General features: G+C 42.9%; 1 protein-coding gene and 1 long non-coding RNA gene across 8 annotated transcripts; one reads left to right on the forward strand and one right to left on the reverse strand.

Annotated features, from left to right (window-relative positions):
• Positions 1-863: 863 nt before the first annotated feature.
• On the reverse strand, positions 864-113,357 carry PRICKLE1 (prickle planar cell polarity protein 1). Of its 7 annotated transcripts, none has more exons than XM_041736228.1 (8): positions 113,182-113,357; positions 11,732-11,915; positions 9,936-10,049; positions 8,915-9,052; positions 8,097-8,300; positions 6,313-6,499; positions 4,537-5,400; positions 864-2,705 (listed from the first exon to the last, which is right to left on the reverse strand). In XM_041736228.1, exons 2-8 carry the CDS (start codon positions 11,861-11,863, stop codon positions 1,846-1,848), a joined length of 2,499 nt encoding a protein of 832 aa, XP_041592162.1. In that variant the 5' UTR covers positions 11,864-11,915; positions 113,182-113,357; the 3' UTR covers positions 864-1,845. The 7 variants fall into 7 exon arrangements, with proteins under 7 accessions (XP_041592162.1, XP_041592160.1, XP_041592164.1 ...); XM_041736226.1 differs by having other exon boundaries at positions 11,732-11,918; XM_041736230.1 differs by lacking the exon at positions 113,182-113,357 and adding an exon at positions 75,226-75,370 and having other exon boundaries at positions 11,732-11,918.
• Positions 113,358-120,929: 7,572 nt separating this feature from the next.
• Positions 120,930-136,894, forward strand: LOC121480237. The gene is made up of 4 exons (XR_005984917.1): positions 120,930-121,008; positions 132,607-132,762; positions 134,703-134,782; positions 135,483-136,894. It is a non-coding gene; the product is annotated as an uncharacterized LOC121480237 (long non-coding RNA).
• Positions 136,895-144,179: the final 7,285 nt, after the last annotated feature.

A 144,179-nucleotide genomic window follows, 5' to 3' on the forward strand; every position in this document is an offset into this window, starting at 1 on the left:
TGTGTGTGTGTTTTGACCAGGGGCATGCATTTCCTTTTCACTGCTGATATATTTTTCAAAATGAACCAGACCAGGGAAATAGTGATATAGTTGTTGAGTAAGGGGCGCTCTCACCAAGTGTACGCTTCGGAAGGTGCTCTATCTAGCCCAGGTACAAAGACCTATCCCGGGGTGGGTGGAGGGGATGCTGGACCAGGGCTTTAACCACTGGATTCACGTCCCTGTTCCCCAAGGCATAACAGCTTTTCCCCATTCCAGTAAATGAGGCACAGAGGCAAACTTGTCCCTAAGTCCAATTTCCCACCCATTAGTAAGGGCATGGGGATATATGCAGGAGACAAACCATGGCCTGGCAATGGCAGAAGAATGGCAAAATCAATCATGCCTGAACAGAGGAGCGAAATATAGGTCTGCAGAGATCTGTGTTCGGAAAGGTGGTTGGTCATTTAGTGAGCATTTATTAAATACCTTCCCCTAAAGGTCCAAGATACCACTAGGACCTTAGGACCGAAATGTACGTGCAAGAATGGCACATAACAAAATCTCAGCCCATTCGTTCAAATCCAAGATAATTCTCCCTTGAAGAGAACCTCATAAGCTTGTAGTCAGTGGCAGAGCATCCTCGGAGGATTTTAAAAGAAAAACATAATCGCTGTTAAAGGGCAACAAATTAGCTGAAAGAGATGGGGTAAAAAGGAACAGCCTCTCTTCAGATAATAAATCTACAAAGTCTTCTGCCCTATAAAGCAGATCCTTGTAGTTCTGGTCTCTTCCCAGGAAATAATCACCACTCTGTTGAAAATGGGAAAGGCACCCCCTTCTATCCCCAAAGGGGAAAAAAAAACATTCACCCAAACAACTTCTACTTGTTTTTACCATATATTCCAGGGATATGTATGGGTTTGTTTTTACATTTATACAGTTTACATTGCTTGACCCATAAATAGCACTCGTAAGATTAATAGGGCCATAGTTTTTAAAGAGTATTTACATAGCCCCACCATGCATACAGAGCCTTTTTAATATTGAAAAATCAAAAAATTTGAACTTTCCATCACTAGGCAATATAAATTTGACCATCTAAGCTTATAAACCCTGACTAAAATACAAGCAATCATTTCATCCATAAATGCTGTTTCTGGTTCCCCAACAAATCTAGCACTGCAGTGTAACAAACATCTTGCAATTCAGGGATATAAAAATATCAGCTTTAAAATCTGAACTGTACATATGTACATTAATATTTGCACCGTTAAATTAGGAATACACTTAAGTCTATGAAATACTACATTATAAATAGCAATGTCTTTTTCAATCTGTAGCTGGAGCTAATACAATGCAATGTTTACCTGGCTAATTGAAAGGGGACGAGGTGGTCTCGCACGATGGAACGCACAGTATTGGCTGGGTCAGTTGTGACTACGTGCATGCCGCACAAGACAGAGTGATCAGGACCTGGGCCAACCCGGTGTAGACAAACGACAAACACTATCGCTTTACAAAGGTGGTGGAAGTTCTCCGTTGTCGAAAATCAACACCCCCGTCCAATCACCTCATGACAGTTTCTCGAGGCTTCTCTTGACTGGAGACCAAAGCCGCTACATGGAACTGTAATGCGCACCTGACGGGCACAAGAGGTCACATCAACCTGGCACCATCCAAGGAGGGCAAACTGGAGAAATCACACCTTCCAAATGTTAATCTGACACTGTAAACAGCAGCAGGGGTCTCATTTACATGGGCAAAGCACTTTAACTAATTTTAGCAACTTTCCTATGGAAGAAAAAAGATATGATTCAAGATGGTTAATGGCAAAGTTTAAACAGGATGTCCACAGCTACTAGGTTAAGAAATAATACAGTTTTTGCCCTTGTGTCCCTTTTTCTTCTTGGATTTAGTTGTCCTCTGACCAAACTGAGGAGTGGGGAGTGCAGAAGTTGGACTCGAAAGGTCGTCTGTATAGTAGGCGTATCTCTGGGGCCGGGGTTGAGGAATTGGTTGTCCAAGAAAATATCCTTCTTCTTCTGAGTCGGAGGAAGAGGAGGTAGAGGAACACCAGGAATCATCATCCTCACCGTAGAGTCCCAGAAACCTGGGCATGCCCGGGTTCTGCAGTGCGTAATCAGAGGTGGCATGGGCATACTGTCCATACAGATCAGCATTCTGGATGTATGCTTGGATTTCCCGGGCACTTTTATTCTGTATAAATTTCTCGTAGTTATCAGGGGTGTAAAGCCGCAGTCTGTCCTTGGGAGAGTACTTTCTTTCCGTAACAAGATTCAGAGCATTGTCAGAGCGGGACTTCCTACTTCTCCTGCGGCGATGGTGATGAGACCTGGATCCCCTCTCTTCGAAATGGTAGACCCGTCTTCGAGTCCTCTCACTCATGGGAGGCTGCCGAATTTCGAGGTTGTCATAGTTTCCGTTGTCAATGACATCATCCGAAAACTTGACCTGCTGTGGTCTGGATTGAGACTTCGATCTTCTAAGCACTGGCAGGTGGACTGGTTTTTCCTCAGGCATGATTTTTTCTGGACACAACTCTGAACTTAGACTCTTTAAGGACTCTGCACTCCTGTGCAGCATGGAAGAGTTCAAAGTCCCCATGTTGCTCATTTTCTCACAGTCTTCTGCCTCCATCTCCTCAAAGTTTTGCAGGGAATATAATGAGGGTCTCGGCTTGCTTTCGCCATCCACTGAAGCCCCTAGAAGAAAAGCCAAGACGAGATGTGATCGTCTCACAATTACTGCAAACAAGCTACCGAAAGGAAGAACTTCAAAGAAAATTCTCCCAAATTTCAATATCTGATTAACACGCACTAGGTAAGAGCAACATGCATACACATTTAACTGAGAAGGTTTGACTTTTGTTAATGATACAAGAGGGCACAGCCTCTTACAAGGCCAGCTCCTTGGGAGCCGAACATTAGTTATAGCACAGGTCATGAGCAGCAGAACTTTGAGCTCTTCATAAAAAACCTCATTAGTTTGTGTAGCACATGACACGTAGAAGCTTCTGCCTCTCAACACCTTAAAGCCAGACTACTTCACTTGAACATCTCTCAAATCAATCCCTTCCTTTGCCTCCACATGGCCACCCCACCATTATGGTCCTTTAAACCCAGATTAGTGGCCAGCAAACCACAGCAAGGGCCACATCCAGCCGACACTTATTTGTGGGTCAGGTCTCACTGGAACACAGCCACCCCATTCACATATACATCACCTATCGCTGCTTCCTGGTAGCTGCAGCAGAGACTGTGGTCCAAAAGGTACCATCTAGCCCTTTAGAGAAGTTTGCCAACCCCAAACCTACATCATCCAGTCTTCTTCCCCCTTCAGCTACATGAACTATACCATTTTCAGATTAATCTTACTTTAATAAAGCTTTTCTCAAAATAGACACTGCCACTGCTTTTTTTTTTTTTTTTTTAAACAGGGCTCAGACAAGTTAAAATAAATGAATGAATTGAACATAGCCCAGCCAACAGTAGGTGACTAGGGCATGGTACAGACAATTGTCAGCTGGAGACTACATAACTTCTACTTCCTACAGGGAGTCTGTTTCTCAGCCTGTTATTGTCAAGGAATGTTTAGGCCTGACACCTTATGTGTCTAGTCTTGATACTAAATGTTGAAGCACCTACCACAGGGCCAACAAACAAGATATGCTCAATTTAGTCCCACTCACATTCCTCAACCCCCCATTTTATGTAGGCCTCATCTTTAACAAGTGCAACAGAAACCAGGAGGGTAGCTGTCTTCTCCCTCCTGGCACAGGGCAGCCACTAAAGCCTTTCCTGTATCACAGAAACATCACTTCTTTGAGAGGACTAAATATCATTAGTTTGACTATAAAACTAGCCATAGCCTTTGCTAGCCGTGGGCCAGTAACACTTCTGTATCCAAAGACAACACAAATGTGAGATTCACGAGGGGTGGGTCCTCGGCTCAGCCTTGCCTTTCAAAAATGTATGTCAAGTTAAGCATTTAGCCTCTTGGTAAACCAAGTTTCTTCACTTGTAAAACACAATAAGTAATATCCCACTGCATACCGCTCAGGATCATTTTAAGGATAAAATGTAGATAACTGATAGGGATAGGCTTTGAAAACAGTGAAATTATAATCTGCGTAAAAAAAATTTCAGCTATTTTTGAGCTATTACCACAGGGCAATTCAGGAAAATATAAAAAGATGCTAGGAGCTTCTAAAGTATGCAGGCTGATTTTACTATTTTGAAATTCAGACAGCATAATCCAAAGAGTACAGGATCTTTCAGACCAGATGCAAAATCCATTATCCAAATAAATCAATCTCCCCGCTTAAAATTCGCATAATACCTACTCGAAAAGCTTATATTAAAATGTATATAGATGCACACATTTGTTAATGTTCGGCATTTAACATAAACTCCTTCTTCCTTCCCTTGGTCTGCAGTTTTAAATAACCTAGCCCCTACTGTTGAACCATAGTTTTCGAATAAATTTTTTAGTGGCTCTTTTATCCAAATACTCCATAATCCCCAGATTACCTACCCGTGATATTAGATAAAGCCAAGGAATCCATAGAATCTCGAACACTTTGCTCTGGTTTCAAGTCTGACAAACACTCCAGGGAATCTTCATACCACTGTGTTTGATCATGATTATATCCTGAAGCCCCATGGTCCAGATCTAATTCCTGGAGCCGCCTACTGCTTGCAGGGCCTGGGTGGCTGCCATAAGCAGAATCACCCAGTCCATCTTGTGACTGTGCCCAATACATATCAGATTGGTATTTTTTACTTGCAAGGCTCTGGTTATTTTGCTTTAACTCAGTCTTATTTTTAACCATGTTATCAGATATCCAATGCTCACTGGCTCGAATATCTATCTCATTGGGCTGCTGCTGAAAGAGGCTTTTATCACCAAACTTGAGGAGGAGCTGTGTCATATAATCTTCATGCTCGGCCCATTCTTCAGGGTCTTCTGGGGTTTCGTGCTCCACTCTGCCTTTCCAAAATTCTTCATTGACAAAACTTGCCCCCTGCCTGGAGAGACTCAGATCATCCAACTTCCGAGAAAGGGTATCATCGGCATTGCCTGACAGGCCAGGAAACTTGTAGTTCAGAGCGGGGGACAAGAGAAGAGACTGTCTACACTGATCAGCTGACCGACTGCTTTTGCCCATCCGGACACTTCTTCTGGAGTCTCTGGATCGAGCTGACTGAAACGCAGAGTCAGAAGAATCAGAGGCATGGACGTCTTCACCAAGGCTGCATGTTTTTGAGCAATAAATCTGGCCTTGTTTGGGAAGGAAGGGACACCCCAACAAAGAAGCTTTACATTGGGCACAAGAAAAGCAGGCTTCTGTGGCATGCCAGTGCTGCCCGTCGTAGGTCATCTGGGCATGGTCAACACCTATTTTGAAAAGGACAGAGGAGGGAATTATAATTCAATCCTGAAATAAAGGAAGAAGAAACAAGACTGTTTGTATATGGGAACTCTATGGGGTGATGGAAACGTTCTGTGTCTTGAAAGGGCTGTGGGTCACACAGGTACAGTTAATTCTCATTATTTGCAAATTCCATATTTTGAAATGTGCCTACTTGCTAAAATTTATTTGTAACCCCAAATCCTCACTTGCAGAGCTTCTAAGGAATTTGCAGGCATGTGCAAAAGGATGAAAAATTTGAGTCAGCTGATGTGCATGTTCTCAGTTGAGGTCAAAGTGATGCCTTGTCTTTTCTCTCAGCTCTTTAAACAACTGACATAGCCTTGGTCTGTTTTCGCTTTCTTCTGCTATTATGTTTTCGTCATATTATTGTGTTTTTTTTGTTAACTGTGTTTAAAATGGCCATCAAGCGTAGTGTTGAGGGGCTATATGGTTTTCCTAAGCCCAAGAAGGCTAGGATGTGCCTTGCAGAAAAACTGTGTGTTAGATAAGCTTCATTCAGGCATGACTACAGTGCTGTTGGCTAGGAGTTCAATATGAATGAATCAGTGTATATTAAGTAACCCATCTATAATCTAAAACATACATGAAACGAGATCATGTATTAATCAGCTGATGATAATGTGACCAGAGGCTTGCAGGAACCCAACCCTATACTTCTCCTAGTGTTCAGTACTCAATAATTCAGCCAACTTTATAGAACAGGACTATTGCAAATAATGAGAACTGACCGTATATCCATCTGTCAAAACACAGCAAACAAAACATGTAAGATATGTACATTTCACTGTATATAAGTTACAGGAAAAAAAAAAAAAGACATTTGCAGACAGACTGTTGGGCATGTGACAGAGCGGACAGGCTGGCTGTGGACTCACCGATATGCTCCCCACAGGCTTCACAGTACTCTGCGTACAGAGACTCAAAACAGCCACAGCAGAATGGGCGGCCATCCTTCATAATGTACCTCTGTCCTCCTAGGACGGTTTCACACTCAAGGCAGCAGAAGTGTTTCATGTGCCAATGGCGACCCTCAGCCTCTGTGCACTCATCAGCAAAAATTATCTTTAAAGACAAACAGGATGAAGGAAAGTCTTAGTGAGCTATTCTAAAAGCCAAATAAGTAACTGCATATTTTCTGGACAACTGACAGCCACTGGCTCTTCAGAAAGCCACTTAGCTAACCTTGTTTCTTACAGCCTCAAGCTTACATCTAACTCGATTTACATATAAAATAAGAGCCACAATTGAAAATGTTGAAAAAGGGACGCCTGGGTGGCTCAGCGGTTAAGTTTCTGCCTTTGACTCAGGCCGTGATCCTGGGATCTGGGATCGAGTCCCACATTGGGTTCCTTGCAGGGAGCCTGCTTCTCCCTCTGCCTGCGTCTCTGCCTCTCTCTCTGTGTCTCTCTCATGAATGAATAAATAAAATCTTCAAAAAAAAAATGTCGAAAAGGAGAAACTTAGTGTGTGCTTAAGCTAAAAAAAAAACCACCACCACAGATTTCTACATTCTACAATTCATTGGTCGTATTTTTGCTCCCCAATCACATTTTGTTGGCATAATCTGGCAAAGAATACATTTGCATTGAAACAATTTAATGGTCTGTGTGTGTTTTAATAGAAAACTCATAAAAATGTCTGCAGAATCAACAGAGTTATCCAAATGCTGCACTGTGTGAACAGCACTTCATTTGACCTGGTGGTCATCACCAGATTAAAGACTATTTTTTATAATCTTGGCTTCAAAAAAACCTTTTTTTAAAGATCTAAGAGAGAGCACAAGACAGCAAGCATATGGGGGAGGGAAGTAGAGGGAGAGGAAGAGCGTCTTAAGCAGACTCTCCAAGGAGCCCGACACAGGGCTCAATCTCATGACCCTGACCATTATGACCTGGGCTGAAACCCTAAAAAAAATATTCAAATGCACATTACTGAAAAAAACCGTAAAAAAATGTATACAGTCACTGACTAAAGGAAACTGAGGAGATATATAGAATAAATGCAATGAGGTACCCTTGATTAGATCTTGGAACAGAAAAGAGACATTAGCAGAAAAAGTAGAAATCTAAATAAAGTCTGTAGTTGCACTAATCGTATTAGACCAGTGATGCACACACCAAGGTGATGTAAGATATTAACAGTAGGGAAAGCCGAGGGAAGGGTGTAAAGAACTCTTATCTCTCCAACCCTTTCATAAATCTAAAATTACTTTAAAATAAAAAGCTGAAAACAAAAATAAAAATAAAAAGCTGAACGAAATAAATTCCTTTCATACCACCATCCCTTCCCACAAGCCCTGGTAGTAACCAGGGTCAACTCAGTGTAGGTCTTTCCCTACGATTTCTGAGTGTAAATAGATACGCATGGAGTCTTGACTTATTCTCCCTTTATTTAACAAAAAGATGATCTACTACATACTTTTCTTGCAATCTGTTTTTTTCCCTCTCACGATCCGTTAAGGACGCCCTACTTACCAATGCAACAAAGACACCTGCTGTCTTCTCTTTATTAAGCTACGTATTATTCCATTATGTGAATGTATGGAGTTATCTTTAAAATAAACAGCAAAAGCAGGAGATATTTTCCTTAGACGTGAACAGTGGAATATTGGCTTACCAGAAGCTTATTTTTTCCAGTGTTAAGGGATAAACTTTTTTACCTCATCACATGCTGAACACCGCGGTTTGAGCAGTTCAGCATGGTGCCTGCCACAGTGAATTTTTCCATCCTGATAAAAATAGATGAGGTCGACCAGCAGCTCGTTACACGTGAAGCAGACAAAACAGGAAGGGTGCCAGCACACTCCAGGGCCCGCGCGAGAGGCAAACACTGCAATTTCACCTCCATTTATCTTCAACCCACACTAAAAACAAAAGGATTTGAAATTCGGATGATCCTTCTTTGATGACTGGATTCCCAGCCTTTCCCACTTTACACTAAATCCCATTTTGTCAAGCAAGCTTCTATTTTTGCCTCCCCCCTCCCGTTAGCGATTAAATAGCTCTTTAAGGCTGGATTATGGGTGATGCTCAACTGGAATGAACATGCCTCAGACACACTGCCACACTAGATGGTCTCTAAGAATGGTTCCTTCCAACTCGCATCAAGAATCGTCTTCCTGAGCCAGCCTCCTATTGGATACGTTTCCTACTCTGAGCCAGCAAGCAGCTGAATGTCTTCATTATGTCTCTGCAGTTTTGAACACTAGATGTACCCTGCGCCCCTCTCCCCCGCCAAGATCCTGGGAAAGGCAGGATTTCACCCGATGTTTGCATAAGGGCAGACTGACTGCCCCCCCCCCCCGCCCCATCACACCCCACCCCCCCCCCCACACACACACAGCAGTGTAACCAGTTATAAACATGAATGTCCATTTAGTAAAAAGCTAGGCTGCCTTTCAGTGTTTGGAGGCGACTAGGCCTGTGCTCACTCCATCCCCATCCCTGCCCCGAGCTGCTCCTCCGGGGAAAGGGCTACCTGTTCGCACACAGCATGCATTACTGCTCTGGACAAGAGTTTGATCGTTCCTCTTCCAAGGGCTTCTTTCTTCCGTTGAGCACTGAACACTTGCAGTTCTTTTTTCTCCTCTTCGCTCAAAGACTGGCAATAGCGCACCTTCAGAGACAGGGAAACAAGCACCACACTGGAGCACGCGGTCTCCCTCACCAATTCTTCACTTCCAAGGTTAGAGTTTCAGGAAAGAGCAAGTTTGACCGGCCTGCCCCCCTGAATCCCTGCTTTAAAAATGGCACCCTAGGGGATCCCTGGGTGGCTCAGTGGTTTGGTGCCTGCCTTTGGCCCAGGGCATGATCCTGGAGACCCGGGATCGAGTCCTACATCGGGCTCCCTGCATGGAGCCTGCTTCTCTCTCTCTGCCTGTGTCTTTGCCTCTCTCTCTCTCTCTCTGTGTGTGTGTGTGTGTCTCTCACGAATAAATGAAAAAAATCTTTTTTAAAAAATAAATTAAAAAATAAAAATGGCACCCTACCTTTAAAATGACACCGAATCTTGCAGCCCCTCTGGCACAAGGGAAATGCAATTTGAAGGATTTTCTTTTTTTTTAATTCGGGAATGTTTAAACTTTTATCAGGGACACCTAAAAAACTGTAAGACATGAACCTTTCTACAAAAGGTTTAAACTTGTTCATTGCCACATTCGCTCTACATTTTACCGGCACTCGACTGCAGGCCTGAACTACCAGAAAGCATGAACTCTGGACGAAGGGGCAGGGAAATCTCAAGAATTTGGAGGCTCCTGGCAAGTGGTGGGTGGCTGCAAACACTATAAAAACCAACTCGTTGTTAAGTTTATTGCACGGACACCCTTTTCTCTCTTAAAGAATGGAAAGCTGTCTCCTCAAGCCAAATTTTAACTGAAAAAGGCAAAAGAGCCCTAACCAATGAGGAGGTAGGGTTTATGAGAGGCATCTCAATGTTTAGAGTGTGGGTGGGGTTTTTTTTTTTTTTTTTTAAATTAGCCTTCTTCCTGTGATCTTACCTCATTATCATGTGGTGGCAACTGGTACAAAAGCTGTTTAATTCGATGTTTCTCTCCGGGGCTGTTAACATAAGGAACCTTTTCCTCTGGTAAGCAAGCAAAATAGAGCTGGATCTGAGTAAGAGATGGAAAGAAGGGCATCAGCGAACAGGAAGTGAACATCTTACCTTCTAGTCCATCTTACAAAGTTACCTTTCCCTTTAGGTACAGGGTTTGGCCTCTTGTAGCTAATGAGGACACCAGCTGAGCCAACTCAGCAGAACGGCAAACCTTCAGACAGCTAGCATCCAGCTGCTAAATTGCTCTTCAGGAATGTAATTTGTAGTGACAATTAGGAGCATCATAAATTACGCACCATAAAATGTGCACATTTAATGCTACTATTCCTCAGCCAGTCTCCCTAGGGTCAGCCAAGAAAGAGCGCGGGGGGGCAATGCTACAAATGACCACACAGGCTGCGTGACACTGGCCACAATCCAGCCACTACACAAGCACACTGAATTTGCTTTCTGAATTTTACACCTTACAAAGACAAAGGCTGTTTTGTTAAACTCTGTAAACTCTCCCTTATCAGGTTCTCTCAAGCATCAGCTTTCTCTGTTTCCATGGGTGTTATTTTCTAAATACCTGGAGTCCATCTCCCCGCCCCCAACCCAAGGAACCCGGAAGGGAGCTGTGCTTACTCCGAAAGGAGAACTCAATTTTTGTTTGGGGTTTCCTGCTGTTGTATTTAAAGGAACACCCCTTAAAGAGGGCTGCAGAGTCCCGAGAAAGAATGAAAAACTGATTCGAGGTTTGAAAAGGAGATCAGGGAACTGGGGGCCTGTCTGCTTCTTGTCTTAGTATCACACAAAACCTACCCAACCCAAAGCTGAGAGAAGGGGTTTTCTCTTAGGGCTTTGTCAAAATTCTGCTTTCCTAACCCTTGGACCCGCACCCCGCCCCCTCCCCCCAATGTATCAGCCACAGAAGCCTTTCCAGCTAGAAGTGCTTGCTGAGCACCAGCTACACGTGTGGCGGGTAGGCCCCGGGTGAACCAGGAGCCCCTACTCTCAGCGGGTTCCCCACCACAACTCAGGAGCAACTGCACACCCAAATGGCACCTTTTATTTCAAACTATGGCTTTACCCTTATACTAGTATCTGTCACTAGCAATTTTTGCTAAGTTCATCATTACAAGGATATTGGGAAAATAAAAATACGCAGATACAATGTTCTCATCTTACTTAAAATAACAACACAATGCACAAAATTAGCTCCTCCGCCCAAGCCACACTGTGGTGACAGGTTCTTTTATGTGTAAGGTTATCAAAGGTCAAATGTCTAAGCAGTAACACTTCAGATGGTCTCTTATAGCTCTGTATTTCCTCTTTTCCAAGGCAAAAGCGTTGCTGAGAACCAGCATGGAAACAGTCCTCTTTTATTACCTTTTTTGTTGTTACTGTTTTTTCAAAGGGTAAATTCCTCTCACCCTCCAAAGAGACCTGTCAGATGGATATCCACAGAACAAACGCATAAACAGCACCCTGGATGTCATTCATGAGAGCACACATAGCATCACTGTAGGACTTCTGGATCCATGAGAACAAAAGGACTGAAAACGTTCATCAAGAAATGAGGTATGACCCCAAAAAGCAAAAATGCTGACGATCCAAGGAGCGAGGACCGAGGGCAGCATGTCAGTGTGGCAGGAATGTCTATGTGGTTTTTTTCTTTCTTTTTTTTTTTTTTAGCAAGTCTTAAAAAATCTTCAATCTCCTTGAAAAACAGAACACATAGGATGATTAGGTTCTCACCTGCTCTGGTCTAAGGCCTGGGGGCACCCAGGCATACTCCTCCAACGCACAGCCAGAATCATCATCGGACGTGGAACTCCTCTGGCACCCAAAGGCGAGTTTGCTCATTTTGGGCTCCATCTCCAAAGGCATAATAATAAAGTGAAAAGGCCGGGTTTCTCAGTCACAGGACATCAAACAGTGGCTGCTGTGGACAATATAGGAAAAACAAAAACAAAAAAGAAATTAATACACGAAGGCACTATTCTTACCCTCCAGGAACTTTTATTGAATGTTGCTTACACACAGCTGGGGCCCAGAGAAAGTAACCGAATTACTGGTGTCACCGCCCCCCAACCCCCAGGCCCACCTGAGACTTAAAATCTAGAGCTACACCATTGGGAAACCGCCCCCCTCATGACTCAGCATTTCAGAAAATGCTACCCCAACTAGCTTAGCCCCAGTAGCCTTTAAAAAGTGCCTCCTAACGTACTATTCATTAGGAAAGTTCTCAAGAAGACTGCTGTTGACTTTCTAACCTTCCCCCAAATGCCATCCTGTGACGGCCCAAGAGCTGAAGCAAGAAGTGTGAGGGGCTGCACCTCCTCCTGCCTTGCCCACCACAGCTCTGTGCCATGAATAATGGCTCCAGAGCCCCCCCACCCCACCCCAGCTCGCCATGTTGCTCATGAGTTTTCCCAACAGGCAGAGTAGGTCCACTGGGCCAAACCACTTAGGCTTCCGGTTTCTAATCCAGCTCTGGGAGACAGTAAACTTAGCCTACTCACTGAGTGCAGGCAGCAGTTAAACCCTTACACAGCACAGTCAGTCCAAAGCCTTCCCTATCGATGGGCTAACGTCGGCCAGACAGTTCATTAAGCAGTTCCTCCAACAAAAAGTAATTGAACCCAAGCACGAGGCTAGAGTAAAAGGCAGGTGGGTGACTGTTAGTGCTGAATCGCAATAGTGGCAGGCACTCATTGAGAGGTCAACACGGTACCTACTAGGCGTGACACGTTCTGAGCCAGCTACTGGGCAAAGCAAATCCAGTTCTGGATGAAAACTCTTCCTCGCATGGAAGGTCTGTGAGAAGTGTCAACGTGACAGTCCCCGTCCTACAGCCCAGGGACCTGATCAGCCCTGGAGTTCCTTGTTAAGTTGCTTCTGATTCTTAAACATCATCCCTCATCCCAAAGCCCCAAGAAAACTAAAATTCAAGACTTTCAGAACCAGATGCAGCTTTTTATACCTGCCCCTTTCTCTTTAAGAACAAAAGAGAGAAAATATACCATGATTAGCTTGACCCCAATTTAAAGAAAACAAGGCTCCCGAAAGTTAGGTGACTTGTCCAAGGTCGCAAAGCCCAAAGCCAGGGTGCGGTCACACTACATGCCTGACTCAGACTTCCACAAGTTGTTCTGCCTTAAAAAATTCTCTCACTTGCGCTCGCTTCGGCAGCACATACACTAAAAAATTCTCTCACTTGCTATAAAACAAGTAGGAAAGACAGTGGAACCTAAACATGCTTCAGCCTGCGACGAAGTCTTACTCCAGCAACTAGGTCAACAAAACTCTAAATACTTCCAGTATCACAAAGTGTTACCTATCACAACCTGATTATTAAAACGTACGGTTTTTTTTATAAATCAAAGGACAAGAAATTAAAATTGTAACAGTCAACAAATGGAAGGCCAAGCACCCAGTGCCTACAATCTGTACTAGAAGAAGGAGCGATGCCACACAGTAGGTATTATTCCAACTAATAGACTTAACTATCTTTCACCCAGAACAAAAAAGTGATGACCTCACTTCCTCCACCATCATTGGGAGGTTACGACCTTTTAAACAAGGCAGGTCGTCATTTCACCCAGGTGCAATTCATTCCCATCTTGACTTAAGAAAGGCTCTCCAAACAGGCACATTCCTTAGGCCTCGGTAAAAAAAAAAAAAAAAAAAGGATGTGTTAATGAAAGTCAGAAAATTTCTTGGATCTAGTCTTTCCCTTTTGTTTTGGAAAAAGCAACTCCCACATGTCAAAGGAAGAGAACGAGAGGTTAAGAATTTAATTAGTAACTCAAAAACCCCCTCCAGGAGAAGTGGGGTGGGGGGGGCTTCAAAGCGATTTTAACCCGAATCATGAAATATGTATATTTGGCCCTTGCCAAAACCAGCTGAGGGAGGAGACAGTACGGTGCTTTCTCTGCAGAAACGGAACACAAATATTAAATAGGACCTAAAAATTAAATGTCAGTGTACTATACAACACGAGAAAACACCACAAATTAAGACAAACCGTGGATTTCCCAAACTAGCACAAAGATGCAGACTACCAAAGACCTGATGACTTCTACAGCTGTTTTCCTTGATTAGCCTTTTGCAGAAGAAATGTACAGTGAATTAGGATCCTAATCATGGTGCATGATGAGCACTAAATGACACTGTCCCCCTCCTCCCACTCATCTAGACCCGCTGGCCGTGCCTTGGGCCAACTCCCACGTGCTCATCCCAGCCTTTGCACGCTCTATACGGGGGACTGCTCTCCATCAACAATGTGAAGGGTCCCCACTGCAGGAACCTAAGTGACAAAGTCCTTTTATCCCAGGCAAGGCTTATGGTTTTATCTGCTGGCATTCTGACAGCTAACATTTCTCTGTGCCTCGCCTGGGATGATTAGGGTTATGACACTTAATCCCCCCATCAAGTACCCCCAAAAGGGTGTATCCCCACTCACAGAGGGGGAAACTGAGCCTCCGAACCACCTGCCACAGGACAACTGCCCAAAGGTCAGTTAGTTAATGAGCAGGGGCCTCGGAACTGGGCCTGTGAGCCTAAGCCCCTAACCTCCCACTGCCTCCTAGAGGTGGAATCTGACTGAGCCAGTTCCTTTTCTCTGGCCAGTCAGGCTACTGCACCACAGCCCCGACAAGTGACAAGTGACACACTGCAGGGAGACAGGCCACTCTGCCCAGAGCAGGTGCTGCAAGGAGAGCGCACAAAAAGGATTATAACAATTCAACAGCCTCATGAACTGTTGATTCAGAGTTTTTCTCTGGACAAAGCCTCTTTTTTGCTTTTTAGCAGAAGATGAGAGATGCCTGGATGGCTCAGTGGTTGAGTGTCCGCCTTTGGCTCAGGGTGTGACTGCGGACTCCTGGGGATCGAGTCCTGCTTCTCCCTCTGCCTCTCTCTCACAAATAAATAAACTCTAAAAAAAAAAAAAAAGATAACTTCAAATGACAAAACATCACATTCCTTAGCAAGGTCTCAGAGATGACAAAAAATAAACATTAAAAAAATGAAAGTCCCATAGCATGACCTCCACTAACCAGGTGTGGTAGGAGACACCACATCACCACCAGCTACTTTTTTTTTACTTGATAACACACAAATTTGAATATGGATTTTTCTTTTCTTTTTTAAAAAATTACCTTGTTAGTAGACCCTTATATTCTGAAGTAGATCACTGTCTCATACTGCGTCATATGAAAGCAGTTGACTGCTGAGCATGGTTCTTGCATTTCTAAAACATTAAAGTCATAAAAATGATAAATACGATCTCACATAGATCTGTTCCTGTAGGCATTTACATCACTCGATGGGGTTTGACAAAGAAAGAGGGGAGCCTGGCCATGACTTATGCTCTGAGTCATGATGCAGGGTCTTTCTGATGACATGTAAATGCTGTTATGTCTCATCTGCCAAAATACCACCTTTTAGACCAAACATGAAACCACGCGTGATTGGATCTAATAGAAAAATTTCATGAATTTCATTTCCAAGTGTTGTCACTTTAGGTAGGTCGTGTGAAACAGGGACACAAATCAGGTCGACAAATGAGTTGCATTTTAATGGGAATAGAACTATTGGAAGCTGGGATTATGATAGTTTCTCAAGATTTCTTTTTTTTTTTGGCAGAACCACACTTGTCCTGTGCCCTGTCCTTCATTAATTTTGTATTTATTTTTGTAAATTTTTATGTTGATGTAGTTTCAAACTTCAGAAGAGGTGAAAGAGAAAGGAACTCCTATCTAGCCTTTACCCAGATTCATCAGTTGTTTACATCTTGCCTCATCTGGTTTATCATCATCATCGTCATTATCACAAACTCTATACACACTTTTGTGGGAACCATCTGGGAGTGTGTATTTTTTACATTCTCTTACCCAACCACAGCTAAATTAAACATGATATATTTTTTTAAATGTTTACTTTAAAAAAAAACAACAACTTTGGGCAAGACATCATGTTAGATGCTTGAGACAAACAGAATAAAAAGCCAAAATAGCTAGTATTCTGGGATTATTGTGAGGCAGGCCTATTGTCCTGATGTCGAAATGCTGTAATTAACTGAATGAACTTTATCATAAGTGAATGGCAAGTATGCATTAACCAATCCTGTGCTAGGTTTCCCCTGTTGGGGGGAATATATCAGCAGACACCTCTCCAAGGTCTCTCTATAATTCTACAGGTAAGTCAGTCTCATTGTGCGGGGAAAAAAGAGGAAAACAGTTTTCAAGAATGGGTTTGTTCAGGTTTCAGAGTCTGACTCTTAAGGAAGCAACACCTTAAGAGCTAAGAGCACTGCCAAAGGGGTCATCGAGGTCAGCACAGCGAACAGGTATGTGAATTAAACTAGAGCAGGCGAGGGGTTACTTGCAGATACCACTTTGAAGAGGAGACTAAAAGCCTATTAGAAGAATCAAGGAGAGAAGCGAATGACAGATGAAAAGAGCATGGATGTGAGGGAGGGGAGGAAGCAGCCCGAGGCTGGGTAGAGAGACAGGATATACCTTTTTCTTATAAAGACAACGATTGCCAGGCGGTGCTCCACGCAAGCCATGCGACAGAAGGTGGAAGGGTTTCATTTCCCTCCTTTCTCCCCTTTCTCCCTTTTTCCTTCCAAATAGTTAAATAGCTACTTCTCACCATTTAAAAAAGAGTCAAAGACAAACAGCTCACAGATGTAGGACTTCTCAATCATCATATAATTGTCAGGAGAACATCTGACCCAAGGGATAGAGCAATACTTAGGCAAGAGGATTGGGGGCTTCGGCATTCAGTAAACTCAGCCCGGAAGGCTTCATACCTTTCACAAGTCCCCAAACATCACGAGGCCTTACTCTTGACTGCAACTATTTTCCTTCAAAAGGTGGTCTAAATATGCGAAACTTTTGAAAAAAGGAATTACATGAATATAAAGAAAGTTACCATTGACACATGTCATTTGGCATCATTATTTCCACCGTTAATTACTGAGATTTTCTTGAAGCTGACCAGCAACATCCAGAACAAGAACTATTGTTAATAACAAAACTGAAGGTTGGCATGTGAATTTTATCTTGAGTTCAGGAGGTTCTCCAGCCTCCTGAAGGGCAAACTATTAGCCTCCATTCCTAGGCTCCCTTAGAATCAGCTTCTAACCAGTCCCTACCTAAAATCTCCAATACCACGCATGCATCCACCCATAGACGCACAGCATGCATACAGAGCAGGGCAGGGCATTTCCAGGTGTCTTCAGTAGAGGAACAATTGGGAGACCCCAATCTATGACTGGCTCTAAGTTGGCCTTTGTCCCCCAAATCAGAGTACGGCCCCATTCATCCAACACAGTGATGTAAAGAGGGGTCCCTCATGGAATTTACTCTCCGGATTCATTTACTCCATCCATTCACTCATCCCTATATTTAAAGGCCATTACTGAGTGGTTCTAGGAAATACCAAAAAGAGGCAACTGATTTTATCCCGTTAAAAGCTAGAACTTAAAAAATAAAAACGTATACACCATGATAAGAGGGCTTCCAAATTCCATTATACAGTTCCTTGCTTTCTTGCCTGGTGGTGTGTGTGTCTACTATACGTGGTTTAGCCTTGCATTCTTAGCAGAAAATGAACAGTAGAAAGAACACTGGCATCAGGAATCTAATCCAGCCACCCAGCTGGGCGATACCTGGGAACCCAGTTCCCCAACTAGAAAGTAAGTTTTAGGGCTCTCTCACAGCGTAGAGCCGATGTCTAGAATCACGTGGCCCCAGACTCCTAGTTTTAAGATGGTTGACAAACCTTTTATAGTTTTTCCCTCCCTGCTGTCATGATAGAATTTTGAATTCCTGCTGCTTTAAGTCTCTTATTAAGGAAGTAGCCTTTTTTCTTTGCCCACAACCAACAACCTCCAAATCTTTTTTTTTTAATTTGTTGCTTTCAACCTTCCATAAATTAGACAACTACAATTTGAAAAAAATTCACCTAAAAGTATACAGAGTCATTATGCTATGAACAAGGGCTTACACATTCCTTCTGTGAGCACAGTAATCACTGGCGAAATAAGATAACACAATATGTGAAGGTGTTATGCAAACTCAAAGGAGCTTTATTATTCTGCTGTGCTATTTTAGTCATTTGAGAATCATTTATTTTCTATTGTGCTATATGCTGCATCCAGGACAGCTAAGGATTACTATTTTGATTGACCTTGACATGTACATAAATGAGCCTTTATTATTTTTCCCCCAAAAGCTTAATAAGTCAGCACAGTATGTGAAGGTCCAGAGTCAGTGAAGAGTCAAGAGTTTCGCTGGAAGACAGAAGCAACAGTAGATGGCAATGGTAACACCAAATGACATTTTTAAGAATTAAGACGAATCAAGCAGAAGACTTCGTGCTTAACTCTCAAGGCAACAGGAAAAGAAAAAAGGCATGTGAGCAGAGTGCCACCATCAGTCTTAAAATTAATATACAGTGATGGTCAGGAAAGAGCACAGGAACCTGGGAGAGGCCTATTAGCCCACCGTCACTAAGAGAGCTTAAACACGGTGGCTTGGGGAGATAAAGTAAAAGGAACCCACAAGAAATGGGGTCAAAGATAGGTGACTGCAAGACGATGTACTAGAATGGAAATACTGGGATGCCTGAGTGGCTCAGCGGTTGAGCATCTGCCTTTGGCTCAGGACGTGATCCTGGGATGTGGGATCAAGTCCCACATCAGGCTTCCTGCGAGGAGCCTGCTTCTCCCTCTGCCTGTGTCTCTGCCTCTCTCTCTCCGTGTCTCCCATAAATATATAAATAAAATCTTTAAAAAAAAATAAAATAAAATGGAAATACTACATGGGCGGGTCAGAGGAGAGTGGGGATTTGAGGGGGTTGAGGAGAAGGAGTTCAATCAGAGACATACATGCAGAGGTTATAAAACTGCATCAGTTCTGGTATGGTTCCTATTATTAATCATTTTCTTGGACCCAGTCACCAAGTCAAATCAAAATCTGGCAAACAGAAAACAGGATAATTTTCAGCGTCTGCCATTGAATATGAAGTCTAAGGTCATACCCCTAATTACAACAAATACTTTTTCCCCAAATTCCACTCTAGTTCCTATGTGAAGATTACCACGGCACTGCAGGATCCCTAGGAGAAGGTATTTCTTGTGTGAACATGCCCAGGGAAGTTAGAAATCCTTTGATCACCAAAACCCAGAGCAGATACTGATTTGTGAAGTCACTTGGGCTAACATTCCCTAGGTGTCCCCTGCTGCTAAGTGTCATCCTACAGGCCACCAACTGCTTAACAGCTTCTTTGTTAAACTGCTTGTTAACAAGGCCTTAGCACACAGAGGATGCAGATCGCACATTCCCATTCAGGAGCTACTCTCGGTCAGGCTAAATATGCAGGTGAAGGAGGTTTAACAGCAAACTTACGTGGCCGTGCAAAAACCTGGAACACGGCCATTCTCCGCAACCCACGGGATGTACGAGCCTACGGACACGGGTATTCTCTTGTTCATGGAGATGGTTTCCAAAAGCCAGAGACCAGTAATCGCTGTGGGTATCAAAACTATGATAACCAAGGTTTGGGTTCACAGCAGAGCCCCTAAACTGTTGTCTGTTCAAAGTTCTCACAGCCACTCAGAGAGCGCTCAGGGCCTACCTCTGCTGAAGACAGAGGCTCAGGGCCCAACTCGATTTTATTTACATTGAGATGAACCGCGGAGGCAGCGGGGAACTAAGAGCATCCTGAAGGTACCCAAACACCTTGCCTGGCCAGACATCCCTTTACTAACATTTACCAGCAGTTAGTGGCATGAGGCATTTTCTCTATTTTGCAGGTAAACCTCCATCCAGCCTGTCCACTTTCCAACAGCTGAGTGGCCTGTCGGGTACCATCCAAGTGCCAAGAAGCTCTTGGTTTTTTTCCAGGAGGAAATGTGGGACTCTGGGGGGGGGGGGGGGGGGCTTCCAAGCATTCCGATTTCATGCACAAAAACGTCCCACGACAGTGAGACAGAGCGCTTAACAAAAGGAGGAAACGTGATGACAAAGCATGGTCCTCTGCCAGGAGCGGCGCTTCTGGGGTCGGGTGTTCTGGCTGCAAACCGGTCTACACGGACAAAACCCGAACCGCACCCTGGGCACCGCGCTAATGAACCCGTTATTTTCCATAACGGGGGGGGGGGGGCGCAGATACTGCCGCACCCCGCGCTCCAGGCGGCCTCCCGCTGGTCTCTGAACGACTCGGGCACGCGCGGCCTCAGGTTTCACCCGTCACCTGCTGGCCCCCAACAGCACTGCTCTTTGTGACTCGCTCACTGCAGACTCGTTTCCAGAGAAAACACTTCAAGAGACGCTCTGAGAAGTCCCGAGGCTCGCGCTGTAAAAGCAAACTGCACACCCGGGCTGCTGCTCCGGGCCGGGCCGACGTGCGGGCCCCGGGCGCTCAGCGGAGGGGGCGCGGGGCGGAACGAGGTCACCCTCCTTCGGGGCGCGGCAGGTGCAGCCCGGCCGCGAGGGGGCGCCCCGACCCCCGACCCCCGGCCCCCCAGACCCGCAGCTGGGGCGACCCCTGGGCGCAGACGCGAGGCTCGCGGAGCATCACCCCGTCCCCAGGGGCGTCCGGACCCCTCTCGGTCCCCAGGGGGGCGCCCGGACCCCCGCACCCACCTGCAGCGAACGCCGCGCGGAGCACCCAGCCCCGTCCCCGGGGGCGCCCGGACCCCGCACCCACCTGCAGCGAACGCCGCGCGGAGCACCCAGCCCCGTCCCCAGGGGCGCCCGGACACCCCTCCCCGTCCCAAGGGGGCGCCCGGACCCCACGCCCACCTGCAGCCGACGCCGCGCGGAGCAGCCTCCCGTCCCCAGGGGCGCCCGGACACCCCCCCCTCCCCAGGGGCGCCCAGACACCCCCCCCCCGTCTCCAAGGGCGCCCGGACCCCGCACCCACCTGCAGCGAACGCCGCGCGGAGCACCCAGCCCCGTCCCCAGGGGCGCCCGGACCCCCCGTCCCCAGGGGCGCCCGGACCCCGCACCCACCTGCAGCCGACGCCCCCGCAGAGCACCCAGCCCCGTCCCCAGGGGCGCCCGGACACCCCTCCCCGTCCCAAGGGGGCGCCCGGACCCCGCGCCCACCTGCAGCCGACGCCGCGCGGAGCAGCCCCGTCCCCAGGGGCGCCCGGACACCCCCCCCCTCCCCAGGGGCGCCCAGACACCCTCCCCCGTCTCCAAGGGCGCCCGGACCCCGCACCCACCTGCAGCCGACGCCGCGCGGAGCAGCCCCGCAGCCCTGGGCGTCCAGCCCGGGGCCGGCCCGCGGCTCCCCCCCCGCGGCCGCGGGGCCTCCCAGACAGGCAGGACCGGGTGCCCCGCGGGTCGCCGTCACCCACCCGCTTCCGGAGCCGACCGGCGGGGCGGAGGGGCGGGGGCGGCGGGCGCAGGCCCCCGTGGGTCCCCGCCCCGCCCCGCCCCCCGCCCCCGCCCCGCCCCCTTTCGGCGCTCGCGGCGACCCTCCCGGCTGCAGCTCCCTAACCGGCCGCGGGGGGCCCGGCTCCGCGTCCCTGGGCTCCGGCCGCCCCCGCCTCGGGGCCACCGCACCCCCGCGCCCCGGCTCCGCGTTTCTCCGGAATCCTCCACCGGGGGAGCGGAGAAAAAATAAAAAAATAAAAAAATAAAAAAAACCACCACCAGCAAACCCGCGTCCGCCTCCGCGCCGGGGCCGGCGATCTTCAAAACTAACCGGAGCCCGAGCTCAAAAAAGTGACGGTCTGGGGCGGCCCGGGGGCTCCGCGGCTCAGCGCCGCCTGCAGCCCGGGGCGTGACCCTGGGACCCGGGATCGAGGCCCGCGTCGGGCTCCCCGCGTGCAGCCTGCGTCTCCCTCTGCCTCTCTGCCTCTAATTAAAAAAAAATAAATAAAAAACAGAAAAGTAACCGTTCCGCCTCCTGCCGGCGCCCTCGCCGCCCAGGCACGGTCCCCGGAGGGGTCGCCCGCAGCCCCAGCCCCAGCCCCAGCCCCAGCCCGAGCCCCAGCCCCAGCCTTACCTCGGCCCCGCTCCACCCAGGAGCCGCGAGGGCCGCGGCGGGGACCCCGGGACGCCTATGTGCCCCCCCCCCCCCGCAGGTGCAGCTCGGCCACGAAACGCGCGGAGACTCGTGCAAGGCCACCCCCCGAGGAAACCCTCCCCACTGAGCCCCACAAACACGAGGTCAGCAAATGGCACGTTGAGCCCAGTTCTCACTCCCGAGGGCTCATCAACATATGAATCCCCCTCCTAGGGCCTCCTCTTGCACTTCGCAGGGAGCCCGGCCGCTTAGCGCAGGGCATTTATTTTTATCGGCAAATAACAGCGAAAAGACAAGGGGCCGGGGTCATGGGCTACGCTTAATCGACCCCGTGAAGAAGAGATTTCTGGAAACGGGTTAAGTGAGTATCGTTATCCAGACGCCAGAACGTGCCTGAGACTTACTCTAACCCCGTCTTGGAGCTAATTTCTAGAGGACGCCCAGAAAAAAGGGAAGTTTGGCGTTCGTTGTCTTACAGAAAGGGCCAAAAAACAGGCAAAACCAAGGCCTCACAGCAAGCCAAGAGAGGTGAGGGATGGGGAGCCTCAGCACCTGGGGTGTGGATGCGTCACTTCTGAACCAGGGTTCAATTCCTACAGGAGCCAAGGGAGGGGGGAGAAAAAGATGCCATATTTAAGTATTTCAGACTTTGGTCAGTTTACAAGGTGCTATTATTACACAAACACAACTTGACATGATCATCGGCTCCTTAGGGATCCTACCTTTTCTGTAAGGTAAAAAAAAAAAATCCTCCAACCATCAGGATTCCTTGCAATATGTTTCTACCACATAGAACCCAATAGCTCCCTGTCACTGCGACTTGAAAATGCGCAGACAGGTCGCCATAAATGGAGCAGTCGGGTGTTTAACTGTGGCCAGTCCCGGTTATCTCTGCCTTAAAGCACGGCAGCCGAAGAGAAGCTCCTTTTTGTCCTTTTTCTTTTTCTTTCTTTTTTTTTTTTTTTTAAAACCTATTGTTTTCCAGGGTTGGAGACAAAAATTTGTGGCTCTGCTGGTAGACTAATTTGGAAACACTGATCCAAACAACGGGATTTGTAATTCAAATGGACTCTCTGTTGGCCGACAGGGATTTCCAGTTTGGAAGACTGATCCTGCCCAGTTCCAACGCTAGAGCCCCCTCCGGCCTCCCGATTGTGGGGGGACTCACGGGAGGGTGGGCGGGCGGGGGGTGCTCGCAAGGGGACCAGTGAAATGAACCATGAGGGTCTAGGGCAGGTTTCCTTTTGCCTCTCTCACTCTGGGCTTCCCCGGGGGGAGTCATCAGGCAACGGTACCTAGAGGACAAAGGTGCACTTAGTGGCTTCAATCAAACCCCTAAACTACTGTATCATTATGATAAAGGGAGGATCAGTGGACCGGTGCTTTGAGCCAGGTGGATCCTTCTAGAAACAGCTTTTAAAGGAGAGCTACACATTAGCCAGGGCCACAGAAGCCTCCCAAACTACAAACCCTAGCGACACTTATCAGTATTAAATGTCAGCCATTGTGACTGTGCTTCCTCTAAGGCGGTTCCTTGTAAATACGTTTTTTTTTTTTTTTTTTACAATTTCAACAGGTACTGTCAGCTTTATGGCCTATTGTCGGTGTTTTTAGTGATGAAGCGCTTTGGAGAGAGTTAAAAGCTCCCCACTAACGTTCAATCTAAATGCAACAGACTTCTCCTCTGGCCTGAAAGGCATTGCTATTGTCAAGGGTGAACTCGGGCAGGATGGGGAGCAAGGCCCCCCACTAGCATCCTTTTGTTTCAGCCCGGTGGAATATTCATTGCTTGCAGATCACACTTAGGGGAGGCTGAGAAAGGCAGCCCAGAAATTCACAGGCCTTGGCTTCCTCGCCCCATCCGGGTCTCTGCTCCACAGTAACCTCCGCAGAGGGGCCTCCCCAACCCTCCTGGTCCCCCAGGATCGCCTCTCCCTCTGGTTGGCCCTCCTTATCTTCATGGCTCTTAGCTTTGCTTGACATGATGTGTCTGTTCACGTTTTGCTCTTTCTCCTCCCCCCCCCCCCCCGCCCCCTCCTCCAGGCAGGGACGTTGGGGATTCGCTGCTCTATTCTCAGCACCTGGAACCATCCCTGGCGCGCAGCAGACAAGCTCAATGAACATGAGCTACGTGAACAAGGGAGTTGTGGACAGTCTTCTCAGGCCCTCACACACCTTACTTGTTTCTAACCTAAGACCTTACTGAGCCACAAGGTCCTAGTGGAAGAGACTATGATAGAAAGTCAGAAAACTGCCAAGGGCAAAGAAATAAAGAGGCAGCATTTTGTCAACCGCCTGCCAGCTCCACTGGATCTGGAAGAAAGAGATAAAATACAAAACAGAAAGCAAAGCTTGGTTGCTATTTCTTGGTTCTCCTGCGATTTGTATATAGTGACCTTGAGGTCTTCTCCTTGCCTCTGTTTTTTTCATTTGTAGAACAGACCTGCTTTTTTAGTTTTAAGAGGGAGAGTTGCTCTTGGTCTCAGACATTTGGAAGAATTTGTAGCTAAATACCAGAAATCTGGGAAGAGTCCATTTAAATGATTGCATGTCTCAGAGTTTCTTACGAGAAAAAAAGAGATCCAGGGCGCTAATATTCATCAGGTGACATCTCAACAAATTCGAGGGTCAGCTGGCATATGTAACGTTAAGTAGGGTGACGGCTTTGGTCTTCAGTGACACTTAAGTCTAGGACAGCAGTTTGGCTGTTCTGACCGTATACAGACAGGAAGCCAAAGAATCTCAAGTAACACCTGTATGCAGGATGTAATTTCTAATTCAAATGGCTTTTAAAACCAAAAAAAAAAAAAAAAACCCACAAAGTCATACAAGCAGACAGACAGTACAGTTGACAACCTGTGGGATCCCACATCTTGTCTAGATTAAAAAAAAAAAAAAGAGAGAAAGATCCAGAGGAATAATCATCATAATTCATCATGCTTGTTACCAAATGTTAACACTGAAACTTTATGTTTTCTTTTTCTTGTTCATTTTCAGCATTTCTGTTGTGCCTCAGATTGGGCCAGCTACCCCGGTGGGTTACTGCACATTTGCAAATTCTGAGTCTGTAGCCCCCCCCAGGGGAGGACCCCACCCCCACACCCAGGCAGACACCAGCTCTTCCCTGCCTTACCAGGCATTCCGCTGTTTTATCATAGGTTAGGGGTTCTCTAGGCCTCCAATTACTTTCCTCGCCCTCTGATTATATTTAAAGCAATGTGATTAGAGAGCACGGGCTCTTTAACATTTTCTGCACCCAATTGCTCTCTAGGTTTCCTACTCCCATCCTCCCAGCTGTCTGCCCCCCTCCCCCCAACCTCCGGGAGCACTGTCACTGCTCTTGTCCCAGTCCCCAGGGGCGCTGGGCCTGCAGCCCTGGGCTCCAAGACTCTTCTCTGCCCATCACTCACTGTGACACTGGGAGAGGTCATTTCTCTACCGTGTTAGTTGTCTTCATGTCTAAAAATTCTAGTGTTCAGGCGAGGTCAACGATTTAGAACTTCTGAGGAGGGAACACAATGCTTGTTTCAACTAAAATAAGAATCTCAGTATAGAAACGGAGGAAGGAGGGGCGCCTGGGTGGCTCCGTGGCTGAGCAGCTGCCTTTGGCTCAGGGCTTGATCCTGGGGTCCTGTAGGGAGCCTGCTTCTCCCTCTCTGTGTCTCTCATGAATAAATAAAAATCTTTAAAAAAAAATTAAAAAGCTAGAATGAAAAAAGAAACAGAGGAAGGGGAAGCTGCTCTGTTGGAGCTCTGGGATGGTCTCTTCCCAAATCCCTCCCAGCAGTACCTTCCCCACCCTCACCCCCTCTCATTCTTTCAGATGGGCGCTCAGGCTCCCTCACCTCAAACTAGATGCTCCTGGAGACTCCACCAGTTCCAGTATTTTCTGAGTCTCTTAAAACTCAACAGCTGGTTAGGACACTCACAGATAGGTGTTTGCAGCTGTGCTGGGTTGAGTCCACAGCCCAAGCTGGGTGGGAAAATGGGGTGGGGGGCCAGGTCCTTCCTTTCACTCCTGCTCAGGATTCTAACTTCTGGTAAAAACTGGCCGCTGTCTTTGCCCATCCCACTTCCTCTCCCAACTTTTCTGGAATACTCCTTCCCCACCCCAGGAAATGTTCGTTGTTTTTCATGGACAGATAATTTTTATTATTTTTTTAAAAGATTTTATTTATTTATTTATTCATGAGAGACAGACAGAGAGAGAGAGAGAGAGAGAGAGAGAGAGAGAGAGAGACAGGCAGGCAGAGGGAGAAGCAGGCTCCATGCAGGAAGCCCGACGTGGGACCCGATCCTGGGACTCCAGGATCATGCCCTGAGCTAATGGCAGGCACTAAACCGCTGAGCCACCCAGGGATCCCCCATGGACAGATAATTAAACTAATATTCAAGCACCTTGACCTTAAGCTCTTCACCTCTCTCTGCTTCTGTAGACGTGTGGTGTTTTTTTGTTTTTTTTTAAAGATTTTATTTATTCATGAGAGACACAGAGAGAGAGGTAGAGATAGAGGCAGAGGCAGAAGCAGGCGCCACGAGGGGAGCCCGATGTGGGACTCGATCCCAAGACTCTAGGATCATGACCTGAGCCAAAGGCAGACGCTCAACCACTGAGCCACCCAGGCATCCCATGACGTGTGGTTTAAATACAGACTTCACTACTGCAAAGCTACCAAAATATAAAGGAATGAAGAATAAATCTTGCAATAACTATCGAGAGATCTCTCTATGCATGAAGGATATCCAAGATATAGTAAGATTCAAACCCCAATATATAGTATGATCACATTGTTATAACTAAAAATATGTAGGCTACTATATACCTAGCAAAACTATTTAGAAGAATATAAATACCAAACCATTAATGTGTTTTCTAGAGGAAGACAGACAATAAGAAACTCTCGCTCCTTAATTTATATCTGTAAAATAAATGTCTTTTCATAACTTCATGTTTATAACCCTTTTCTTTTTTTTTTTTTTTTTTTTTTTTAACCCTTTTCTATTTATAGTGATCAGATAAAACGTTTACAATTTAAGAGACAACAGAGAAAATATACCACTTATTAATATAAGGAAGAACTCTCAGAAGCAGAAAGTGATGCTCGTGATTTAATTACTGGTTGATACGGGAAAACACAAGAACACACAAGTCCTCTCCCTGTATCTTCCTCTCAGTCGCAAACTTTAATAGTGGATCTCCGCTGTATTTATTTATAATACTTTGGGAAGGGAATGTAGCAGCCCCACATTTGCAAGAAGTCAGATGTACTGGCTCAGGAGCCACTCCAGTTGATGCCTCCTACATCCATCCATCGATTCACTGATATGTTCCTTGGTTGACTTAAAAGAGATCTCTTGAAGGGCAGCCTTGTCAGACCTAAATCCTCCCCTTAAGTTAAGGATTTCATATTCTATTTATGTCTTGATTTATTTCAAAAAGGCACAGAAAAATGTACAAGGTGAGTGGGGAAAATAATTTCTTTTCTCAAAATACACAACAAGCTATGATATACTTTGATAATACTACACTAGAGGGGTGGTTAAAATTATAATCCAGGAATAAGGGGAGCCTGGGTGGCCCAGGTGGGTAAGCATCTGCCTTCAGCTCAGGTCATGATCCTCGGGGTCCCCACTCTCCTTGCTTGTGCTCTCTCGTTCTCTCTGTCAAATAAATAAAATCTTAAAAAAAAGGAAAATCCAGGGCAGCCCTGATGGCTTAGCAGTTTAGCACCGCCTTCAGCCCATGGTGTGATCCTAGAGACCTGGGATCGAGTCCCACGTCAGGCTCCCTGCATGGAGCCTGCTTCTCCCTCTGCCTGTGTCTCTGCCTCTCTCTCTCTGTGTCTCATAAATAAATAAAATCTTTAAAAATAATAATAATAATAATCCAGGAATAAGAGGAAATGTTGATCAATCAATTCTGGCTAGAAGGTGAAGATTAAGGAAGTGGGAAGGTAGGGTAAGCTTTTAGGTCTTTAAGTAATAGAAGCAGTTGATCATGGTAATTCTTAGAGTGGGGCTGGGGCAGGGAATAGGGCCCAGGTCAGACTGAGCCAATCAAAGCTTGAGAAGAGTGAGCAGCTCTTAGTAAACCCATGATAAATGTGACAGGAGGACAGGAAGATAGGAGGGAGGGCCGGAGACTGTGCCCAAAGGCAGGCAGGATCGCAAAGCTACTCTGAGGGCTACAGGAGCCACAGAAGTTCAAGCAGAGAAGGGTGACCTGATTGTATCTATGCCCTAATTAGAGGGAGGGCAGAGAGAGCAGCACAGAGGGACTAGGTGGGAAGGGCTTAGAAACTGTCCCAGTCGAGGGCAGAGAAGATAAGAGCGTGTGTCTGAGGGTGAAAGAACTGGACTTGTGGCGGCCCGGTGTGTATGCTGGGGGTGGGGTGGCAGATGGGGTGCAGACCTTCCTTAATCAATCAGCATTCCCATAGTTTCCTTGAAAGACAGCCAAAAGTTTAGCCCTGATGTGGGCTCTACCTTGAATCTGCAAATACCTGCCACTGCCCAAGGGAAATAAAGGGTTTACATTTTTCTTTTTAATCTCCACATCCAAAGTGGAACTTGAACTCATGACCCAGAGATCAAGAGTCCCAGCCTCTACCAATTGAGCCAGTCAGGCGCCCAGGAGTTGCATTGTTTGCTTGCTTGCTTTCATTCATCCTTTCCTTTCTCTTCCTTCCTTCAGATTTATTTATTTGAGAAAGGGCAGGGGGCCAGGGGGTGCGCGGAGAGAGAGAAGCAGACTCCTCGCTGAGCCCGATCCCGCAACTCCAAGATCGTGACCTGAACCGAAATCAAGAGATGGACGCTCAACAGACTGAGCCATCCAGGCGCCCCAGGATTTACATTTCTAGGCTCAACCTTTATCTTCCTGTTGAAAGTCACCTTTGAAACACAGTATTTGGGCAGCCCGGGTGGCTCAGCGGTTTAGCGCCGCCTTCAGCCCAGGGTGTGATCCTGGAGTCCCAGGATCGAGTCCCAGGATCGAGTCCCACATCAGGCTCCCTGCATGGAGCCTGCTTCTCCCTCTGCCTGTGTCTCTGCCTCCCTCCCTCTCTCTGTGTGTCTCTCATGAATAAATAAAAATAAAATCTTTAAAAATAAAACACAGTATTTACATCCTCTAGTGTTAAAGAGCTCGGGGTCATCACTGGGAAAGACACAGGCCCAGGATTTTCAGGTGGGAAGCTAAACTATCTAGAACTCCCCAACTGCGACCACAGACGTCAAGATGGTATTGAAAATGCAGCTGCAATGTCAAGGGGGCCCCGTCTACAGACTGGCAGTTCGCGTTTTACCCCAAACATCTAAGTACTAGGTATTCATTCCTTTGTCTTAAACTTTAAAATTATGGAGTATTTGGGCAGCCCTTGTGGCTCAGCAGTTTAGCGCCGCCTTCGGCCCAGGGTGTGATCCTGGAGACCCGGGATCGAGTCCCACGTCGGGCTCCCTGCGTGGAGCCTGCTCCTTCCTCTGCCTGTGTCTCTGCCTCTCTCTGTCTCTGTGTCTCTCGTGAATAAATAAATAAAATCTTTAAAAAAAATAAAATTATGGAGTATTCGCTGCTGTATTTCATGAACTACACACGCAAAGCTATTTTGCTCACCTGCATACCTTCCTACGCTACTCAAACTCTCCACCACCTAAAACGGTTGATTCTCCACGAGGGAGAATGTGGACCCAACAAGAGGCAGGGCAGCTTTTAACACTGTTACTCTGTGCTATAACTAATCGAGGTGTTCTTAGAGAGGTGTCAGCAAAGAATGGTTTCGAGCAGCCAGAAGCCTCTTGCCAAGAAAGAAAAAGGTCAGCAAAGCTCTCCAGAACCTTCCTTTATCTTATCTGTGATCCCGAGGTCCTCTCTGCAACCGTGGGAATTTAAACGAGGTGATCTTTGTAGTGGAGACTGGCTTGCAAGCCTTAATTAGATTGTGCCAGGGACAGGATCTGGAATTCAAATTGTTCTCTTGGTCCTGAATCACGCAGTTCTAGATGAGTGACCGTCTTTTGAGACGAGTTACCTGCAGTATTTCCTTTCTCCTTTATGCTTGCAGCTGTGGTCTCTTCAGCCTGGAGTTGCTGCTGAATCATAGAGGGGTGAAGGCCACGGAGCTCCCCTCTTTTGTTTAGGGATCGACACACAGGCCTGGAATATCGGGCACTTCGCCTGGCACGCACGGGATTCTCAGGAAATATTTGCTGAGTGTCTTGCTCACATTTGATTCTCCACGGAACCTGACACAGGCCTTGCACAGACTAAACTAAATACTCCTTCTTAGACCTCAACGACCAGTCCGTTGATTGTTTTTATTTTTTATTTAGATTTTTTTCTAAGTGTGCCAACTAATTTGAGGTTAAATTTTCCAGGTTTTTTTTTTTTTTTTTTTTTTTTTTTAGGGATTTTATCTATTTCTTCATGAGAGACACACACAGAGAGAGGAGGCAGCGACACGGGCAGACAGAGAAGCAGGCTCCATGCAGGAAGCCCTACGCGGGACTCGATCCCGGGACCCCAGGATCACGCCCTGGGCCGAAGGCAGACGCTAAACCCCGGAGCTACCCAGGCGTCCCAGATTTTCCAGTTTTACTGTTTAAAGTAATCTCATGAAATTTATCGCTTAAGTCATTTATTCTCTCTGGCTTCTGAGATCTGATGGGGACTAACTGGTTAATTTGAAGTCTCTTTAGAAAGCTCCAATTTCTGGGGGATCCCTGGGTGGCTCAGCGGTTTGGCGCCTGCCTTTGGCCCAGGGCACAGTCCTGGAGTCCCGGGATCGAGTCCCGCTTCGGGCTCCCTGCATGGAGCCTGCTTCTCCCTCTGTCTCTCTCTGTCTCTCTCTCTCTCTCTCTCATGAATGAATAAATAAATAAATCTTTAAAAAAAAAAAAAAAAAGCTCCAATTTCCAACTCCTGTGCTCCACCCATCTCCAAAGCAACATCCTACCTCCTCCTCTAGCTCCTCCCAGTCTCACGATGGTCCCACCAGTACTTCAAGTGGCCAATACTCCAACCCATCATCCCAGAGCCTCCCTCAAGGGGCTGTCTATCCTCACTCGGTTACTTCTCAGGTCTGTGTCTCTCGTAAGCTTTCCTAGTGGCCTGTCTCCGTCATGTCTGTGTGGCTGGGGCCTCCCCGCCCCAGGGTCACCACAGCAGCCTGACTCACCTTTTCACACCCTCTCACCTCCGCAGCTTCTCCTCCACTTGACCATCACCAATGGGACTGGGTTCATTCTGCTACTTCAAAATCCCTTCTCCATGGGTTCTTTGCAGTTCCAGCCCCTGTGGAATCTTCTAGCTCTCTCACCACCACCTGGCCTAACTCACCTTGGGCTCTATCACTGGTGGTTTCCAACCATACTAGGCTGTTTTGTGACCTCTGACTCATCCAGCTGGTCCCTCTAGTTGGCTAGCCACTCGCTTTGATCTGCCCGACTCACTGGCTTCCCGATTGAATTTGAGGTGGGTTGTGGCCATGTGCCAGGGCATCTACACTGTCCTTCCTCTGCCCCAGGACCCTCCCATCTTATTCAGGCTAATCCCCCAACCCAAATTACAGTTTATTTTCTTTCTCAATCAAAACTTTTATTCCCAGGCCCCTGGGTGGTTCAGCAGTTGAGCATCTGCCTTTGGCTCAGGGTGTGATCCCAAGGTCCTGGGATCAAGTCCCACATCGGGCTCCCTACAGGGAGCCTGCTTCTCCCTCTGCCTGTGTGTCTGCCTCTCTCTCTCTCTCTCTCTCTCTCTGTCTGTCTCTCATGAATAAATAAATAAAATCCTTTTTTGAAAAAAAAATTTTATTCACTACATGACATGACTCTCTTCTTATGTGCACACAGCCTTGAGATAACCCAGAGGCTTTCCTTTCCACCCAGCGGCTACACCAATAAGGACGGGCTACAGCCACTACTTTGGTCAATATTAGTGTATGGAAAAGCTCTATTTTTGAGGAATAGGCCTTCTGGTGTTCCTAGCTCCTTCAAGAGCTTTCCCAGATGCTTCCATTCTCCTTCTGCCAAGCCCATGCCAAATAGTTCCATGAAAACAGTCATGTGCCATTGCTGGATTAACAGAGACCACAACAAACATGGTGCCATCGCCCAAGTTGTCAGAATTTCGGGTCCATTAATCTCATCACTAGATTAGATGCTTCTTGAGAGCAGCATCTGCCCCCTTCCGTTATGGCACAGGACACAGCATAACAAGGATGACTTGCTGGAGGCCGTGTCGGTTAAGTACAGTTAACTTTGGCCAGGTGTGGAGACCAGGGCTGCAGGGGGTGGAACCCCCCCCCCCAGTCAGTACCACCCCTGGGAGTGGCGCGCTCTGTGGTTCCATGGTTCCAGAAGCAAAAGCGCCTGATCCCACATCCATTCACCCTGCTTCAAACCCAACCCTTGAAGACACAACCAAATCATGAAGACCCTGCTGTGGGCCACACTGAAGAAACACGTTTAAGACCCAGAAACAAATGTAAAGTGATAGGAGATCTACAACTTGGGAGTGTGCCGGGTAGTGAAATTGGAAGTGAGGTGAGTCAGAGACCAAACACAATCGCCGGGCTAAGGGTGGAAATGGCTGAAATAGAGAAGAAAACCAGGACTTTCCAAGGAAAAGCTGGGTATGCTCTCTCTGAAGATAATCAGGGTGAAGAAGCTGTTTGTAAGGGATAGAAGTGAGGTCTGAATGGATCTGGAGGCTGCAAACGTCCATAGCCCCCTTGAGGGGAGGGGGATGCGGCCTTAGAGCATTTCACCCAGGACCTGCCATAGGGCCTGCCTTTCAATGAATATTCAGTATAGAATGAGGAGTCAGGTGTGAGAATTGTGTGTCATTTGATAGTGTGACGTCACTGTATTTTCTGTGGTGAAGAAAATAGTGGAAGATCATCATTAACGCCACATGAACCTCCTTAGTATTATAGCACCTATAACATTAGGACCACTTGGTTGCTGGGCACTGTGCTAAATCCTATACAAATATCTTTTTTTTTAAGATTTTATTTATTTACTCATGAGAGACACACAGAGAGACACAGGCAGAGGGAGAAACGGGCTCCATGCAGGGAGCCCGACGTGGGACTTGATCCTGGGTCCCCAGGATCATGCCCTGGGCTGAAGGCATCCTTGTGACAGCAGCAGGTGGATCCTATCTTCCTCATTTTACAGGTGAGAAAAGAAAGGCGACTTGCTCCATCTAAACCATCAGCAAGTTAGTGCAAGAGCCTGGAATCCAAATCTGGTCTGATATCAAAACCTAGAGTCTTAAACCACTATATTATTTGTTTTCAAAGCACTGAGCTTCTTGGGGCACCTGGGTGGCTCGGTGGGTTAAGCATCTGCCTTCGGCTCAGGTCATGATCCTAGGGTCCTCGGAAGGAGCCCTGGGTCAGGCTCCCTTGCTCAGTGGGGAGCCTGCTTCTCCCTCCTCGTTCCCCCTCCTCCTGTGTGTGCTCTCTCAACCTCTCTCCATCTGTCTGAAATAAATAAAATCTTTTAAAAATTAAATAAAATTAGAGCTTCTTATAAATAGCAAAATAAAATGCTTCGCTTTCCCCAACTTGTCCCTCAGCAACATCATCAGAAAGTGAGGAAATATAATTCTAGAAGTTTCAAATCCCATGCTATTTGGGATGGAAATGAAGCAGTAATTGTCAGTCAAAGGGGTGCTCAATGAGCCTATTAGCTATGGTGGTCTCAAGGACCAAAGCCTTACGTACCTCAAAGGCGTTGGAGCCCCAGCCCCCAACCCTGGAGGATCACCAGACTAATGAGTTCTCTGAAGCAGTTCATGGCACCATTTTAATTTCTACAGATACAAAATCATTTTATTGTTCAAATACAACAAAACGGGCCTGTTCCTGCAGATCATATATATAAGAGTTGCTCTATTGCCTGTTAGTCATCACCCGTACCGGGGTGTACTAAGCTCTTACTCAAACGGGTTCATTCTTAGATGAGTTCAGTAGCCCAACCATCACCTCCTCAACATAATGGCAGATTATGCTCAACAAAGGGCAAACCATGAGAATGGTTCAGCTTCTAAGTCTGGGGGTAACGCATCCTACTGAATGCATCTGATGCAGCATCCTCAAGGCAAAGGCACAGAAGCAATGTGGCCATTAATAAACTTATCAGACAAAACTGATCACACTTCAATTACCAGAACCATAAGACATTTATATATATATTTTTCATATATATATATATAATTTTTTTTTTACCAAGGTCCTTCAGTTCAGGTGCAGCAAATGAAAAACGAAGACAAAAGAACTGCTACTCTGGCAGCATTTCTGGGTGATTCTAATTGCCAGTATGTCCCCCCAACAAAACTTTCTTGCAGATGGGCCCAAATAATAGAGGACTCATATTACATCACAGAGGTTTGGAAGGACAATCTGCTTCCTAATGTTGACATAACTCAATGGGAGTTCCAATTTAAGGCTGCTGGCTGCATTGTTGCTCATGTAATGGACCAAATCACATTTCCATTATTGACTGTTTCTGAATTTTTAGCTTCTCTTCCAATAGATTCTTTTTTTTTTAATTTTTTAAATTTTTTTTAAATTTTTATTTATTTATGATAGTCACAAAGAGAGAGAGAGAGAGAGGCAGAGACATAGGTAGATGGAGAAGCAGGCTCCATGCACCGGGAGCCCGATGTGGGATTCGATCCTGGGTCTCCAGGATCACGCCCTGGGCCAAAGGCAGGCGCTAAACCGCTGCGCCACCCCGGGATCCCCAATAGATTCTTTTTATTATTATTATTATTATTACGAGAGAGAGAGAGAGAGAGAGAGAGCACAAGCAGTCGGAAAGGCAGAGGAAAAGAGAGAAGCCGACTCCCTGCTGAGCAGGGAGCCTGACATGGAACTTGATCCCAGGACCTGGAGATCATGACCTGAGCCAAAGGCAGACACTTACCCATCTGAGCCGCCCAGGCGCCCCTCTTTCTATAGATTCAAACGAGACTCTAGGAATCTTTGAAATGCTTCTCTCTTCCCTCTGGCAAAGCACATTTTGGGGATGCAATTTAGTGAAAACTGAAAGTATCATCAGAAAATAGCTTTATGAAATAATCATGTTTTCGGGATCGGAAGAGTCCAAGGTTTTTTTTGAAAGAACACAATGCTATGGTGAGACAACCTCTTCAAATGGGGCCACCACTCAAAAGATAAAAGAGGAAGGCAAATTCCTGTGCAACCAATACTTATGACCTCTTTCTTGTCTTTCCAAGAACCTTTAAAATGACTTTCTCAAACGTGGAACTGTCTGATGCCTAAGACGACCTTTCGTGAAGTGCAGCTTTTTTTTTTTGCACATATTAAAATCTACAGTATCTAAAATCTAGTAAAATCTAAAATATTCATCACTGTTTCTTTTTTTTAAAGATTTTATTTATTCATGATAGAGAGAGAGAGAGAGAGAGAGACACACAGGCAGAGGGAGGAGCAGGCTCCATGCAGGGAGCCTGACGTGGGGATCCTGGGATTGTAGGATCACGCCCTGGGCTGAAGGCGGGCACTTAAACCCCTGAGCCACCCAGGCTGCCCTCATCACTGTTTCTCATGCTTAATTAAGAGAGTTCTTAGGGAGAATAAATATGATGATGGCACACATAAATATTTGGAATTCTTGAAAGCCTATAATAGGAATATCTCGGCATTATGATGCTGATGCTGTGTAATAATGAATTTATTTTACAGTAGAATTATAAGGGGAAGAGAATTCCAGATGACCACCAGCGTGTCAGCTAGACTGCATATCTTTCTGGGCATTATAAGGATGCTATTCACTGTCATCATCAACACTGCCAGGAGACATCAGGAGAGGGTGGGCTGGGGCCTCTGCCAACATTAGTCCTGGGAGCCTGCCAACGGGTATGGCCATCATGACCATCGCTGGGTAGATTCCTGGTGGCAGGTTTTGTTTTGAGTAGGGGAGGAACCAACAATTAATTAACAGAATGGCCTGGGAATGAGTGGACATGAGTGGACATTTACAGTTTCATAAGTTTTTTTCCCAAATGGTTTTACATCTCAGTTCTTAAAGGCAAAATATAGGGACTACTTCACCACGGTGCTTCAAAAGTACGATTTTTTTTTTTTTTAAGTATTTGCTTCTCTGCTCCTTTCTATTTCCAACTATCAGGGACCCACATTGCTCACTGGAATGTATTTTTAGGGCAGATAGGGGAAAGAGGCCAAGTTTCAGATGTCTCTTTTCTCTATTTCTTTCCTTCGCTGTAAGGTTTTCTTTATGGACCTTTCAGTCTTCCGTTTTCATAGCCTCCTAATGCAAAACAGGTTAAAAAGAGCAATGAATGTAACAAACCACATGTTGCTTTGCTTGCTTGCTTGCTTTTCTTTTCTTTCTTTCTTTTTTTTTTTTTTTGGAGGAGAAAAAAATCCAGTTTACAAGAAGAGTATGCAACTTAGCAGTTAACTGAAATTAAAGATGTTTTAAATATTTCTTAACCCTAGTCTTGGCCATCTTGTAATATTTTAAAATATAAACTGAAACATATGATTATGATAAACTCTGAAGGAAACAGAAGATGTTAAGACTATGGGTGAGAGTTTACAAAATTATTTTTGACTTATGAGGCACTCTGAGTATTTTCACCTACACCAAAGGTAAGAGACGCAATAAAAAATTAACTTTCAGGATTTCACTGTGAAATTGACACTAGTACAACATTCTAGACCCCAGATTAACAATCCATATCTGGGCTTCCACAGACTTGCATAAATTATTCAAAAATTTTATGGCTCAATTCAGCTGTCAAAGAGAAGAGCCTTTTGACAACACTTCACACCTGTTACTTATCTAGTAAAGTCCTGGGCTGAGTTACTCCCACCTGGGATGAGCATGTCCAGACTTCCCTCACACTCATTTTACACAGGGGACAGATTCTTTTGGAGTGCCGGGTAGTAAAAAAAATTAAGACACACTAAAATCCCTGTTATTTTCCCCAAATAGATGATCACAACGCAGATCTTAACTAAAGTAACTGCTGAAAAAGAAGCACAAGCCTTACAATTCCATCACAAGAGATGGTCTGTTTACAGCTCTCCCATGCAACACATACACACACACACACACACAAAAAAAATTAAGAGCCACTGACTTCATTATCTGTTCTGAGGAAAGGACTAGACAACCAAAAATAAATAGAAAATAACAGAAATTATGCAAGCTAACTTTTCTTCTGGGTCTTATACTCATAGGAAATGTGAATGCCTAAAATCAGAATGCACCAGAATATTCCCAGCTGCTGGCTAATTCTCACTGTGGGCATCTCTGATTAAGCCCAACACCTTCTTTATTTATTTTTTTTAAGATTTTATTTATTTATTCATGACAGACACAGAAAAAGAGGCAGAAACATAGGCAGAGGGAGAAGCAGGCTCTCTGCGGGGAGCCCAATGGGGTACTTGATCCCAGGACCCCAGGATCACACCCTGAACCAAAGACAGGTGCTCAACCACTGAGCCATCCAGGCGTCCCCCAACACCTTCTTTATACCTTAACTCAACTCACTTAATGGATGAAGGCAAGGTCACATTTGAGGTTCCTGCCACGTCCACAAATCCCTTTCCATAGTCCTCCCATTGTCTCTTTGCTTATAATTCAAAAGCAGGAGTGGGTGGGTGGGTGGGGCGGTTCTGGTTCTTTAATTATGTGAGAAAGGGAATTCTTGGGGAAAAGAGGTTTGAGAAAAATATCTAGTTTAAATTCCGAGTCCACAGCAAAGACCAGAAACAAAACCCCACTTCCTCAGACAAATCATACGTGGATTTGAGAAGTTCCAAATACTAATCCCACTGAAGTGGGATCTGCTGATGGTTTTCTAAAGAGGGAAATGAGATGCAAAGAAAAGTGGGGTCTTAGGAAAAGTCTACATCATACAAGATGAGGGCACTTAAAAAGCAAGGGATGGGAACACTTGAACGCAGATTTCTGAAAACAGAGCCAGGATCAGCTCAGAGGCTTGTCTCCTGGACAGGAGTCCTGGGCACGGTGCCAGGAAAGCAAACCTCTTGTTCAGGGAAATTTGGTGGGCAGAGTGGGAAAGCTGCTCTGTTAGAATTCAAGTGTCTTTAAGGAGAAAGTCCTGATGAGGAACAAAAGGGTACCTGCCTCCAGAAAAGCACACTTAATGGGCAGAAAATATGGTCACCCTGGAACTGATTCCACAGATGGGTTACTTGTCCCTTTGGGGGGCATCGGAGCTGGGCAGGTACGTGAGGAAGCTATGCTAATATGACCTGGACTGTGTTGAAACTACTGAATAAGGTTTGTATTTGGTAGGACGCTAGGGCTGCAAGTGACAGAAACCAAACGAATGTAAGGAGGACCAGGGTGGGGAGTGATAATCCACTGGAAGGGTACAGGAGTGTCTCAGAAAGCCACATGGTAGGAATGTGGCTCAAGCTCAGAAAACGGCTGCAGTGCAGAAATGGGAGTCCCTCCAATGTCCAAACAACACTTTCCCTCCGTTTCCTGTCTCTGCTTCTTTCTAGGGAACACTTCAGTCCTTGCAAAACAGGACTCTGTGGCTCCTCAGTCTATGAGGTTAAAAAATGGCCACATCCCAACTTTTGGGCTGAGAATCCAACGTGACTGCCAAGGGTCCATCCTGGACCATGGATCCACGGGGATAGATGGGTTTGAATTTGGGTGTGTGTGTGTTTTAGGCTGCAGGCCAGTAATTCCCAGTGAAGGTGGAACCATTTTGTCCTACACAGATACTCCAAAAATGTCTATTCCATGGGTTTTAAATTCTACTTGTAGAATGGGGCAGGAGGGCTTGCCATTACATATTATGGATGGGAATTAGGTTATCCATACCACTGGTGATCAAAGAGTAACTGATGCTGTGCTGGCTGGCAATCTCCTGGAAAGCCTTAAGATGTACACGTGTGGGACACCTGGGGGGCTCAGTTGGCTAAGCGGCTGACTCTTGATTTCGGCTCAGGTCATGACCTAAGATTGTGAGATCAAGTCCATGTGGGGCTCTGCACTGGGCATGGAGCCTGCTTAAGATTCTCTCTACCCCTCCATACCCCTGCTTGGGCTTTCAGTCACTCTTTTTTTTTTTTTTTTTTTAATTTTTTTTTTTTTAAATTTATTTATGATAGTCACAGAGAGAGAGAGAGAGAAGCAGAGACACAGGCAGAGAGAGAAGCAGGCTCCATGCACCGGGAGCCCGACGTGGGATTCGATCCCGGGTCTCGAGGATCGCGCCCTGGGCCAAAGGCAGGCGCCAAACCACTGCGCCACCCAGGGATCCCTCAGTCACTCTTAAAAAAAAAAAAAAAGATCTACAGATGCCTGGATTATATTCCTATAGATTTTGATTCCGTAAGTGTGAGTTAGGACCCAGAAATCTGCATTTCATACTGCCTCTCTGTAACTAGGTTTAGGAACCACCGATCTGTAGGACACCACTTTGGTCAACTAGCTCTCCTAAGACAAGGCTAAATTTGTGGAAGGAGAATGAGAAGCTATATTAAGTTTTCACTGAGTAGTCAATGGGAAATTCTACTTGGACACAACAAGGTCTTTGATCCTGCTCATGAAGCAGTCATGCTGATGAGTGAACCCTCAGATCTCTTTCATGAAAAGTTCTGAAAGGATAAATGCCATTTTGGGGATGTGACCTACTTCAGTTAACAAGCCTTTCTTAAATGAAACATAACTCCTCTTTTATTATATTAAGTGTATATATATATTAAACTGGTCTTTTGGTGTGGCTGTGCTGCTGGTTTTAATCCACAAAACCTTTGAAAAACCATGGTTTCTCATGAACAAAATTTTGTAGGGTTTTTTTTGTTGTTGTTGTTAAAAAAAACCCATGAAATGAGAAATATAAAGCCATTGCACATCTAATATTTAAACACATTATTTTGGGGACATGCAATGCTTAATTTTAATTATGCATGTTTTTTTGTAGTTTCAGCACATTTCCTATGCATAAACTGCACTTTCCTGAAGCTTTTGAGGCAAGTGCTATTCCCATTGATGTAAATTAATTACCGTCCCCCAGTTAACTGTTTTATTGCACGGGAGAATTTTCTGCAGCGAGCAGATTACTGTAAGGAAAACTTCTGGAGGGACTAACATCCCTTCCCCATCACACCATCGATGAAGGTTGCACCGCACTGAGCAGGAAGCAGAACATGAATGATGTTGACAGATATTTCGAAAGCCAGCACATCTGTGTTGATTTAATGCGGAGAAAGAGAAGATGACTATAGGCTAGTCATGTGATAGATGATATGTAAGCTTATCACCAGGCTGAATCGCAATATTGACAGTATTAATTTTTCCTCATTAGCCAGAGAACAAGGTAAAAACATATCTGAGGATACACAGTAGGATTAGATTACCAGTCCTGTTCCCGTGTGATTTTTATCAGGGTATGAAATGCAATTATGTCAATCTCATTGAATTAATCCATCAATTTGTCACTTGGGGGTTTTACAAAAGTTAACTGTATAAACAAATGAGAGTGCAAGTATATTTTGATGATGATTGAGAACACTTTTTACATTTTTAAAAAGGATCATCACATGGTAATAGTCCTTCTTTTGTACTGGTTACAGTGGAAAATGAAAAGTATGGAGAATGTGGCTCCGACGGAGGCAACAGGAAAAGGGGAAGGGGTGGAATGTTGGCCCTGGACTAAGTATTTTTATAAAGGATCCTCCATACTCATACTGCTTAAGGGCACTATGAAGTTTATTATATGGCAATAATCTTAGCACAACATATTTTCCTGTTAGAATATCCTGTACCATTACCTTGAACTTTTTTTGGCTTAAAACTGAAGTATGTCTGAACATTATGTGTAATGTAATTCCCACAAATGAGCTACTGTTTGAGGGGGGAAAAAAAGGCAAGTGGTAATAAATCTGTAAATCCCTACTACGGTTTTCAGGATAACCTTTATTGGTCTGGGCTCAACAGTTTAATACGAAGGTATATAACATCTACCAAATTAGAAATGTAAAATCCATCAACGGATCTCATTGATACAGAACTGTGGCATAAATAGCTTTATTCTTCAGAGCGCTGTGTACTTATTATTTAGGGAGCTATTATAAAATGGCTTTATTGTTTATTTGCTTGTTGTTTGTTTAAAGGAAAAACAATAGGGAGAGAAATATGCTCTAAGTTAAACAACTGGGAATTATCTCAGAGTTGCCTGGCTTGAAACACAGTTGGGCAGAAAAGTATCAAAAGCATTAAAAAAAAAAAAAAAAGCATTGAAAAAAGGAAAAGGATTAATTCAGAGTGGGGAGTGGGTACACTTTCAGGGCCCCAGGGAGGCCGTGGTGCTCCACTCTAGAGTGTGGGATGGAGAGGAGGACACAGGGCTTGTCATTGTACTTCTGCTTCCGCCGACAATTGCCTGGAAGATCTTTACCCTCTGGGCCTCAGTTTCTCATCCTCAAAGTGGTAGATGATCTCTGAGGTCTTTTGACTGTGATATCCTGTAATTCTCTGATTTCTCCAGTTTAGAAAACCTAAGACTGGAGGTCAGCTGTATACATAGGGGGCCATTTTAAACCAACAGGCTGTTTTAAAATTCATTGCTATACCCCAGAGGGGTGAAGTAAAAACAACTGCACTTATTCCCTTTGAAAGCAGCAGCCTGCTGGCGGTGAGCACTGCTCTTGCAGAGAAGACCACAGACAGGGATGTGCCTGGAAGTCTGAGCAGACACACCAACCCTTTTTGTCTCTTTTTGGTTTAGACAGTTTAAAACTTCAAATGAAAGTTCCCAGGCATGGACCCTAAATCCTCTAACTCATCTGCAACTCCTTAGTCTGAAATGGAAAATTCTATTTTGGGAAACTGTCTAGAGATGCATTTAGGCTAACGTGAAGGAAAAGATGGAAAGCAAACTTGAACATAAAACATGGGAACTCTCACAGAACTGATGAAAAAGGAAAATGAAATTCTTTCTTTAAAGCACACACCAGAATAAAGTTCTAAGGGACTCAAAAAGCATGTTCCAGGTTCCAAGCATGACAGGTTTTACAGCACCTGTCACTTCCCTACTATATTCTGTTCACCCCTTAATTATTTGTGTGATGTCTGTGGTCTCTTTTGGGCTGGAAGGCTTCTGAGCATGGCGAATATGGCTGCTTTGCTCAGTCCTATATCCAAGAATTAGCCTAACACCCTCCAGGGAGAGGAGGACAGAGGTTTGTTGAGTGACTGAATGGCTGAATGATGAATACAAGTAATTTTAGGAGACTATCCAAGATGTGGAACACTCAGGATATTAGAATGTCAATTAAAAAATGACCACCACTTATCCCATTTTTTTTTTCTGCTTCCCGTTCTACCAATGGCCTTTCCTAAGAAATAATTCATGCTTTTTGGTCTGAAAGATAATCAAAATCATTTTCCAGTTGGAAAGCATAACATTTTCTTTTTTTTAAGATTTTATTTATTTATTCATGATAGAGAGAGAGAGAGAGAGAGGCAGAGACACAGGCAGAGGGAGAAGCAGGCTCCATGCAGGGAGCCTGATGTGGGACTCAATCCCAGGTCTCCAGGATCAGGCCCTGGGCTGAAGGCGGCGCTAAACCGCAGAGCCACTGGGGCTGCCCTGTTTACCCACATTTTAAAAAATTAATTATACCAAGGATAAAATACAGATGAAAGCCAATTAAAGATTTTTTCAAGAAAATGTTATGCTGGGGCAGCCTGGGAGCCTGCATGGAGCCTGCTTCTCCCTCTGCCTGTGTCTCTGCCTCTCTCTCTCTCTCTCTGTGTGTGTTTGTCATGAATAAATAAATAAAATCTTAAAAAAATAAAATAAAATGGGTAAACAAATGAATTCCCTGAATCGATGCTATTTTCCCCAAAATCTTTATTGAGATGGGCACTTGCAAGGTTTGCATTTTTGTAAGAAAAGGGTCTGTGTCCTACGTCTCTGTGTTATTACACAAGAGCCTATAAAACCTTTATCTACACGTCTAGCAATGACACTAACCTGCTCCGTTAAGAGCTCTAATAAAAAGTTGTGTGATAAAAATGCCAAGGCCTGCTTATCTGAAAAGATCCTCCCTAGTTCAAAGGGTCAGTTTCACACCAGGGTCCCAAAGTCTTATCAGCTGGCTCTTCAGAGCCTTGCCATTGTAAAACAAAGGATTCCTCCGACTGGCATGACAATGGTTCAATCACCAGACACTTCAAAAGAAGCAGGCCCTGCACAGGGGATGCCCTGAGTTTGCCCCTCACTGTGCTGTTTACACACAGGGTCCAACAGCTCATCCCACAACAAAGGCCAGGCAGGATAGTCAAGGGCACTGTGCCTGCAGAGTAGTCAAGGACTCTCTGGCTTTACCAATAAAGTCAGGGGAAAGCTTCAATTTAAACACCATTGACTCCATACACTGTGTTCTCAAAAGACAGGGTCTCATTACTCTACTAGGGTGAGGAAGCTTGCTGGGGTTAGGTGGTGGGGGTGGGGTGGGAGGATGGGGGGGATGCAGTTCCACTTCAGGGGTTGCATGCTTAGTCCATAATTAGAATGGGAGAGAGGGAGAGAGAAAGAGAGAGAGAGAGAGAAAGAGAAAGAGAACTATGTCCACAAATAACCCAGAATAACCTGCAGGTGGTCCATACGGATTTTGCGGATGGGGATAAAAATCAGATTACAAGACTATACTGGCTTGCAAGATGCAAAGGGAAAGCCTGCAGGTATGAGGTTAACGGAAAGAAGAATTTATTGAATTCTCTATAAGGGTCTGGCCTTATTGGGGGAGGCTCTGACCTGTTGGCTTCGTTTGTCTCACTTCCCTGAAAATCAAAAACAAATGCCTATATTCCCAAATCAGGGTCCATGGGGGAAAGGGTATGGAAATCCAGTATCTGTAAAAATGATTTAAAAGCTGACCTTTGAGATTCCCCAGCCTTTTTGGGGAGATATGTAGTAGAGACATCTATAAATAGCAGTATATCAAAGAAACTCAGGCACCTCCATGCTGGAAATAGGACGCTAACTGGGGGAAAGGAGGCTACATGGGGATCTCTTCTGGATCAAAGGTTAAGTTGTAAGGTTTTCTTTATTTTTCAAAGCTAGTGCCTTGGCTTTGTACACTCTAGGATGCCAGGGGTGTTTCAAAAACAAGCAAACAACTTCCCATGATTATAGGGAATCCTTTGTACATTGCAAAGGGCCCTGGTGGCCTTGCTAGGGACCAAAAAGACTGTGAGGTCTATGAAACTGGAATCTGTTTCTTCTCCATAGGATCACTTGACCCTCACCAAGGTTATGCTTTTCCAGCACCAGTGCCTTGGTTCTTTTTAGGTTCCTGTCTCTGCTTCACCCCTAATGAGGTGCTAAATGCCCAACAAGATGGTCCTACTATAAACCAAACAAAAGGTTCAAAGTTCCCAGAGAGATAGATGGGTCTCTCCTTGCCAAGAAATAATGTCAACATTTCAGTGTACGTATTACACGTCCACCCATACATGTACAGTGCATCCCCCGCCCTCTCTCTGCTGCATGCTCCTCGGCTCTTTCTCTGGAGTCATTTATCTTCATAGCACCTCGCCCCATCTGACGGATTATTATTTCACACCATCATTTCATTTGGCCCTGGCTCCTCGCACCGCCCTCTGCACCCCTAGGTATGTAAACTCCACAAACAAAAGGATTTCTGTCCCTTTTGCTCACTGATGTAGCTCCAGAACCTGGAACATGGTAGGTACTCGATCAGTATTTGTTACGTAAATGCCTATAAGAAGCTACACTGGGCACTAGTGTCAAGGAGGGTAAGAGCTGCTCTTTGCCCTGAAGTGACTCACGATCTACATTCCCTGTAGATTTTTCTGCATCTTCAATGGCTTCCTCATTTGTTATGCCTCTCTCTCTCTCTCTCTCTCTCTCTCTCAAATCTTTACTGGGTCTCTTTAAAAAAAATTATTACACAATAAAACACAGCTACAATCTCATTGTATATTAGGAAGCTATTCAATTTAGTGTATGCAGTAGCCCCCAGACTATAACCATTCCAAAATACATTTGTTGCTTTTCAAAATCCTTTGGGGCGTCATCGTTGCCATAAAATAGCCGAACAGTTGTATGGTATACAAATATATCCCCAAATCATGAAACATTAATGATCTAATAAAAGCAATTAGTTTCAGGTTGCAGCAACAGAAACTACATCTTCTATTCTGGGATTTAAGAACCTTTTGTTTCTTTTCTGCATTTCATATTTTCCTCTGTGGATTCCAAGAAACTATTAGATCCCCCACCAGATAGTTCTATCTCATGGCTCTTCAACAGAAGAAGAAACCTTCATCTTTTTTTTTTTTTTATACCCCTGAATCTCCTGTCAGGCTTCCCATAAGAAATGGTTATCCAAATACAGCTTAATTGTTGCCACAAAGAATGCTTTTCCTAACGCACGCAGACCAACAGAAACACCTTGGGAAATTCAAGGGCTGATGAGATAAAATGAAACCTGAACAATTTATCTGTTACATACTACCAAAGGACTAATCAAGTTGAAAGACCCCCATTTCTTTTTTTTTTAAGACCCCCATTTCCAAAATAAAATGAGAACAAAGTTTCTTTGCCCATCCTGGCCGATTCCATTTTTGAAATTTAGTTTCATTGAAATTACGCAAGCACATAGTCTAAAATTTAAACAATTCTAAAAAGGCTTGTTTCGAAAAACATCAGTCCCCCTGTTTCTCTCCTGCTTTGCTTCCCCAAAGCAACCACATTCATCTCTTTGTATTCTTTCACTATTATCTCCACTTACTCTGGGTAGCACAGAGATATTACTATTTTGATTTCTTTTTAGATTTCATTTACTTATAAATTTATTTGAGAGAGAGCACGCGCATGTGCACACACGACAGGAGAGAGGCAGATGGGAGAGGAAGAGAGAGAACCCCAGGCAGGCTCCACATCCAGCCTGGAGCCTGATGCTGGGCTCCGTCTCTTGACCCTGAGATCGTGACCTGAGCCAAAATCAACAGTCAGACCCTTAACCGACTGAGCCACCCAGGCAACCCATTTCTTTCTTTCTTTTTAAAACACATTATCGAACTTCAATAAAAAAAATTAAAAATAAAAATGAAACACATTATTTATTAACTTCTACCCTCACTCTATTCCATGCCCCTTTCATGGGAGGTAAACTTGTTGAAACCTTGCACACCTGCGATTCCATTTTATCCACCCTTAACTTCAAATGATGGAAGTTGGTGGATTACTGAATTCTAAGCCTGAACTGATTTCTCCCGAGAATTCTGGAGGCACTGCTCTGCTATCTTCTAGCTTTTAGTGTTGTCATTTTGATTTTTCATCCTTTACATGAAACCTGTTTGCTTGTTCCTCCTTTGGGAGGAAACAGAAAACCCTTTACGTTCCCCACGTTCTGAAATTACCTGCGTCAGCACCTTGGCCTATGCCTCTTTTCAAACACTGCACTGGCTATTTGGTGGGCCTTTCAATCCAGAAATTCATGTCCTACAGTTCAGGAAAATTTATAGAATTATTTCTTTGGTGACATCCTTCCCTTCATTTTCTCCTCCTTTTTTAGATGCTGGATCCCCTGAACCAGACTCCCAACTTTCTCACCTTATCTCTCCTGTTTTGCATTTCTTAGTGTTTTTTACTTTCTAGGAAATTTCCTACATTGTAGCTTCCAAGACTTCCAGTGAATGGTTTCAATTTCTTCTCTTATTTTTAATTTCTAAGAGCACCTTCATTCGCCCATGAAGGTTCCTTATTTGCAGCATTCGGTTCCTGCCTGCTGGGTACAATATGTTCTCCTTTCCCACATGATATTACATTTATATTTAAGTGTTTTTCACCCTAGGTAGTATCTGTCCTACCTGTTCTCTCTCTCTCTCTCTCTCTCTCTGCTCATTTCATATTAGATATTTCTTCCAGTATCTGATGATCCTTCACTATCTGTTCATATTTCACTAAAAAGCTGATTGTAAGCTATCTGTATTTAGGAGGTTGGGGCCAAGGAAAGGGAGCTTTTTTCATTCTGTTTTCACTCTAAACTAAGATACTATAGGTTGGGGTGTTTCCTTGGGGAACCCCCAAAGTCAGTATCTTTAGTTTTGGGGTTTTTAAAAAGATTTTATTTATTTATTTATTCATGAGAGAAACAGACTGAGAGAGAGAGGCAGAGACACAGGCAGAGGGAGAAGCAGGCTCCATGCGGGGAGCCCGTTGCAGGACTCAATCCCGGGTCTCCAGGAGCACACCCTGGGAGGAAGGCAGGCATTAAACCGCTGAGCCACCCAGGGATCCCAGTATCTTTAGTTTTGTGTTATCTTAACCCACCATTCAGCTAACCAGATTCCTGTCTACAGGGTGAAACCTGGATGGAAAACATGGAAGCCAAGTTGAGGCGTCTTATCTGATTCCTCTGGTTTTGGTTAGGTACCTCTCCCTCAACTGCCTCAGGGGCGAGACAGACTCTGTTCCACCCTCACCTAAGTATAGTTTCTTGAGCCTTTGGGAGTTCTATGGTATAATTCAGACTGCTCTCAACTTTCTCCACTTCTATATTAGGATCTGCTTCCTTGGGTCTTCCCCCTGCCCCCCCTCCCCGTGCCCTTTTTAAAAGACTTTTATTTATTTGAGAGAGTGAGAGAGAAAGAGAGAGAGTGCACACAAGCTGCGGGAGGGGCAGAGGGAGAGGGAGAAGCGGACTCCCAGTGAGCAGGGAGCCCAACATAGGGCTCGATCTCAGGACCCCGTGACCGTGACTTAGGTCAAGGCAGATGTTTAACCAACTGAGCCACCCAGATGCCCCCACCTTGGGTCTTCTAAGTCAGTTACTAATTATCCTGTTCTCAGCCTCCAAATTAGTTATTGTCTTCTTTCCCATTCTCCTCAGTTGTGTGGGTCATCTCTTTTTTAAAAAAGATAATTTATTTACTATTATTTTGGTGAAATTTTGAAAGAAGACAGAGCCAAATATGTGTACCCAATTTGCCATCTTTAACCAGGGGTCCTTATTTCATTTCTTCCATGGGCTGGTTTTTAAGGCCAACTACCAGCCTCATTGCCTCCTCCTAACTCAAGGACACCTTGCAGTCCCTGAGGTCTGAGTTTGAAGGGAGAGGAGAGGAATTTCAGTTGATAAAAGGCAAATGTATCCTTTGATACTTAACCAACCGGGCACTTGAGAAGAAAAGTGGGTTATTTTCTTTGGTAGTCTGAAAGATGGTTTTCCTCTACATAATAGATGCATTTCTTTCTGCCCACCAGATAGACATGAATTTCTGGAGTTCAATGCAGGAGTTGAGAAGTCTCAGGACGGCTCTTCTAGACTTGAGCTTGTAATTCTAAAAATAAGAGATTTAAAAACCCAGCCTGATACCATGCTTTCCTTTCATTAGCATGAAAACTGGCTTTACTGTAAATATTGGTTAAATTAAAAGCATCAAACATTTTTGAGGATAGATATCTTGATAACACTATGATTGCTTGCCTGCTAACTAGAATGATTTTTTGGACCCTGGAGAATTTCTCATTTTTTTTTTTTCAACTGAAGTGTCTCTCCCTAATAAGTACAAACAATAAGTATACAACATGCTGAAATCCATATGTTATGGATTTTTTAACGAAGCGAAGTTATTTAAGTTCTGACACTAACAACAGCTGCCGTCTTAATTTGAAAGTGTTAAAAATAGCTCAGTCATCCTTAATTTTCCTATATTTGTCCTTGCATCTGTCTTCCAATTTTAAAACTAAAATACTGTCAAATTCACCAATATAAAAGTTATAAGATGAATTTTAATCCTATTTTTATTTAAAACTTAACTATACTTACTATTACCATCCAGTTAAATGATCTTGAAATTTATTTGGCAATCATCTTCTCACTGAGGCAGGAATAATACATGTTAGACTTTTCAAAAAGCTCGCAATAATATCCCTGTAGGCTCTGATAAACTAGAAGTTGCACTTATTCACAGGATAATCTTGGTTCATTTAACAGCAATGCTGCTCACCAGCTGTGCTAGCTCCCAGTACCTCCGTTTCCCATTCTCTAAAATGGCAGCAATAATAGCACCTACATCATGATGTTGTTGCTGTGGGCAATAAGGTGATTAACACGTACAAAGCACCATGCCTGCAGTGCACTGTGGCTTCATAATTGATAATTTCCTGCTTTATTTAGGAAAGTCAGATCCAAAATGTTGCAAGAAGGGTTACATCATTTCTCTCTTGTGGTACATGACCCTCAATTAGTAATCATTATCATCTATAATACTGAAAACTCTCTTCAACATGACAAATTCTTCTTTTTGTCGGGAGGGGGATGGGACAGAGGGAGAGGGAGAAAAAAAATCCCAAACAGGCTCCATGCTCAGTGTAGAGTCTGACTTGGGGCTCGATCTCATGGCTCTGAGCCAAAATCAAGAGTTGGACACTTAACTGACTGAGCCCCCCAGGCCTCCCAATATGACAAGTTCCTAGTACCACTTTTCTCATAGCACTTTCCAGGGAACTAAACTGTTGCCTCCATTATGTGGTTAATAGGTATTTACTGAATTTTCAGAACTAGCTGTAGACTTTTATCAACTAGAAGAGATTCTTCAGACCTTTGTGGCTCAATGTCCTTGATCAACTCCATCCCCTCCTCTGATCTGGGTGAGCAAATATTGACCAATCGTGGTGAAGGTAACAAAACAGCATTCCTACACTTAGTAAAATGGCCTATTCTTTGACTAATCCTCAGCTGGACGAACATTTACACAAAACTAGTCTCCATAATTCTTTTTTTTTAAGTTTATTTTTATTTTTTTTTAAAGACTTTTTATTTATTTATTCATGAGAGAGACAGAGAGAGAGGCAGAGACACAGGCAGAGGGAGAAGCAGGCTCCATGCAGGGAGGGAGCCTGACGTGGGACTCGATCCTGGGTCTCCAGGATCACACCCTGGGCTGCAGGCGGCACTAAACCGCTGAGCCAGTGGGGCTGCCCCAGTCTCCATAATTCTAAACCAGGGATATGGTAGGTGAGGAAGCACCTCCAGGAGTAGCTAAGCTAAAAGGGGTGGGGCAAAGTTGGAGACCTTAAAAACAAAGCTGAACTCTGAACCATGGCTGTGACTGTTTTAACCCAACATTTACTTTATTTAGCAATTCAAATTACATTAAAGGAAGACCCACGTGTTTAGCAACACAGGCATATGATTTAAAAAAGAGTTGAGAGGGACGCCTGGGTGGCTCAGTGATTGAGTGTCTGCCTTCGGTTCAGGGAGTGATCCTCGGATCCAGGATCTAGTCCCGCATCCGGCTCCCTGTGGGGAGGCTGCTTCTCCCTCTACCTATGTCTCTGCCTCTCTCTCTATCTCTCATGAATAAATAAATCTTTAAAAAAAAGTTGAGAAATACTGATCTAAACCATAATTTATCAATCTTCTTTGTCCCTACCAGTAGCAGTAGTGCAGCATGGTGTATTTCTACCTGCAACACTGCTTGCCCCTACTGCTGCTGTGATGCCCCTTCCTGCCACCGCTGCCTTATGTAGGTAACCATATGTACCATTTCACCCCAGAAAAATTTTAGTTTGTGCCTCTTTTCTAGGCACAATTATTGACAGCACCTTCTTTCACCCTCTCAAGTGGCCAGGTCTGATAAACTAGAAGGTCACCCAAATCTATGGGTTACCAGATTTATGATGGATCTGCCGTCATTGAAGTAAGAAGGTTATATGGAATCTCCACAGGAACACGGATGGGTCTCCAACTACACATTGGGCACTGAGTCTCTCACCACACTCTTCCAACATAATCTAAAATATGGCAAAGAAACAGATAGAGCCTTGGCGGACAATGTCCATGAGAAAATTAACAGATAGCGGACTTTGCAGTAGGACAATTAGAATGCGGACTCTCCCATTTACCAACTTCATGATGTGGAACATGTCATTCCATTCTCTCTTAGCCTCTTCTTCCTCAACTATGCAATGGAACTGTAAAATTTCCTTCACCAAGTTGTGATGGGGATTGAATGAGATGATGCATGGAAAGTGCTTAGCACAGTGGGGAGATGATGTGAACAAGGCCAATGGCAAAGGGCTCTTCATATTGTTTTAATTTAATTTAGGCCTCTCTTTAATTCATGTGCTGTCTACGTTAATCTAACAATACATTTTCAATTTGAAAGATTTTTAACTTAAAGTTCTTTAATTTAGGCAGAACATCAAACTATTGATCAAATTTGGCTGGTTAATAATACAGTGAGGTATCTGAGGTATTGCAAACCTGAATGAGAGCTTCAAAGAAATTTCAGTATGTGCACAATCTGAATCAGATATAATATCATGATGTGTGCTGACATTTACTGGGAGAAGGATAAATGAGCTAAAGATATATCCTACAATCCATCTAGGCAATTTCTATTACACTAGTATAAATATTAATTATATAATTGAAAGTCAAAAGAATGATGGCGAAAAACTTTAAAAGCCTTATTTTGAGAAAAATTGTATTTCTTTACTAATTATATATTTAATGGATGAAGGAAAATACCTTTCAATTAGGATCTAATTCAATCTCAAAATGGTTGTAAACAGAATCTAGTTGAAAGAGGTAACAGGAGAAATTAACCAGCCAGGCAAAATTCAGAAGAAATGCTTTTCTTGAAACCTATCCCATTTCTTCTAGAACTGAGAATGTCTCCTATGAAGACCATATCTCTACAAACCAACAGTGAAGAGTAAGATAATTACCCTCAAAACAAGCTAATTTGGTTTTAGTTATATAAATATTGCAAGTGAAATCAGTGGTTTTTAGGACGGCCACTTTCTACTTCACTTATACAACTAGAATAATGTGGAATTATAAGACTATAGTCCATCTGTAATAGAATCAGAACAAAGTGGCACAAATTTGACTGATTTTTTTTTCTCCAGTAATCTAGGCTGTATCTTAGCCTTGAAATTTGCAAATTAGGTACTGTCAATCTGGTTTCTAAATTATATCACAGCATGCTCCACAAAATTACCATCTAGATGTGCCAACAGAAAGGCTATTTATCTGAAAACGTATCTTGTTTTAATAAATGTAACACACAGCCAAAAAAGATTCTAAAAACTTTAAAATAAGAGCTGTGTACATCTGAAGCTAAGATGGCCTCGGTCATGTTAATAGCACCGCATGTGGCATTTTGCCATGGGAAACCCACCACTGCCTCAAGTGAGTTTTATTATTTTGGTGGCTGGACAAAGTTTTAGGTTTTTTTTTTTTTCATTAGCACATAGAATCTTTCTTTAAAGCAAGAAATTGGCAAATTTATTTTTAAAGTGGATACGTTACATAAATTTGATCTTAAAGGATCTAACAATTTTCAGTGAACTCTCCTGAAGAAAGCAAGCTTTGTGCTCCTCTGTCCATTTTATCCGCAGCCACTTTAACAGAAAGGCTACCCAAGTCCCAGAGCAGTTCATAGGAGTTTAAAAAACAAAAACAAAAACTTCTTAGAATAAAAAAAAAAGTTGATTTATTCTGAAAGTCCCCTTCAAACTTAGAATAGCCATTTAAAGGTTACCCAAGATGCCCATTTTCTGAATTTTCTTCAAGTGCAGGGCAACTCTTAAATTTTGGACAAGATGGGGGGAACCAGGTCTTTTTTGTGCTACATCATAGCGAGGTCACCTGGTAAATATTCCAACGGACTATTTTTCATGCTACTGCATTAGTTCCCAGCTCCATTTGAAACATAAGTTGATATTAACCACGTCTCTTGAGTCTTCCAACAACCAAGAAAGAAAAGGAAGGACACTCTGATGGAGGCAGTGGATTTTCACACATGTCGTTCACATACTCAGTGTTTCAGATGGCTCGAGAAATGCCCAATTATAAATACAAGCCCTCAAGGTGTATTAAAGGGTAAAAATCTAGGGTCACATTATGTAGTACAGGTGGAAATACAGCTATAAACACCGAACAGGTGATTTGGATAAGCCTGTAACTTTTATCTATATGCAAACTTATCCAGCAAGACTCTCCCATCCCATACTTAAACAAAATTAAACCTTGTCAACCACAAAGTTCAGAATAAAGATCTTTGATGTCAAACATAGCATTCTGAAGCAAGTTTTTATTAACTAGGCATTTTGTAAACAACATTTATCTTCAAAGTACCAAACACAGTACCCATTCCCAGGCAAATAGAACGTGGTTGGGAACAACTGTGTTGAATTAATTTACGACCCTAAACATTCTTTCCCCTGAAATATATTTTAACACTTTAATTGAATTGACCATGGCTTCACTGAGCTAATCAAAGGCACTTCCTATCTTTAAGCTAATTTTATTTCCACTAAAATGACCTATGCAATACGTGTAATTTGAAACAGCAACTACATCTGAAATACAGAAGCTCTATAAAATGTTGTTTTGTATAGAGTATTTGATTATGAAAATCAAGGCTACTCTAGGGCACTGCATGTTATAGAGAAACAAAGGACTGGTAAGTGCAAGCACCTGAATTTTAGCTATGTAATCTTGAGGGTTTTTTCCCATAATTTTTCTACTAATCCAATAGATTTAAAGTGTTCCTGAAATACTGAAAGATGAACTGAAGTTAAACCACTGAATAAAAATTGTCAGTGCTAACCACTATTACATTTTTAGAATATTTATATTAAAATTCTTCTGTATCAGTTGTGATCCTTTTTAAATAGATATTTGTTTGAAAGATAGTGAGACACAGTGGTTAAGGACATGGGTTCTGGACACTGGAACGGGAATAGTAATGTAGAGGACAAAAGAGTGATGGAAATGTCCTTTAGGAATAAGGAGGACAAATCTGGGCATTTTCCTACCTGGAGAGTAGTGAGGAGGTTCCATGGAGCACAAGTGCAAAAATGGTGTATAGAGACGCATGCAGGAGTGGACTGGGACCACTCTGCTAGAGACTTGCCTGTGAACTCTCCTGAGTAGTGACCCACTGGCATGTTCTGACAGGGCCAGGCCATGATCAGAATTGCCTCTCAGAATGATGACCATGGCCACAGTGTGGAAAATGGTTCAGGAGAGTCAGAAAGACCATGTAGGAGGCTGTGAAATAATGATGATGATGCCTTAAGCATGGCAAGGAGGATGACAGGATGATTGGAAGGGCAGTTCCCAGATAGAACCAATAGTCTATGGTGCTTGAGGTGACACAGGAGTGACAGTCAAAGATCGTGTGTCCAATGTGAAACTGTGGACAAGCATCATCTCTACACATTCAGGAGACTAAAACAATTAAGAAAAGAGATGAAGGGAGCCCCAGTGGCTCAGTGGTTTAGCGCTGCCTTCAGCCCAGGGCCTAATCCTGGAGACCTGGGATCGAGTCCCACGTCGGGCTCCTTGCATGGAGCCTGCTTCTCCCTCTGCCTGTGTCTCTGCCTCTCTCTCTCTTTCTCTGTCTCTCATGAATAAATTAATAAAATCTTTAAAAAAAAGTATGTTGGGAAAAAAGTTAACTAATTCTGTATCTAATGATACATAATCTGTGAAATATTTTATATATACTCTGTACTATTTCATGTCTATCTAAACTTTTACTATCTTTTTTTTGCCATAAAGCAATTAAAAAGAAAAAAGTGCAAGTTTTCTCAAATTTATATGGGAAGGCTACATTTGTACATAAGTCTTAGCTGTGGCAAGGAAAAATACTTGTTTCGAGAGGGCTCCTAAATTTTGAGAAAAACAGCATTTGCAAGAAGTCTTCATACTTCAAAAGAAAAGAACGTAATACTGACAGCCTGGCTTTGTATCTGCCTTTAAATGTCATTTCATTATAAAACATAGTCTATGGTGCTTGAGGTGACACAGGGGTGACAGTCAAAGATGATGTGTCCAATGTGAAACTGTGGACAAGCATCACCTCTACACATTTAGGAGATTAAAACAATTAAGAAAAGAGATGAAGGGCAACCCCAGTGACTCAGCGGTTTAGTGCCGCCTTCGGCCTGGGGTATGATCCTGGAGACCCAGGATGGAGTCCCACGTCGGGCTCCCTGCATGGAGCCTGCTTCTCCCTCTGCCTGTGTCTCTGCCTCTCTCTCTGTCTCATGAATAAATAAATAAAATCTTAAAAAATTTGTTTTTGATTTGCCAGAAATTTTTATATTCTATCAATAAGGTAGAATTTGATGTATTCAGATTATCTGTCATCTGTGGTTTCAGTTATCCACAGTCAGCTGGGTCCAGAAGCAGATGATCCTCCTTCTGACACACTGCCAGAGGGTCAACAGTCGCCTCATGCTGCATCACACTGCCCACATCCTACACCTCACTTCACCTCGTCATGTACACACTTTATCATCTCATATCATCACAAGAAGGGTGAGGACAGGACAGTGAGATATTTTGAGAGAGACCACATTCACACTCTTATTATGCTATGTTGTTATCATTGGTCTGCTTTATTATTAGTTGTTGTTAATCTCGTACTGTGCCCAATTTATAAATTAAACTTTATCATAGGTATGTATAGAAAAAATAATATATACAGGGTTTCATACTCTCCACGGTTTCAGCCATCTATTAGGGTCTTGGAATGTATCCCCCATGGAGAAGGCTGGATTTAACTGTATAACAGCTAAACTCCATTTGTCCTTTTTTTTATATTTAGTTTTTTTAAAATTAAAAAAATAAAAATAAATTTTTAAAAGATTTTGTTTATTTATTTATAGAAAGCAAGAGTAGGGAAAAGGGCAGAGGGAAAAGGAGAGGGACTCTCAAGCAGACTCCAGGCTGAGTGTGGAGCCTGATGTGGGGCTCAATCCCATGATTCTGAGATCATGACCTGAGCCAAAATCAAAAGTTGGGCAGATCTACTTGGCAAAATCAAGCTTGGGTGGACCTAATGAGCCACCCTAGCACCCCAACAGCTAAACTCCATTTGATATCCTATAGTCCATGCTCAGAAAATATCCCTTGACCTATTAGAATGGCCCAAATCCAGGACACTGACAGCATCAAATGCTAGTAAGAATGTGGAGCAGGAGCTGTCATTCATTGCTGATGGGAATGAAAAATGGTACACTCTGGAAGACAGTTTGGTGGTTTCTTACAAAACTAAACATATTCTTACCATATGATCCAGCACTAGTGTTTCTTGGTATCTACCCAAAGGGATTAAAAATTTATGTCTACATAAAAACCTGCACATGGATATTTATAGCAGCTTTATTCATAACTGCCCAAACTTGGAAGCAACCAAGATGTCCTTCAGTAAATGAATGGATAAATTAATTGTAGTCCATCCAGGCAATGGAATATTATTCAGAGCTCAAAGAAAGGAGCTATGAAGCTATGAGAAGACATGGAGGAAACTAAAATGATTATTACTAAGTGAAAGGAGCCAATCTGGAAAGGCTACATACTCTATGATGCCAACTACACGACATTCCAGAAAAGGCAAAAGTACAGAGACAGCAAGTAAGATCAGTGATTGCCAGGGGCTTGTGGGGAGGGACAAATTGGCAGAGCACAGAGGATTTTGGGGACAGTGAAAAAATTCCATATGATACAAATGGATGGATACATGTCATTACACACTTGTCTAAACCCATAGAATGTACAACACCAAGAGTGAACCCTAATGTAAACTATGGACTTTGGGGCATGGCAAAGTGTCACTGTAGGCTCATCAGCTGTAACAAATGTCCCACCCTAGCAGGAGATGCTGGGGGTGGTGGTGGTGCATGTGCGTGTGTGGGGGCAGGAAGTATATGGGAAATGCTTGTACCTTTCTCTAAATTCTGCTGTGATCCTCAAACTGCTATGAAAAAAAAAAAGTCCTTTTTATAAAAAAAAAAAAATCTATCGAATGTGTGAATGAAATCAAGAAATAATAATCACATACCTAATATGTATGTGTGAGCTATACGATAAGCGTGTGGATGGGCTGTGCTATAAAAAGGACTGCACGGCTTCTTCATCATCATGGTTAGAAGACAGGTCTTGTAACATCTCAAATAAATCTCCACGAAGAAGCTGAGAGATGATTCTCTGCCCCTAAAGTCCAACTACGAAGAGAAGCCTATCTTGAAAATAGCCTCTTTTCCTCTGCTCCCTTTTTTTTTTTGTAGTGGACGAACGTGTTAGATTTAGACTTTTTGCTCTGTGGCAATACACATGGAAACATTTACAAAATTACACTAAAATAAATGGCAGGGTTTTTTTTTTTTTTAAATTAGGAAAAATACCTAGTCCTTCAAAACTAGATATTTTACTTTGATTTTATTTGTAATCAAAATATTTCTCTGGAAGCATTTTCTGTAGTCTTAATTACTCAATTAAACATGTTCCTATGGAACTTTTATGTCACTAGGGCACGATAATCCTGCAGATGGCAAAGGTTTAATACCGAATTAAACTAAGCTATTAATTATATACACAAGTTAAAAGAAACCTAAATGAACGACCTTTTAAATTTTTTTTTCATGCTTCTAATAGGCAAAATGGCAGCTGCGTGTCTGCTTACCCAGAGTCAAGCTAGAATAAGAGTAAGGATGAAGCTTTTGTGCTTTGCTACTTGTTTACTTGAAATAAAATGTTACTCGTTTATTTAAAATGTCACCATTGAATATCACATAAAGTGTGATTCTTACAGAAGCCAGGTCATCTCAGATCTGCTGCTACTATATTTGATCTGAGATTGAAAACTATCCCATGCTACAACCTACTGTACTTTCATGTACATTCACTGAAAGGCCGACCATGAAGAGTATAGATTGTGTTCAATGAAGACACATTTTAAAATTAATAAATGGAAAGAAAGACTTTCTCAATCAGATGGCAAAGTGGGAAAAGTTTACTGCAAATTAGAAATAAAAGAGCTCTGTAAACATTTTTTTGGATGATTACCTATTCCAGAGGGAAGATAAAGCAACTAATGATCCAAAATGTATAGATGGCAGGCTCTCAGACAACATTATCAAAAGCAATAGTTCTTTTTGTGTGTGTGTGGTTTTGAATACTCTTCTATTGAAAATTAGTCTTTTATTCTCACTCATAAGGAGAAAAATCCAGCTTGGAATATCTGTTTAGAGGTTGGGGAGGTTGATTCTTCAAATTCTTTAGACTCAAAGTTAGGAAAAAGGAAGAATGTGCCAAGTGGGATTACCTTATGGATTTTTCTTTCTTCTTCTTCCATTGGTGGACAATGTAATTTATTAATTTTAAAGAAGACTTTATTTATTTATTTGAGAGTGAGAGAGAGCACAAGTAGGGGGGCAGAGGGAGAGGGAGAAGCAGGATCCCCAAGGTACAGGGAGCCCAATGTGGGGCTCGATCCCAGGACCCTGGGATCCTGACCTGAGTCAAAGCCAGATGCTTAACCAACTGAGCCACTCAGGCGCCCCTGAAATGTATTATTTTAAATCAAACACTGAGAGAGAACCAGAAACACTTCTTTTTATACTTTAGAATGCCATGAATCATTCCCCCTAAATTATATTCAAGTCACTATTTAGTTCAATAAATCCTCAACAACGCTAAATTATTGAGTCAAACATAAGCTCTATTTCTTGAACTGGCATTTTCTTCAATAATACCCAGAGGATGAGGAAGAGGGTTCAGCAACTCCTGAGGTTTCCTGACATTTTCCCTGAGAATCCCTGAGACACCTGAGAAAAATGCAAAATGCAAAAATCCTAAGGAAGGAAGGAGGGAAGATTTTACAGAGGCTCTACTGGCCATGTGATGCAAAAACTTCAGTATATTTTATCCAATATTACAAGAAAAGTACAACTTTGTTCATCAAATATATGCCCTATTGCTAAATATCCTAAGGTTTTGTTTTTAATATGCAATGAAAAATAGTGTTAAATAGTGTTAGGTTATGCCTTTATGCAAATAATAGATCAAATATGTTGGGCCTCAGATAAATGGTCTTTTAAGCTCATTGCCATTGCATCATAGTATGATAGAGACAAATCTGAAAGGTTTCAGACTCTGTACCTTGTCTACAACCAACAACCTCAAGTCTATGTGTTTTGTTTTTTTTTAAGATTTTTATTTATTTATTCATGAGACACACGCACAGAGAGAGAGAGAGAGAGAGAGAGAGAGAGAGGCAGAGACACAGGCAGAGGGAGAAGCAGGCTCCATGCAGGGAGCCTGACGTGGGACTCGATCCAGGGTCTCCAGGATCAGGCCCTGGGCTGAAGGTGGCGCTAAGCCGCTGAGCCACCCGGGCTGCCCAGAGTCTATGTGTTTTAATTTAGGAGGGAGTATAATGCTGAATTCCAGCCCTTATACTTAGCAATTCACATATAACAGGTAATTTTAGAGCAGACTTTTCAAAAACTTAATCATAGCTAAGTTAAATTAATTTGAATATAGTTGTTATAGGTGTTTTTGATTCAGTGTAACATAAGCAATTGCTAGTGACCAGAAATCATATCTTTCTCTATAAGGAAAATGAGAACTAAATAATGAGAAGCAAAAAGATTACTTATTTCTTCATTTATTTGTAACATTATCTCTCATCTAAAAATTTCTGCTCTCCCAGTAATTCTACTTCTAGCAGTAAATCCTAAGGTAATAATCAGAAATGCGTAAAAGGATTTGTATAGAGGGTGTTCAGAAAGTAATTTTAATACTGAAAAATAAGAAGTAACCTGAAGATTCAACATAATGGAACTGAATTGGTTCAATAATTATATTCATGAAATATAAATTTATGCAGCTAAAAATGACACCACAGAACCTGTGCTATCCAACAGAAATAGCATCTGAATATTTGTAACTTAAAATTTTCCAGTAGACACATTAAAAAAGTAAAAAAAAAAAAGTAAGATTAACTTATTAACATATTTTTTAACTTATTAACATATTTTTATCTAACTCAATATTGCAATGTGTAATCAATATAAAAGTTAATAGTTTTAGGGGCACCTGGGTGGCTCAGTGGTTGAGCATCTGCCTCTGGCTCAGGTCGTAATCTCAGGCTCTGTTTCTCCCTCTGCCTTGTGTCTGTGCCTCTCTCTCTGTGTCTCTCATGAATAAATAAATAAAATCTTTAAAAAAATAATTTTAATAAATTAAGATATCCTCCTTTCTGTACTCCTTTCTGTACTGCCTTTGGAATCTGGTGTGGTTGTACACTTCTAGCACATCTTAATTCTAACTAGCCACCATTCTACTGCTTAACAGCCCAAGTTTCTAGTGGTTTTAGTATTGAACAGTGCAGCTACAGACAATGTTTAGACCTAGAAAGTCATAAATAATGTATTAACATTTGAAAACATCATATGACATATGTACAGTACGATTTGAATTGTATGCCTGAAAAATTCATGAACAGGAGAAAAAAAAGCATAAAAGAGTATACACCAAAATGTTCACAGTGTTTTCTGGGAAGCAGGATTATGGTTGTTCTCTTATTTTCTTTTCTGTATTTTTAAAATGTTTGACTGTATTATTTCGAAGCTAATAAATAACTCTGTTGACACCCTTCCATCAGCATTGATTAGATCAAGTTTATGACTTTAGACATTCCACTCTAAGAATGTGATCCCTGAAAAGTGAATTTGTTCTGTTATTTCAGACTAGTGAATACAAATTTCATTGTCCAAAGAGAATAATTTGCCACTATGAACAAGACTTATATTTTCAGCACAGGCCCTAACATTTGCCCCGTAAGTGTGGTGTGTGTAATTATAGCATAAGAACTGTGAGTAAATTATTTCGTTGCCTGTTAAATAACCGTTTGTTAAGTCTAGACAACAATTATAAATAGCCATTATTTATAAAGTTTCCATTCAAAGTACTTGGGGGATTGTATAAAAAATAGGCAATGTGACCTACACCTCCTTATATTCCTAAATTGTACTAAAAAGGAGAAAATACCTAAAATTGGCAAAGACGGTACATAACAGACAAAATCCACTTTGAAAAGGGGCTAAGGGATGGCCTGGGTGGCTCAGTGGTTGGGTGCCTGCCTTTGGCTCAGGGTGTGAGCCCGGGTCCTGGGATCGAGTCCTGCATCAGGGAGTCTGCTTCTCCCTCTGCCTGTGTCTCTGCCTCTCTCTCTCTCTGGGTCTCTCATGAATAAATAAATAAAATCTTAAAAAGAAAAACAGTTTAAAAAAAGAGGACGCACCCGCCCGTGAGACCCGACTGAGGGGAGGCAGTAGGCCGGAAGAAACACCTTCCTGGCCCAGGGTGGCGGGTGGGGGGGGGGGTGCGAATTCAGGAAGTCGGGTGTTGGCCAGCCCTGTGAGGGAGGAATGCTGGAGCCACTCAGCCTGCGGGGTGCCCGCAGAGGGGCCAGCAACCCTGGCCTGGCCCTGGTTTTTATTATGATTATTAACAACAGTAGCGACAGAGAAGGTGTAGTAAGCATTTTCGAGAAGCCAGAGCCAGGCTGAAAGCTTCAGACATAATAATGGATCAGCTCCTCAAGCAGCCCTTTGAGGTAACGATTACTAAGTGCCTGAGAGGTTAGGTTAGTAACTTGTCTGGGGGTGACAGGACTTATAAAGGGCAGGGCTGGGAGCCACTGACACTCGTCAGAGCTCTTACCGGCTTTGCTGGACTGTCTCTCCTTCCAAATTTTACACCCTGATGTCTGCTGCCACCGGAGCTGTGGGGAAAGGAGCAGTGTTTTGAAAGAGGATGCTGGAAAAACAAAACAGAACAAAACAAAACAAAACAAAACAAAACAAAACAAAACAAAGGAACTGAGGTTTCTAGTCCCAGGAGGATAAACCTACCTCACGGACGGGAAAGACCAAATTCACTGACTCTAAACCACAGAACAAGGCCAAAGAAATGTGTACAGCACACTGTGGTAGACATCTGTGGGTTTTGTCTTCCTGACATCCACTTTCCTTTTTCCTACTAAAAAAGGTCTTCTGTGGGAACAGATGCCCCCACCCCACTCTCACTCTGTGGTGGTTTTAATGGGGCGAAGCCTCCTGTTGGCTTTAGAACAGAGCCCATGACCCTTCAAAGCCAGGCAACCGGAACATTCCACCCCCTCAGCCAGTAGCTGGTGTGGCTGATGGCATATGAGCTCAGTCTGGGACTTTCCTGAACTACGGAGAAAGACAGACAGGTACAGCTGCTGGTATGCACACCTGCCTCCATGTTGGACAACGCTGCCTGAGCACGCATCCAGCACACGAGGCAAATGGGCCTCGAGTCTTTACGGATCCCTGAGCACAGGGATTGCAACACGCCAGCAGCAAGATTTACTCCTAAACTCTTCAGCTGAATGAACCCACCAATTCTTTCTCAATTCTCCATGGATTTTCTGTCATGGATCAGAGGCAGAGCAGACTGGATAGAAACTGGGGTCAAAGGCAGGCCAGTGTTAGGAAACATGGCAGATAGGTGGTCAGGAACATCCTAAATTCTATGGCCTTTGGAAAAACTGTCTGAGCACTCCAGTGGTTGGAGTGAAACTGTTCCTCCTCCTCCTCCTCCTCCTCCTCCTCCTCCTGGGAGGGAGGCAGCTGACAATGTGGGAAGTGCAGGTGCAGACCACCAGCCATCAACATCCCCTTACCGGCTGCTCAAGGTGTGCCACCTGGAGGGATAACAAACATGACCCCGTTCCACCACCCCCCCCCCCCCGGCCCCAGGGAGCTCATCAGCTACTTAGAGGGCAAAGGCAGGAGGCACAGGTTAGCATGCCTGCATCATAATTTACCTACACACTGAACCCGGTGCAGTAAAATCAGCACTTGATTAAAAAGAAATCTCCTGGTTCTCTGGTCTAGACGTAAGTATCTTCCACTGAACTGCATAACGCAAGGCCTGGCTGCGCAGAGGTCAAAAGATAAGGAGGTCTGAAAGATGAACACTCAGCCCGAGGAGCTGTACCAGGAGCAGCAAGACTCAGAACTGGCACCGAGGGAATCGAAGGGCACGCTGGCCTACTGCCAGAAAGGAAGTTGCTAAAGAAAGAAATCAAAGCAGGAAACTGAGGACAGAATGGAAGGGGGGACACCACAAAAGAGGGCCAGCATTAACAATGCCTCTAGCTGCTACAAAATCACCTCAGCTCTGGGAACTTTCTTGGCCTCTACCAGCCTGGGCTCCCTGTGGCTAATGTCTCCTCCTGACCAGTGACTGTATTTTCCCCAGGTTGATTGTACATCAAGCAATCTCCTTACTGAGGTTGGACATTGACCGTCCTCCCAAGCTCAGGCTCTGGGGCCCAGGAATGAAAGCAAGAGCTCTGGAGTTCTGGATTCCCTCCATTCCTGTGGGGTCCAGTCCTCAGCAATGGGAGTTCTTTGCACCCTCTCTCCTGAATCCCTAAAAGCATGTGCAGAAGGCCCTGGCTCCTGAGTTCCTGAACTCTGTACACCTGGTCGAGGTGCCACTGATGGGGCCATCTGATGCACAGTTGCCTCAACTGCCCCTGAGCTCGTCATTGTCTCCTACCTCTTCCTGTTTTTTGCCCACCGCAACCCCCCGCCCCTTTCGCCTCTCAAACCCCTTCCTCAGTGGTACGCACCTAGGTACGTCTCTTCCCCTGTCTAGTAGGAAGACTCTAAGCTTCACGCCCAAACCATGGAAAACTTAATCCATTTATAGTCGGGATGGGGGTACTCTAAGTATATATATGATTAGCAATGCTCTTTAATCAACTGGTAAAATTGTAAGTATTTACCTATGGAGTTGTTTTGGTTCTTCTCAGTTCTTTTTCTTTTTTCTTCTTCTTTTTTTTTTTTTTTTAAAGATTTTATTTTAAAGTACTCTCTATGCCCAATGCAGAGCTCAAACTCACAATCCCAAAATCAAGAGTTGTGTGCTCCAATGACAGAGCCAGCCAGGCACCCCTCTTGTCAGTTATATTTACAAAATCTCAACACAAAGATCTTATTTAGGATGCTGTTAAATTAAAACACCTCACTCGGGGCACCTGGGTAGCTCAGTGGTTGAGCGTCTGCCTCTGGCTCAGGGCGTGATCCCAGGCTCCTGGGATGGAGTCTCACATCAGGCTCCCCACGGGGAGCCTGCTTCTCCCTCTGCCTACGTCTCTGCCTCTCTCTATGTGTCTCTGATGAACTAATAAATAAAAATCTTTAAAAAAATAAAAGTAAATAAAGCACTTCACTCAATACAAATATGCCTACTGAATTATTTCAGTTTTGCTCTAGCTGGGGCCTGAGAGGGGACTATTCTTGAACAAATTTACCAAGGAACAAAGAAGAAAAGAGAATAAAACAAAAACCCAGTGATACACACCAAATCTAATGGACTTGAATAACAGCTCTGTTTGGTTATTCCAGTATTCATTTAAGCATCAGATTCATTCATGCAGCAAGTATTTAGTGAGTGTCTACAATGTACCAGACAGTGATCTAGGCCTTAGGGATACAGCGGGAACAAGACATTTTCTGAATATTTCATACGGGCTGATTATCAAACCTTGCTCTCCTCCTTGGGGAGCCACTAGTTAGTAAATCCATCTTTCATTCCTTCCTGCCTTGATGACTTGGCCCACAATGTATTCTAAAAATGGCATGTCAAGACTTGGTTGTTCAAAGAAACGTTCTTTCCACAGAAATAGACTGTGACAGTCATTACTAAAATAAAAACTGAGATAATCTAATCCAACCCATCATCTACAGATGAAAAGGTGGTCCATATAGATAGTGTGTGTTGAAACACTGTGATACCTTTTGATTCTTAATCCAATGCTCTTCTCCTGCACTGTCCAAAATGGTAGCCACTAGCCCCACGTAGCTACTTAAATTTAGATTTGGAATTAAAAACTCAGTGCATCAGCTGCCCTACCTACATTTCAAGTGCTCAGATGCCACATAAGCTAGTGGCTATCATGTTGGAAAGAAAAAAAAAAGCTATTTCCATCACTGTAGAAAGTTCTGTTGGACAGTGCTGTGGAGTCTAAACCCCTCTGCTTGCATTATTCTAGCTCAGGGTTCCTCCAACTTTAATATGCAGAGTATTCACCTGGGGATCTTGCTAACATGCGGATTCTGATAGAGTAGTTCAGGGGTGGGGCCTGAGATTCTATAGTCCTAATAAGCTCCAAGCAGGAGACCTGCTTCCGGCTTGAAGACCACACTTGGAGTGTGGAGTATTAAGGTGCCAGCTCGGTACTGCAGTTAATACTGGTTTAGTGCCCTGATACTTTAATGGTTAAATGATTTTTTTTGTCTTCCCAATTATGTTTTAGTCTCCTTAGGAGAGAGCACCACTCCTTCTTCTTCACATCTCTCATCAGAGATGCAGGGGTGCATGGGCAGTCAGTTTTCCTGTCTATAGGTACATTACATTTGGTAAATTGCTTTAGTGTTACATACAAATACACTTTTTCTTCTTGAAAGACATTAGGTCCTGAATCTAGCCATTTGAATGCTTCAATTTCTTAAAAGGAAGACACTGGTAGCTATACAATGTCAACTTCAAGAAAACACATGGGAATTAATCCTTTTTAATGGCCTTAAAATGAATCTTAAATTTTACTAGAGCCTACACACTTGAGATAACTTGAGAAATAGTTGAGAAAAATCTAAGATGTATATTTGATAGCTGAAGGGATGCTAAATAATCTATAATTACAAGCAACTGAATAACCAAACTTTATCATAAAATTAGAAAATGATTAAGATACTTACAAAACAATACAATCAGTAATTTTAAGTGTGTCATTATATTACGGAGACCCCACATCCTACCCTGAAAATAGTGAGCAACCCTTCTTAATGGGACAGCTGACAGTGGTTGTGGTATGAGCAGTCACCTCTATAAATTCTTTTCATAGCTTTCTATCAGCTATTTCCATTTTTCTAGAAATTTCAAGAATCACTATTTTTAATCAGTTATTAATTAAGAAGTTCATAGTTAAGTTTAAAAGATCAGTCATTTTCGTATTGAAAAGTCACGTCCTGATGCATTAAGTTCTTAAGGAAATAAGAACCCTTTGTGCCTTCCTAAATGTATTCCTTACAAAGCAGCAAGTAAAAGAGTTTTATTAATGCACAAGACTGAAAGAAATGTCAAGTATGCTAGAGTTCTGGTTTTGATTTTGGCCTTCAGAGAAAGTTAAAGAAGCAGTGGAGCAGAGCTCTTTAATTACAATCCAATGTCCTGGAGAAGAATATTTGATATATCTTCCAGTTGGTGTTCTAGCTGATATGAGAAGAAAATCAACTATGACGAATACAACATGAAATCATTCCACCTAGTCAAGTTAATCAGGATTATCCTGTGTGTATATCACGAACCTCCCTGGTTGTGTTCAAGACCTTGTTTGACAAATTATAAGATGTAAATGTTTTAAGAGTTACATCAGTACTTTTTTTTTTTTTGTTACATAGCCTAAGCCAGTACAAGTTTGTGCTAAGATTCCTCAAACTCCCACTTCACTTTAGGAGGGTAACTAAATGACAGCATTTTTTTCAGCCAAGAGGAGAATAAGCAGCTCCGACAGGAAGATGGCAGGATGATGGTGGAGAGCTTGGGTCTGGAGTTGCTGCCTGCATAATTCTCCACTCAGTCACCTGGTCAGGCAGGCCTGAGGAACATTAGCCTTTAAGACTCAGTTTCTTCATCTATAAAATGGGAATGAGAATAAGGTTGCTGGGAGCACTCAATACAACACTGACCGCAGGACACTTAACCACAAGAAGCAAATGCTTAGCTAGTAAGCTTCAAATGAACATTAATTACTTATATTAGATCTGAGAGGGATTTATCATAACTTAGTAGCCGTGAAATATCTTCCTTCACCTCTATCGTGCCCCTTTAAGACCCTTTACTTTGTGTTTGTATTTAGAAAACTTCCTTTAAGATACACAAAATACCTGTTTAAGAAATGAAAGAGGTGTTTGGGGATTTTTTAAAAACAGTGTATTATCTGCTTGCCCAGAATCGTTCTATAGCCCCCATTCAGAGATAAAACGGTTCAAAGTCTCTTAACAAATGGAGTGTAGAGGGAACATATCTCAACATAATAAAGGCCATAGATGGCAAGTACACAGATACTCAAAGGTGAAAAATTAAAAAGCTTTTACTCAAAAATCCGGAACAAGAAAAGGATGCCCACTCTCATCACTTTTATTCATTTCAGAAGTCCTATCCACAGCAATCAGACAAGAAAGAGAAATAAAAGCCATCCAAATTGATAAGAGCAAAGAAATGGAAGGATATTCCATGCTCATAGACAGGAAGAATTAATACTGTCAAAATATCCCAAGCAATCTATTTAATGTAATCCCTATCAAAATACCAATAGTATTTTTCACAGAACTAGAAAGAATAATCCTAAAATTTGCATGGAACCACAGCAGCCAAAGGAATCTTGAGAAAAAGAACAAAACTGGAGGTATCACAATCCTGGATTTCAAGATATATGACAAAGCTACAGTAATCAAAACAGTATGGTACTGGCACAAAAACAGACACATAGGTTAATGGAACACGATAGAGAACCCAGAAATAAACCTATGCTCAGATGGTCAGTTGATCTATGACAAAGGAGGCAAGAATATACTACAGGAGAAAAGACAGTCACTTCAATGGTGGTGGGGAAGCCGGCCAGCTACATGCAAAGGAATGAAACTGGACCATTTTCTTACACCATACACAAAACTAACTCAAAATGGATTAGAAACCTAAATGTAAGACCTAAAACCATAAAAGTCCCAAAAGAAAATGTAGGTGATCTCTTAGACGTAGGCTTTAGTAAAAATTTTTCTGGATATGTCTCCTCAGGCAAAGAAAACCAACAAAATGCAAAGGCACCCTACTGAATGGAAGAAGATATCTGCAAATGATATATTTAATAAGAGGTTAACATCCAAAATATATAAGGAATTCATACAATTCAGCACCAAAATAACAAATAGTCTGATATTAAAATAGGCGGAGGGCTTGAAAAGACCTGTTTCCAAAGAAAAAATACAGATGGCTAACAGACACATGAAAAGGTGTTCAACATCATTAATCATCAGAGAAATGCAATTCAAAACCAAAATGAGATATCACCCTAGTGCTTGTCAGAATGGCTGGAATCAAAAAGATAAGAAGTAACAAGTACTGGCAAGGATATGGAGAAAAGGAAACCATGTGTAAATTGGTGAAACCACTACAGCAACAGTAAGAAAGTTCTTCAAAAAATGAAAAGCGTAAATACCAGATGATCCAGTAATTCCACTCCTGAATACCTACCCAAAGACGATGAAAACTTTAATTTGAAAACACACGCACCCTATGTTTATTGCAGCATTATTTACAAAAGTCAAGATATGGAAGCAACCCAAGGGTCCATCAATAGATGAATGGATAAAGAAGATGTGGTATATATATATACACACAATAGACTATTACTCAGCCATAAATGAAATATTATCATTTGTGATAATATGGATGGACCTATGCTGTGTGAAAAAAGTCAAAGACATATACCATACATTTCACTGATAAGTGGTATCTAAACTAAAACAAAACAAAACAAAACAGAAACAATCTCATAAATACAGAGAACAAACTGATGGTCCTCAGAGGGGAGGGAGTGGGAGGATGAGTAAAATAGGTGAAGAGGACTAAGAGGTACAAACTTACAAAATAAGCAAAAAAAAAAAATTCGAAGATTCAGTACAATTTCAAGAAATATATTAATATCTAGATACAGCCAATAACATAAGATGCACTCTTCTAGAAGATAACAAAAGTCATGGAGTTGGTGAAGTAAGGTCTGGACAACCCGGAACAAAGTAGAAGCTGGCAGCTAAATGTATAATTTATATGGTACAGAGGAAATTTTTTAATTCATTCAGGTCAAAAGAGGATTGTGTTTGTCTTTCATTATCTAGTTTGGTTGTTGCCTACACAGAATTGTGCTAACTCTTCTCTCTTCTACTGAGGGTAGAACTGACTAAGGTAGAGCAAGAAGGATTTCCTTCACTGGGGAGAAGGGACACGGTCCCAGCAACAGTCACAAAGGCTGGTCAAATTCCTGTCATCAGCCAAAGAGCCTGTGTGTCAGCAAGTCAGGCGAGAAGGGATCAGATGCGCACACTTCCCATATGAGGTTGACCTTTCTCTGGAGGGAGAGCAATGGACATGTTCATGTTTAAGATGTTTAACAGCACTAGTCAATAATGGAGAATCCATATCCTTCTCCAGTCACAGGGTGTAGGGAGTCTGGAATCAGGAAGAGAAAGGCTTGAAACATCTTCAGGAGGTTGGTGCAGTTACTTCACACTACCAAGAAGATGAAGCTCTGAGGGGAAGACGGCGTATTCAGGAAATATCAGCCACCTAGTAAGTGGCAGATCTTGAAGCTACGCCCCTATGGGCAGAGTGTGAGGAAAGTTCTAGAGAGGGAAGCACCGAGAACCTGGCTGTGACGCTGCTACAAGGTATGGTTCCTGGGGCCCTTGTTTTCATTTTTCTATACTGTCAAAGCAAGTAAGCTTACAAAACTAGGGTTCTCAAAGCCTCTGTTCTAAATGTTAAGATTTGTTTTAAAAATGGTTTAATAGCAGCGTTTTCCCATCCAAGCCAGAATCCATTAAAGGCTGTATATTCTAGGTGGTCATTTTTCAGTCTAGAATAGTGCCTCCTTTTTTTTTTTTTCCTTCAAATGACGATGACTTTTAGAACAGTCAGAACAGTTGCCTTGTAGAAGGGCCCATGTTCTGGATTTGATGGTTTCCTTAGATTGTCTTTCTTCATGTTCTGCTAGCCCCTCTATTTCCTGTTGGCTGGACCAGGCTACACGGTCTTGGAAAGATTTCACTGCTTCACACCAAAGAACATTTCCCGCTATCACTGAATTCAGGAGAAATCATTTGGTTAAATTGGTGAGTACCAGATTTCTCCATTACACGTTTTTTTCTTCTTTGCTGACGGTTAGTAGATGTAATATTTTTGGTATCCTGTTGATATCCTATGTTCCTCCACAATCTTTTCTATTTTTGTAGCTAATTCTTATGCAGTGTTTGTAGTCTGTCGTGTTTCACCAACTGCAATCCTTCCGCAACATTCATTATTTGGGTTGGGAATCCGGTGAGGCCAAATCTCCCCACTCTCATTCCCCAATGTTACATTCATGGGCTGAACTCCAGGTAAAGACAGAGTTATTACTCTACTAAGTAAGATGGTGGGCCCTTGGCAGGATGGGAGATTGCAGAAGGCCTAAGGAGTAGATGTGATCTCTCCTCAGAACTCTAAGAACAAGGCTAACCATCTGATAAAATGAGTGATGCATTAACATTTTTTTAATTTTAAAAAAGTAATATATATGCAATTGTTTTTAAGAGTACAATGGTGGTAAAAGGCTTACAACAGAAACCATAGTGGCTTGGTTAACAGAGTCAACCACTTTTTAAAAGAATTTTATTTATTTATTCATGAGACAGAGAGAGAGAGAGGCAGAGACATAGGCAGAGGGAGAAGCAGGCTCCATGCCGGGAGCCCGACGTGGGGACTCGATCCAGGTCTCCAGGATCATGCTCTGGGCCCAAGGCAGGCACCAAACCGCTGAGCCACCCAGGGATCCCCGAGTCAACCACTTTTAATCTTTGTAGTTATTCCTTTTGATACTTATCTCCATACTTAAATTTTAAATAATTTAAAATTTTTACTCATTATCTCAGACTTCCTGTTACAGAAGATGAGGATGAGCTGCTTTTCCTGTGTCTTGCTTTGGAGGAGAAATAGGTAGAAATTCCTAGGGCTACTACATTGAATTCTGACAGCAACCAGCACAGTTACGAAGCCTTAAAAACACTAGTCAAATGAGTCAAATGTCACTGGGTGGATGACACAGATACCCAAATGCACAAAGCCAGGATTCATTCCGCTGTTTCTCATAGCAAGTGTGCACCAAGCAGAAAGGAGGAGAAATACATCATCTCTCAAAGTCACATATGTTAAAATGGTTATTTGTATCTTGTTTCGCTATGTTCTTTAAACATTAAAGTTCAATAGATTAAAAGATTTTTTTAAAGGACTGTCATGAAACTAATTTGAATGACTTGGTAAAAAAAAAATATCTACAGCCAGAAAATGTTTCTCAAGTAAATTCTTAATCAGCAGTAGAGAAAAGAAGAATTTAGGTGTAAGAAAGCAGTCTTTTCTAAACATTGATGAGCAAACAGGCCTGAAAATACATGGGAGATCTTCCCCGGAGTCCTGTAGGCTTAGGAATTCAGCCTTTCGCCTTGTAGAATTTCAAAGTTTGATACCAAGCCAAAAAAAAAAAAGTATAAATTATGAAAACTCTGAAAAGACTCCCACCTCATTAATATGTCTCAAAATACATTGCTTAAGGGTAAAGTTAATTAAATCACAGTGTACATAACTTTGAAATGGCCTGGTAATCAATCACAGACAAAACTATGTTACACAGACACAAAATGGGGAGTAGGGGACATTAATACAAGTTAAATAAAAACAGATTCATACCACGGAAGGAACTTTTCACCTGACTCGCTGCGGACTCTCTGTACCATCCAGCTTTCGGGAATATTCGAGGCAAGTTGATGAAAGAACTACATATTCTTCTTCACTTGAGACCCTTTCAAGTAGTGAATCTCCCACCTGGTGCTCAAGAATTTCTAAAGCCAACTTCAGTGAGCATCGAGTTTTCTAGCAAGGCAATAAAAGTCCTAAATTTCCTGGCTAAAGTATGTAGTTTTATGAATTTTCCAAGAACTCATTTCTTTCTTTGGTTGTTGTCTGTCTTTGGGCCCTTCACTTTCACTGCATTTCAGCTCTTTTGCAAGAAGGGGAAAGAAAGAAATTCAAACTAGCCATTTTAGTTTCTTGTTAACAGCCTGATAAAATAAAACCTACATTTTTGGTTTTGTTCCTTATAATTAGCTGCCGGTTCCAAGTAGTCATGCAGTCTCACTACTGAAAGCAATCTAGAGCAGGTTCCTTTGTGTCGCTGGAATAATTTCTATCCCTGTAATAGTATTTCCTGGATATAACTAGCTTTCATTGCACAGAATCCTAGAATGGGAAGGTTCTTAGAGATGAGCTACTTCAAACCCACAGCCAAGGCATCTTCCCAGCAAGTGCTGTTAAGAGGAAATGATGTGGGGATCCCTGGGTGGCGCAGCAGATTTGGCACCTGCCTTTGGCCCAGGGCGCGATCCTGGAGATCCGGGATCGGGTCCCACATCAGGCTCCCAGTGCATGGAGCCTGCTTCTCCCTCTGCCTGTGTCTCTGCCTCTCTCTCTCTCTCTCTCTCTCTCTCTCTCTCTCTCTGTGACTATCATAAATAAATAAAAAAAAAAAAAAAAGAGGAAATGATGTGCAGTTGACAAAGCAAGGGCTTGGGAGCCAGAAAGACTTAATCATCTATAAACAAGGCTAGCAACAGGTTTCCAGAAGGTCCTTGGGCAGATAATATAATGCAATAGATGCACAAGAGCCTGTAGCACAATGCAACAGATAAAACCCTGGGGTTTGGAGTTGGAGCTGAACCCAGCTGGGCACATATCCAGCTCTACCTCTTTACAGCTGTGTGTCTCTGGGCAGGTTGCTTACCCTCTCTAAGGCCCACGTTCCCCATCTGTAGAATGGAGGAAATAATACACCTAACCCACCATGTTATTTTTAAAGACTGGATTGGATAGTTGCCAGGATAACTGCATAAGGCAGTGTTGGTTAAGTGACACAAAAGGGGTGTACTGCGGTCCAAGGAGCAAGGGAACCCTCACTTGCAGGGTGAGTGGTCAAAGCGGGAGGGGGTGGGGTTTGAGCTGGCCCCCAAAGGCTGGTATTTGCAGAGGAGGCGAGGAAGACGCAGGTCATTATGTTAGAATGTGTTGTCCTGTCCAACCTCCATCTCCAGTTTACACTAATGATAAGGCTGCAAACCTGAGTCTAAGAAGGTTCTGGGATTTGGCATAAGAAGAAGGGAGAGAATTGTGAGGCTTCTGGCTTTCTAGGTAAGGGTCACCTCTCCCCAGGGAAAGCTAGACTAGAGATACCATAACCCAACAGCTGGCACCCACCCCAGTGGCCCTCGTTTCCTGGTGTTCCCAGGCAGGTGTGGTGGCACCACGTGTGCTGCTCAAGCCTGGTCACGGGTGAGAGCAGACGCCACACAAGCTAGAGCAGCATCCACACCAAAGGGGTTTCTGCAAACGCAAAAACACAATACTTTAAAAGCCCAAGGTTGGGCAGCCCGGGTGGCTCAGCGGTTTAGCACCGCCTTCAGCCCAGGGCCTGATCCTGGATCAAGTCCATCGGGCTCCCTGCATGGAGCCTGCTTCTTCCTCTGCCTGTGTCTCTGCCTTTCTCTCTCTCTCTCTCTCTTTCTCTCTCTCTCTGTGTGTTTCTCATGAATAAATAAATAAATGATAAAATAAAATAAAATAAAAGCCCAAGGTTAAAACATCCATCGCTGTCAAGCCCGTCTTGCTTGTCAAGCCCGTCCAGAGCCACAGGTGGAGCTCTCCAGTTAGGGCCCTACTGTGTGTAGAAGCCACGGGTCTCCTCTACGCTCTGGGACCATGTAGCACCCTCCCCCTCCACCCCCGCCCCTGCTACTGACCATCCACTCCTGATGCCTCAAAGGCACCCTCTGCTTTCTCCTCCCACGGTCCCTTTCTCATAGAGCACACATGCCCCCTCCAACAGTTGTCCAAACCAGAAACCTAAGAGTCACCACAGACTCCTTCCTCTGTCTTCCCTAGGTTTGGTCATAGACTGTTCACTCATCTCCCCAGTCTGGTCTCACCTCCTCTATCATCTCTCTGGACTGCTGCCTCAAAGAGTGTCACCCACAGGATAAAATCTTAACTCTTCTTAGCAAGACATAAAGGGCATCATTATCCGGCCTCAGCCGACCAGTCGGACCTGAGCTTCCAACACTCTTCCCTTAAAATTTGTGTTCTGGCAACATCTAATTACCTGAGAGGTCTCTGAGCCTACCCAGCCTCGGAGCCTCCCTGACACACTCTTCCCTCACCACCATGCCTCCAACTGGGAGAACTTCTACTCATCCTTCTAGCCTTGGCTGGAGCACTATTTCTGCTCTGATGCTTTCCTGACACCTGCCCACGTACTGAGGTGATGCCTGTCTGGGTATCTCATGGACCTTCCTTGGTTTACCTACTTTGTAAGGCCTTGAAATCAGGAACACAATCCTTTCTCCTCCCAGCCCTGGCCCGTCACAACACAGCAGCCCACCCAAGCCAAAATTCATTGAGTGGATGACTGAACTTTAAAATGAAGAGAGGAATCAATATTATTTCGTTAAAATCAAGTTTGAAGAAATCCTCTGCAAACGTTAGTTTACTTATTGGAAGGGTGGGGGAGAGAGTGGGCTTGCATGGGGATATTGTCCACAAGTTTATCTTCTCTTGGAAACTGCCAATGAAATAATCTCATCCAACGTGCCATCCAATAGGGCGAAGAATCAAAGTAGCATTTGTTTAAGAGAATTAACCTCTGTGGTACTACCTGAATTTAGGGAGTTTTTGAACTCTTTTCAGCTGGCACTCAAATTTATCTAGAATATTTTCAACCCCTTCTCCACTACCAAGACAACAAAAATAGATGAAAAACACTACAAAAATTTAGAGCCAGCCAGGCAACAGAACCAGCCAGGAACAAAGCTCTAATCCAGCTTTGAAGACTATCAGAATGACTTTCAAAAGCCTCTATATAAAGTGGGAGATATTATGAAATTGTCAGAAGGGCTCCTCTTCTCTGCATCCTTTTGAAAAATAGGATGACACACAGGTTCATGCCTGAAGTCGTAGGACTGAACTCTAAAATCTTCGAGTTTTGACTATTTAGTTAATTGCAATCATTTACTTTCCTTGGGAATTAATAGAAACCATCTGCTTAATGATAAAGCTGAGCTCTGCAATTATTTGAGGAAAAATGTGCCACAGTCAGCATAAAAGAGGCTTATTGAGGAAGCCTGCTAGACATATGTATTTTTTTTATAATTAAAGCCAATCGCATTCATTAATTTAGAAACGCTGTTGTGATCAGCTGCCCCTATTTCTTATTTATCAGCACCACCCTTGTTAATATGCACCTATGCAACCTTCAATTTTGAACTTACAGAGAGGTTAAATAACTATAATTGTACAGATGGTTGCGATCACACATCAGAATGTTGAGGCGATCATGAGAAAAAAATAAAGATGGGGAAATAAACGTCTACCGTCAACCACACATCCGCCTTCTGGGTCTCATACCTGTGTGTAGCAGGATGATTTTCCTTTTCTAGCAAACAGGAAGACGGCTGGGAGTGCTCCAAACAGGATTCCTTTGAACTGGCCATCTCTCAAAGCTCCTGGTAATTCTAACTGCAGCTCTGCTAGCAGCTGGGAAGAGCCCCCAGAAAAACAGGCAGCTTTTGTTACACAGCAGCCTAGGGGACAAGAAGAACCAACATCTCCCCTCGGTGGCTGTAAATATTGATCCCCCTGGGAGGAATGAGGGCGCCACCTCTGTGTGGTGGCAAATAAATAGAGGAGGAGGAGAGCAGAGGAAAGAGAAACACAACAGGGCCAATGGCCCCAGTGGCTTTCTTCTCTCTGTGTGTGGCCCGAGGGCGGAGATGTTTATTTGAACATCCTCCCTTTGGAAAAGCAGCCAGTTGACTGCTTTGGGATGGATCCAATGCAGTTAATTTCACAGGCCGAGACCATACCATTTTTAACCAACATAGTGAAGGATTTTGAATTTTTATTTTTATTTTTTTAAAGATCTTATTTATTAAAAAAAATTAAATAAAAAAAAATAAAGATCTTATTTATTTATTCATGAGACACAGAGGCAGAGGGAGAAGCAGGCTCCTTGCAGGGAGCCCGATGCGGGACTCGATCCCACGACCCCGGGGTCACACCCTGAGTCAAAGACAGGTGCTCAACCACTGAGCCACCCAGGTGTCCCGGACTTTGAATTTTTAAAGCTAGTTGGTAAGAAGCTGCTGATCCACACCATCCCAACCCCCAAAACTCCCACTCCGGTGCCGTAATATTTTAGCTAGACATTCTGATGGTCCTTAACCCACTGAATGGCATGCGAGTTAAAAAAGATGGATTTTGTCAAGTATGACAGATACCGACTGAAATCTCCCTTAGCCCCGCAAATGTGAGTTAGGGTACGGCCAGCCTCAGTGCAGGCACTAGCAGGAGAGTCACAGAAGTCATCAAGGTTCCCGAGGGACCACCAGCCCCAGGGGCATCAGTGCCAGGAAGGAGGCAGCCTTTCTCCTCTTTGGAAAAGGGTGGAGGACGTTAGGAAAGCTGGGCCCAGGCAGCTGCCAGCAGTGGCAGCCAGCAGCAGCTCCATCAGGATGTCTGTAAAGACCCCATTCTAGGGACGCCTGCGTGGCTCAGCGGTGGAGCATCTGCCTTTGGCTCAGGTCATGATCCCAAGGTCCCGGGATCGAGTCCCACATCGGGCTCCCCGCAGGGAGCCTGCTTCTCCCTCTGCCTGTGTCTCTGCCTCTCTGTGTGTGTGTCTCAGGAATAAATGAATAAAACCTTAAAAAAAAATGACCCGGGATCCCTGGGTGGCGCAGCGGTTTGGCGCCTGCCTTTGGCCCAGGGCGCGATCCTGGAGACCCGGGATCGAATCCCACGTCGGGCTCCCGGTGCATGGAGCCTGCTTCTCCCTCTGCCTGTGTCTCTGCCTCTCTCTCTCTCTCTGTGACTATCATAAATAAATAAAAAATTAAAAAAAAATATTAAAAAAAAAAAAAAAATGACCCTGTTCTAAAGCCGAGTAAACACAGCAATTTTATGGCAAACAGGCAAGTGATGTCTTAGAAGATGAATATTTGTATGCCACCCTCAGTTTCTTTTTTTTTTTTCCTCTTTTTTCTTTCTCTAAACAAATATGTCCATTGTAATACGTTATTGCAAGGTATCTGGGCTGTAGAATCAGAGGGGTTGGGGTGTCTGTCCAGCTCTGTCATCGCCAGCCTGTTAGTTACCCTGGGTCCAGTTCCATCATCTATAAAATACAGGCGATATCAGGCAACCTGGATGTGATGCGCGTGAAATGTGCCACGGTCCAGATGTGAGAAGAGAAGAGTGGCTTGGATAGCTGGACTACCTGGGTTCAAGCCTGGTTCTGCCACTTACCCTGAGTGATGAGGGTGGCCCAAGTCACTGAACCTTTGCCTCAGTTTCCCTCCTTGAAGAATGGGGATAATACAAATCCCCCATTCCCCATCAAGTTGTGGTAAGCATAAGTAAGCTGATGTTATAAAGGCTCTTAGAACTGGATCCATTTTGCTTATTATTGTGAACATTAAAAGAGATGATGCTCATAAGCCTTGCATGTATTGAGCACTGATTACATAGCACCATCATGCTTACTGTAAAGAAACTAGAAAATACCAATGAGAAAAAAAAACTAAAATAATAATCTTTCAATGGAAACTTGTAGAAGTAAGTGGAACACTATAAAAAATGGCCAAAAATTGTACTTAAAGAAAGGTGCTATTTCCAAGAAAACGATGGAAACATATTTCCCTAATTATCTTTTAAAAAGGAGCCTTGGGGATCCCTGGGTGGCTCAGCGGTTTAGCGCCTGCCTTTGGCCCAGGGTGTGATCCTGGAGACCCAGGATCAAATCCCGCATTAGGTTCCCTGCAGGGAGCCTGCTTCTCCCTCTGCCTGTGTCTCTGCCTCTCTCTCTCTGTGTCTGTCATGAATAAATAAATAAAATCTTTAAAAAAATAAAAAAGAACCTGGAAGACGACACAGATGTGTTCCAAAGGTGAAAGGTGACCTCTTTATTTCCCTTTAGACTCGTTAACAGTGCAGAAGTTACACCATGGAGGAGTGACCAGGCTCTATGACAGCACGAGCATCCCACGAGGCCAGCCAAACTCATATTAAAAAGACGAAAATTCTGGGGTGTATGGGTGGCTCAGTTAGATGTCTGACTCTTGGTTTCAGCTCAGGTCATGATCTCAGGGTCATCAGATCAAGTCCCGTCAAGCACAGAGCCCAGTCGGGGCCCAGTCTGCTTCTCCATCTCTCTCTCTCCCTCTCCCTCTGCCCCTTCCCCTACTCATGTTCCCCTCTCTCTTTCAAATAAATAAATAAATCTTAAAAAAAAATAAGAGGAAATTTCAAGTTTAAACGAGGTGTTCAGCCAAAGCCAAGAGAATAAAGGGAATTAATTGTTAATGCCAACAATTCAAAGTTCACAGTGGAGGTTTTAAAACATAGACTTTCCCCCCCTAAAACCCAGAAGCAAGTTTCCTTCAGCAACTCTTTTCCTAAGGCACTTGGCAATAATGGGTATGAATATGAAAATTCCTCTAGTGTGATGAAAACAGAATGGATCTAGAACTTTTTTTTTTTTCTTTTTAAACTCGAAGTACCGAGACCCCTGGGTGGCTCAGCGGTTGAGCATCTGCCTTTGGCTCAGGACATGATCCTGGAGTCCCAGGATTGAGTCCCACATCAGAATCCTTATATGGAGCCTGCTTCTTCCTCTGCCTATGCCTCTGTCTTCTGTCTGTCTCTCATGAATAAATAAATAAAATCTTTTAATAAAAATAAATAAAAATAATAAACTCGGAGTACCTTACTAGTAGTGCAATTCAGAGACTTAGACTGAATGGTCCATTTAAAAGTACCACTTTTGGTGGATGGTTTTAAAAAAATCTCCAAATTCCGGTAGAATGCACATATTCCAGTAGAATATAGAGGAAAATAGAATAAACTTAGCTCAAATACTTTTTTGGGGGGATTTAAATAGTATTATTGTGTTTAAATATGTAGAAACCAAAAATCTTCATGTGGGAGTATAAAATTGGCTTAGCAATGTTTCTTTCCTTTCCTTTGCTTTCCTTATTCCTACCTCTAAATTTAATATCTTTCACAACATATATCTACCTGAGTGCTACATTTACATAACTAATTTTTTAAATAAGGAGGCACAAAAATAATAATCTCCAATGTTTCGTCAAGTTTCAAATGATAGGCCCAGGGTTGAAATTTTTCTCATTATGTTTCTTTATGGTTTAACACATAATTATGAAATAAAACGAATGGATATCTGTGACTTATAAAACATTCCAAATATTTTAGCAATAAGAAATGAAGTTTACTTATTAAAGAATGGCTTTTTAAAGCATTCTAGAATCCTAGAATGATTTACTTTATTCAATTTATTACATGCATCGTCTTCAAATCCTACCTGTTTACTCATAATTAGCAATGACCTTACCCCTATTCCCAGTGCATTTAAGCCTTCCATTATTCTAAGGGGCCCTGGAAGTAAAAAGAATTACACCTTTCAGTATTTAATAACCAAATTTGATTTCCTTTTCAAAGAGCCTGAAGGTAAGCCTGAGATACTATCTATCTCTTAATTCTACTTTGCAAGTAAGCAAACATTTACCACCCCACTCAGTTCATGAATACAATCAATATCCTTTTCTGTAATTCAAATATAAAATCCTATTGATTATGTTTAAGTGGTCACTTACAAGGGTGCCCTGGGCAATTGCTTCTTGAAGTCCCTAAATGAAGTTCTCTGGCCTTGGCACAGGCAAAAAGCCAATGACTTCATCTCCATGGTATCCCAGCTTAAAAGGTTTCAGTGGCTTCTGGGGGCAGATGAAGAAGTCCCCAAATGGGAAATGGGGGTCCTCTGAACTTTCCAGCTTCATCCCCCAACATGCTTGTCTTTGCTCTTCCTAATAACCACCACTACCATAGACACAACGACAGTGATAACTAAAACTTCTACAAGGCCCTGAGCGTTATATAGTAAGTAAGGAATTTAATCCTTACAACCACCTTTTAAGGGAGTGACTATAATTACCTCCACTTGATGGAAGAGGTTAAGTCAACTGCCTGAGATCATCCAGCTAGCAAGTGTAATAGCCAGGATTCAAACACACAGTCTGGCTCCAGGTCTATGCTCTTGCATCAGAGCCAGACCCTTCCGAGATAGGGTCTGGCACAAAATAGCACCTCAATCGATCTTATTAAATGACTGGATAAATAAGTTCTCTAATTAGTCAAGAAATCTATACAGTTAAACTTGACTTCTTAATTTTCTACTGTATATAACCACATTATGGCCTTCAAAGAAAGATTCAAAATGATGATACAGAAATTTGTTTAACAATTTTGTTTTTAAAACAAATATTTCTAAGCAACTACAATGTGCCAGGGAGCCAGGCTAGAAGGTAATACTGCCCTGACTTCAAAGAGCTTACACTCCCAAAACAGGCCATTAATTTCTAGGCCTAGGGACCAGAAGCCTTGCCCTAGCTGCATTGAGTTAAGCCTTTAAGATAATGATTGAATCCTTTTTATTTTTTTAAGATGTTATTTATTTATTTGAGATAGAGCAAGAGTGAGAGCAAGAGAGAGAAATCACAAACGAGTTAGGGGGAGGATGGGTGGGGGGAGGGACAGAGGGAGAGGGAGGAGCAGGCTCTCCAGCCACCAGAGAGCTCAATGCAGGGCTCCATCCCAAGACCCTGAGGTCATGACCTGAGCCAAAGGCAGAGGCTTAACCGACTGAGCCACCCAGGTGCCCTGGTTGACTGCTTTTTAAATAAAATCAGTTTATTCCAGACATATGCATTCTACTTTAACCTTTTGTGGACTGAGCTGGGAATAGTGTCTGGAATGAGGAACAACCCAGTAAGTGGACGGATAGATAAAAGAAGGGACAGATGAAGGAGGCAAACAAACTGGACCTGGTCACACTGTTTAGGAAAAATGCATTTCAAATTCTAAATAACTTTCAAGCTCAAGTAATTCAAACTAGAGCAGGGGATGAGCTCTAGTTTGCAACTCTCCCCCGAGATGCTTCCCTCAAAATTGGGGGACAAGTCAATAATCAAAATAGCAAACACAACTCCAGATTTTATAGCACCTGTTCACACACAATACTCTCTTCCTTTCTGAAATGCTCTATTTTTTAAAAATTTTTGTTTATTTATTCATCTATGATAGTCACAGAGAGAGAGAGAGAGAGAGAGAGAGAGAGAGAGGCAGAGACACAGGCAGAGGGAGAAGCAGGCTCCATGCACCAGGAGCCCGACGTGGGATTCGATCCCGGGTCTCCAGGATCGCGCCCTGGGCCAAAGGCAGGCACTAAACCGCTACACCACCCAGGGATCCCCGAAATGCTCTATTTTTAAAGAGGTTCATGTTTGTTTAAAAGTTGCCTTAGGCATTGGAAGGACTGGATCTATCCTTATGTTATGTCACGCACAATTCGTAGAACACTTGAGTTATTACAATCCTGAGGTTTCTGTAGGAGGCATCGTGTTTTTACCAAATTGGCAAATCCAAATTCTAGGTTTTATGACTGTTTTATGTAACCATGCAAAGTTTTTCTATGTATAAAAAAAGGTTCCTCAAATACTCACTAAGCTACTCATTCCAAAATCATCACAGTTTTTTTCAATCAAAAAGTGAACAGCTTTGACATTTTAAAATAAGAAACTGTCGCTTTCAGAATTTGATTAGACTACTCTAATAGCAGGCTGAAGTCATTAAAATTGGCTGTTAGAGAGACAGTTCACATGCTTAGTAATTGGCATATTGTACTGATGACAGCCTCCCAGTCAGGTTTTCATAAAGACTGGATAAAGGCATGTCACACACAAGCCACTCAGTAGAAATGTGCTTCAATATTGTTTAATCCTACAAACTCCACATTTCCATAATAAAGTAATCCTATTTTTGCACAAATAAAATGTAATATTTATGCCTTAGATTAGTATATGCACATTCTTATGGAAGTGTAGGAGATACGCTGTGAAATATTAATACCACCTTAATTCAAAAGTAACACACAAAAGAGCATTTCATTAGTCTTCTCTTGGTCCATTATTACTTAAGGGTGAAAAAAAGGGAGGGAACAACCCATAATTTGTTAATAGTTTAGTAGAGAAATGCCAGGTTAATTAAAACAAAAAAAGGCACAATGTTTCCTAAGATTTACTGCCATTTTATTGAAGGGAAAACTTTCTTTAAAATTCCAGATGTGAAACTGCCTTAGGACAATTCCGATGCTGTTGTGGAAAATGCAGTGAAGGTCTCCAACAGGACGCTGCTTGTCTGGGCCCCCCGAGTCTCCACCCGGGGCCAGCAGATGCCAGCCAGGAGTGGGCGCTGGATCACAAGCTTGCGGGGACCAGCACCCCCTTTGCCTTTGAGTCACTAAAGCTACAAAGACACTCTCTGTTTTAGAAGTCGTCTTACAGAAAGGAATAAAGTGCTATTTCTTGGGCTTTCTGACCTTATCTTCTTTTAAAGAACTTCGTTTTCTCATGCAAGAGCCAGAGCTGATATACCCGGTTGATACGGTATAAACGGCAGCCAAGGGAAGCTGTGCGGAGGAGTCAGGAGACTGCTGGAAGTGCAAGTATATGAATTAGTTAATTTTCTTAGTGAAAGAGCTAGCAAGCAGGCAGGACATTTTTTTCTTTCTTTTTTTTTTTTTTTAAATCTGACATTCAACCAGGTTTTCTAAATTGCATGATTGGCGGTATACACTTCTCATTTGTAAGCAATCCTAGCTTCTGGGCTACCATAGAAGAGGGTCAATTTCCATAGAAAATTAAGAAGTTGGGAACAGTAAGGAGTTTGAAAAAGGAGCATCGCTCCGCGCCCAGGCAACAATGAATGGACAATGAGTTCAGGCCTCCGCGAGGTGCGAGACAAGCACGGAAACTCCTACAAAGAAATCATTTTTTCTTCCTTGTCATTGGATCATATCTCATTTCAAACTGTTATCTAGTGGCTTCTAGAAAGCCACGTTAACCTACATAATCTATTTGAGCTGCAAGAGATCTTTTTTCTTTTTTAAGATTTTTTTTTAAGTAAATACCCAAGGTGGGGCTCGAACTCACACCCCAAGATCAAGAGCCACACACTGGCTGCCGGCTGAGCCAGCCAGGCCCCTGCTGTCTGAGATCTTATACTCAGAAAAGTTATTTCGATATCAAGATGCTTAAACACACCCTCTTAATTAAAATGTACCAAAATAAAACCTACCTACGACTTTTCACGTGAATGGAAGCATCCTGGGCTCTCTTTCCTTAGCTACAGGCAACCCCCCTGCCCTTGGTTCTGGTACCGATCCTACCTGATTGGACTGATGGACTGGCCGTAATGAGTCTTTATCATGTGCCCACAGAGGGGGCAGCAGCTCCATTCCAGGGGTGAAATTTGGGGCCCGTGCTCAAGGCCTTTATGCAATCCACAAAAGGCAGGCAAGTAAAACAATTTTATCCCTGTTCCCTGAACAGTACTTCACAAAATTAATGTGCAAACCGACCATTCTATACACACTGGAAAAGGAATGAATAGGAATAAATTCCTCAAAATCAAGGTGGAGAATTAAATTTTTGGATGCCACAGATACTATGGGAAGTCTTTTGACATTTACATATTCCTAATCTTCAAACTCAGTATTCCAACTTATTTTTGCCATTTTTATTGTCCAGGACTATTTAAGTTGTAGATAAAACATCAGAGTGCGAAAGAAAGAATATGCGATCCAATTTTCCATGGAAGGCAGGCATTTCTTATTTCTATATTTTATTCTGGACGAGGCAGCTATTTAGTTACATTCGTACTTTACCATGGCTGAAGCCAGGTTCCCCAGCCCCGGCCAGGCAGCTTATATAAGGCCACCACCGTTCACAAGGAAGGTTAGGTTACAGTGGATGTGCATGTGATTCTGGAAAATATACCCCCTAACCGGGGCAGGTCAAAAGCACCATCTTCATGTTAAAAAAAAAAAACCACATGTGCTATTGGCTGTCCTGATAACCAGTAATAATACTGCTAACTTGAATTAATAATATAAAACCTATTAATAGAATTCTATCCCCCAAAAGAACAAAAATGTCTTACAGGATCTGTGATGCCTGCAATGCTATAAATCTCTGAAGACAGGTTATATCCTTCCCACTTCCCTGAGGCATTTGTCACATTGCCAGACAAGATTAGAACTAGATAAGCCTCAGAAACTTTTTTGAAGATATTAGAAAGATCATGTTAGGGAAGTGGCTTAGGGGTTACACTTTATCAAACCAACATCCTTCAAATGCCTACCACTGATAATAAACTGTCATCTTGCTAGAGCAAAGTGGTGGACACTGAGCCAACAATGGGACTATATATTTAGTAATAACCTTTATTCTGTTTTCCTTTTGTGTTTGTGAGGGAAAGACCCATTTAAAAAATTTATAACACAATAGGAAAGTCTTAGGCAGACAAAGGCATTTTTCATTAACAAGGTCCTTTCTCACCACTCCCGGTCACTTCTCTGACCTTCTTTCTTCTACTGGACTTTCCCATCACCCCCACCCAAGTTTTTCCGGAGTTGTATTTTTTCCTCCTCCATTCAACTTACAGATTTTGTAACACTCAGTCATAGAATAGCTTCCTGATGGCATCTACCTTCTGGGAATGTGTTCTCAAAAGTATTATCTTCTGTAGAAAGTTAACTCTACTCTGTCCAAGAATTAATGAGCTCATTTGGTTTAGATTTACAAGTCATATTTTTAGAAGCCCCCCAATAGTTTTCAATGGCAGGCTAACACCCATGTTATAAATCCTCCCTAGGGGCTTTATCATGACATAAGATGAAATTTATCTTATTTTCCATTTCAGAGGTTTGTTTTTAATGATAAGGACTCACTGTGTACAGCAAGTATGAAAAGTCGTCCCTAAGAATGGCCAAGATATATGGCTAATTCAAAATCATTCTGGGAATTTGTCACCGTCATCGAACTACTCTCCGTGGCTGCTGCAAGGCAAAAAGGTGAAAATGTAATGTCTCACTCATTTTCAAATCAACCACAGGCAAAGCTATCTCATTTGTTGTATTGGGAAATTCAAATATATGCTGTCATGCTAGTATTACAAAGGGAAAGTTTAGAGAGGGGATGGAAACCTCGCTAGAGATTATGTGAAAGACAGCAGAATTTGAGGAGGTTAAAAAAAAAAAAACAGGGGATCCCTGGGTGGCGCAGTGGTTTAGCGCCTGCCTTTGGCCCAGGGCTCGATCCTGGAGACCCGGGATCGAATCCCATGTCAGGCTCCTGGTGCATGGAGCCTGCTTCTCCCTCTGCCTGTGTCTCTGCCTCTCTCTCTCTCTCTCTCTCTCTCACTCTCTCTGTGTGACTATCATAAATTAAAAAAAAAAACACCTATTTTTAACTTTATTTTTAAGTATTTCATTTTTTAAAGTAATGTGTATACCCCATGTGGGGCTCGAACTCACAACCCCAAGATCAAGAGCCACATGCTCCACCGACTGAGCCAGAGAGGTGCCCCAGGGATGTAAAATATACTGATAACCTTTTTTACAAGGCAGACCAAAATTATATTATTTACATATTAACACTAAGGAAAGTTAAGAGAAGTTGCTAATGTACTTGAAATCGGCTTGATACAGTACTAATGGCAGTGAGCTGTGAAATAAAGAACCTCTGGAAGAGATCTTAAAAATCAATAAGAAAAAATGAGAAATGAATAAATGAACGAATACATGTAAGAAAAACAAAAGATGTAAGGGTTCAATAACAAAGAGACAAGAAGCAAAGCAAGGCAAAAGACCTGCAGGCAGATACACAGAGATAAAATCAAAATATCAACTGTATAATGTGGAGAAGAGATGTGAACATCCTCCTAAGTGGCTTCAATACCCTAAGTTGCAGAAGGAAAAGAGGAAAAAAAAAAAGCCTCATAGAAAGGTGGAAGAAACTTTACTGCCAAGACGGTTGGAGATTATTGCTCAGAAATACTGGATCACCAACAAAGACATAGCTCGCATCCAAATTTTAGTAGATTTAATTAAAAATTTTAAATTGCGATCAGGACAATTTCATGGTTCTGGAAGATAGAGCTAACTTACTGCCACAAATAGAAACTTGCCTGTGGCAAGCCAAGTTCAAGCAGGATGAGTAAGAATACTAACTGCTTCCTTCTCACACTACAGAAATATTGGAGCTTTTAAAAGTGCAGTAATTTCTTTTTTTTTTTGGTATTTCTTTATGAAACTTAATTACAGACTCCTCCCCAAATCAATTGTTTGATAAATCGAATATAGACAGGAAGTCACATAATTTATCGTGCAAACCAGGGCACTTTTAGAATGCAATTAATAATTATGTTGGGACAATGGGCGTAAACCAGAATGTAATCTAAATATAGAGTAATATCTTAAGTGAAATAACATCAAGGAAATTGGACTCATTGCGTCAACTCTCTCCCACTATGAAAAATGTCCTTTTCCAAAGCACCATTGAAATAAATCTTTCTTGAGGTCATACTTTAAACCTAGGAATACCAATAGTTCCCCAACTTCACTGCAGTACTCAGAGAAATATCCTTGGAAGGGTTCTTGGAAGAGGATTTAAATTTTGGGGGTGGGGCGGTCAATTTCAGAAACATTGGGAGTCCAAAGTCCTACTGGAATGTGAACAAAAGCAAAAGGTTGTATTTACTGTAATGTATCCAGATGTAGAGCTCAATGTCACCTGTAATAAAGCACAATAATTTGATTATTGCAAAGGGGATTAACTTAAATTTAATTTGCATTTATTTAGATGCATTTTATTTGGGGCAAGAACACCAGCTCCAGCAAATGAAAGAGAACAAAGAATCCAAAATGGAGTTAACATAGGTATCCGTATGCTTAAAAATATTCACAAGCATCTGCCTCAGTACAGTCAAGGGCAAATACAAAGGTTAATATCTTAATTGGGGTTCCCAGATTCACTGAAATGGGAATTGCCAGTGGCTATCACCAGATTTCTGGGATCAGCAGCTCCAGCTGTGGGGAGAGAACATTCGGCCAGCACTCCAGGACTATGGGTGACGTCTGAGGGATGGCCATCAACAACGCAAGTTTTTTGTTTTGTTTTTTTTTTTTTTTAAAGATTTTATTTATTTATTCATGATAGAGAGAGAGAGAGAGAGAGAGGCAGAGACACAGGCAGAGGGAGAAGCAGGCTCCATGCAGGGAGCCCGACATGGGATTCGATCCCGGGTCTCCAGGATCGCGCCCTGGGCCAAAGGCAGGAGCTAAACCGCTGCGCCACCCAGGGATCCCAACAACGCAAGTTTTAAAATGGGTTCCTCCAGGGCACATGGGTGGCTCAGTGGGTTAAGCATCTGCCTTCAGCTCAAATCATGATCCGGGGGTCCTGAGATCGGGGTTCCTGCTCATCGGGGAGCCTGCCTCTCCATCTGCCCCTCCTTGCTGTGCTCTCTTTCTCTCTCAAATAAATAAACAAAAATCTTTAAGAAAAATAAAATGGGTTCTTCCAAACTTATCAGGCAGGCAAGTTGAAGAGAGGGGAGAGCAGTGGGTGGAAGGAAAAGTTTGGGGTCACCTTGAGAACCAAGACACTTCAGGAAGTGTCACTTCTATCTAGAAGAGGGTATGTTTTGGGGAACAGAGCAAGGACATGGGAAGTAACTGTCCCACCTCAACCCTCTGCCATCCCAAAGTGGTGCTTTTCCAAGGGCATAAAGACAATGGTGAAGGGAGACTACAGAAAGCAGCATGGAATATACGATGGGCATGGGATGATGGCATCACAGGGGCAGAGAGGAGGTAAACCAAAAGGGAGCCTTTGTTAGGGGTTCGCTGCCCCCAGCAACCAAAGCAGCAAATCCTCTGGGCCCGGCCAATCCTGTGGTTTTATCCATTTGTTGTGTGCATCTGTTTGCATCTGCTTCTTCTGCTAAGTGCTTTTCACCCATGGCCAGTTTCTCTAGCTGTTTTCTTCTTTTTACACCAGTGCTGACTTCAGGATCCCAGAGGCTGTTTAGGGGAGGGTGCTGGAGAAAGACTGAGCTATGGGAACTCATGGATGAGCTATAACTAAGCTCTGGGTAGCTTTTTCCCTCAAGTCTTGGGATCTGAAGGCTGATTCCAAGATTGTGTTCACCAAAAATGGGCCAGAATAAGGAACAGGGCATCGGGGGAGGGGAAGCAAAAATGTAGCTCTACTCTGGAAAGAGACAACTAAAGCAAGATATGGGGACACTCTAACCCAGCCCCCCTTACTGGATGGTTGAAGGCAAGGGAGAGAGCAGGGAGAGAGAGCAGAGGAGATGCGGGAGAGGACGTGAGAGCACCAGGCCACAGGTTCAGCGGGGAGCACAGTTTGAACAAAGCGTCGCATAATCAGATTTTCATTTTAGACAGGTCACTCTGCAGTGTGAAGGGGGCCAAGACTGGAGGCCAGAAGCCTGGATGGTGGATTAATAGACTACGACAAAACACAGAGCGTTTGAGACAAGAGGATGGCTGGTCCCAGAAATGTCCAGGAGGCAAATCAGATGGGTCTTGTAGCTGAATGAATGTGAAAGAAACAAGCAGTCTGGGTAACTTCCAGGTTTCCAGTTTGATTGACTAGGTGGTTTTTAAGCTATTAACCTAGAAGGATAGACCCAGAGGGTAGAGAGGATTTGAGGGTGGACAGTGGCCAACAGAGAGCCGGAAGGGGAGGTGGCCCTACAACAGTAGGCTTCTCAGCCCGAGTACTCTAAGTGTTGATCTCAAGCAAACTGGGACTGAGTGTACAGACCTGTGTAGGATGACCTGGATCCTAGTCTGGTGCTAATGTGTATGACTGTGGGTGAGTCTCTCAACCATTTGGAATTTGCTTCTTCATGAAATTAGATAGCTAACCCATAGCTTGTGACCAAGGCTCAGCTGAGAATGTGGGTAGAGGCAGTCCTCAACTCTGAAGTGTTATGGAGGCTTAAGAACTTCCCTCTCTGCTCCTGTCTCTCCATTCATCAAACATTTTGTATTGTTTTCAGCCAGACACCAAGATACAGAAGCAGACAGGGAGGGATCCCTGGGTGGCTCAGCGGTTTAGCACTACCTGCAGCCCAGGGCGTGATCCTGGAGTCCCAGGATCGAGTCCCACATGGGGCTCCCCGCATGGAGCCTGCTTCTCCCTCTGCCTGTGTCTCTGCCTCTCTCTCTCTCTCTCTCTCTGTCTCTCATAAATAGATAAATAAAATCTTAAAAAAAAAAAAAAAAAAAAAGAAGGAAGCAGACAGGGCCTCTCCCTGGGGTTGTTATAGCCATTAGCATCTGGTGTCCCAAACTTGGCTTTTCACTTGAAAAACACTTATTTACTCATTAAGTAAAAAAAAGTTTTGAGCCCTATGACATGCTTGATTTTAAAAGCAGACACACTGGGGGATCCCTGGGTGGCGCAGAGGTTTAGCGCCTGCCTTCAGCCCAGGGTGTGATCCTGGAGACTCGGGATCGAGTCCCACGTCAGGCTCCCTGTATGGAGCCTGCTTCTCCCTCTGCCTGTGTCTCTGCCTCTCTCTCTGTCTCTCATGAATAAATAAAATAAAATATTAAAAAATTTTAAAAAGAATAAAAGCAGACACACGAGTGACACACAATTGTTTTCTTTAAGGACTTCAAATTTCAGGATGCAGAACATAAAATATAAAGATAAAGAGAGGAGTTATGTGTTCAGCACTGTAATGGAGAAGTGAGGCTGAGCAGACTGGATGGACTCACGTGCCTTCTCTGCCAAAGGGTTAGCTAATCTCCATCCTAGTCCAGTTCTGTATGTAAGGGGCAAAGAGATTATTATTACCATTTAAAATATTACTATTTATTTATTTATTTATTAAGATTTTATTTATTTATTCTTGAGAGAGACAGAGACACAGGCAGAGGGAGAAGCAGGCCCCACGTATGGAGCCCAACGTGGGACTCGATCCCGGGTCCCCAGGATCATGCCCCGGGCTGAAGGCAGCGCCAAACTGCTGGCCACCGTGCTGCTCAAAATATTACTTTAAAAAATGGTATGTGTTGGGGATTTACCCCAAAGATTCAGATGCAATGAAACGTCGGGACACCTGCACCCCGATGTTTCTATCAGCAATGGCCACAATAGCCAAACTGTGGAAGGAGCCTCGGTGTCCATCGAAAGATGAATGGATAAAGAAAATGTGGTTTATGTATACAATGGAATATTACTCAGCAATTAGAAACGACAAATACCCACCATTTGCTTCAACGTGGATGGAACTGGAGGGTATTATGCTGAGTGAAATAAGTCAATCGGAGAAGGACAAACAGTGTATGTTCTCATTCATTTGGGGAATATGAATAATAGTGAAAGGGAATATAAAGGAAGGGAAAAGAAATGTTGGGAAATATCAGGAAGGGAGACAGAACATAAAGACTCCTAACTCGGGGAAACGAACTAGGGGTGGTGGAAGGGGAGGAGGGCGGGTGTTGGAGGGGAATGGGTGACGGGCACTGAGGTGGACACTTGACGGGATGAGCACTGGGTGTTTTTCTGTATGTTGGTAAATTAAACACCAATAAAAGTTAATAAAAAAAAAAAAATTAAAAAAAAAAAAAAATAAAAAATAAAAAAAAAAAAAAAAAAAAAAAAATAAAAAAAAAATAAAAAATGGTATGTTATTTAAATTCATTTTATTAACATAGAGTGTATTACTAGTTTCGGAGGTAGAGTTCAGTGATTTATCAGTTGCCCCTAACACCCAGTGCTCATTATTTGCAATGGAACTAACTGGTCTCATGGGGGGATCAACATACCTTAACAAAGTGCTTGGTAGATTTAGACCTTGCTAACACTCTTCTCTAAAGCCTTTTACATTTAGTATATACAGATCATCAGTCCAAATGATGTACTGCACGCTAAAAATGCTCCTGAGGGACGCAATCAACTGACGGACAAATATGTACTGAGTACCTATATTCTGTGCCAGGAATTCTATTAAGGGCAGGATGCAGTCTTTCACAATCTCCAATATCCCCCCGAAGTCTACACTGACCCCTTCCCAATGAAACTACACTTCTTGAGCTTTCATTATAAAAGTTATTAGGGAACAAATAAGATCTTTTAAGAAAGGGGGGACACCTGGGTGGCGCAGCAGTTGAGTGTCTGCCTTTGGTTTAGGTCATGATCCTGGGGTCCTGGGATCGAGTCCCGCATCGGGCTCCCCACAGGGAGCCTGCTTTTCCCTCTGCCTGTGTCTCTGCCTCTCTGTGTGTCTCTCATGAATAAATAAATAAAATCTTTAAAAAAATAGACACGCATTAATGAGGAATAGCACAGAGAGAAATTCATTATAACCTCTGCAAACCTTCATCTTTCCCATCCTTACAACCCATTATTTACAACTTCTAATAATATGTGATTTATACATCTTTGCTGTGTAATAAATGTTCACTGTGGATGGAATCTGGTCTAGTAAGCAACCACCTAGAGATGAAACTAAAGAAAAATAAACATACAAATCATCCTCGAGATCTGTATATAATTTGCTACTACATATAGTATCATGTTCACTATATGGCACATGAGGGACATTTTTTGCATTGTTTTAAATGACAAAAATCCTACAGGCAAATACTATGGTATAGCATGGAAAAGCACCCAAAGTAGGGTGGCAAATATACTTGATGGAAAAAATGAAGTGACAACTAAGCATCCTCAAGAAGTTCATCTTAGATCAGGAAGGCAATTTTGCTCTATTGTGTGCATTTTCACAACTGTGTTGTACTCCAGAAAAAAAAAAACAAAACAGTTTTCAGCAGAAAAATAGTAAGCAGAAGGAAAAAAAAATCTACCAACTTCTTCTTCCAGAGACCAACCAGACATACAAACACTAACACAGATGAATATTCACTTTTCTCCCCCAAAGACTGAGCACACCCTACTCTACAATTTTATCATCTGCCTCTTCCTCTTAAAAATACCCTGAGTATCTGTTCACACAACTTTACCTTTGTACCTTCATTTTTAACAGCTGCATAATTTTCCACCCTCTGAACATGTGATCATTTTCCCCCTAGCCTTTAATGTCTAAAAAAGCTTTTCTGGCCATGTTTTAAAATGTGAGGTTGAAACAGGCATTAAGATAACTCAGTCAGTAAATCAGTTCAGCAAAGAGCCTTTAATATACCGTTTCTAATTTCAAAAACAAAATTCTGTAATGTGACACGAAACTCCATAATGCCCTTAGATTTGCAAGTTTTATTTTATTTATTTTTTAAAGACTTTATTTATTTATTCATTAGAGACACAGAGGGAGAAGCAGGTTCCATGCAGGGAGCCTGATGTGGGACTTGATCCCAGGACTCCAGGATCACACCCTGAGCCAAAGGCAGATGCTCAACCGCTGAGCCACCCAGGCGTCCCAAGATTTGCAAGTTTCATAAAGCAGAGTTCAAATCTAAGTTTCTTTGAGGGTGAAATAACTGCTTTCAGGGAATGCATTGGTTTGAAGAGAGGAAAGGTCATTTCAAGTTTAAGACTGCCATCTAGTGCCTCCTTCCTTCCTGTTGGATGCGGGAGCCTTTCAGTTTAAGGATACTCTACAGTTAACTTTTGGGAACTGGTTAAATTGGGTTTTCAACAGCGGTGATCTTTTTCAGCCTCCAGGTCATTCTGCGGTACCAGCTGTGCCGATGAAGGAAATGGACTGCACTGTGCAGCCGTCTTCGAGAAGAAGTGAGGCACAGACTGGAAATTAAAAAGCAGTCATTTATCATGCTTTTGCCGACCTGTGCAATTAAACTTGACCTCCCCCCCCAACAAGACAGATTAACCCTTTGTACTGATGTAATCCCTGGAACAGATGGATGGATAATGGGGACATAGCAGTCCGCCAAGGTTCATCACGTTTAAGATGAGCAGTGTGGCACTGGACATGCGGCTCTGGCTGGCACGGCTGATGTGTCATCAGCTGAGCGGCACAGATTCCGAAATCAGAGTCCCGCAGAGCCACCTGCCAGATACACTAGCTACTCCCGGGGTGACCCAAGGCGTTCCTCTGTGAATCCATGTAAAATCAATGTCCCAGCGAGATGTTAGGTGGCACCGAGCTAATGGACAAGGAAAGTAACCAGGGAGGCACAGCAAAGGAGGCTTCAGCCCTAGGAGCTCATTAGCCTTGGAACAGGTCCAAGGCACCTGGGTGGTTATGTCCACCTACCTGAATTACCACGCAAGTTTCAATTGGATTCAGTCCCCTTCCATGAGTCATAAATTATTTAACTTTTACTATGCACTGTTAAACAATTGTCATGTTCCACGCATAAGTGGCTGCCTTCCAAATGGGGTATGAAATGACTTTGTGATAAAATTCACAGGAGTCCTAACGTATGAAAGAAGCTGGATTACTTTTAGATAAAATTCCATCTGGCAGCTCAACTGATCAAGATATTTATTCGATTTCAACCAGTCACCGACTTCTGATTAGGCAATTCTGAATGGCACCTGATGTATCTCTTCTAGAAGACATCTAGTTGATGCATAAGAAAAGTGAAAATTAAAAAAAAAAAAAGAAAAGTGAAAATTTAAGAAAGGGGTTTTATGTTTATCCAAATGTGCATCTTAAATAAAAAATTCCATGTTCAGTAAGGTCTTGAAAATTATTATAGAAACTTTAATATATAGATAGATCAAAATAAAGAAAAATATTTAACTTTAAACTATCTTGTATGTTGGGAGATTATTTTCACAAGCATTTACACACTATTATCAATAATAACTTAATTTAATATGCAATAGTTGGTGTGAATTTAACCTTGACCCCCAAGGTTGTTTTAGCAAACACAAAATCTTTTCATTTCCTAGCCTTTATCATGCAAATCATGTCACACAGCCTCTTAAATTCCACCTTTATCTGGCCCTGAGGAAATGTAGAGAAAAACGGTAGCCTATTTGACCACGATAGGGGGTAAATAAAATGAATTGCTTCATTTTTGCAGGCGTTAATATAAAAGAAAAAATACGAATATTTGGGGCTTTTCCATATTATAGATTCAGTGTAAGTTTGAAAGTAAAAAAATAAATGAATAAAATAAGAAAGGCCAGCAAAAGAGATGTTATGAAGTGGTATTCTGAGAAAAACAAAACAAACACAGGCCATTTCCTCCTCCAAGAGAATTAAAAAAGAAACTAATAGAAAAAAGAAAATGCCCCTGTACCTTATGATATATAGCTACTTAAAAACAAATCCCCTGCCTATGGGACAGTGAGCCATGCAGCACAAATCCAGGCTGTGTCTGAGACTGGTAGGGAGAAGCAGGTGAACTTCCTAGGCCCAGGCCTTGTGTTAGGAAACAAGCAGGGATTCCTTTTTTTTTTTTTTTTTAAGATTTTATTTATTTATTCATGAGAAATACAGAGAGAAAGAGGCAGAGACAGAGAGAAGCAGGCTCCTCGCAGGGAGTCAATCCCCAGACCCAAATCACGCCCGGAACCAAAGGAGACGCTCAACCACTGAGCCACCCAGGCGTCCCACAAGCAGGGATTCTGATGGCTTTTCTGATCCAGATCCCAGATTTCTGATCTCAGATCCAGATCCCTATTCTTGTTTACGGTACAAGAATAAGAACAGCTAGGGTTGCCTGGGTGGCTCAGTGACTGAGCACCTGCCTTTGGCTCAGGTGGTGATCCCAGGGTCCTGAGATCGAATCCCACATCGGGTTCCCTGTAGGGAGCCTGCTTCTCCTTCTGCCTGTGTCTCTGCCTCTCTCTCTGTGTCTCTCATGAATAGATAAATAAAATCTTTTTAAAAATTAAAAAAAAAAAACAAGAATATGAACACCTTACAGTCACTTGGGTGACCTGGGCCTTTGGGCTCTGATGGTGACACGGAGCTTCATGAGTGTCACACTCACCTTCATTGAGCATCAGAGGGTGCATTTGATAATTGAGGGTGAAAGTCTTTTCTCCCTATTTCAGCTATACCTGTAAGAGTGTGGTCCCCAGGCCGGCTCAGTTACATAATAAAGGATGAGCATGGGGTCCTATCTTGGGATCCCTCAAACCCCTTTTTCCTTCCTTCCACCACCCCCTTTCTTGTGATTTTTAGGAATTATGTCTATTACCATGTTTTTTCAGTAAATATTGATTGAATTAATGGATAAGAGATAAATTTTAAGTGTAAACAATCTGGGTAGATTTTATGTCACAATTAACTTTCAAAATAGGTAAACATTTGCAACTTAAAATACTGGGGCATCTGGGTTGTGCAGTCAGCTGAGTGTCGTCTGACCCTTGCTTTGTCTGACTCTCAGGTCGTGATCTCAGAGTTGTGGAATCGAGCCCAGAGTTGGGCTCCCCTCTCAATGTGGAGTGTGCTTGAGTTTCCCTCTCCCTCTGCTCCTCCCCACCACATGCTCGCATGCATGCTCTCGCTCTTAATTAAGTAAATAAATCTTGAAAAAAAATTATCCATAAACCAGATGATCGTTATCTATACTTTGGAACGTTTAGACACAGAAATACTGTTTATGGGCTTTATTTTCCTTTGAGAAATGTTAAACTATATCACTAACACTTGTTTTTCTTATTTTTAAAAGGCACACAGTATAAATTTTAGAAAAATTCAAAGTGGGACAAAGAAAAAAATTACACCCATTCCTAATCTAACCACTAGTAACATTTTGCAAATACAAAACACATACATAGAGTCAAGAGGACACCCATATTTTGCATCAAATCCAAAACATCCAAGTTCCACAGACCTAGGAGAGGGGCATCCAGGGAGTCTTTGGCCATTAGAGGATTGTTTCACCCTAAAGAAAGTTAATGGTTTCTGATCACTAATCAGACTGTACCCAGTTACACTGAGAAATATAACAGTTGAAAAAATAAGAAAATTCTGTGGGGTGGTCAGCTTGAGAAATAAAAGCAATATCCAAGGACTGCTTAAATGTTACTATTTAAGAGTAATTTGCTATTTGAACAAAATGACTGAATTACTTCCATGGGTACTTTCATCAAGCCAGGACCACCAAAACATCCACACCAGTCAAAAGACAAGGATAAGCCCATTCGAGATACTTCTCCCCTGGGCTGTTTTAGAATCACACTCCTACCCATTTTTCTCTTTATGGATTCTATCTGGCCCACCTGAGATTTTTTTTTTAAGATTTTATTTATTTATTCATGAGAGAGAGAGAGAGAGAGGCAGAGACACAGGTAGAGGGAGAAGCAGGCTCCATGCAGGGAGCCCGACGTGGGACTCGATCCTGGGTCTCCAGGATCAGGCCCTGGGCTGAAGGCAGGCGCTAAACCGCTGAGCCACCCGGGCTGCCCCTGAGATTCTGATTACATCATTAGCTCTCTGTACTCGCAGGAGTCAAATTCTTGACTTCTACAAATTGGTGACTTAACCAACATTGCTGTCAAAGATTGTGATTATTTTATCCTAAAAAATAAGAAAAGCAAAGCAAAAGCAATGATCTTTACAGTTATCATGTGTAGCAGGAGAGGCACGATCACAGAGATTCTCTAAGATAGCCTTCATTTGGGGAGCCTGGGTGGCTAAGCCTGTTAAGTGACTGACTCTTGATTTTGACTCAGGTCATGATCTCAGGGTCCTGAGATGGAGCCCCACCAACAGCTTGCTGGATGTGGAGCCTGCTTAAAATTCTCTCTCTCTCCCTCCGTCCCTCTGTACCACTCCCTCCTGGCTCAAGCTTGTGCTCTCTCTAAAAAATTTAAGACAGCCTTCATTTTATTTTATTTATTTATTTTTAAGTAGGTTCCACACCCAGTGTGAAGCCCAACATGGGGCTTGACTCTGAGATCAAGACCTGAGCTGAGATTAAGAGTCAGATGCTTAACGGACTGAGTCACCCAGGTGCCCCTAAAATAGCCTTCAAGGTGATACTATTCTCTAAATTTCGGCTGAGAAGGAAAACATATTATTAATTCTCTCTTAGCATTGGTATAGATTTTTTTCAAACTGTGTCCAGGAACTGGGTCCCCTCCACCTGGCTGGGGAGGAGACAGGGGCGCTGGGAGTATGGAGCTGTGAGTTGCCAGGTAAAATACACGATGCCCAGTTAAATCTACATTTCAGATAAACCACCAATAATTGCTTTAGGGACATGCAATATTTGGGACACACTTATACTAAAAATTATTAATTATTTATCTGAAATTCAAATTAACTGGGCATCTTAAGTGTTTTCTTATTTTGATAAAATCTGGCGGTTCTATCATGAGTCCTTTTCCTACCTCCCAACAAGAGCAATCCTACTTTACATGCTGGAGTTCCAGATAATCTTGTGCTTGAGAAAAGGGTTCACCTATCAAAAAAAAAGTTTGAAAACCATTTTGCTAGAGGAATCCAGGCAACACTCTGAACTCCACTGTCTGTGGATTTCCCATCAATAAAGCAGAGTGCGTCTGGTTGTTGTGAAAATTAATTAAAGCTTGTAAAGCCCTTTGAAATTGGCATGTTCAGCTGCATATGCTACAAAATATTTATCACATGCCAGACTGCCTGAAAACATCCTGATTAACAATAAGATGGCAAAATTCTAAAAGATGTAAAATCACAATTTTAATATCACCATATTGAAGACGCGCATATTGAAACTCAGTGGAAACCTTCTAACCTAAGATGCGAGTTTATCTTTGAAAAACAAACGTACACGATTTGCTTTTAAAATTACAGTGTATTGTTATGGATTTTTTTTTTTCAGCTGAATCACAGTTTTTAAAATAGGAGTTCAAGAAAACAATCAGGAAATGAAGAAAATAGTTCACCTCCTATGAGTCTATTGTCTGCTATTTCTGCTTGGTAAGGTTTTTTTAAGCTTGAAAAAAGTTCTTATGAAAACAAAGCAGAGATACCAACACAATAAAACACATCTGGAGGCCACTTGGTGGCATTCAGGGTTCTTTTCTTTCCCCCCAACCATTAGCTTTCACGGAAAGCTCTTACAGTTACTGAAAGCAAATGTCCTAAGAGTATAACACTCATTATATAATGTTGTCTAAACACTTGAGGCTGAAGTTGAAGCCTCGCAGTGAAAATGAAGAGTAAATAAATTTAGACTGTGGCAACATAACAATGACACGGCACAGTGTAAATACCTGGTAGCCTGGGCAGGTAAATGCACCATTTAAGGAGGAGAATGGAGAGCTTTCATTCAAGGAGGCTCAAAGTCAACCACAGGGAAGAAAGACAGGATCACAATTCAAGTTGTCAAAATTCCTATCTTACTTCTGCTGGAGGTTTGATAAAGGTGGAAATGAGTGCATGACCAGGAGCAATCATTAATGTGAGGCCACGTAAAAAGCCTAGCAATTCTCTGAGTACCCTGGTTGTCTCACCTTTCCTGCCTTTGCCCCCCACATTTCCTCCTGCCCAGAATGAGTCATTCTCCAATTGGGATGGCACAGCCCACTCCTGCGCGGTCATTAACATCCAGCTCGGTCACCTCCCCTTCTCCGAGGCCTTCCTTAATCATCTGCACAGAACAAGTGACTTCTTCTGCTTTTGCCTCTGTGCTGCTGTGACATTTCACTCTTCCTGCCTCTACCATATTTCCCAAGGAGGTGCTTCGACGTCTTCCTTCCCTACACAGCCATGAGCTCTGTAAGACAAGGGCCACTCCTATCTAAGGTCTGTATTTCCGCAGCCCAACACGGTGCCCAGCTTGACCACAGGGCTCAACGGAGGTGTGCTGAAATGAAAATGATGCCTCTAGATTGAAATAAAGATGGGAAAGTTTACCATTAAACGGTTAATGCGTATTTGTAAATGCCATGTGTCTTGACTTGCTGAGAAATGAAAAAAAAAAGGCACAGAAAATGCAAAAGAGCTACCATCACTTAAAAGCAAATAAATGGTCAGCAGAAGAGGCAGAAGATGAAAGGTTCTGTGTATCCCCTTCAGGAGCCAGAACAACAGAAACCCCTGTGAACTATCCCCAAAACACCTCTGCAAAAGTGTGCCAACTGTGACCTGGAGGGCCAGCCTCCCAACCAAGGACATCTGCGACTTTATTCCTGGCCCGCCCTCTAACAGTCTGCTGAGAAGGCCCACAAAGGTGTCATTAAGCAGTGGAATGCCTTCCTGCAGCTCTTTCACACACTCATTACCAGTTGATAGCGTTTGATCTGGGAGTCATGGCTGAAGTGACCCAGATTCAAACTGGTGATTATTAATGTCACATTTATATAGATAGTCCTTCCTATTGGAACAGCACTTCATAGTCACTTATGAACCTGCCAGGAGATGTGCCACGGCTCATTGCTATGTTCATCTGAACAATTCATAAACTCCATCTTCTTAGATATAATACAGATGGTACACTGCTTCCCAGTGGGCCATTTGTAACTTCAGGCTCAGCCTAATTAGAATGTGAATGAGATCCAAGGCCCTAAGAATTTGCTTAAAAGTTACCGAGTTAATTAATCACAGTGCTATAAAAATGGAACACCCAGGCCAGTAGGTGAGGTGACATATGCCAACATGTAGAGTTTAAGAGTAGTACAGAAAGGGTTTCACCACTTGCTGCATATTTTCACCAGCTTTTATTTGGGGAGTGAGGGGAGAAAAAAAAATAGTATTACGGTTTCAGAAAAGAGTAGGAATGCAACTAAAATGGGTATTAGGCTATTTTTAATAAGCCCTCTCTAAACCTCCCTAAATTAATTCCAATTTGGTCAGTGGACACACACATGTTAAAAGAGTTACAATCATAATGTGATTACATAAGCAAGTGAACATACTGCTTGGAGTTCTACTTTATAAGTTTTCCACATTTCCCATGCATCAACACAGTGCTCACATTTCTAATTCCTGGTATGAATATAAGTATGCCATTGTTGTAACTATATTAGATTAATAATTTGCCCTTAACATTACTATATTTTTTAAGTTCCTCATATTAAACTGTAATATAACCTAGTAAACCAGACTTTTGGTAAGGGGAAGTATATATTCTCTTAGGTCTTTAAAATATGGCTATTGTTGAATTTTGAACTGGCCACACTGAATCATGAATAAGGAAACCATTTTTTAAAGGGTCACCTGGCTAATATGAATACTTTTGAGTTGACTGTTAACTAACTCTAACCAGGGACTTAGGTAGGGATAATTAAGGATTTTTAAAAAATCAGCTCCAATTTATTATCAATCCTCCTTGAAGTTACAGCTTCCAAGTCCAGTATTTTAGAACTAGGAAATTTTGAGCCTAAAAGTCATCAGGACCCTTTTATGATTGAGGAAACCAAGGCAGAGAGTTGATAAGAAGTCCAGGTAATTAAGTGACTTATCCAAAATCATATGCAAGTTAGTAGTAGGAGAGGCTATAATTATCTAAAAACACTTAATATAGAATGAACACATGGGCGACCGGGTGGCTCAGCTGGCTAAGGGACTGACTCTTAATTTGGGCTCAGGTTGTGATCTCAGGGTTGTGAGATCAAGCCCCCTCATTGGGCTTCACACTGAGTGTGGAGCCGTCTGCCCCTCCCGCTGCCATGCACACACTCGCTCACGTACTCTCTTTCTCTAAAAAAAATTTAAAAAGAATGAATATGAAAACAGCTATATCGACAAAACAATGAAACATTGTCAAACAATTCTGTACAAGTCACAAGGGCTTATTTTCCCTCTTTTCTTTTTTTCTGAAAAATTCAACTACAGATGTCCATTCATACAGGAACCGCCAAGCAGAACTCCTTAGGAAGGTGTATCTTGTCCTAACAGGCAGCTTCTTCAACGGTTCTGGGAAAACTTGGTGAAACCTCCAAAGATGCAGCAAAGGCAAACAAGATGAATTTGCAAGTGCTTTGTGTATGTTGGAGGTATTAGTCTTTTTATTAGTAAAGACGCCCCCCCCCCCTCAGTTAAAACATGTAATTTCTGGACAAATAAGTGGGTTTAGCTCATTAATTGGAGGGTTGACCCACTGCCCATTTAGCCCTGGAACCTAAGACATTAAAATAATCATTTTAAGCAACCAGGTTTCCTAGTAAGCCAGTTGAAATCACTTAGAGGATTAGCTTTTCACCTCTGGAATTTAAGTCAGAGGATTTCTTGAGTGAAAGATGGCCCATTATCCTTGTTTTAATTTAACATACAAGGCAACACCACAAGTCTGTCTGAAGATATGGCCTCTATTTTTGGTAAAGATTATCAAGTAGCATGGATACATTATGAAGAGGGACGACACATAACATCCCTGCTTCAAATATTCAATCTTCCATTAATATGGAATCTGCCTGCTATTTGGTTACATTTCACTGATCACTTTGTGGGAGAAGGGGAGGGGAGGAGGGGGCATTCGATCTGTCTGTCTTTTTCCTCACACTCTTATCATGTTCCCCTGGCTTTATTCAGATAAGGAAGGAAACAGCTCGGAAACTTTACTTTAACTGCAAAAAGAAAACAAAACAAAAAATCCACACAGACTCAAACAACACACAGAAGAATCTTTGTTCTGAAATTTTTCACTCAGACAAAAACCAAATACTGGGTTCTATTTATCTTTATTTTTTTTAAAGCTTTTATTTATTTATTTATTTATTTATTTATTTATTTATTTACTTACTTATTTATTTATTCATGAGACACACACACACAAAGAGGCAAAGACACAGGCAGAGGGAGAAGCAGGCCCCTTGCAGGGAGCCCAATGTGGGACTTGATCCTGGGTCTCCAGGATCACTCCCAGGGCCGAAGGCAGGCGCTCAACTGCTGAGCCACCCAGGCGTCCCTTGTCTTTATTTTATATATAACATTAAAACAGTCCACAAAAAAACAAACAAAAAAACCCCATCAAAACACGATCCACCCATGCCTATCCTGTAAAACAAGGGTGGCCATTCCCTAACTTTATTATAAAAATGAGAATATAAGCATAAAGCTCTCTAATTTGCTCAGCCATACATACTATCAGATTGGAGAGGGAGGGCCCTAATTTGAAGCACAGCTAGCTCCTTATACTTTTGCAGTCATTCATTCTGCAGGAATTTATTAAGCACCTTCTGTGTGCCTCTAAGACTGATGGTAAAGCAGTAGCCAGCGTAGATTTGTTCATGGAACAGACGGCTATAATAAGTAAGTTTGTCTGATAGTGCTAAGTGCTACGGAGAAAAGGGAAGCAGGATGAGGGGTCTCAGGAGTGCTGGGTGATGGCTGGGGCAGGCAAGGGTGCCGCTATTTTATATAGGGTGATTAGGGAAGGCTTCCCTGATACCAGATGCCTGTTGAGCAGAGACCTGAAGGATAGGGTGAGCTGTGATCCCACCTGGAAAAACCTGCACTTGTCCTTTTATATTAGCTTGTCAAGTCTAGTCAAACAAGATTAGCTGTGAAGCATCAGGAAAGTGAAAACTACAAATAATAAAGCTTTATACAATACTTTGACCCAGCTCTCAATTTATCTCCAATGCTCCTTAAACCCTGTTTAGCTACAGCTTAATCTTTTTCCTAAAATGCATCACGGTATCTCTTCACATAATGACTAAGAGAAAGAGTTTTCCAGTTAAATTGTGCAAACACCCCAAGTAGATAATGCAGGTAGAAATTTCCACTCTGAGGTCCTGATTATTTGATTTGGCAATGGGCATACAGTAGAAAAAAGTGAGCTGAGGTTAGCTGATTTTGCCACTGGTCATGCCTGTGCAGCGGAAGTTCAAAAACAAATTGGACAGTTATCCAGGTTTTATTATTTTTATTTTTATTTTTATTTTTTTTTAGTTATCCAGGTTTTAGAATGGTGAGTTTTTAAAGTCCTCCTTTTAACTAAAAATAAAACCCCACCCATAAAGAATGGCAACATGTAACAATAAAAAAATCAACTAAGCTAGGTAAGTATAAATTTCTGATTTTGTTTATACTATATAGACGTAGCCACAGATACTGACTGATTTAAATTTTTTTAATTTACTCTATGCTCTACGGATTAATTTTTAAAAATTTACTCTATGCTACTAACAGATAATGATAGGAAATACTCCAACTTTTCAAAGACCAAAGAAGAAAAGGAAAGAAACAAAATGGACAATAAATTCCTTTAATCAACTTCTATAAAACTATGCAACTAAGAATTTTTCAATGCTTCGTAATAAAACTTTCAGATGCATCAGTTATTTGATTCTTATCATATTTTATTGAGAGTCTCTAATTTATCTTACTTAGAAATATATATATACTTTATGAGTATACATATATACTCATATTTTATTGAGAGTCTCTAATTTATCTTACTTAGAATGAAATATATATATACATTTTGGTCACAAACCTCTGTATAGTATGTATCTGGACACTTTTAAAGCACTTCAAATGTTATGAAGTATCTGATATGGAATCATGTCTATAAAAGGATCAAAATAACTGTTGGCCACAAAAATATAATAGTTATAATTAGCTGGCTTACTTCACTGAAAAAAAAAAAGGAATTGGCATTTTTGTTGTTGGAAAGGACAAAAGGCTTAATCAGGCACAGCTTTTATTAGGAAATTTGTATTGATAAAAATCTTTCTAAAATGCTTAGCCTTTGTAATTAAAAATATTTTAAAAATAAGACTTAAAATTGTAATGCAGTTGTAAATCTGTTAGATAAGCTCTGAAATCTTTATGGTGATAATGGCCGGGTTAGATTTCTTAAACTAACACACACTAAGATGATCACAGAAAACTGGACAGTCATTCATTCATTCGATACACATAAGCGCCAAAAGGGAAGGACACACAGGAAAAACTATGTTTTTTGTAAGATAAACTGTTCTTTTAACAGAATGTTAATTACACTTTCAAATAATATACTCTTTTTTTTTTCCCAACCTCCAGTACCTTTTTCACTAGTACCTCTGTATTAATTTTTATTTATTCATTTTCCCCTTGTTGTTTATTATTAAATTGTTCTTTGAATCTGGTATAGCTGACACACAACGTTACATTAGTTTCAGGTGTACAACTTAGTCACTCAAATTCTGTATTTGTCGTGCTGTGCTCACCACAAGTGTAGCTGCCATCTGTCACCATACAAGGCTATTATCATACCACTGGCTGTATTTTTCCTATGCTGTGCCTTTTATTTCTGCCACTTATTCATTCCAAAATTGGAAGTCTGTGCTCCCCCTTACCCATTTTTGTAATCATTAGTTTGTTCTATTTATTGCTCTGATTCTGCTTTTTGTTTTTTAAAATTCCACATAGGAATAAAATCATATGGTATTTGTATTTCTCAGTCTAATTTATTTTGCTTAGCATAATACCCTGTAGGTCCAACCATGTTGTCAGAAATGGCATGATCTTGTCCTTTTTCATGGCTCAGTACTATTCCATTATTTATATTATACATTATATACACACACCACATCTTCCTGATCCATTATGGCTGAGTAATATTCATACGTGTATATATATATATGTGTGTGTATATATAAATACATTATGCACACACACATCACATATAAGTAAGCTTATCCATTCATAGATCAATGGACACTTAGGTTGCTTCCATATCTTGCCTATCGTAAATAATGCTGCAATAAACATAGAAGTACACACATCCATCTTTCTGAATTTGTGTTTTCATTTTCTTTGGGTAAATAAATAGTTACTAGATTATATGTTATTTCTATTTTTAATTTTTTTTAAGACCCTCCTACTGTTTGCACAGCGGCTGTACCAACTTACCACCAACAGTGCACAAAAGTTCCTTCTTCCCTACATTTTTACCAAGACTTGTTATTTCCATACTTCTGAATTTATTTATTTATTTATTTTTATATTTTTATTTTATTTTTTTTTATTTTTTTATTTTTTTTTACATACTTCTGAATTTAAAGCAATGAAATCAGCTGTTAATCTGGACCCAGAAAAACCAATCAATCACTGTGGAGTATCCGAAATGTCTGGAAACATAAGGAGAATAATGTATTATGTTGTTTCCCGGATGAACAATTATATCCATTGTTTTAAATTTGGAAAGGTATCTGAAAGCTGACAAAAAACATATTGACCGTGTTATTTGAAAATATAATACTAGGGATGCCTGAGTGGTTCAGTGGTTGAGTGTCTGTCTTCGGCTCAGGGCGTGAGCCTGGGGTTCCAGGATCAAGTCCCACATTGGGCTGTGAGAAGCCTGCTTCTCCATCTGCCTGTGTCTCTGCCTCTCTCTCTGTCTCTCATGAATAAATAAATACACTCTTAATAAAATATATAATACTACAATTTCAAGAAGTCTCCTGACTTCTTGGGCTCTCTGTATTTGTCAAGAATCTACTGTGTGCCAGGCACTGTATTGGGCACTGGGTTCACAGTGGTGAACAAACATGGCTCTCCTTCACATTAATTACCATCTACCCAAAAGAGATATTCCTGGAAGTGGGTGAGAATGACATCTATAAATTTTTGACAGCAACATCAGGAATAAACAGAGAGGTACAGGAAGGAAGGGGAAAGATGGAAGGAGAAAGGAAGAAGGAAGGAAAGTAGTTCAGCCTCCTAGGATTAGAAACATAACATTTTAGAACTAGAAGGCAATCTTAGAGATCATCTAATTTGGTGGCTCTTAACCACAACTGTGCATCGAATTACCTGTGAAGCTTTCTCAAGCTAAATGTGCAAGACCCCACCTAAAACCTACTGCCTTAAAATCTCTGTGTATTTGTATTCTGAAAAGGCTCCATGAGTGTTTAGGATTCAAACCTTCGGTTCATATATACTGATCTAACCTAATTCCCTCATTTACATATGTGGAATTTGAGGCTCAGAGAGGTTAAGAGGCTGACCCAAAATCACACAGCTCTATTACAGTCCAATTTTTCTGATTTTTCAGGAAAAGACTGTAGAATAAACTTTTTCTGCAGTATTATGCCACTGTCCATTCTGGAAGCTCTGCTTGAGAAGAAACAGGATAAACTGACCAGTACTTGCTAAAAGTTACTGAACCAAAGTAAAAAGCCTGGGTCTATGGACAACACATACATATAAACAACAAAAGACCCATCATACCCATCATAGTAACCTTGGTTGCTTCCTCCTTAAACAGCCAAGTCAAGCTAGTTTAAAACACCCTCAAATAAATATCATTATTCCCGTCGGTTCCTCATTTCAGCACTGCACTGAATCATAATTGTGGTCTTCATGGGCAAGGAGGTGAAGAAGAGAGTGACTTTTCTGGTTTATTCCTTAAAATTCAGAAAGTTAAAAAGGAACACAAACAAACCCAACCATCCCTAATACCTCACTATGAAGAAAGCCTGGTCTGCTTTGAACACGTTTGGCAGTACTTAAGGACATGTTTTTGGCTATTAGCCTGGCAAGCTGTTTAAGCTTATAGAAGGCCCACAAAGGGAACTTATATGATTAAGTTAGTTAAACACAAACATCTTCTCTGTATATTTTATTCCCTCCCTTCACATTCACAAAAACATAAAAGGCTAAACGTTTTAGAGCTAGGTGAGGGAAAGCAAGTTATTTATCACTTCAGCTCTTTTCTCAAGGCCTGTGTAAATAAGAACTAAGGAACTCAATGAAATTATTCAGATGATCCTTCCAATGAACAAAGCTAAGCGTCAGAAAGCAGTTCAAAATTCCTCTGAAGCATATGTATTTTCTTACAAGAAACATCTGTGATTCTCTAATGTACTTCAGACCTAACTTTATCTCTTTCTAAAAATTATGTAACATGCATACACTTCCAGCACCAAACATACTTATTAATTACATAGTCACAGAGGAATTTAAAACGCCGTCTTTTTTTTTTTTTTTTTTTTTTGACACACACTATAACAAGTATCTCAACACTGGAGCACTAAGCAGTCTTCTCACATAAAAATCTAACAGTTCCCTAAATTGTTTGGAAGTGATGTTTTAAAACAAAACAAAATGCCACACTATCTAGCTCTTTTTCACATCCTAACTAAAGAGCTTAGATTATTCAAGCATGTAAATAACATAGTTGGAAATATCAATTATGGTTAACAAGTCATGAGTGTCTTCAGAAGATTACCATATTATTTGCTTATCAGTGAGATAAAAGGGAAAAAAAAGAAGTGCAAATGCTTTTGGTGAAACTGTAACATGATTTAAAGCAGTTTGCTATTTTTAGCCTGAAAGAGGGGTGTGTACACATTTGTACTGTGAGTGCGTGCGTGTGTGTGTGTGTGTGTGCGTGTGTGTGCTTGCGCATCCAGAAGACAGCATTTTAACTAGGGCAGAGGAGCTGGCCAATATAGAAAAGGGTTTTAATAGCCTTTCTATTTCAACCGTAGTTACTGTGGGTTTTGTCACTATAGCAATGGGGCTGGGTGGGGTGCATATCTGGCAGGCTGGGGTGCTCAGCTGGTAGAGCAACATCAACCTCATTTTACCTCAACCTGAGCAAATTTCTCTAAGAAGGTTTCCTTAACTGAAAGACGGTTTTCAAGGATAAAGGAGAAGTCTGAGCATCAGGTGGTGGGCACTTCTTCCCAGTATACTGCTATCCCAAGGCCCACCTCATACCCCCTACACCGGATCAAAGTCCTTCACCCATTAATGGTAGCACCTTGGATTTAGCCAGTAACCTAACCTCCAGGATCTCAATGATCCCTAGCAGCCTGGGCTAATTTCAGCTGTCTCTACAGGGGCTACATGAAACATGGCATTTACAAATTTGGATTATACAGCACTATTTATTACACTATGGAAGATTTCCAAAAATGCCAGAAGAGATGTTGGCATTTATGCAAGTCAACTACTGTTCAACCCAAAGAAGCACTATATTCTATAGGATGTTTTTTGCCCAGTACTGAAAGAGCCTATGTAAAAACACCTTAATTAGGACCATCTTAGCACCTCAGTCATTGGATACCCTCTAGCTCTAGGTGTTATGTTTCAAATGGGCCAACAAACCATCCTGGAAACAGAACCCCCTACCCCCCAGTCCTGTAACCAATCCCTTCGCTCCAAATCCTGAGAGTGTATATTTTCTTATTTTCAGATTTAATAAGTCAAGTATATCTGGTAGCTATTAAAAGATTTAAACCACTACCGTTTTAAAAGGTTTCAGTGTTCAGAAATTTCAAGCCCACAGAGGGGACAGAGCTGGAGGGTTTGGTTGCTGCAGAATGGTGGAATTATTAGCTGGTCTCCCCTACCCCCCTTTAGAGAATATTCTTATTGATCGCTCTCTACTCTTCTAATGTGTTTTTAACACATGATCATGGGCTCACAAAGTAAAATAGAAGAATCTGAAGAAAAGACGGTGTATCACATAGTCTCCAGTGACCGAAAAACATAATGATAATGATAGATTGCTAAAGAAGGGGGGGGGGGACTTGAAAACGTTAGCTGCTTACAATATGGGATCAGATAACCTTTTCCCCTCTTACTCTTTGGGGAAATCCAAACTACTGTACAATGTTTCTTTAAAATTTCCTTTAATGAACAGCTCAGTTATGTTTGCTCAAAGCAAAGGGCCATCCTAGAAAACTACGGTCAATATTGTATCACGTTAAGTGGGGCTACTTTATATCAGACTTTTTTTTAAGGCAACAAAAATGGGGTGGGGGGAAGAGGTGGTTATAAAAAACTTCACAGGAAACCAAATAGCCTTTATTTAAATTAAAAGCAATCACAGCCTGATTCTTGGAACATGCTTCGAAATGCTTTTTGGCATGCAGCTGCTACATGCCGCCAATATTGTGTGTAATTGGAAACATTTCAAACAGAATTGTTACCAAAGTCAAAGACCATAATTGCTAGCGGTGGGATCTGTGTCTCAGATAAAAGAAGGGCAGCTGAGTGAGAGCGCACTGCACCGAGGAGTCTACTTATGGGTCTGCATCTGACTGCAATATTTCCACTGTATTATTGACAAATCTTTGCTTCCAGAGACCCAATGAGAAAAGAAGTAAACAGAGAAGCATACACAGACCAAAAGCTGGTGGATGCTATAAATCAGCAACTGGGACAAAACTCTTAGGAGTATATGACTTCAGGACTGGAACAACTGAAATAACACAGCCTTGACTTTTTTTTTTCCCCCTGAAAGTGCAATCCGCTAGATATAAAAGGCACCTCCTCCAAGAGTTTACCCCCAAATCAACCAGGGAGAAAAATGCAACTGCAATTTCACTGGTCACTAGGCTCACTTAGGACCCAACTTATGGACTGGGGTGGTGGTGGTTGGGGGGAGTGTTAAGTAAAGGTAAACGACAGCTGCTTGCTAGTTTACAGCTTTAAGTTTTCCAGTGTTTACTCTGGCATCTGCTTTGCTGACATTTTTATTTGTATTTTAAATTTAAAATCTCTCTTTACAGGGAAATGAAGCTGGAAAGGCCTAATCAGTTCAGGCTGGGCAATCATTCTTGCTCTTGGAGAGGTCCCTCCAAAAGTGACCAAGATGCATTGAGGGTTTAGCCTAAACAAGCGAACGAAACGGAGACACAAGAGGCATTATTACATTTGCTCTGAGACGTCTGATCCCCCCCACCCCCCAACTTAGTAACTGGAAGTAGAGCCCCTGCACCACTGGCGCGAGACTGGTTCTTGGAAAAATCGTGTCATTCTGGCACACGGGAAAGGGATCCCATTAGCCTGTCGTACCTCCGCGCCAGAAGTGTCATGACATCAGCCTGCTGCACCTTGTAAAGCATGTCTCTTCCCACCATCCCTCCTTCAGGAGCGAGGGAATGAGGGGAGCCCAGGCTCAGATGGACCCCCCAAGCAATTTCAGGCCAGATGTCTTCCACCGCTGCAAATGTCCCATCCCCAACCCGTGTGCAGTTACCCTCCTTGGTTTCCGTTGGGCATAGCCGTCAAGGGGCATCCTGACCATTGCTGGGGGGGGGGGCTGCAGGGGTACACCTGTGTGCATCCAAGATGGGGAAGTGGGGCGGGTGCTGCTGCGGCTCCCGGTGCCACCTCCGTCCCTGGCACCTCTCCTGGAGCGCTGGCTCCATAGGCCGCCTGAGGTTTCGAGGAACTGCAACAATACACGACTTGGCACCCAGAGGACTGCACTTTCTTCTCCCAACGTGTCTGCTCTCACACCAGCCTTCCAAAGATACTAGCACACGGTATGGAAATGCTTTTATTCTGTGACCAGAAGAAAAAGCAGTCATGGTCCCCCTAGAACACCAACCAACCAACCGGCCACCCAAGAAATGCAATCCCCTCTCGTCCCTAACTCCTATTATGGAATGATTGCACATGGATTTAAGCAAACTGAATATTCTCACACTCACAGGAGTTAAACAACTGGTATTGTTTTTACATAAAACGAGGAGAAAAGAGAGCTAGTTTGGTAAGAGGAGGGAGTCCCTCCTGGGCAAGTGGCATCTTTCACATTTCTATGCACAGACAAGAATCACTTTGACTTTTAAAATTACTTCCTTTTTTTTCCAAAGGAAAAATTTACTTTTATGAACTACTTTAGCCAGGAAAGTAACTGCAATTAACTAGAACACTGATAATGACAATGTTTTCTGAAAATCATTTCTCGTAATATTGGAAAACACACACACACACTATAGGTAGAGGTCATTAAAAGAATTACTTAATTACCGGCAAATACTTTTTAAGGATTTTTAGTCCATTTCATGAGTACTATGAACAGTTGCTCCTAATATTCAACTTCTGTGTTTTGCTTTCAAGAAATTATAAAAGTTTTTGGAAAAATTCTCTCGCAATACCACTTTTTAAAACAGCTTACTTTGAAAGTCCTTCATTAGAGAAACCTCAACTTTTAACCTTTTTTCTTTTCTTTTGTGTCTTCTCATTATTATCAAAGGAGAAGATATTAGTAACAAGCAGACTTTTATCCACATCTGACTCTGAACTTAATAGTTTAGCTATTAACCCTCTAAGGGGTTTTTTTTTCCCTTCCCAGATGATATTAGATTTTATTTGCATGACCAAAGCTGTCTCACTGCAGAGACAAATGGTGGTTCCATGGAACTTGATTATAAAAACATGATAAACTTTTAAATTTTCATTGGCATTGCTAGCAGAACTGATTGAATCTGTCATTTTAGTAAAACATATCACTTTTCTTTTGAGAAAACCTGTAAACCAACAGGGCCACTCAGTGATAAATCAACAGTAAGTACCAAATTAAAGATGGAAAGAAAAAAAAAAAAGATGGAAAGATTAACTTACCAAACCTATTTGCTCACATCAACATGGCTACCCTCTGTGTACCATCCAGTTTTTTCCCCTTTCTTCTTCCTTCCTTCCCTCTCCCTCTCCCTCTCCTCCCCCCTCCCTTCCTTCTTTCCTTCCACCCCTCCTTCCTTCTAGGTCTATCCACAAGACTGAGTCACTATCATTAGCCATGACTTATTAAAACAGATTTTTGAGTTCATCAGCAAGTGTGCTAACTCCTGACTGTGGGTAACGTCCATTTATTTCCAGAATCTTTAGTTTTAATGTGTGGAGCACATGCATTGTTAACCTTTAAATCCTTTGTATAAACATTTCTGGTAGGGCTTGTAAAATATCTCCTTCTGTGTTTCCTGACTCGCCAGTTGATGGCATTTAGAAACCCTCTGGTACCAGCAGGTGCTGTATTTTGCTTTCTTCAGGCTCCAGCTGGGCTACAATGACAGATTCCTGTCCCAGGCCAAACCCCACCACCTAGGCTAGGACCACATTGGAGGCAAACTGAACCGGGCCCCACCAGACAGCAAGATAAATGGCTGCTGTTTAAGTTTAAAATCCCTTGGTGGGAGTAAATATTGTTCCAGGGAAAAAGGCTTGACAAATATTGCGTCATCCTTCCAGAGCTGTCTTGATTAAAGCAGAATCTTTGGATTAAGTTGGTGCTCAATTCCAAATGTATCTATCTTGCTGTCGTGGGATTCTCCCCCCCCACCCCTCCTAGAGTCTGAAAACACGTATTGTTGAGGATGGTCAAACAAGACTGCCGCCTCCCGAGGGGCTGGAAGTCCACTCCTGATAATAGAAGGCGGCTGAACAGTGACACTTCACTGAGGAGAATGGAGACAGCAAAGGCTTAGTGGGAAAAGGCCAGTTGTCACCTAAGTGACAGGCAACAGCTGAGCTCACACATCTGGAGCCAGACCAGGGCAAACACTCAGCAACCCTTGCCCGTCTACACCTTGGGCCTGTCTGAAAGGATAGATAGAAGTTCCTTTTCCTCCGAAAGTACCTTAAAAAAAAAAAAGCCAATCTGCTGGTGTGAACCCCCTCAATTATGTAACGCCAGCTGCACACACAGCCTTCGGAAGCGTGGATTAAAACGAAGAGGTACCCAGAACTGTAAGGCTCGCTCAGCTACAATTTCATTAAGTATCCACTGGTCCTTCATAAAATCCATCGGAAAGTCGCATACACACGCCTGCTTTTTTTATAGCACAAATGCATCTGAACCCCTCCGGAGAGGCAACAGCTTTACATGCTTTTTTTTTTTCTCTCCTTTAGGCAGGTTCCCAGGGTGTGCTCTTCACCTTGTTCACGGCCGCAGCCCGGCCTCCCTTTCTCTGTTTAACATCAGCCACCAAATGCGTTTGGGTTGTGATCCCGAATCCTCCTTAGGCAAGCTGGACCTCAGCGCGGTGCCAGCCCGGCTCCCTCCCCCCACCCCCCTCCCCTGCCCCCCATCTCATTCTTCAGCCTCCCGAAGACAATCGGTGGACAATTTCCCCCAAAGTCCCCCAAATAATACGGCCCTGCGGATCCTCACAGGCGATGCCGTTTGGCTTTTCTTAGAGGGCAATGAAAATTTAACAGCTTTCTGCTGCAGCCCTGAGCCCCGGGTCCTGCTAATTATGAACATGCCCAGCTTCTCCAACTTTTTCTGCCTGAAGGGACGAAGATGCTCCCATTCTCTCCCCCATACGTGCTACATTCAGAAAAACACCTTTGTCGGGGCGGGGGGTGGTGGTGGTGGGGGGAGCTGCTGCAGCACCCCTGCCAAAAAAAGCAATGGGCCCTTTGCGCAGAGCGCTTGGGGCGAGCATCAGCACCCTCCCTCCGGACGCCAGTAGGTGACAGGCGATCCTAAGCGGCCGACACAGGCCAGCGCACCGTCGCCTCCCTGCGCCCCCCTCCCCATCGCCCCGACTCCGGGGCCGCTGAACCGGGTTCCACGCAGGAGAGAATCAGGGCAGACTTGGTAGTGATGCAGCACACCGGAGCCATGCGGGCGGCCGATCTGGAGCCCTCTGGGTGCTGCAGCTCAGGACCCGCTTTCCCCGTCTACGCAGTCCCCCAAAACCCGGCTGCGCCCTTCCTCCCCGTCCTCTGCTCCGCAGACCCCGTCTGGGTGTCACAGCCCCCCCCACCTGCAGGGGCACCCCGGGTGCCCGCCCTGCCCTGCGGCGCTCGCCCCCCTCCGCGCCGCAGCCCCCCTGCAGAGCCGGCCGGAGCCCGGCTGCCACTCACCGCGCGACGGGGACCGAGGCGGCTGGACGGCGCTCCGCACCGCGGCGGGCTGCGGGCTGCGGGCTGCGGGTCAGCGGCGGCCGGGGGCGGGCGGCGAGCGCCGCAGGGGCAGCCCGCGGGGCGCCCCTCGCGGAGGTGGGCTCGCTCCGGGGCGCGCTGTCGGGCGGCGGCGGCGGCGGCCGCGGGAGGCGGCGCGCACAGCGGGCTGCAGGCGGAGTGCGCTCCGGCTCCCCGCGCCCCGCGCCCCGCGCCCGCGCCGCCGCGCACCCCGCCCTCGGCCGCGGCCGCCCGGCGGCAGCCAAAACGCGGAGCGCGGAGCCGCCGCGGGATCCGGGACGGGATCCGGGACGGGATCCGGGACGCTCTCCGGGACGCTCTCCGGGACGCTCTCCGGGACGCTCTCCGCGCGCGCGCGCACCCGGGCGGGGGACCCGATCGGCGAGGTCGGGGCCCGGCTGCGGCGCTGCGGGGGCGCGGGGTCTGCGGCACGGAGCTCGCCCCGGCGCCGCGCGGGTCCCCGAGTGCGGCTGGCTCGGCCCCGCCGCCCCGCCCCCGATGTTATGCTCCCTCCCCCTTTTTGAAAGCAGCGATCCTGGTGGATGGAAAGGCAGGAAAGGTGAAGGGTGGTGATGGGGGTGATGATGGGGGTGATGGGGGAGGAAAGACAAACCCAATTTCCTTCGATCAAACGGTTGGGGGATTGCCTCCTTGGGCGTCTTTGCCCTCGGTGTGTGTGAGCGTGTGTGTGTGCAGGGGGAAGGGGGAGTTAATGAAACTCTTAGATTCCTTCCGGCGCGCCTCGCCTCGTTAGGGACCCACCTGGACTCGATCCTATCTCGGGTAGACCTACAGGCCCGGCTGCCTGCGCCCGCGAGCGAGAGGGAGCTGAAGGTTCAGGGTCCAGTGCCTTCCCCTCCCCTCCCTTCCTCTCCCCGACGGCCCTAGCGGCCCCAGGGTGGGGGGTGCGTGCAAGGACCTCAGCCCACGCCGGTGTCCGGAGCCCGACCCAAGCTAGCAGGGCTCACTTCTTTTTTTTTAATCTTAAGTATTTTATTTATTTATTTTTTATATACAAATTTATTTTTTATCGGTGTTCAATTTGCCAACATACAGAATAACACCCAGTGCTCATCCCGTCAAGTGCCCCCCTCAGTGCCCGCCACCCAGTCACCCCCACCCCCCGCCCACCTCCCCTTCCACCCCCCTCCCCCTAATTCGTTTCCCAGAGTTAGGAGACTACTTAAAGTCGTGTTCATGGGTATGAATTTGGTCGCGATGATCTTTTTTTTTTCCCCCCATCGGCCAGCGAACCCTCTCCAGGTTTTCTCTCTGCCCGATTCCCAGGGCCGGGCTCTCGGGCACGTTCTCCCAGGATGGACTGGGGAGTTAGTTCTCCCCCAGACATTTGTGTTGCCTTAGAACCCCTCACCGCGTCCAGTTCCAGATCAGTGGAGTTCGATTTCTTTGTGTGGGGGTACGATTTCCTCCGAGGTTGCAGAGGGCAGGCCCGGCGGCAGCTGCTAACCCCAAAGGGACAGGTGTCTCTGCAAAGCTGGAGCCTGTCGGTGTGTCCAGCGCTTTCAGCAACCCTCTAGGATACTGTGTCATCCCCCCATGTGTCCACCGACTTCAGCAAACCTCTAGGATACTGTGTCACCCCCCCATGTGTCCACCGATTTCAACAACCCTCTTGGATACTGTGTCATCCCCCCATGTGTCCACCGATTTCAACAACCCTCTAGGATACTGTATCATCCCCCCAGGAAGATGAGGATGTGTGTGTGTGTGTGTGTGTGTGTGTGTGTGTGTGTGGTGTGTGGGGGTGTTGTAAGGACCATTTTTATTCCTTTAAGACAAATCAGAATTTCCAATCTCAGGATTTTTCAGAGCACCGAGTCTCCTCGATTTTCGCTGGAAGTAAAAGCAAGGGAGCCCCCAGCAAAACACAGGGTGGACGAAAGAGAGGATGTAAGGAAATAACATCTCAAGGCAAAGCGAAGAGGAAACAGAACAAATCTAGGGAAATGTTTCGCCTTGGCGCGGTGCTGCGTGATTCCAAGTCTGACTCACATCCCCGGCGCTAACAGAAACTCTCTCCCTTCTAGACACACAGGCTGAGTTTCTCATTCTCTGAGCACGAGATCACTCAGGAAACAAGGCTGTTGCTTCTGAAATAACTCCCCTGGCTGGTGGTGTTTGGAACCGATGGCAATCTGAGGGGAAGCAACCTCGGCTGTCTTGCTCCTCAGCATTTTATTGGAGTTAGCCCTTTAGGTTGTGTCTGTTTATCTTGCCATGGTTACAAATGTTTCTGTGAAGCTGTGAGCCTTTAGCTCCCATCTAACCTCCAGAAGGGCCCAAGAAGGTGGACAACGGTGACTTATTTCCACCCATGGAGAGGGTAAGATTAGTACTTTTAAGGGGGCAGAGAGTCCACTCTCTCCGTTAGTATAGGTGGGTGTCCATCTGTCTGTTGTCTCAATCAAGACCTTCCAATGGAAGCAGTCTCCCAACAAACTGAATGATGTAGTGGGAGAGACTCCGAGGAGGGTGGAGCAGAGAATGGCATCACCCATAGAGCAGCGTCTTCATGAGAGAGTCCTCTTCAGTGGACCAGCAGGCATTTGTAGCAGGCCGATTGGTGGAGAGAATATTTACAGTGCCTGCAGTTGGACCTCCCTGATAATTGGGGAAAATGATACTTTCTTATGATAAGAAATGAATCTGTTATCAGAGGACTTATGGTGACGTCACAAAGGTTTCGTTTACTAAGCATCAAACACGTTGGGCGTGGTAGGACACATCCAGTTGTTCCCTCCAGAGACTTATTTCCTCTCTGGACTGGGTGGGCCTGGACTGTGGTCCCAAGGATGTGTGCAGAGATTCACCCTATCCTCCATCCCTTACACACCTGCCCAGTCCCCTCAGTCTGCTCCCTACCCCCCATCCTGGGGCTAGAAGAGCCTCTTACTCCAGGGCAGAAGTCTCTCTGGTTGTCTCCCTACCACCCTATACACACTGACAGAGACAGCAACACCCCCCCCATATTATGTAAATGTGTTCACCAAGGAGGGAAAAAAGTGCACTGGGCAGCGTCTTTTGGATCCAATGTGAGTGTGAATGCTTGGTCTTCAACCAGGACCCTCATAACATCACTTTGGGTGGTGCATGTGATGATTTGCAGTCAGAGAATTCTGAATTCAAATCTCAGCCCCACTGCTCACCAAATGCAGCTCAGGATAATGCAGCTAATCTTGTGATCCTCAGATTCTTCATTTAGAAATGGGAAGAGTAATATCTACCTCAGAAAGATAGATATGGGGAGGATTGAATGCTAGGTGTGCAGAACACTGGGATCTCAAACTTCTAGCCCCCAGTACTGTGCTACGATAAATTTCTGTTGTTTAAGGCACCCAGGGAAATTCAGTTTTGACCCTATAATGAGGGTCATAGGCTTAACTGTAAGGCATGTTCCCCTGCTAGAAATCCTACAGAGGTTCCCCAAGGCCTTCTAGGTTGAGCACATCCTCCTTGGATTAACCTAAAAGGTCCCTCATATTTGCACTCTATCTAGCTTATTTTCTAGCTTATTTTCCTACCAGTCCCCACCCTTGTTTGCTCTAACCACGTTAAACTGTCTACAGTTCTTCGAAAGCATCGAGCTATTTGTTGCCTCTGTGCTTTGAAAAGACCTAGAATGTTACCCTCTGATAACTGCCCTCTTTCTTAGCTGATTCCTGTTTATCCTTTACAATTCAATTTAGGCATCACCTTTTTGGTGGTCCATTGATATGCATATGGTTGTTCTGTCTTCCTAGCATCCATTTCTCCTTCGCAATGCCCCAGATTTTCTTTGGGGAACCACTTTCCCTCATTGTCAGTGCCCGTTGGTTTCCTTGGAGACTTACCCCTGGACCAGATGACGCAGACCTGGAAAATTAGAGGTCTGGTTGCTCCTGATTAAATGATTGGTCCGGGGATGGGCATGTGATCCAGGTCAGATCCTGGGATTTTGCAGGAGGAACTTTTAGGAATTTCGCAACAAGAAATTCAAACAAATGTCTATTAAACATTTATATACCAATGTCCTCTTTGCTGGAAATTCAACAGTAAACCAAAGTCTCTATCCCTATGGATCTTCTTTGAGCCCCTGGATCAAACCATGCCTGAAGACAAACTTCCAGTGAATGTTTCAGATTAAATTGATATTTTGCTGTTGTCTTTTTAGCCAGTTTGGGGTTTAAGTGACTTGCAAATTAAAGAATATTAAGTGTACATCCCTTCACCATTTAGATGCTACTTTTCTTTGTTCAACTGTCTACCATTTTATCACATCGTTTGTTTATTTGATTAATTATTCCTGACCCTATTCCAAAAACATTTAAGGCCACTTAAAATCCAGCAACAAAAACATATACCAAGTTAACTTGAAATTTTAATTTGAAAGTGTGAAACGAGAAACAGAAAGGAGACAGAGTCGTCAAATTAATTCCATGAAGAGTGGGACCCAATTTAGCTTTTAGGTTTCTAGCAGCCAAGAGAACAGGGGTAACATGATTCTTTACACAATTGAAAACATCTCTAAGATAAAACACCCCTTCCAGGAGAAGCACAACGATTGCTGAATCGGTGGAATGAAACACCCACCCGAGGTCATCAGGAAGAAGGTTCTAGACCAATGATGCGCAACATCCTCACCAGCATCCTCACAGAGTACACAGCAGTGCGTTTCTTGGCGCTGTTTCTGAGCGCATCCCTCAATTCACTTTGAGAACACACTCACTTTTCAGAAAGGGAGATTTAATTCATTTTACTTGGTGGCGGGCACTTCCCAGAGTGTATGAACATTACAGCAAAATTAGTCGTCCAGGGCGTCCTGGTAGTGCACAACAGGGGCAAGCCACAAGCAGACGTAGGGTCAGCGAAGTCCTCCTGGGACAAGAGGCACCTGAAACATGAACACACCTAAGGAAAGGTGTGTGTGTGTGCGCACGTGCGCACGCGTGTGTATGCACCCCCGTCCATGTTCAAGCAATTTAGGGAGAGGGGACATGGTGTGTAAAGGTGAGGATGTGAGTGCAGGTATGGTGAATCTAAGAAACCGAAAGACGTCCAGGCTGGCTGCAGTTCGGGGTGCCAGGGGAGAGCGAGGGTGGAGGCCTGGATGAGCCTGGAGAGATGGGCAGAGGCTGGGGCGTGACTAAGCTTTGGTGGGGGACGTTGGTGGGTTCAGTTTTGGGTGCCAAGAGAAAGTACTTTCAGAAGTGACTAAGAAGCAGTCAAGGATACAGGAAGGAGCTCGGGAGAGAACAGTTTGGACGAATTCAAAAGAAGAGGGCATTTCAAGAACAGAGTAGCATCTATCTACCCTCTTCTGCTAAATTCTGCTAAATTTTAGCCTGCCCAGAACAAACTGTGTTCCATGGACCCCTCAAAGTTCTATCAAACACCTAAATTATAGGTTTGCTGGAGGTCCTCAGATGTCCTGAGGGATAGGCCTCAGGGACCTCAAGAAGGTTCCACGGTTCATAGTAGTTCTATGAAGTGCTAATCTGCTTGTCCCTCCAACAATCCTCCGTAAATATGCACCAGGCTTTTGGGAGTTTGGCCAGTAGTGATCTTGAAATTATTATTCCTTGATAATACTTGACCATTCTATGTTGCTCATTTAAAAAGGAATTATATGTTTTAACAGTCCACTGAGCCCAGTGGGTCATCTCTTGTGAAAACTGGCCCAGAACCTGTGCAAGAATTGAAGACCACTTCAAAGGTCAGCGGGAGGAGGAGAATGTGGGGTTACTAGGGTCCACTTCCTTATCACAGCAATCCTGGTAATCTTTGATTTGTTTCTTTTTTTTTTTTTTAAGATTTTATTCATTTATTCATGAAAGACAGAGAGAGAGAGAGAGAGAGAGAGAGAGAGAGAGAGGCAGAGACACAGGCAGAGGGAGAAGCAGGCTCCATGCAGGGAGCCCGATGTGGGACTCGATCCCCGGTCTCCAGGATCACGCCACCCAGGGATCCCCTGATTTTCTTCTTCTTCTTCTTCTTCTTCTTCTTCTTCTTCTTCTTCTTCTTCTTCTTCTTCTTCTTCTTCTTCTTCTTCTTCTTCTTCTTCGAGAGGGAGGGGGGGGGGTCAGAGGGAGAGGGAGAGAGAGAATCCCAAGCAGGCTCCGCACCCAGGACAGAGCCCGATGCAGGGGCTCTATCCCATGACCCCGAGATCATCACCTGAGCTGAAATTAAGTGTCAGACGCCCAACTGACTGAGCCACCCAGGCACCCTGTTGTCTCTTCTACTAGTCTGCTCCTTGAGGGCAGAGTCCTGCCTAATCTAATGTTGTGACTGCAGCGCCTTGCACAGTGACTGGAACAGAATAGGTGCAGTATACATGAAATGACAAGCGATTACGTGGACCTCAGGAGAGGGGGTGAAGGAAGGAATGAGGTGGGGGTGGATAGGGCTGGTCAGCACATCCCCCAAGCTAGTGTGGCCCACAGTCTGAAGGAACTGAGGAACAGATATCTAGGCAGTAGAGACAATGGTAATGGGAAGGCAGCGGGCCATGTTGAAGTGGCAGTTAGGATTTGGGGGCAAGGCCTAACCTTCCAGGAAGAGGGAGCTGGAGTTCAAGTGTGGACCAGAGTCCCAGTGGCCAGATTAGAAGGCAGGGTGAAATCCAGTGGTGTCTACACATGGTCGGGAGCATAGCTGCTGCTTGGGGGAGCCCCATAGCAAATCCCCAGCTTTGGGGAACAAGATTAATTGGACCTCCACCGCCAAAATGGAGAGGCTGGGACTGGAGAAGAGATTGGGATTTGCGTGTTTTGGCTCTCTGATTCTGTCTTCCTTGTTTATACTTCGAACCAGACATTATCAATTTTACATACCTGTGAGTTCGAGAGGGAAAAAGAAGAAAGATAAATGTGCTTCTTGCTCATGGCTTTTAACCCTAGTTTCTTTCAAATCTTCTTTGTGCAAGATAGAGACACTCCCAACTCATGTCTTCACTTGGACAGCTTATAAAAACTAAAGAGAGTGACATGATGGCTTCTAATGACCTTTCTGGAAATATCTTGAGTTCAATGGTGACTTATTTTCTCTTTTTTTCATCTAAAAAGAACTTTGGAGCTTTCACTTGAATCACTGAAGGAGGATTAAAATCAGTCCTCGGCTTCTCAGACTCTAGATCTCAGGCTTCACTACATATTCTCTCCTTTTTTATAAAAAGTAGCAATTCCTGCTTCAGAATGTTGCCTATTCTCTTGGCAGTAGGCTTGAAGATTTCCTATAGATAGCACATGGCGTTCCATAAATATCTTCCAGAATGACCTGCGGTGTCTGAATTAGCTTTCCCCCTCCCTCATGCTTTGTCTGGGGCAGGAGTTTCCAGATGTCAGAGTTTAAATAATTCCACAACCCCCAACCCAACCCCCGGCTCCCACCCTGAGCCCAGGATTTGTGGGGGCATTAAAAATAAAACAAAACTCAAGCAAGCATAAGAAAAAAAATTACATGCTCGATAGTGTGGTTATGGGCTGTAAGTATAAAAAAAGGAACAACTTTCAAATAGAGATTGCTAAACTTACAGTCCATCGTCTTCTGGGGATTAATAAGATGGGCAATTGTGTAACTGTGCCTACGTGTCATTTCATGAGCAGAAAAAACAAAAACAAAGCGAAACTACTGCCCTGTGCTCACCCACTCTGAACATCCAGATACGGAGTCACATGGTGGGAAGGTGTTGGGAGCAGCCTGGAGCAGCATTCCTGATCTCCTGGGAACTGACTCCCCCACCAGCGCCCTGCACCAGGATGTGGTTTTCTGGTGAGTGAGACCCACTGATGGGCCTAGAAATTAGCTTTTTATGTTAGCGTGCTTACCTTGTGACTGGAGCACACTCTCCTCTACATTACTGTCCTAAAGCATTAGCAGAATAATGTGTCACTCATGATGAGATTGAGTGAAATGTATAAAGGAAATTAGTTTACTAACTCCATTAGGTTAAAAGGCAAGTGGGAGACTAAACCAATAATCAAAGGGTAATATTTTAATGTTCAGGGTTAGTTAACTGACAGGGAGTTTCTCTTTTAATTTAGCTTTCTGCATTGTGTAATAATGAAGTTTAAGGAGGCTTATAGAGAAACGGAGGAAATCAGGGTGCCAAGCAAATCAACGCACTTAATCCTTTTTATAGAGTTTCAGAGTTACAACCCACTCTTGCTAAAAAGTACTATTTCAGCCACCGAAGCAGAATAATTCAATATGGGGAAAAGGAAAAAAAAAAAAAGAAGAAGAAGAAGAAGAAATGCTCCACAGAGAAAGGAGCTGAAAATGAAGTCAAAGAATCAGGGGTCCACTTCCCCAAGTGAACGACCGAGGATGGTGAGATCCCAGCCCAGGATTCTGAGTGGCACTTGAACTTCTGCATTTGTAAGTCGGATGCAATCTTGTCTAATCTGAAGTTAGAGTCGGCCTGTAAGTGCCTGTACATGGGTTAGGATAGGCAGGCAATCCAGTCACTGGAGCCCGAGACAGGTGTGACCACAGGACGGTGTTTCCTGCTTTGTTCATCCATTCACCGCTAGAGTCAGGACAAGTGTGTGGTGACACGTTTAAAGAGGAGCATGGAGGGCTACCTCTGAAAACACAGCCAAAGGAAAAGAAGATCTTGTCCCAGTCGTGGCAGGAACACGCTGACACTGTTTCCTCCCAGCAATTGAGGAGGAGGAGTGTCAGGGAAAGGCTCTTCGTGGGAGCAAAGTCATTGGCGATGGAGCTAAGTCACCTGACTTTTCAAAGTGCAGGTGCAGGTGCCCATCCGCGGACTCTGCGACTGGCGTTTGGCAACCTGTTGCTATTGTCACTGCTGTTGACATCATTTTGATTAAGGTCTTGAGGGTTCATAGTGGAGGACTACATTTTCTTTTCTTTTCCCTCTTAAAATTTGATGCTGAAATGGATTTAAAATGTCCAACAGAAAACCACAGATGACTCACTGATTTATGAGCATCATAAGCCGGGGAAGCTAGCTGTATTATTGTCAGTATTTCTGTGGTTCATCCTCTCCTGTGTCTGCTATGAGTGAGGTTTGCTAACATATGGACTACGTGGTGTCAAGGTTTTTATCATCTCTCCCCCTTATCTGGTACTCTGCACGTCTGCTTTTATAATATTTGGCATGCCCTGTGTGTTTTAAAATTCTGATTAGATTGTTGGCCCTTTGAGGGCAGGGGTCATTCCCGATATCACTTTGCATCCTTCAGATATGCCTATGTACTTGAGACTGGGCCTGTGCTCTCTAAATTCAAAAAATATGGGTCAGTTACTCATATTTATTAACTATGAAGTTCCACATCCTCAATATACCCTGATGCACAATCATAGTTTTTAGACCTAGGACAGGCTGTTAGTCCAAACGGCTCATTTAATAGAGGAAGAAACTGAGACGAAAGAGAAAAAAAAACAATGTGCTCACCCTCACATGGCACAGTGGGGGTTAGAACTCAGCTGTCAGACTTCTTTTTCCCTTTGTTCCCAGTTGGAGAAACTGGTGTCATTCCGTAAAATTAAGAGATGAGGGGCTGGTCGGTAAAATGAATTAGAGGCATAAATTGTGCCCTTGTAAGTGCTGTTCTCAGTTTTGTGTTTAATGACTATTATGTAAGCATAGTCGAACACATTCTGCTCAAAACCAGAGGCTAATACGAATGCTTGCCTGCCTTTATGTGAGGTGAGGGGAGTGTTCCACTGAGAGTAGCTCCCAGACATGAACCTAGATAGAAAGAAGAGAGTAAGGCAGCAAAGAGCATATCTGCTTGTTTTCTTAGCCAAGGCCCATGTTGCTCGGTTTTCCAAGTTTCTTTTTAAGTCCCTAATTCTGGGCCCACTAGTCACTGGGGAAATGCTTTATTTCTTGACCACGATCCAAAAGTGAACTTACAGGATGGCTTTTTTTTTTTCTGTCTGCATCCCCAAATGCTGGCTTCCCTTCCTCCCTCTCTCCCCCTTTTCCTTCTGAGAACATTTATTGATCACCTACTATATGCTGAGCACAACGCTAGGTAGTCAATGGAGAGATGACTCTAGAAAAGATAGTTATCCTGCTTTGGAGCTCACAGTTTTATTAGGGAGACAAATGCCCTAAATATTCACTCAACAGTGAGGGAAATGCTCAGAAGGGGCCTCTGGAAAATATTAATGGGAGCAGGAGAGCAGAGGAAGGAGCAGCCAATGACACCTGTGAGGGCAGGGGAGTGTTGCTAAGGAAGTGACATTGAGTCTTCACGCAAGAGTTCCCTGGGAGGGGGTTTTTAATGGAAGAGAGATGCCCCTCATCTCTCTTGGATGCCCCTCATCTCTCTTGGGAGGGGGCAGTGTGTGCAGACACAAGCAAACACGAGAGGAAATGGCACGTGTAGGAGCCCAGAAGTAGTTCGGCGTGGTAGAAAATAGGCAGTTGTGGGGAGGAGACTTGACAGTCCAAGCTGGAAGGTAGGATCTGAAGGACCCTGGTGCTGTGCTAAGGAGTTTATATTTTAGCTTATGGTAATAGGGAGGAAGGAACCAGCAGAGCAGAAGCTGATGAAACTAATGTCCTTTTCCTTAAAGTAACCCAACTTGCTGAATACAAATAGCACTGCTGAAGGAAAAAAAAAAAAAACACATCTGGGCTCATTTCATTTTCCTATAAAGATGAAAATTAGCTCTTGGAGATAGCTTTTGCTTTTGCAATTATTAGGCTTTTCCAAGTGGTATGCAATAGTACTTTTATAAAGCAAGTCATATTTTTGGTTGATTTAAAATGTATTTTCGATGTTAATGAAAGGGCAAAGGACTGGGAATTATAGGGATGTCGGTTGTGGTTCCAGGTCCACCATCAACTGGGGGCAGTCCCAGTCTTCTCCAACCTGTCCTTCCCATTCATCAGGTCAGGGGATGGGAGTGGGAGCTTCCCACGGATCTTTCAGCACTAGGATTGGAGTGTGTGACTTTGTGTATGAGTGTGGGGTGTGTATGGATTTGCATATTTATCTAGCCTAATTCCAATAAGAATTGGTAACTTGGAATTTTGCCAAACTTAGTATAAAAATAAACAAACAAAGCCAAAACAATCTAGCGATTTCCACCAAAAACAGGGAAGGGAATAATCACAGAATAAAGAACAGTCTTCTAAGTTGCGATTGTGCCATCTTACTGATGGCAAATTTTATGAACTCTTTTGATAGGTAATACATACAAAGGTTTCAAAATTCCAAAGGTAAAACATGTACACAATAAAAACATCTCTCTCACGTTTTTTTTCCCTAGCCACCCAGCTTCCCTGCCTAGTGCTATACTTAACTAGCTGCCAAGATAAAGTAGGAAGTATGACAATTTGCAAAGCCCTCAAGGGCCACGGTTTATCACAAAAGAAAGGCTTTTTTTTTTTTTTTTTTTTTTGAGGAGAATCTTAAGCTCTTAAAGAGATTTGTCAAAAGGATATCTACACAAAGGCTTTTGTGTAAAATAATGGACAATAAACTCAGGAACATCTATGGACAATGTAAAGGAGTTTCTCACTTCTGAGCTATTCATCTGTTTAAGAATTTAAGGAAATGCTTAGCTGAATTTCTACAATTCTATTCCACCAAAAAGGCAAGAAGACCAGCTTGGAGTGTTTTGAAGGAAGCAGTCACTCCAAATCCCATTTTTTTCTGCCCTCGGGGAATTTTGATTTAACTCCGAATCATGTTTAATCTTAAATAGGACTACAACCTGATTTGGTGCCACGATAATACAGCCCCAAAATGAAGCCCTGTATAACTGAGTGGGAAACTCTTTTGGATAAAAGTGTTTACTATTATTCGTTTATATGTGACGTGCATCTGACAAGAGCTGAGTTTGGTTTGACATAATTACTATTTAGCTGTTCCTCTAGACAGTAATTGGTCAACAGGTTCAACTGCTTTTCTGGAGGCCACTTCTGGAATGTAAGAGTGGTACCCTGCAATCAGCATAAAAAGGATCCTTATCTTCTGGTGGCCAAGTAGGATTGGTTTGGGAACTGGTACCAAGTAGGATTGGTTTGGGAACCAACTGGTTTGGGATCTGGTACCAAGTAGTCCAGGTAAAAGTAGTCCAGGTAAAAGAAGTTAAAATCAGAGAAGGTTATGGTTGACTCCTGTATGGGTTCCTGAAATTGATGCTATAGTTGTCAGAAAGTGAATCCCGCCAGCTCTGATTTTCAGACTAGTAGGAAAATAAGCACCGTTAAAGAGTATTAAAAGCCTCGGATCAATGCACATCATGCAATCTGGCCATAAGTCATTGCCTGTAGAATGAAGGACTGACATCCGATCGATAATTGCCAGAAAAATTAAATTTTTCATTAAGTGAAACAGAAAGCAATGGTTGAGCAGTTAAACCTAAACCCGGCCTGCCCTTCGGAGGGCGGGGGGGCGGGGCATAATAGACTGGGGAGACCCAGGTTTGTTGAGGACAAAGCTGTTTGCATGGAGGTCTGAGGCAATAAGAGAAGAAAAACTGTATCTTATGTAAAAGAGGGTGGGATTCTCTGCTTCCACATTTCCTTGATCTCTAGTTCTCAGTGGCTTCTGAACCCACCCTGGCCCTGACGCATCTTTCAGCCAAATAGTTAATGACCTGTAAACAAATAAACAGCTGTTCACATGGGATCCATATATTTAAAAAGCCTTGAGGTGAACCTTTTGTGAAGCAAAGCATCTTTTTCTGTGTGATGCAGAAATGCTGCCTCTAATTTATCTGTTTTATAGGTTAGTGTACTACAGGGCTCTCTAAGCATAAAGGTATCATTTGTAGTTGCAGTCAGAAGAATGCTGATGAGATTTCCAGTTAAATTCCGATAAAATGAGGTCCGATTTCCTCACCGTGGTAGGATGGCCATTAAATTAACGTGCCTAATTCCAACAACCCAGTCTTTAGCTCTATTCCACGTTAAAGCTCAGCGTTTTAATTGTTTTAAGTGGCAAGGAACCAGATGCTCCTCCTCTCCATCAGAGAAACACACATTCCCACTGCCCCTTATGTTGTCTCCCAGAGATGGGTAAGATCCTCTGTGGGGAAAGCAATGACCTTGGAGAGAGGCTTTCAAGAAGAGGGGTCCTATTGCAGCCAAACTGGGAGGCAGTACAAATGCCAGCGGAGTCTATATTTGTCCGCCCCTGGTCTCTAAACTCCTGAGAATGCAACGTATGGTTGGAATGCTTTATCTTTGTAAAGAGAAGCATTATTCCACAAGGGAAAAATACATGAATAAACAAAGATGAATAGACCATTCTAAAAGGAGTGGTATTTTGATAACTTCTATTCTATTGTTTCTCTTGTACTGAAAGCACGTGTTCATTATAAAAATTTTGAAAGACACAGAAAAGTCCAAAGAAAATGTGTTTTCTGGACTTCCTCCCCCACCCCGAGCATACACCTATTGAAAAAACTGATCACACTGGACAAGTGAAACTTGCTTTTCAGTTAATATATAATGAACATTTCTTTTTTTTTTAAGATTTTATTTTTTATTTTATTCATCACACACACACACACACACACACACACACACACACACAGAGGCAGACACAGGCAGAGGGAGAAGCAGGATCCATGCAGAAAGCCTGATGTGGGACTCGATCCTGGGACTTCAGGATCATGCCCTGGGCCAAAGGGGCAGGCACTAAACTCCTGAGCCACCCAGGGATCCCCTGAACATTCCTTTATGCTATTTAATATCCTTTTACAACCATTTTTATGGCTCTATGATACATTTATTGGACATCAGCATTAAACATTTTTTAAAATGTTCTTCAGTAGTGATGAGCATTCTTTAGCTAATTCTTTGTTCTCATCCATTGTTTTCTTAGTATAAAATTTATAAAAGAATTTCTGTTTTCTAAAACTGTATTAGTCCAAAGTGAAGGAAAGAAGACTGAGGCCAGACTGTTTGCTAGGCATGAATATCAGGAGCAGCACAGTATAATATTTTAAGAGCATGGGATCTACAGTCAGGTTGCCCTCATTTAAACTTCAGTTCTAATTTATATTCTCTGTTTCCTGTAAAATGAGGACAATAATGGCACCTGTGTTCTGGGGGTGCGGGTGATACAGATGAGTTAATATAGCAACATATCTGATCACTTTTGTATTTTCCTCTCTTGGTTCCATGAGCAGCTTGGGTAAGTGGGCATTATTGTGACCAAATTGCAGAGGAGGAAGCAGATGCCCACAAACAAGAAGTAACTTGGCCAAAGTGGCCAAGGTCAGATTCTGTGTCCCCAGCTCCAAAATGCATTCTTTCCCCTTTTATACTGCAAGTATTAATTTAATCCGTGTAGAGACCCAAATGAACATTTGGCTGTATGAGTACAATGTTTTAGTCTCATTTCAGATCTTTGCTGAAGTATTGCTTCCCTGGAAAGGAGCATCTGCTTATTATTATATCTCTCTGTGTTTCTTTCCTGGCACTTGTGACTACTTTCATTACCTTTTAAACGTACTTCCTATTTATTGTCTCTCTTGCTAGAATGCATGTTCCTTGAGGGGACAGCTGGGTCTTTTCAATGATTTAGCACCAAGTCTGGCATCTAAAATACTTTTGTTAAATAAATAAATCTTACCATTCAGTTATGTACATAGCCTAAATTACCAGATAATTGCTAAATTATCCGTTATTGCTTACGCAATAAAGGTTATCTGTATGTATCCGTTCACCTAGATGATGGCCAACTTTTCCTTTCACTTTTTACTGAAAGTACCCTTGATTTTTAGATTAAAAAAGTAACCACACAATACCTACATTGGTAATATTTTAAGACGCATAGGTATATACAACTCATTATTGCCAGTTGTTGAATATAGTCTTCTGCTTTCAGATAATACTTTTGAGAAATCTCCAAACAGGTAAAAGGCTCAAATATGAATAAATTCCTAGAAAAACTCATTTTTTTAAAGCCCAGAGCTCTGCTTGCCCAGTATATGCTGTGTAGATAGGCAGAGCTACCTTGACTGAGTTGGCTGGCTGATCCATCTAAACAACTGGATAATTCCTTTGAAAAGAAAAGCAAAAGTGTGTTCCCGTCCTTTTGCCTTGCCTAATTTGCTGTATTAGCTTTTCTTCCTTTATCTCTTTAAGAATTCCCATTTATCTTTCAAGTCTCCGTGTATCTATTCTGTCTAAAGTCTTATTTCTCTTTTGCCCTGGGAAGGATTTGGCTCTCCATTCATTGTGCTTCCATGATACCTTGTATATAAATATGATTATGGCTCTGAAGACGTTATTGTATGTTATATTGCAGTTAGTTTTTTTACATTTTTTATTTATTTATGATAGTCACACACACACACACACACAGAGAGAGAGAGAGAGAGAGGCAGAGACATAGGCAGAGGGAGAGGGAGAAGCAGGCTCCTTGCACCAGGAGCCCGACGTGGGATTCGATCCCGGGTCTCCAGGATCGCGCCCTGGGCCAAAGGCAGGCGCTAAACCGCTGCGCCACCCAGGGATCCCTGCAGTTAGTTTTTTGACCCATAGTCTCATGTGGACTGAGATTCTTCAGGACAGTGATCAGAGCTTGCATTCCCATTGCCTAGATCATTATTTAGCATTTGTAGGTTCTGCTGAATGAATGCGTGAACTATTTTGTGAGGATGTGTACTTCAATTCTGTTGGGTGAGCAACAAGGAGCCAAGGGAGATTTTTAGTTATTTTTATTTTTTCTCCAGCTTTAAAAAGATATAATTGACATATAACATATAAGGTTAAGGCATACAGTTTATTGGTTTGATACACTCATATATCACAAAATGATTACTACCATCCAAGGAAGATTTTTAATTAAGGGAACAGCAGGATCCAGTTTATGGTTTAAGATTACTTGTTTGATGAAACTTTAGTTCCACATTCAGGCTCCTTGCTAAAATTTACTCTTTCTATCTCACACATTTCATTTGTGGATGAAATTTTGTTTTATCTTTTGGTGATCCTGGAACCTGGTCATTCTCTCTGAAGATGTAATTTATCCTTATCTGCTCCACTTTCTTTGTATGTAGAGTGGTGCTTTATCTTGATATTTGGTATTTTCATGATCAGAGAATGTCATTTTTTCCCAACATTTGAGAATGGAAGGTAGGTGGAAAATATGCACACACTGCTCAGTTAGGAGGTTAGGAGTATTAGGCAGGATTGCAAGTTTCAAGGGGATTCCAGTTAGGAATACTGTTCAGTTCATTCTTCTCTCTTTTTCTTTCTTTCTTTCTTTCTTTCTTTCTTTCTTTCTTTCTTTCTTTCTTTCTTTCTTTCTTTCTTTCTTTCTTTCTTTCTTTCTTCTTTCTTTCTTTCTCTTTCTTTTTCTTTCTTTCTTTCTTTCTTTCTTTGTTTCTCTCTTTCTTTCTCTCTTTCTTTCTTTCCTCTCTTCCTTCCTTCCTTTTTTTTTTAAAAGATTTTATTAATTTATTCATGAGAGACACACAGAGAGAAGCAGAGACATAGGCAGAGGGAGAAGCAGGCTCCCCGCAGGGATTCCATTGCAGAACTCAATCCCAGACCCCAGGATCACAACCTGAGCCGAAAGCAGACTTTTAACTACTGAGCCACCCAGGTGACCCTGCATATTGTTTCTATCATTGTTTTTCCTCCACCCACTGAAAGCCCCTTAAGATTGCTGTCTATGTCTTATTTATTTATTTATTTATTTATTTATTTATTTATTTTCTGTGTCTTTCTTGTTCATTGTCACATCCCCAGCATCTAGTACAGTGCCTGGGACATAGTACGGATGCCAGTTTTTCAGTTTTTGTTTTTTAAAAAGGTATCAGATAAATCAGCGAAAGGCTGACTGATGAAAGGAGTAAAGTTTCTCAGATATAGAGCCTATTTGCATTTTGGTAACACTGATATTCCCCAGAGAGGGAAGATGACAGAAGCCAAAGTCTAGTAGGTATATAACAAGGGCCCACAGCTGATACTCCTTTGGAAGATAAAGTGATTCTAGGGTCTTTGGAAAACTTTTTTTTTTCTTAATTCATGAGAAACACAGAGAGAGAGGCAGAGACACAGGCAGAGGGAGAAGCAGGCTCCATGCAGGGAGCCCAACGTGGGACTTGATCCCGGGACTCCAGGATCATGCCCTGGGTTGAAGGCAGGTGCTTGACCACTGAGCCACCCAGGTGTTCTGGGTCTTTGGAAAACTTTTGAGCAAGAAGTCAGGTAAGCCCATAAAGCTCATCTTCCTTTGCCGGGAGCTCACAAACTCTAATGTATGTCTTTCATTACCAAGGTGACTAGTAATGTCACCTATGGACTTTTGCTTTGGAACTGAAAGTCAGCAACATCATTCCTTTACTTGAAACGGGCTCATGCTTGCCCTGTCTCCACTGATTCTCCTTGCTTCCACTCCCATCCTCTCAAAGAACACTCGCTGTACAACTGAAGCTTCTAAGAGGGGAGAAGAGAAGCACGGAGGGAAGGTTCTGTTACTCCTGCCAACCTTCTCAGGGGGATGCGTGTCTGCTGGGACAGAGAAAGCAGGTGACACTGCAGCGTCCCTGCGTCCTGGGGACCTGCCCAAATCTAAGCTCTTCCTACTGTTTGCTGGTTGCCAGCTTCTTGTTCAATTGCTCTAATTTTAGATGCTGGCATTCTGGGACAGAACTATGTTTACTAGACATTAAGCATACAGTTTTAGATTGCGTGTTAGTGCCCAAGACATTCTAAGGCCGCTCGTAACTTAAAAAAAGTCCTACCCACAAGGCCCTCCTATCCCTTTATGCAATAGGGGTCAGGTCTTTGCATTTAAGTCTGAAATGATCTCCTAGGCACTGTTAATACGAGGCGACAGCCTTGTGCTTCACGTTGCACTGTCCACCTTTGCAAAGACACTTGATTTTCTCAGCATCTCGTTTATATTTAGGAGTGTCCGTTGCTGTGGTGATATGTAACAGCCCCGCAGGAACTTAAACACCCAGAGCCCTGGATTCTGGGCCTGGGAGCTGTTCGATGGTGGGGGCTGTCCTGACTGCGAGCCTGGGGTCCAGCCTCTGTAGCTTCAGGCTGGCTGACATGGACTGAGGTGAAGCCTCAATAAAATCTTCAAAAAAAAATTTAAACAAAATAATCAGAATTTCATAGACTTCTATATCAAATCTAATTCGGTGGGATCATTTTCTTGGGGATTTTTATTTATTTTATTTTTTTAAAGATTTATTTATTTATTCATGAAAGACAGAGAGGGAGAGAGAGAGGCAGAAACACAGGCAGAGGGAGAAGCAGGCTCCCTGTGGGGAGCCCGACGTGGGACTCGATCCTGGGTCTCCAGGATCATGACCTGAGCTGAAGGCAGACGCTCAACTGCTGAGCCACCCGAGCTGCCCCCTTCTTGGGGGTTTTTAAAAAATATTTATTTATTTGAGAGAGAGTGAGAGCCAGAGAGATCACAGAGGGAGAGGGAGAAGGAAACTCACTGCTGAGCAGGGAGCCCGATGCAGGGGCTGGATCCCAAGACCCCAGGATCATGATCTGAGCTGAAGGCAGATGCTTAACCGACTGAGCCACCCGGGCACCCCAGGGATTTTTGAGAAGAGATGAGAAGTGCTTCCTTATGGGTCACATAAGTTACACATTTAGTCTTTCGATTGTATCAGGGTTTCATGTGGCTTACACTTCTGTATGCTCCATCACAGATATATTTTTCTTTTTTTTAAAGATTTTATTTATTCATGAGAGGTAGAGAGAGAGAGAGAGAGAGAGAGAGGCAGAGACACAGGCAGAGGGAGAAGCAGGCTCCATGCAGGGAGCCTGATGTGGGACTCGATCCTGGGTCTCCAGGATCACTCCCTGGGCCAAAGGCAGGTGCTAAACTGCTGAGCCACCCAGGGATCCCCACAAATATATTTTTCTAATGCTAAAATATCAGTTTCTCTTTCCTGTCACTCCAACACCGTTTCCTGGTTAGTTTTCCTGGTTCAGTCACCAGGTGGTGACTATCTTATGTCTGCCCACAGCACATCACCACTCAGTCACCCCTTCTGAAAGGTGTGCCCCCCCAAAGCTCTATGACGATGTGACCCTGCCTTTCCGGGCCTTCGCCGATTAGGTCAAGGGTGTGCTGTGGGCCAATTCGAATGCTTTCTGTGGGATTCTGAGGAAGAATCTTCCAGAGAAACTGGAAATTTAATATTTGAACTTGGGAGCTATGAGTGTCCATTTTATTTTCATCCAGTGGACAAAGCACCATGTTAAGAAAGACGAAGCAGAAGAGGAGAGGTGGACAAATTCTTGACCCCTTTTCCATTTCTGTTCAGTCTTAGGCCTGGCCACATTCCTATCCTTGGGTTGTATGAATCACCCCTGTATCTTAATGCTAAATCTCTCACTGCTTCTTCTCTTTCCTTTTTTTCCTTTCTTTTTTTGGCCAGAGCAAGTGTGAGGCTTTCTTCTGTTGTTTCTAACCAAAAGAATCTCAACTATTCCACATTTACTGAGCCAGTATTCAGTTGCCATTGCCACTACTCCATGGAGCAGACAAAGATAGAGGAAAGGAGAAACATGTAAACAAATAATTCATCATCAAGGTAGGAAATGGGGGGTTTTCTTCTCTTTTTTCATTCATAGTCACAGACTCTCTCCTTGAGGGAAATTTTGTGGTATGTGTGAGAGGTTGGAGATCAAAGCCCATGACAATAAATAGCAAAGAGCATGATGTAGCTACAATCAGGAAAGAAATAAGGTTTTGAAAGGCAGAGTCCAAGTCTGAAATTTCATATATGTGGAATGTGTGCCCAACAGAAAGATCCTGGCTCTCTTGGGCAGATCAAATGTTAAATCTTGGACCCCTCCATAGGACAAATACCATTGGTAGGAGCCAGGAATGATTTGATTTTCAAGGACCTGTTAGGATCTTTTAACATTTGCATATTGTCATTTTATTTGCTTCGCGTGGGGAAAGTGAGAGGTTCTTGCAAGTCCTTTGATAATCAGCACTGCCTTTTCTCCACTTTGACATAGATAATTCACATCCCAATTATGATGTGAATTCAAATACGATTATTATTCAAACATAAATGGTCTTGTATTTTCATTACTAGAAAATAACTTTCTACTTGATAGAGCCAAGTTATGGAAAAGTCAGCATTGTCTGTTTTTCATAAAGCACATTCTTTCTCTGCTTCGTGCCAAAATTCTGTCTCAGTTGAAGATAAAGTGGAAAAATCTTCATTGTGGTTGATGTATAGCTTTTTATGAGAAGGAATATATTATGATTCTAACTCTATCCTTTGACCTTCTGTTCTGACTTAAGGTTACATGAGAAGAATATTTAAAAATCAGAGAGAGTATTAAGAGTATGGATATAAAGAATAAATGTTGGAGAATTTCTTATTTAGACATTAAAATATATTTTTTTTAAAAATAAGGAGATTAAAGGAAAATCTTCCATAGGATAGTTTTTAGTTTCACTTGGGAAGATCAAGACACAGAAACGTAATTCACACATTATATCAGGCAGAGGTGCAAATTTCCTCCCCTACTAACTCCATTAAAAATGTTATCTCCTACAAGTGTCTGTTGGGCAAATTTAATTTCAGATCTTGAATATTTAAATATTATGTATGCAAGACCAGGATATAGGTGCTTCTATCACTAATCCAGTGATAGAAACTGGATGAGTTTTATGTTCCAATGTTAACTAGTTGGATTTGAGTCGATCATCTTCTGGTTTTTTATCATCCTTCCCAACCTGAAATGAGCAAACGTTTCATGGATTTTTTCCTTCTCGGTTTGGTTTTCCCCTGTTACACATTTTGCCAGATGGCTGAGTTTCATTTAGAGAAGAATTTTCCATAATAACATATCACTTGGTGCTCATGGCCAATGGTCCCACTCCCCCCTGCCATCTGCAGGAACCATGGAATGGAGTAAAGTGGCAAATGAGACAGGCTTGGTAGAGCCTGGAGGAGGGGAAGGGGGAGGGGAAGGTCCCAGAGGGAGGAGGGGGGGTGAGGGGGAAGGAGGAGAAAAGATACACCAGAAGAGGGGAGACTTGGATGCCAAAGATTTGAAGGAAAAGCCTATTATAGCAAGAGCTTGGGGGTGAGTGTGTGTGTGTGAGAGAGAGAGAGACAGAGACAGAGACAGAGACACAGAGAGAGACAGAGAGGAGAGAGGGAACCACAGGCACATGCTTAGGAAGAATTGTGTGTGTAAGTATTTTGGAGTGTGTAGCTAGAGGGCATTTTGACAGATGTGGAACATGTGCGGCACAACATTGTTTGGAGGAGGGGAGCACTAGGGGAGAAAGGAGCATTGCTGAGCTGCACAAAGAGATGAGGCCAAGATCCTGGGTGTGCAAGTGAGGGCTTGGTGAGGGAAACGGTATTAAGAAGGTAGAAGAAACTCACGTTGTGCCATTAGCTGTGTTTGCCGAATTTTAGTTATTCTGACAAAAAATAGAAAATTTTACCCAGAGGGTTTGTAATTGAAAAAAAAAATATTCCATGTCTCTTGGCATCTGCAGACTGGGTAACCAACACACGAAATCTAAAGAAGGGGCTCGCTTCTGGGACCAGAACCTTCACTCTGCCTGGTACAAAACAGGTAACTTGGAAAAAACGGATTGGGGTTCGTGAAAACTAACTTTTGGGCTTAGCGACTTTCAGCGGATTACATCTTTGGGCTTCCGTTTCCTCAATTAAAAAAATAAAGCAGTTGGTTGAGATAAGTGTTTACCAAATAGTTCTCTACAATTCTTCCTAGAACGAGCCTCCCCCTCACTTCCAGGATTCAGGCAGAGCTGTTAGAGCTTTTTCTGTTTATATCTTAGTCTTTGAAGAATATATTCTGATTAAAAGAAAAAAAAAAGAGATGTATTAGATTGGATTCTTAAGTTCCCTGCAAGCTCTGTTAACCTAAATATGTGTGCACTGGGGTTGACACGAACCCATATGATGCATTAAATCAGCCAACAAATATTTACTGAGCACCTACTGTACAGTAGGTGGAGTTTTAGGCATTGAACATAAAGCAGTAAAGGAGACCAAGTCCTTATGCTCAAAGAGCTTACCCTCTAGTTGAAGGAAAGATGATAAAGGGATTACAGCGGGTGCTTAGGAATAGTAACACAGACAAGGGCACAAAGAGCAATGGGGGGTCTTCCTAGGAATGACATTTGAACAGTCACCAGATGAAAATAGGAGAAAGATCAGGGAAAGGATCTGGGAAAGAACATTCCAGGTGGAGAGAATATCGTGTAAAGGACCTTGGCGGATACAAACCTGCAAATTTACTTTCCCCACAGGAGCAGATCTTGGTCTCCAGATTCCAGGCTCCAGTGAGGAAGGACACACTTGGTTTTGCAGATGAAAGGCCCTGGGATCTCTTCTGCTTTCAGCAAGGCCTTGTGTTCGAGGCTCCCCCTTGCCCTCCTGGGGGTGGGCGAGGGGCTCACCCCACCTCACCTGCACAGCGAGGTGCTTGCTGGCCACAGACTGTGTGTCTGGTCCTCATGAAATGTCTTATCCTACCCTGTACCTGTGTATCAGCCTCTCATGTGCTGGGGGTAACGCAGTGAGTGGGCCCCGATACTGCTTTAATCTGGTCACCACTGCTGATGACCACCGACCTTACCACTGTCTCTGGTCCCCAAGACCCCATGGCCAGCAGCCTTGGTCTCTCTGTTCGGACCCCAGATCTCCTTGGTCCTCTCAGCTCTGCTGTGGCATGGAGCCCTTGGGGGCTTCTCTTGTTCCATGGGGCATGGGGCAAGAGGAGTGAGAAGAGCCCAGACTCAGCCTCAGAGCTTGGGTCTGCATTCCGGTTCCGCAGAGCCGGATGACCTTGAATGTCTTTGGGTTTTCATCTTTATTTCAGCTGCTCAACGGTAAAATGGGGGATGATCAATCAGGTTATGGCTGTTGTCAGGTATAAACAGGCTAATATGATGCATGCAAAATGCTTTTAAAAGTGCAGGCTACGTACACCGGGTACAGTGTTGGTTTCTAAGACAATCCTAGACACTGCCCTTGGCTCCTTGCTCTCAAGGTCTTTCAGCCAACAGAAACCCCCCACTTTTCTGAGAGGTTCCCTAGACGAGGCTGTAGGAAGTAAGGACTGAGCTGCTATGATTTAGGCTTCCCTCAACCGAATGGGACCCTTTTTTAGAATTTAACATCTGATCAGAAATAGTTTGTACTCAACTGAACATTTTCACATGCCTTGTTTTATTGAACCCTCAAGGTAACATTGTGAAGTTTGAATTATTAACCCCATATTCTACACGAGGCTAAGAGAGGTTGTGACTTGATCCCACATGTAATCAGTGGCCCAATTCAGGCTTTTTTAGAAAAAAGATTTTTGCTTCCAGCATCAGAGTGCTGGTCAGTACACCTCAGCTGTCTTTAAGAAAATCTTTGCATAAACCTACAGGTCAGAATATCAGGTAGATGAACTGGCAAAATCGAAATTTAAGAATAACCTGTTTTATAAAATTCTTGCTTCTTTGTTTTTCTGCATCCCTTTTCATGTCATTACTTACCCTTGTCCCCAGTCCTTGCAATGTCAGGAGTGAAAGTGGAGTAGGAGGTGTAACTTTGAATTGTTTTAGTATTTTTGTGTTTTCTCTGAAACATCGTTTAAGTAAGGCTCATTTTTTAGACTTCGTGGAGGCACTCCCTCTTCCCTTTTTATTTAAACATAAAATTGCAAAATAAAGTCACTAAATCAGCTTACTGATTATTCATCGGAGACCTGTGGCATGTGATATCAATTATTCGTCTAACTATAAGAGAATGGGGTACACAAAAAATAAAATACCTTAGCTTTCATACCACCCGTTCCCTTTCAAATGACAACGTTTACAATTAAACCGCAGTGACATTAAAATGTGAACGGACTGCTTGCTGCTCAGAGCTACCATTGGCACAAAGTGTACGTCTGCAGTGTCCTGGTCACGGATGGGGACGGCCAACATGGCCACATTTGTTCTCTTTTCTTGTCGCCACCACTCCCGTCAAAACCCCAGGATATTTCAGGAATTATGATCCTTTCTCTTTTTCTTCAAAGATCACGTACGTTAGTATGTAGTATCTTCCAATGGAATAGCTGATTGTTCAAAGTCGTTTCTAGGAGAACACATTAAATTTGTAACACGCTTTTGGAGGTCAAGCCCTGCCTCGTCTCGCGTGAGAATTTTTGGGGGGCTCAGTTTCTCAAGACCAGTATCTGAGTTTTGTTTCACACGAGAAGGCTGCTCGTCCTTTGGAGAATAGGGCCTGGGCCGGGACTGTGTAGCTGGCGTTAGAGAGCCTCAGTGGAACCGTCTGTGGGGAGAGACCCTGGAGCATCCCCCTTGCTGTGCCCGCAGCCAGGGCCCTGTGCACCTGCTGTGCACACGTTGCACTAACCTGTTGGCTTCTACGAGTGGTGGATCCCGCTGCCGTCCTCCGTGGTATCTAGGTCCACACTGCAATCACACAGGCCGAGATCTGGCCAAAGGGCTTCCATTTTCTCTAAAGCTCCCATTAAATCATGTCAAGTGATTTCAAAGCTGAACTCTTTTTTTCCTCTCCTCTCTGGAAAGCTTGCCAAGTACATTCCTGCCTATGTATTAAGGGAATTTGGGTAGTCATTTCAAGAAAGTTCAGAAGGATAAAAGAAACATTCCAATTTCCAGAGTGTTGATAAAGCATCGCAGCACATGTTAACAAGGTGTATCATTTAGGTCTTTATTTTAATCTGCGTCGCCGTTGTGTGGCAGGAAACTTGGGGCCTTTTCACACTCCTCACTTTACAGGAAATCTCCTTGGAGCCTTTACTAGGGGCCTGTTGCACGCGCTTTAAGAGGAAATGCAACTTTATGTTCTTTTTACACTCAGAAGTCTGAAAGGAACATTGTTTTTTAAGAGCGCTGTGCAGAGGGCAGAACGAACTTTAATTACCTCCTTGAGGTGTCAACAATTAGGGAAACTGAGGAAGCCGCGACTTCTTAGATGAGAGCAGCTTTTCAGTTACCTGGGAAGGTGTTTTATAAGGTACCCTGTCACTTTGATAAGTGCAGTTCTCCAACTACTGTTTAATTATCTGTCACAGTCAGAATGCACATGAAGAAAGCCTTGAGACAACTGAACTTGTCTGGGCCCAAAAAGAGGAATTCATTTCCTGGCGAATGCCTCCGAAATAGGTAAAATTCAAGCTGCTTTCAAGGCATTGAGGAAATGTGCTTTTAGCTCCCCCCCCCTCCCCATTTAGTTATTCCAGGTGACCAAGAGCAAATTACTTTGAGACAGGTTGACCCTTTGTAGTAACTGTCTTTAAAAATACAGAGCCAAAAAAAAAAAAAATTAAAAAAAATAAAAACACAGAAACCCTAATCCTTCTTATTGGTTGATTTATTTTCTAGGTGTGTTCTTCTTATGTTAGGAGTGATAGCCTGCCCGAAATAAGATGTGGTTCCATCCCCTTCAGGCTTCTGTTTCTTCTATTTCACAACGACCCCTGCAATATCTTTTCTCCCCTTCAGTTGCACATTAGTATTTCCCTTTTGTGGCACTCAGGGCACCATCTCTGTATCCTGCCTTGAGGTTATGGACTCCAGGCTCCCCTCAGAGCCTTACCTTTCAGGGCCCGGGAGCAGCTCTGTGTGCTGAAACATAATCAGAGAGAAAGTTCATCCCCCAAACATCTTTTTGCACAACTGTTTATTGAAGGACGATCGTATGTACTCAGCTGTGTACTAGGTGCTGGAAGAAAATCCTGCCCCCATGGAGTTTATGTTCTGGGGACCTGGTGCCCGGGGAGGGGGGATCAGCCTCTCCCTGTAAAACAGAACTTGGTCTCCCTTAAATCTTGCCTCATCTCATCACAAGATGTGTACCGCTGTAGTGTGAATACAGCCTACCGGGATGGAGACTGAATTCTTTTCTCTCTCTCTCTTTTTTTTTTAAGATTTTATTTGTAAGTATCTCTACCCCCAACATGGGGCTCGAACTCACAGCCATGAGATCAAGAGTCACAGGCTCTTCTTCTTTTTTTTTTTTTTTAATATTTTATTCATTTATTCATGAGAGAGAGAGAGAGAGAGAGAGAGATAGGAAGAGACACAGGCAGAGGGAGAAGCAGGCTCCATGCAGGGAGCCTGAGTGGGACTTGATCCCAGGACTCCAAGATCGCCCCCTGGACCAAAGGCAGGCGCCAAACCACTGAGCCACCCAGGGATCCCCATGAGAGTCACAGGCTCTTCTGACCGAGCCAGCCAGGTGCCCCGAGACTGAATTCTTATTAAGAGAAAATTGCATTTGTTGTGTTATGCCATTGCTAATTCAGAGCCAAGAGCTCTTTCTGCTATAGGAACCTCTGTCTGGTTTTCATGATTATATGAGAAGAGAGAACCCGACACATAAATCTTTCCACAACCATTACCCACTTCTCTGCTCTGATGGCCTGGTTTTAAATTCCAAAAAGCGAAGACAATCAAGAAACAGAACCAAAAAGATGGAAGATTCCTGCTTTCATGGAGCTTGTGTTTGGGGGTGGGGGGGGGTATGAGGGGGGAGAGGCAGAAAACACAAAAAACAACTAAGTAATGTGTGTCAGGTGCTGTTACTATAGTAACAGTAAGTGCCATTATCCACACAGTTTACAAAGTAATCATATAAACACTATTATTGAACAAATATTTATTGAGCAGACCATTTGTACCAGCCATCATGCCTACAACCGTGTAGTTACAATTTTATCTGTATTTTAAGATCGAAATTTTGATATTTAGGGAGGTGAAGTTATTTTTCCAGGGCAGTAGAGCTGACAAATTGCAGAACCAGGACACAAACTCCTATTTGCAGCTTCCAAGTATTTCAGTTTCCAAGTTGCCTCTTTCTGAGGCAATAGCTGTAACTTTAAAATCTGGGCCCTGAAGCAAACATTTCTATAGAAGCGCCCTTGTTTCTTCCTTCACTTACTATTTAACTGCAAAATAAATCCATTTCTAGGGAAATGGGTCTGTACCTTCAGGGGCTTCTTACCATGTGTGTTGCTGGGGTGATATTTTATCTTCACATAAATGAGTTCAGATGGCCTCAAAATTCATTATGACTTGCAAAAGGAATGCATGATTATGTTTTTAAAAATTTGCATTTGGAGGCGCCTGGGTGGCTAAGTTGCTTCAGTGTCGGACTCTTGGACTGGCTCAGGTCATGATCTTAGGGTTGTGGGACTGAGCCCCCTGTCAGGCATTGCGCTCAGCATGGAGTCTCCTGACGATTCTCTCCCTCTCCCTCTCCCCGCATCTCAACTCGCAAGCATGCACGCTCTGTCTCACACAAATAAATGAATAAAAATCTTTAAAAAATTTGCATTCATAAGCTGTCCTTTAAATGACGTTGAAGAAATTCATTTAGCATAATAGCCTTCTCCCTGTTTCATATCCTTTCTGCTTTCAATTTCCTCTGGTCAAATGAATTTCAAAATTAGATCCTTTGACTCTTTTATAAACTGTATTTGGAGAGTCTCTCAATGAAGTCTTTGCTAGATTCTTAAAAGCCCTTGGCTCTCTGAATTTCATCCTTTACATGGGAAACAGGAGAGATTCTTGAGAATACTCTGAATTGACATCTATTTCCGCTCTTTTGCAATAGTTTCTCAAGGTAGGAAGTTTTTTTTTTTTTTTAAATTTTTATTTATTTATGATAGGAACACAGTGAGAGAGAGAGAGAGGCAGAGACACAGGCAGAGGGAGAAGCAGGCTCCATGCACCGGGAGCCTGATGCGGGATTCGATCCCGGATCTCCAGGATCGCGCCCTGGGCCAAAGGCAGGCGCCAAACCGCTGCGCCACCCAGGGATCCCAAGGAAGTTTAAAAGAAAGTTAGGATAGTTGACCGTTGGGAAAAAGCACAGAGCTGCAAGTCGTAGCATTTGGAGGCCAGAAAAATCAGACTGCTTCTCCTGAACATTGATATATGTATATAAATACATATATATATGTATTTTTTTTTAGTTGTGTTTTTAACAGTCTCCTCATTCCTTTTATTCTTGCCACTGGACAGCTTCCTCTCCAGTAAAAAGTTCTAAACTGATTTTAAACCAAGATGAATGCAGCAATGGGGACATGAAGAAAGCCAGTACACTACAATGGACAGAGCACGCAAGGTTTTTTTTTTAAGATTTTATTTATTCATGGGACAGATAGAGAGAGAGAGAGAGAGAGGCAGAGACACAGGCAGAAGGAGAAGCAGGCTCCATGCAGGGAGCTGGACATGGGACTCGATCCTTAGACTCCAGGATCACACCTTGGGCCAAAGGCAGATGCTCAACCACTGAGCCACCCAGACGTCCCAAGCACAGCCATTTTTATTTTTTATTTTTTTAAAAAATATTTTATTTATTTATTCATAAGTAACAGAGAGAGAGAGAGAGAGAGATTGAGAGAGAGGCAGAGACGCAGGCAGAGGGAGAAGCAGGCTCCATGCAGGGAGCCTGATATGGGACTCGATCCCAGTTCCTCAGGATCACACCCTGGGCTGAAGGCGGTGCTAAACCACTGAGCCACCCAGGCTGCCCTGCACAGCCATTTTTAAAACAGTTGAGCAACTTGTATAATTAATAAGCTTTAAAGATACAAAAATAAGAATATAAAATTTAAAAAGCAACATGTGTCCAATGGAGAGACTATCGCTGGGAATATTTTGGGATGGTCTTTCCTTTCAGTCATGTTTTCCTCCCACAAAAATATGCGATCATATATTATGGACTTCTTTTTCTGGAACATTTCCTTTTTCTTTGCATCATTTTTAGGACTCTTCAGTGGACTGATGAATTATGATTTATCTACTTGTCTCCTATTGACCATGTAAGTTAGTTCTAATTTTTCATTCTTATTAATAATGTTATAATTAACATCTTTAAAGTAAAACATTTGAGCACATCTGTGATTAGGGTCCTTAAGCAACTTTAACAGAAGTTAAATTGTTTGGGCAAAGGGTATATAGGATTTTAAGGTTTTTGTTAGTTTTGTCAAATTGTTCTCAAAATTCTATATTCCCACCAATAGCATGTGGTAAACTGAAACACTGGATAAGAAACTTTCAAATGTAGAAGGTAAAATACATAATTTTAAAAAGTACATTTCAGGGGCACCTGGGTGGCTCAGTTGGTTGAGCATCTGACTCCTGAATTTGGCTCAGGTTATGATCTCAGGGTTGTGGGATTGAAGCCCACGTGGGGCTCTGTACTCAGCTTGAGGCTGCTTGGGATTCTCTCTCTCTCTCTCTCTCTCTCTTCCCCCCTCTCTAAAATAAATAAACATTTTTAAAAAAAGTACATTTCAGATAATTTCAACACTAAGTCTATTCTGTTCCTTCATTTTGGGGTTTTTCTATTGGTCAATTATCCCAAAGAAAGAAAAAATGGAATGCCATTACAACAGAGAAGGTCCAGGAAGTTTGCTGAACCAGGACTCAAGAAATTTGGCCTTCAGTCCTGGCTCTGTCACTCATCTGATGTGTATTACTCTAAGCCAGCCAGTTATCTTCCCTGAGACTTAGATTCTTTATTTGTGGTTCTGAAATAATAATTAATAGTATCTTCTTTTACTCTCAAAGTGGACCATAAAATTCCATGCTTACCCTATGTATTGATATGTGAGGTATTTCTTCTATTGAAATGGTACCTGTTGCTTTGCCTGCGTAGCCTATTTCTCTCACTTTCTGTTGTGGAACTGCTCTTTCTCATCGCCATAGACTTTCCTCCAGTCTATACGCTCGAAGTCTAATCCCATCGTTGGCCTGGGTTTGGGTTTGGCCAGGGGAACAGCACATCCTCTAGGGTTCAAACATAGATCTCAAATGGGCATGTGACCTAAACCAGGCTCCTATGACTTTTCCTCTTGGATTTCTGAGGGGCTTACTGATACCAGTAAGTCTGGCTCACACTGGCCCACAGGAACCAACGTTATTTTCTAGAAATTTCACAAATCAGTTGTTAAACACAGTCATTATAAAAATCAGATCATATAAACGTGTATTAAAATAAAGGTAGTGAATACTCAAAACTCAAAACTAATTATTGTACTTTATTTTATTATTGCCTATGCTCTTAAAGTTATCTATATGCATTTTATCCATATGGTAGAAATACTATATAATGGACTATATGCATCTCTTCTCAGTTCCTTGTTTAGTGATGTCAGGTTGAAATTGGCTAAGGTGAGAATATTTACACCATGGAAATTGGCAGATGCCAATGGATATCCAAAACCAGAGTTTTTGCTTTTTTTTTTTTTTTTTTCTGAAGAGCCAGTTTAACATTTTTTTAATCACACCACTTGCTGAAACTATTGGGAAAGAACCTTTTGTTTCTTACTTTGTTGCTATGTTAGTGAAATATAATCTTAAAGTAGCCAAAGAGCCATTTTGGTTATTTGGGGAGAGCTTGCCCAAGAATAATGCCAACAAAAAGGAAAGCATTGCTGAGTGATGCAGAGAAACAAGAGTCTTAATGTCTGGTGAGCATTGGGTATTTTAGTTGGATAAGAACCGAGGTCAAACCACATTAGGTTTTTAGAATTTATGAATAAAAGTCTTTTGATAATACAGATTGCATATCTCTAAGACTCCCTTACAACGTTAATAATACATGATTTTAAATTATATAAAAGGAGGAATTCCTTAGCTAAATATTTAGTGCCCATGGTTACTATCTTTGAAAAGAAGTCAAATAAAAAATATTGCCTAGTGAACTCACACTGTTTGTCGTCACTCATTCAATCTTGTATAATGTTAGCATTATCCTATAACTGAATTTTTGGCCACGGAATAGATGAAATACACCGATGTTAATTTCAGTTAATTTTACAAAATTTCCCCTTCCTTTTAAAATGCAATATTGTGTTGAAGTTGATTCGCTTGAAGAGAATTTAAAAAACCTACTTTTAATTATCCCTAGATAATGACTCTTAGCTATAGTTGATCACAGTACTGTCTCCAGAAACCTGGTTTGAACAT

This window comes from Vulpes lagopus, chromosome 21 (genome assembly GCF_018345385.1).
Source record: "Vulpes lagopus strain Blue_001 chromosome 21, ASM1834538v1, whole genome shotgun sequence".
Lineage (NCBI taxonomy): Eukaryota > Metazoa > Chordata > Mammalia > Carnivora > Canidae > Vulpes > Vulpes lagopus.

What these genes read in the sequence shown, in the direction of transcription:
- PRICKLE1 (XM_041736228.1), bottom strand. Translation starts at nt 11,863, where the DNA reads ATGCCTTTGGAGATGGAGCCCAAAATGAGCAAACTCGCCTTTGGGTGC. An exon ending in CAGGCCTTAGACCAGAGCAG is followed by an intron (nt 10,050 to 11,731) that starts GTGAGAACCTAA and finishes TCTCTTACTCAG; the next exon opens with ATCCAGCTCTATTTTGCTTG. An exon ending in AGCCTGTGGGGAGCATATCG is followed by an intron (nt 5,401 to 6,312) that starts GTGAGTCCACAG and finishes TTTTCAAAATAG; the next exon opens with GTGTTGACCATGCCCAGATG.